The sequence below is a fragment of the Hippoglossus stenolepis genome, chromosome 3, assembly GCF_022539355.2.
Source record: "Hippoglossus stenolepis isolate QCI-W04-F060 chromosome 3, HSTE1.2, whole genome shotgun sequence".
Classification (NCBI taxonomy): Eukaryota; Metazoa; Chordata; class Actinopteri; order Pleuronectiformes; family Pleuronectidae; genus Hippoglossus; species Hippoglossus stenolepis.
This window is the reverse complement of record NC_061485.1, coordinates 13552538-13693794: the sequence shown is the minus strand read 5'-3', so window position 1 is coordinate 13693794 and position 141257 is coordinate 13552538. Positions and strand designations below refer to the sequence as shown.

The window sequence follows — 141257 nt, the reverse complement described above, 5'->3', positions numbered from 1 at the left end:
TTCCTCCTCCACTCTGACCTGCTCTCACTTTAACTAATAAACACTCATCACTAGTTATCAGGACCTGATCAGCACATGAAGTAACTTAGTGTTTGTTTGATTCGCTCCAGAGTTTATGAGACTGAATTTAAACATCATGAAAACATGATCCGACACCATCGATTAATAACTAAACACATGATCGTAAGTTTGTCATCTAAATCATCCCAAAAAAAATGGAACAAATGAACGTGAACTAGTTAATTTTTTAAACCGTGAACTTAGTTCAAAATCTTTCAAATTTGACTATGAACGTGAACTAGTTCATTATCATCTGCATGAACTGAACTTTGAACTAGTTATTTTTAATTGGGAACTGGCACAACACTGAGTATAACTATGTATAAAACTTTATATGCTGTGTTACCAAATATGTTTTGCGGCTCCAGGCGACTTTTATTTGGTGGAAGAGGGAGCAAAATGACTCTTTTGATAGTGAAGGTTGCCGACCCCTGCACTAGCCCCTTACACTTACCCTTACCATCCAAATTTAATGCCTAACTCTAACCCTAAAACCAAGTCTTAGCCAACAAACAGCCCTTTGAAGAAGTAAGGACCGCCGAAGTAATGTCCTCACTTTCCAAAAATATCCTCACTCTGTAGGGTCTATGATTAAAATGGTCCTAACCAAGGTATAAGTACATTTAACATTTCTTATGCCTCTTAAACTGTAATGTACTGACCTCTTGATCTCCTGGGTCAGTAATCCCTCCATGTGTACATACATTTATGCTGAGGTATTTATGTTAAGGTATTTTAAATTTTGAATTGATTGTGTACATAGCAGGGCTGTCACTTATAGTGAGCTGCTATCTATTTGATCAGCATGTAATGATGAGTAAGTTAAAATGCAAATATTGTTTAAAAATAGATTAATGTAATACAGTGGAGGTGTATATGTTTATAATGCTGCAGGAGGATGTGCTGGTCAAACAGTCTGCCTGGCCTAAAGCAGGGGAAGAGCAGCCTGGCTGGAGAAAACATATGACTTTGATTTGTAAGGAAAAACTAGAAACCGAGAAATGTATAATAATGAGTCACAATTAATAATTTGTCTCTCACAAAAGAAATGTCGTTGGAAAAAACATGAGTAATGATTAAAAGTCTAGCTCTCAGCACATGTAATATGTTCTGCCTATGGAAGTTTGTCACATTTATAGAAATTTGAAATTATTTAATAAAAAATGTTGATGAATTAGAATTTTAAATAACATGTACAGTCCTAAATCTTCCATGTTAATTATATTTTCAGTTTTTCTGTCTCTCTGGTATAACATTGCATTTGAGAAAAGCTATTTTATATTTATTAACACAAACTATTACGATTAACACCTTACTTGCATATAACAAGTTTCCACTACAAGTACAGCAGTACAACAATACAACAGATTGTGTTTAATTCAATCAAACGTTTACACTGTTGACACTAGATGAGAAAGTGAAATGTGCAAATTCTGGTGATAATACTTTCACACATAGCAATGCCCTGGATGTACTAACAGGAAACAATCTGTCACACAGCTTTCATAAGTATGCCAATTCCTACAAGTGGGATTTCCACACCAAGGAGCTTGTGTTTATCTGCTTAGCATCCAAAAATTGCCACTAGCAAGCTGTTAAACTGGAAGGGTTTGGCCCTTTCTAATCTTCAATCCTCGCAAATTGGATTCACACCTCGTACGCAATTCAGAGGTGTTGAGTAGGTTGTCTGGAAGTCAGGCCGCACGTTAGAGGTGACACCTGTCTCCCTCGATTCACGTCGTCCTCAAAAGTGATTAGAGCAGCCACTTACTGACTCCACAGGTCAAAGACCTCAGACTATCTCTGAGCCCGGAGAACATAACGATTTTATTTATTTTATTCTTTTGCTTCAGGGCACTGCAGAGGATAAATACTGTATTATAATATGTTAGCTTCTTGATCTTTGTCATGTAAATCATGGTAATGTTATTTATAAATTTCAAATAGGTATAAAAATTCAATGTAGTGTCATTAAAAACATTTTAATGAACATTAAGGCAAAATCAATTTGAACTGAAATGACCCGATTTGAGCATGCTTGTGTCATATATTGTAGTAATTGTGTAAATTATTTATCAAAAGATTTTAGATGGCATTTAAGTAGATAGATAGATAGATAGATAGATAGGTATAGGAGCATACAGTTTCATTAAATGTTCTACTTCAGTAATAAAACTACTGAAGCATTACATTTTGCCACTTGGTGAAAGGTCGGTTGGTGATTTGCGTATATGGGGCATCTAGGACACCAAGGTTGTGGGAGCTGAGCTCTAAATGAGATTGATATAGAAGCTTGTAGAAACTCATAAGCCTGACGCAGGTTAGAAATCTCAAAAAGCTTAGATCGATAGGGTGCCTGCCTCGTGCCTAAAGTCACACGTCAACAACAAGTAATTGGGATTAGCCTTATACTTAACAGCTATACAAGTACTTTACACACTCCCGTGGAGGCTAAGGGCAACGAAACTGTAACAGGAAGTCCCTACCTGTGTCAAGCGGAACTGTGGGTAATCTGTTAGTGGGTCAGGACACACATATGATAAAAAACTAGAACATGTTATAGCACATTAAATGTCAACCGGTGAAAGTAAGAGACTCCTGTTCCTCCATTTTTCATTATATTCATTCTTACTCAGAGACTCAGACTAAAAATGGACTTCTTTGAATCTAAGCTGAATGTTCAGACCACTTGTAGAAAACGTTAAAAGCAATACTTAGTGTTATGAAGCAAGGTATGAAGAGGAAGGAAGGATTTGTTCGAATACTGTTTGCAATTTACCACAGAATACAGATATCCATTTTACTGTGTGTAAAATAAAAAAGAAGATGATTCTTTTTAGGATCTCTTTAGAATAGTGAAAAATCACTTAAAAGAATTACATTTCTAATATCTGCTTACAGGCGATCTAAAAGCATTTAATTCATCAACGGGGAACTAGCTGGTAACTATTTTGATGATCGATTACTATCGTTCTTCTTTTTTCATACATATCTTCATGTTGCCCTACATACCTACCATAGACCCACAGTCCAATGAGGTCAGGCTACATAACAGATTGGTTACTTGTTTTCTTAGATTGACTGAAAAATCCTTGAGACAAAATTCTAGATGTGTCATGTGGCAGAAGGCCAAGCATCATTAGGTGAGAAGGGTAAGATCACAGCTGTTTTCCTTTTGAGGCCCAGTCAAAAAATATGAAAATAATTTGAGTTGTCTTATGTGACGAGATCCTGACCTGTGATTCAAAACAAATAAAGATAATTTGATGAAGTTGCTGTTAAGTTTCCTATTAGACGATGATGTTTCATTGGGATGAACGTTAACTGAAGATTCGAGATCTGTCTAATCTCTGCTTCCACATTGGCTCAGACACTCGTGTGCACCAGAGGATTAAGGTCGAATGCTCAACCCTCCCACATACGCTGTGCACACACAGATTACCTTACATTACAAATCACCAACACTGCATTCAAGAAATTAAACACATTCCTAAGAGTCCTTGAAAAACTTACCATTACATCTCATTACATCCTCCACTTCCCAAATTTCTGATAATGTTACAGGAACATTTATTACAACTAAGACCATTTAATACACAAGTTAATGGTTATAATGTCTGGAAAATATATAATTTATTGTCCTTGCAGTGACAATACACAACATAAATATAAGGTGGGTGCAAAAGCCTGAGATCACATTCCTGTTCATGGGAAAGTCTAATGTTGAGTTTGTTCGGCCTGGTGTTATCAGAAGGTTAATTTTTTTTGTTTTTAAACTGTGTTTCTATAGGAAGGATGTTTCCATCCAAACTGTTATCATGTAATTATCATGTACATCATATTACATGGTTGATTGTGTCCAACTGTGTTGTGACGTGCAGATAAAGTAAAGTACTTACAGCACCCTCTGGTGGTTATATTTTAAATGGCTCTATTTTAAATGGCCCAACACTGTTTATTGTCAAATATAGTTTTCACTCATCTGACAGATTATTAGGTAAAACATAGCCAAAATAAAATTAAAATAAAAACATTATTTAAAATAAAAATTGAATATAAAATTGTTTTTAATTTCCGTAAAGATTATAATTCACTGACTGTTTTGATAAAGGTGTTGACTCATCTTTTTTTGTCCACGAAATATTAATCCTGTGTACAGGCTTCACACCACATATATTGTGAGAATAAAGTCTGACTGAATCCAACAAATCCATGGTTTTGTTCATACCTGAAGGGAAAGAACTACCATACCTGTAAATTGTTTTATACATCTGGAAAACAATTGTTGAAAACAGGAAATATACTAGTGCATGGAAATATTTTTAACATGGTTAAATTCTGGGTATGGAGGTAACATCTAGAAGAAAAATTACCCTGAAAAAACAGATTAAATTGCTGTCAGGCAGTTTGTTCCTTGACTACGTGAATGTGAAATTCCAGGGCTCCAGCACCTTGGATGACTTTGCTGCCATGTCTCAGTTTGAAGGTCACCCCTATGGTATTTTTTGTAATTTTACATTACATTACATTTTTCATTTAGCTGACGCTTTTATCCAAAGCGACTTACAATAAGTCTTTTGGGGATGGGGATCAAGAAATTATTTACGTAGAAACATTTACATCACATTATTCTTAATAATCAAGTCGTTGCAGGCACAATACATTTAAAATGTTAAGCTTGTTTTGTGTGTGTGCAAGATTTCAAAACTGTCGATTTCAAAACACCAAAACCAAGCAGCTTCATGTCTTTCCTGTATCTGTGTGTAATGTGTCAGTTCAGCCAGAAGATGTCTCACTGTCCGTGTGAACATAGCAGTACTGCTCAATTCTGTGGAGAAGCATTGGCTCAGAATCTCTTGAATTCAAATTGTGTGAGGCTCACCACTCAAAAACAAAAAAGAAAAAACTCACCTATAAAAACATCAGAAAGCTAAACAAATGTGGGTTAACCTAAAGCTGATACAAGAGAATGACTGCCATTTGATAAATGTAGTTTTCAGAAGCAAATTAAAAGGCATTGATTTTCAATCAGCTTCTCATCATTGAGGCGTCCTCACAACAACAGCTCCCAGTGTTGTGGTTTGCATCTAAATTGCAGAATTCAGACAAGGCCAAAGGCAGGTTTGACTGAAAATACAATTTCAATCAACCAGGCAGACAAAAGAAACTCCAGAACTCAACAAAACAAGGTGAACTGAGGTCAAATGAACAGACAAACTGACAAAGAAAACTGGAAAACATACCAAAAAAAAATCACTAAAAACAGACTTAATGGCCCAGGTGCAAGTCAGTGCAGGGCAGACGATCACAGGAGTGAGAAACCAGTCAGAGACAGAAAGAAAAACCGAAAAATACACAGTATGAATGCTTTCAAAGTCAAACAGGAAACAGTGCAATAATCTGTACAGTGTGATTTCCAGTAGCTTCTGTAACATAACTCAGTGTCGGAAACGTTCTGCCAACTGGAACTCACTAGAGATTTAAAAATCGTTCTTTTCTTCACAGTCCTTTTTCCTCCTCTCGCTTTTTAAATTACAGATGTTCTCTGAGCGCTGTCATCTGTGTTGTCAAGGTTGTCTGTCTTGCGGAGTGTACACAAGTCTGTGAACGTCTGGAACGACTCAGGATGTGATGCTTTCTTTAATGCTGTGCTGGGTAAGTCTTTGGATGGAGTGCACAGAACTTTAAGTCTCTGTGTGAAGGAGAACAAAAAATAATGAAATTAAAGAGACAAATTCCAAGTAATTCCATCACAGAATGGGAAAATAACAAATCTGCTGAACCATGATTTTGTTTTCTCTGATGACAAGTAACAGCCAGTAGGGGGCAGGTTTTAGGGCTGTAGCTCAGTAGCCCATGCTTTCCTAATGTTTACTACTGAATTGTGTTGTTGATCTGGAACAACTTGGGTGCACAGATCTAATACAGCAGGCTGTTTTGGAGCTACACAATATAATGCACATACAAAATACAGTTTCTGTATAAATTCACTCAAATATCCTTTTACAGATACTCCAAAGCTAATATATACCGTCATTGTTTTCAGTTGATACCATTCTAACATTTGAGTCTGACCCTGTTTCATGAACAACACGGGATCATACCTGTCTCACTGTTCCTGGAGTGACACTGACAGCGTACAGCATCCACAGAGGAACCATGAGTGTTGACGATAGAGCAAGAAATCCTCCAATGGTGTAGCCCCACCAGGGGTATTCATAAGTGTTGTTGAATTTGAGTGGAGTGTACCTTATCACAGTGAAGAGTAATGTAAACTGAAAAAGAGAGAAAGCATGAAAACTAATTTAAATGATCAGATTACAAACATACTACTCACAGAAAAATGTACAATTTGCTGCTGTGTTAAAAGTCGACAGTACAATGAAGTCAAACTAAGCATCAGCTGATTAGCTATGAGCTGGCTGATAACATTCTGTCATATCCGGATACTTACAGTACAGATGGCTGCTGTGAAGTACTGCCAACAATATTTCATAAAAGGCCAGGGTTGATATCCAATCATGTCCTTGATGTTATCATAGTGACGACCAGCACCTTCAGAAAATAAGAATTGTTAGGTTCTTAAAATTATTTCAGTCTCACACATGTTTTTTGTCAAATTTAGAAAAAGTCAGAATTTGGGGATCTCATCTAACATTGAAAATTAAGTTTTGTGGATTTGAAGCAGGGGTTTCCCAACCTTTTTTATCTTGTGATGTCTGTCTATGGTGTGGCTATCCAAACCTGTGATTATTCCCATAAATTGTAAAAAATATATGTCCTGTTTATTGCCTCACAAAGCCTGAGGTGGGGAGCCACTGGTTTAACATAGCTAACAATATGGTCTAACTCTGCATGAATGCAAAGCATCAAATTAAACTACATCAATTCTAGTTTAGCCTGTGTAAATGTAAACGCTTGTATGTAGAATACACTGCAAAACAATCATTCTTGATTTTAAAAAACAAACAATTTCTCATCTGAAAATTGTTTTAAATCCGCAATGTTGCTCTCAGAGACATCTCCTGTCTCCTGCGAGCTGTAAAAGGAAAAGACCCAAGATGAACCCTGTAAGTGGACTACTCCTCTTTACCATAGACCCATCCAATACAGACGGATTCAAGAACAGCAAAAAACAGGAGAGTCATCCCACTGGCGGCGTAGTGGTCAAACAGCTGGAAAATATAAAGGCCTCCCTGAAAAATAACAAGAGACAGAACTAATCACTGAGAAGTTGTGATTGTATCATAGTGTTTGTCCAGTGTTATGGTCCATAGACAGGTGCAGATAACAATAGTGCATTTATATTAAAGGGGTTCATTTTTGCAAAGGCTTAACCGATTATAGAAACTGTCCCAACAAAACACTCACCTCTGTAACCATCAGAAGACCAATAAAAAAACTTCCAGCATTGATGGCGAGAAGAAGGAGTTTACGTCGACAGCGGTTGTGAAAGACTGAGGGATACATGTCGGAGATGGTCGTGACCAGAGCTTCTTGAAAAACAAACTGTGGGAGCAAAAAAAGATACATTTGTTTGATTTTCAAAAGAAATGGATGGGCTATATTCTGAGGAGAAAAGAAGGTTACAATAATTCAGAAGGATTCCACATAGTCTCATTATTAATCCTGGGTGTGTTTTGGGCATAACATGCCATAAATCAATCAGTGCCATCTGCTATTCCACTTATAAGCCAGGTGTATTGACACCTTGTTGGATTTCTTTCACAATGCTGGAAAGCTTATTTCATGTGTTGTGCACCGGCCTGGGAACATAATAGAGGCTGCTGTAATACTATGCCCTTTAAATAACAGTGAAATACGGCACCACCATCGCTTCACACTGACTATAGCAATGCACAAATAATACACCTCACCACACCTGTTCACGCCCATGAGATCCGTGCTGGTCTGGAACTAGTGAATACACTCGCTCTGCACCGGGTGTAAGAAAGAGCCCGCGGTGTCGGAACATAACATTCACAGCAACAACAGAGTTGATTCATGTCGTCCTACCTCGCTGTCTAATCCCAGGAAGATGATCATGATGAAGAAGGCAACAGCCCAGAGCTGAGGAAATGGCATGAGAGCCACAGCTCGAGGATAGGCAATAAAAGCCAAACCTGGACCTGCAAAGGTACAGGGAGAGAACTGTTAAATATTTCATCAGCCTTGATCTGGGTTTATATCAGGCATTGTTCTAAAATTCTATACCTGATTCAGCCACCATCGATATATCCACATTTTGCTCCTTTGCCATGAAGCCAAGCACAGAAAAGATGGCGATGCCAGCTACAAAGCTGGTGAGGCTGTTCAACAGGCACAGGTAGACACAGTCTCTGCAGGCGGAAGTAAAATAAATATATGAGTAAACTTGTGCTCAAATCCAGTCAGCTTGAACACAATTGAATTCCATAGAGTGTGTGAAGATTATATAATACAAACTTGTAGCAGTTGTTGTTGTACTTGTTGTAACTTCCCAAAGACGTCAGAACCCCTGTACAAACTCCAAAGGAGTAGAAAATCTGGCTGCCAGCATCCATCCATACCTCAGGGAATTGAATGAGTTGATGTTAGAGAGCAGGAAATCGACCAACTTTATGTTCATATTATTCAACAAACGTCACTTTCTCTCTTTAATATTAAACAAAGTACTTTTTTGCTTAATTAAAAGCAAAACCACATGCAAGAGCTTGATCTGGAGTCATCTGCATTATACAGTATATATACTGTATGCCTCCCTCCCTGACCACATCTGTGTAACTGTCATGTCTTATAAGATCAAAGTCTGTGAACGTATATAGCAAATATATATGCTAAACCAAGATTGTTGTGTATAAATGTAATTTCTGGGAAATCATGATGATGATGATGATGATGATGAGGATGATTACCTCTGGATCAGTGAGGCGGGACAGGTCAGGGTAGAGGTAGTACGTAATCCCTTCTTTAGCCCCCGGTAAAGTCAGCCCACGGACAAGCAACACCACCAGCATCACATACGGAAATGTGGCAGTGAAGTAGACCACCTGAGACACAACCAATAGTGAGATTACGAGTCAGATTGAACACGATAATAACAGAGTTTGCATGAAATTGCTGTACCTTTCCTGTGGACTTCACTCCATTCCAGACACAGAAGTAACACAATATCCAGGCAAGAAGAAGACAAAGGGCCAAGTCCCAACGAATATTTCCAATATGCTCAATTCCACTGGACAGGCCCAAGATTCTCCTCCTGTCACAAAGTTTATTTAAGGAACATAAAGAACAATGAAAAAAGAAAAACACCAAAGCTAATATTAATGAATGAATATTATTAATTCATGCTACTTACTCCCAAAACTCCACAACTGAAGATGTGCTATTTCCGTACAGGAGCAGGGAGGAGGTTTGATTGGGGCCGTGGTCCAAACACCAAGCTGACATGTAAGAATACGAGAGGCACTGATCACACTGCACAGATGCATGATATCTGTATAAAGTCTCGGTGTCCCGTACCTGTGTTCCAGCTGTTGCTACAGCTCGCCCAGGGGAGCTCAGACTTGAAGGAGGAAAACAGGTAGAGAAACGCCCACGCCAGTATAATGATGTAATACACCCCAGTGTAAAAAGCAACAATTTGGCTTCCATAACCTAAACCTGTTGAGAGTGAGCGATGTTAAAATGTGACATTGTGAATACACACTATAAATGTTTGCAGCGTCCAATACTGAGATCTCATTGATGGAAGAGTTGTGAAGAAAACAAAAAATACAAGCAGCAGTTACAAAATAATGAAAAATGCTTTCAAGCAATAATGTTTGTTGGTACTTTTATGATTTTGGTACTTTTATGATTTTTTATATTTTCTTATATTTGCAGATCATAAAATACTAAACAACTACAAACACTGTGAAGATTTACCTTCAAACAGAGGGCAGATTTTTCTCCAACATGTGATTCCACCGTGGCTGGTGAATTGGCCCAAAGACGTCTCCAGGAAGAAGAGCGGTATTCCACAGGTGAACAAGAACAAAATATAAGGAATGAAGAAAGCTCCTTTAAAAACAAAAAAAAAAGTCCTGTTATAATATTGCACACAAATAAAAATCAATGTTAGTCACGGGGGCGCCAGGAGTAGGGGGCCAAGGGACCACTGGTGAGCAAATCTGAGAGAATCTTCACCCTGTCGCCTGCACACCATATGTCAGCATGTGTCTACAGTAGCCAAGAATGTATGAGCTCAGCAGGGAGCCATGCACAGAGCTCCATGTTTCCGTGGTCAAAAACATCAAGTCATCAATTTGTTGCTCATTATGGGATGCACATAACATTTGCCCCCCCTCACTTCTGAAACCAGTCCAAGGTCAGTCAACAGTTGTTAGTTTGTCCAGTGCTGGCATTTGCAAAATATTGTCTAACACATCAATTGATCAACATATTGATTCCGGCCCAGGGAGCCTACGACAACAGCAAAGATTTACCTCCTCCGTTTTTGTAGCAAAGATATGGAAACCTCCAGACGTTTCCCAAACCAATAACGTGTCCGGCCACTGCCAGGATGAACTCCACCTTACTGGCCCACTGTTCCCTCTCCTGAGGTTTGGGTTGAGGTTGTCCTGGTCCTGTTCCGAGGTTCGTCAGATTCATTTTCACCTGTGAGTTTTGTTTTTGGTCCATTTTATCCCTGAGTAAAATACAGTGTATGTAAGTGTGTAATACAGTAGAGGACATAAAGTTGTAGTCCGGCCTAATTACCTCTGCCAAGAAGGTTATATTAAAGGTTATTATTAGTAGTAATAAAACATTATGACATTGATTTTAATATGATATAAAATTAGAGAGTAAACCTGAAAAATGCTTGTTTTTACCTTGACCTGTTGGAATGTTTCCTCCTCTGAACCTGCAGAATGAAAACATCAAACCCTCTAAGTGGGTAGACGTCCGTGAGGAGTGGCCACTGAAACTAATAGATCCAGTCTTTTCTTTAGTTTAAACCAGCAGAGCAGGATCTCTCTCTCTCTCTCTCTCTCTCTCTCTCTCTCTCTCTCTCTCTCTCTCTCTCTCTCTCTCTCTCACACACACACACTCAGTTTTTTGTTAGTATCTGTTTTGTCTGTCAGCCAAGATAAAAGATTTAGGGGGGTGGTCTCTTTTATCATTGAATTACAGCAACTCACATTTGTCTCTGTCTTGTTCTGTAAAATACATTTGAAGGAGCTGGGTCGTATCACATGGCAGCATCATACGCACAGTAGTTAGTTTTTCATTGGTCAATATTGTTTTTCTTATTGAGCCAATCTATTACAAAAGTGGGTTGAGAAGCAGAATTGTTTTGTATTATCCATTATGCTCATTAGTAATGTCAGAAAGTTCTGTTTAAAGTGAGACCCCCTCCCCCCCTCTCTGTGTTTCTGGTGAGATCAATGCAGCAACAATGAGCTGCCAGGTTTGAGTATTTTCTGAGAAATGCGGGATATCACGACAAACGGGAAACATGGAGAAGTCATCTTGACCACCTAAATTATTCATTATTATCATTATTGTTACGATTTAAAAAAAACTTTCATAATTGAACCAAAAACAGGAGAAACAAATCTGGACTATTAAGTTTTTGTCAGTGGTGCAGCTTTATTTAACTTCAGTATGATCTCCTGGTGCTTTAGGTGTTATATATAATGTTAGGCATTTCCTAAACCAAACTATGATACTAAACAGCACGATAAATAACACAAAAAGCTCTCTCTCTATATATAAAGTACTGAACCTTCCTTTTAAGTCAAATACTGTACCATATATCAGGATGCACTAGAGGGAGCCAACGATGCACTCTCGCTGGAATCAGAGCTCCACTTATCCATTTACACACAATAGTGATTATGAGGTCATTTTACGATTTACAACTGTTTCACTTGTCTCTATTCAGCTGTTCATTTATAAAACAGTTAAACACAGTTTGAGCAAAATGCTGTTTGATCACTTGTGCATCTGCACTTGTTTTCAGTTTGATCTGAAAAGATGAACACAATCTGCACATGCACAGCTGTGGTCTTTATTAATCACTAGTAATGTTTAAATGTCATTATAAGTAGTGCACTCTGTCTTCATGGTGCTGAAAAAGCCGATGGTACCAATGTCAACACCTTTATGTCACAATTGGAGTCACAAAACTAAAACTATCATCTTATTTATAGTAAAAGATTGTTGTTGACCTGCAAGTTGTCCAACGTTAAGGTGTGCTATCATGCATGTTAAACACAATTTAATCACTTGACTTGACTGACAATTTCATTCCCTTGGTTCTCACAAAGAAGACTGGGAATTGGCCCAAAGAAGTCACCCGGAAAAAGAACGGTATTCCATAGGCGAACAAGAACATAATATAAGGAATGAAGAAAGCTCCTTTAAAAAATAAAAAAGAAGTCTACTTATAATATTGCACACAAATATAAATCAAGGGACCACTGGTGAGAAAATCTGAGAGAATCTTCACCCTGTCGATAATTGTATTTCCTTGGTTCTCACGAAAGAAGACTGGCCTCTCTTTTAGTCTTTTTGTTAGTCCCAACACTCAGTGTCTCTGTTTCTGACAAACTGTACCCACATGACAACATCTGTAATTTTTCACTATCTTGCGAAATGAGGAATAAAGGAGAGACAATGGTGAAGTAATAGAGGTGTTGGGATGTGAACCAGCGTCTCCACTGTCAGTGTCTGACAACTAAAGCCCAACCATCAACCCAACAGCTTCCTCCTTAAAATAGACTTGAGTCTGCATCGTCACACTGCTTCTGCTTTTGTGTTATTATTAATCTGGCTGTCAGGACAACATCGACATAGGTCATCTGAGGAATTTAAACAAACATGTTTTGGTGTGGCGCCTATGATTTACATTTGTTTCAACCTTAAACATGTCAAATAAGTCTAAACTGATATATACAAAAACTCAGTGTATTTCAATCGTTTGAATGTCACACTATTTGTGAGTTTATATTGCAAAAGACTTGACTGGTCCTCTCAGCTGACAGCTGTGTTGCTTTGAACGTGAGTACCCCCACACCCCTGCAGAGACTCACTTTGACCGACTTAGATAATTCTTTGACAGCCAGTATAATGATTTGTCAGTGTCTTGTACCCAGTGTGTAGAGTCTTGACACTCGTTGCAGTGACTTGTCAGTGATGCACAGAGAGACATTAGCACTAAACTGAAAACAAGCCTTTTGAAATGGAAAAACAACAAGCTGCTTCAGAGGAAGACAAATGGTAAGCATGTAAAAAGATTGAATCCTCATTTTATTCGTAGGCAATTTAGTCACGGTGCTGTTTTTCAAACCACTAAACCTTGTTTGATTATTCTTTTAAAGTTAAGAAAAAAGGGGGAAACTATCTCCCAGACATGGGTAAAAATGTCAATTTAGTTAGTTAACTATTTCTATTAGTTTAAAACTTACACTACAGCCAGGATGTAGGATGTCACAATTTTAAAAGTTGACAGTTTATTTTAATTAAAATTCCTGTTTGCAAAGGAATCTATGCAAGAATACACAATTGCGCAAGTTGTACAATCACAGTACAATCTTGATTGTAATTATTTTGATTAGTAATTTGACAGGAGTGGGAAAAGAGCTGACAAGAGCAGATGCCCTGGAATGACCCAGCTGCAGTAGTGTCAGATGGGAGATGACAAGTGCAACACCTGTGCATTGATGAAATGGGATTGTTGCCATAGGCAAGCTCAGTCTCATCCTGCAGGTTGAATGTCAGATGGTGTTTCATTGTGGCTGCAATACAATCAGGGATGTGTGCCTCGACCTGCATGGTAGATGGGGGTAACTGTGTAAGAAGTGTTATTGAGTGTTTAAGATTTCCGATAGACAGTAACAGCCGAAGACATAATTCACTGAAAAATGAAAATTCACTCATTATCTACTCACCGCTATGCCGATGGAGGGTTGGGTGAATTGTTTGAGTCCACAAAACACTTCTGAAATCTCAGGGGTAAACTTTGTTGGTGTGTCTCCTGTGGTGTCATCCAAGTGTCTGTAAGCCGGCGTCTTTTACACCATGTTTTTACATTACATTACATTTCCTTTAGCTGATGCTGTTATCCAAAGCGACTTACAATAATCGATGCAACCATGAGGATACAAACCCAGAACAGCAAGAATCAAGAAAGTACAATTTTCTTCAAGAAATCTAAACCAACTAACAAAGTGCTATATGTAAGTGTCATATAAGTGCTACTAAATGTAGAGGAGGGAGAGAGGGAGAGACGGACAGGTACAGAGTCTGTTGATGTGGTTGGGTTGTCAGATTGTGAGAGTGGGAGAGTGTAAGAGATAAAGTAGTGGTCACATGAAGACGGGTTACAGTGAGGTTAGATGTAGAGCAGTTTCTGGTGAAAATATAGTCAAGGTGGTTACCAGCTTTGTGAGTAGGAGGGGAAGGACTGAGTGAGAGAGCAAAGGAAGAAAGTAAAAGTAGTAGGTCAGATGACTTCTCTGTCTGGATGTTGAAGTCACCCAGAAGGACAAGTGGAGGGCCATTTTCCGGGATGTTCGATAGGAGGACGTCTAATTCATCCAAGAAATCTCCCAAAAGTCCTGGTGGACGGTGGAGAACAACAATTTCACAGCATGAAATTCAAAAGACAAAGGGGTAAAATGTGGAAGCGGGTAGAGAGAAAAATCCATTTGGTGGTGATGAGTAAACCTGTACCACCACCCCTACCAGTGGGTCTGGGTGTGTGGGTGAAAGAGAAGGCAGAGGAGAGAGCAGCAGGGGTGGATCTTTTGATCGGTGTGATCCAAGTCTCAGTGAGATCAAGGAAGTCAAGCGATTGCTGGGTAGCAAAGCCATAGATGAAGTCCGTCTTGCGGGTAGCTGACTGGCAGTTCCAGAGCCCCCCTGTGACAAGGTGTTGGGTATGTGTGGAACGGGTGTGATAGATCAGAGAGGAAAGGTTACGGTAATGTAAACAAGTGCGAGGCCTATAGTATCTAGCTCATACAATTCAAGGTAAGACAAAACAGTACAAACTAGAAATCTAGTTAACCTAAGGCAGCAGATACAATTGTATTCTAGCAGAGAAGCTTATTTAAAGAATATACTGAGCCTAAATCCAAGTAGTCCAGTAGTATGAAACCCCAGAAGTCCAATGCACACTTTTTAGTCTAAACGCCACTGACATCTTTCTACGAGGTGCATTCACGGATTCCTCGGACACATCATGTGTCACGCTAGCTTAGTCCACTTCCAATGACCTTGTTTCGAGTCAAAGATGAATGTCGGGGCTTGCGGACCCTTTGATGACACCACACGAGCACTATGGAGGCACGTTATGTTTTTTATGTTGTTTTATTACATCTGAAGTATAAGTCGCTGGTTACTTCAACTGTTTTGGATTCGGTTGTAACAAGTTTACCCCTGAAACTCCACTTCGCTGAACTATTCCTTTAAACTCTTCTAGAGGAACAGCTGCAGACTGGAACAGCTGTTCATCCATCCATCCATCCAATATCAGAATCAGAATCAGAATCAGAATTCTTTTTATTGCCAAGTATATTTACACATACAGGAAATTGCCTTGGTGTGGTTGGTGCATTTGGACATAAAAACAACAATCGGACATAAAACAACAATATATACAGAAATATATACAGAAAGAACAATAAGTTATGTGTGCTGTGAATAGAAAATACTATTCTTAGATGGGCTTACATTTTTCCCATTGATGTTTGGAATGAGAGCAAAACATTATGCTGGACAACCACTTAATTCAGGTACACATAATTAAATGAAAATAAATGTCCACAAATCAATCCTGTTCTGATAATGAGCATGAACCTAAGAATAGAAAGAAACAGGTCATCTAGGGACAGAACGTGGTAATTCACACAATGCGTTATCTGTTGAATGTAACATCACTTTGTGATGGAATGCTGTGGATACTGGACCACAGGATGTGTGTCTGAGACGTGGGACAAGCAGGACTTGCAGGACAAGTTGAGCGAGTGGGTCTGCACTACAGCACGATAACCTGAGCAGACAAATATATGTTGTTTATCAAGAGCCGTGTAGATCCAAAATGCAATTCCACGTAAAATGTTAAATTTATATTTCTGTTTATGGGCAGATTAAACAAACAAGATACAGTTTCAGCGGGTGAGCTTATATATAGGCTGAGGTTAGTGTATTTCTGTATGTGTATTTCAGAGTTAGTGTAGCCAAACAAAAGTTGTTAACCAGAAAATAGTACAAATGGCAGCCTACTGCAAAAAATGAATTGCTTGTCGTGGCCTCTGACACTTTTCAATGTGGACATGTAAACACTCATAAGTGAGTGAGTAGCTTTTCTTGTTGTGACTTGTCAGACAGTGTAAATACGCATGCCACAATTAGCTGATGGAAGCTGTGCAGGAAGAGGACAGCCCGTTCACTCCGCTCTGCTTCGGTCAATCGGCTTGTTGCTCCCTCACTGCGAGCTAAACACTCAACTAAATCACGACTGTTTGCCGTCCTGGCTCCCAAATGGTGGAATGAGCTCCCCGATGACATCAGGACAGCAGAAAGTCTACACATCTTTCACCCCAAACTAAAAACACATCTCTTCCGACTATACCTTGAATAAATAAAATTAAAAATTAAAAAATTAAAAACTTTAGTTTAAACAAAAAAAATTTAGTAGCACTTAAATGGCACTTACTTATTGCACTTTGTAGTTTGGCTTTCTTAAAGAAAATTGTACTTTCTTGATTCTTGTTGTTCTGGATTTGTACCCTCATGGTTGAATGCACTAATTGTAAGTTGCTTTGGATAAAGCGTCAGCTAAATGAAATGTAATTTACATTACATTACATTTAATGGACAAGACAGATGAGTTCAGTGAGGTGTTAAGAAAACCTGGCTTGAAGACAGATGTTAGTCAAACAGGCAGATGAGAAGACAGGCGGGCATGAACTGACAAACAGATATGCAGAAGAACACATGTTCCCCTTTTCTCCTCAGATTCCAGGCTGAACCAAAAAAACTTTCGTTTTTGCCAACAGCATGTGCGATTTTACATACCACGGTTGCAAAATCAGAGGTATTCGTCTAACAGTATTGTCAGACTCTGGATTTGTTTCTATGACAAACTCCACTGCCAGCATAAAGGCAGAACAATGCACCCCCCACCCTTTCAAAGGTCCATGGTTGGACCAAGGGTGTTACAGACTACTGGGGCCACAAACAGCTCATCTTTGTTTGAGTCAGTTATTATGGAGGATTGTATACAAAAGTCACGGCCATACCACCTTTCAGGCCCATGATGCATTTTAAATACCATAGTGCACTACCTGAGGTTAATGGAAGTGTTAATTAGACCAAAAAGAAACTGGACAAGAGGAAAAGTCAACTTGGTGATAGCACTAGACATGTAGGTATCACTGAGGGTTTATCCTCAGGGAACCATAAATATATATTAATTTCATTGCAGAGACATTTTCCAGAAAATGGAAGAGTCAGCAGATCGTCAAAGTCACTGGGATTCATTTAGTCTGAGCTAGAGTGTGGGCTATACTGGCAACACATGTTGTCATGCAGCTAGCGTGGCCACTGTGCAAATCCCCTCCTCTGCTGTATACTATGAGTCCATGTGGCTGTTGGAAAAGTCTCCGCCTTAAGTTGCTCATTCAGAAGCACATAACGCCCCCGCCCCCTCTCGACTCAGTGTGCTTTCTCTCTCCCTCATTGTCACACAAGCACAGCTCTCTCAAACCTCTACTCATGGACTCACTCATGGTCAGAGACAGGAAGAGCACTTGTCCCGGAGAGACTGTGGGATCTACACTTGTATTTTTCCCAAAAGGCAGCAGATGAATTCCACCTAGAGCTAAATGGAAGCCTAACACAGAACCACAGACAACTGTCGTGAGGCTATCTTTGTCAGGTACTCTTTACAAGTGACTTTCCCTTGAGGTCATAAGCAAGTTATTTTCTTTCTTGTATGTTTGCTTTCTGTTTGTAGAAACGTGTGACAGTAATGTGGTTTCATGTGTTGCACGGGAAACCAGCGGTATCCTCGCAGATCACTGAGCTTTCACTGTGCCGCCTGTCGCTGTATTAAGTAGGCCAAAGGTTAGCGGCTGTGCTGCAGCTATTTCTCTTGTCAAGTGTTACACCTCGCGCGGCTCTGTGACCATGACTGCAAGAAAACTATCAACGTGCATGTCTCTACTGCACGTGTCTGACCGGGCTGCACAATAACAAACCCTTTTAAAAAGTTATTCTGACAAAGCTGGATAAATGTTAGAGAATACATTTTTGCTGGGGTTGTTTTAAGAAAATGTATTTATTAGCTGCATACATGAATTCATAATTATTTTTTTCATCTTAAATCCTTGAATGTTGATAAGCTTAGGAACTGCAGAATGGACATATAATATAATGTAATATGTATATATCATAGTTGTTATGCGCCTATAGGATGTACTATAGGATGTACTATAGGATGTATACAGGATGTATACAGGATGCATACAGGATACATAGGATGTATACAGGATGCATACAGGATACATAGGATGTATACAGGATGGTCAAATAATCAAATCAGAAGCACTGACAAAATATTTACCACTGAGCTCACCCTAACCCATCAGTGGTTGGGAGGGATAAAAACAAATGCAGCCAGCAGCAGATGAGACCAACAACTATTCCCTCCACTGCCAAGTACCAGTAAGTTACTCAATGTGCGGTCTAGTAGAACAAAAATATTATTGAGATATTTTTGAAAAAACTAACTTTACATAATCTTGTAAAGTTTGGTTAGTACGGATAGGAATGAGCTGTCCTGGACATCAATGCTAAGAATTGTTTCCACTTGTCCTCACTCCCTGAAACATTTTCATTTGCAGCTGATTTGCGAATATTTTTTAAAAGCAAAAGCTTAATATTAAGAAAAGGTTTTCTGTCTGGTGATCATCAGTTGTTCACTGCTTTTTATTCATGCTTGAGGTGTAGCTGTAAGGGTGGCAGTGTCAGTTGGTCCTAACTTTAGACTGTGTGTGATTCACCCTGATGGCTGACTGCAGTACACATTAGACAATCTTTACTCTCAAAGATGTTTTAGGGAGTTGTAATCACACTGATGCATGTTGAAGTGTTCTTTCTGTGGTTTGGTTTTAATTAGTTACTTGATGCTTTGATGATTGATAGCTGAGACCGATTAGCAAGTGGTTAAGTGTGTGTATCCCAGGACTTTGATACCATGGCTCCACACCACCATCGCCACTGTGCAGACACTGTCTGCAGTTCCTTATATATTTTAACTTAATTTTTGTTTTTTACAACAGGTGGACATGGGGATGCATTGTGCTTCTTTATACGGTCTTTAGTATATATGGTCTGAGTTAGATAAATTGTGCTAACTTTTAAATTCCCTTAATTTTGCCACAAAGAAACCAGAATGTGTTAGGTTTACACCTACAGTAAGTACTTGAAAAACGAATTGTATCCACAACAGTTTCATCTGTGCTTTGTGTTCAGTGCAAATAAGCAAATATATGCAACACGCTAAACCAAGATGATCATTTTTGATTGGAATCAGCATCTCATCATTAAAGTGTGATGGCATGCTCAAATTAGCATTTAGCCTTACAGCTTCACAGAGCTGTGTGTGTGGTTGTGGTCTCTTGGTGATGTTATATTTTACTTAAAATTACATTACATAATACAGAACTTTGGTTTTGTACCCACTCTAATGTTGTTCTGAGACTGAAAGTGAAGCAATTATTTCACCACGAGAGGTGAATAAAGAAATGTAGGCATGTAATCAAAAGGTGGTGGATATTGAGATTCCTCCAGTCACCCAACATCTACTTTGTGCACTCCTTTCTGCTGCACATATACTTTTGTGGCCTGCAATAGAAATATGAAGCCCTCCCACTAATTAACAACAGCTTATTCTAATGCAACTGTCATGGTTCCAAGAAATGATTTTGGATTTGCAAGAATACCCTTACTACAGAGGAAATGTTGATTTTGGATCTGTCAAGCGAACAGACAGTTTTATAGCCCGACTTGCAACACACACACGATCTGTACTTTCAGAAATGGTTGATTCTTGAAATATGAATTATCTCAAATATGAACAATGTGCATAAACCTTTTACTTTGTGGTTGGTGAACAATTTCAGGAGCTGACAGCATCCATGCATTATTACTTTATAAGCACTCAATGCATAAACCAATATCACTTTTTCTTCTCTTGTTAACTTTCAACAATTGGATCCATGACACCTGGTCTCCGACCCCCGGTGTCACTGTTCTCCACTGTGGCTCATCCTATAGAACAAATGGCCAATGTTATAAATTGTGGTTTTAAAACTTGACAATACAAAGTTTTATTTTGGACCATGGTTTTTTTCATAGTAAACTGGGTACAAATGCTGTTTGGGCCTCATTAAAGCTGCAGTTGACTACTGGAACTAAAGACATCCCAACGCCATCAATTAATTTTGACTGTGCCATTGGTTTCATATTATGCATCACTAAAAAATATTAGGGTGACACGTCCTGTAGTTTAAGTAGTGTCTACTTCAGCTGGAGGAACCTTGAGGTACTGAATTCCAACTAGATCCAAGGTTGCGGCTGCCTGTTTGGATCAGCTGTCCGTCCTCTTTACCGACAAGCTTGTCTGTAGTATTTACAAGCAGTTTTCAGAGTAAAAACATCTGGTCTTTTTTTGAGGGGCACTGTCAATCAAATTAAATTACGTCTACATTTCCATGATGTGGTTTTCTATGTCTATTGTCTCAAAGAGATGGATTTAAAATAGGGTGAAGGTCAAGGTTAGATTTGGGGTCAGTTCTGCTTCAGCAACAATCGTGTTTCAACAACTAAATAGGTCGCCTGTCATTGAGCTTGGACAAGACCTAGAATATGAAATTAATAAATAATAAATATGACAGCTGTGACTCAGATGATTTTTAGAGATGTGTTATTGCTAGTTTCCTGTTTTGAGCCTAACACCACGGGGAGGAACGTCTCTAGAGAACAGAAACAGTGACACAACCATTAAAAGGTCTAGTCAGGCTGAATTCCCTTTGAGATGTCTTTGAGAAAGCCAATACATCTCTATTGACACCAATCTGTCATGTCTCATCTCTCTAGGGCAATGTTCTGCCAAAAACAAATTCCAGAGAGGAACAAAAACAACAATTATTTGTGTCAAACAACAATTTCTGAAAGCAGGAGTGTTTAAAGCTGTTCCAAGTGGCCACACTGGAAAGCCTTCCATCACAGGGAGGGATGATTATCATTCAAATACAATACAAAGACTAAAACCCGGAATTTGGTTACACCAGTTTGGCTTGTCTTGTGAAGGTAACCTCCCTTAAGTGATACTAAAAAGCTGGTTATGAAGTAGTTGACTGTAATTGAATTGTTGCAAATCATTTCAAAGAGTTTAAGACTTACCTAGGCCACACCTGAGAAACCTACCACGAGTAGTATCATCATCACTACCACCTGACATCCAACACCTTGCCAAAGAGAAGCAGTGCCAGCTATAGCATTAGAGGGGTTAGTAAGACCATGTGATCAATAGTTTAGTATGACCCTTGATGGATGTTGTAGAAATTTTAAAAGTCGGTGATAGGAAAAAAGTATCTGTTTATCACTAAAATGCTTTAGTAGCACACATATTTTCCAGTCTAGTTGCTTCACTCCCACATTAAATCCTAGGCAGCAGAACAAAAGCAACATTGATGAAAGAATTACACCCTCATACCAAGCAGCAATGACCCTCTGTTGACCTAATGTAGCAAGACTGCTGGCATTGTGCGAATTATGAAAATTAAATCATGTCGATATTGCTGCTGTGGTGTTTACTTGACTCTGAGGGGGCTCAGGAAAAATGACCTGTAAATATAGTGGATGTGTTCTTCAATTAAAGTTTGCTACTGCAAAAATGAAAAACTTATATAACATAAATAATAATAACTAAAACACCAACAACATATTTTTCCTGTTAATCTTTCCTTCTGTTACAGTGCGATGGATGAGGCCCACAGTTCACAGGTCAAGTTAAGGCTGAACAAGGCTCCAGCTCAGCCTACATCCATCACCACGCCCCGAGGAGAGTGGTCGAGCAAACTTGAGTTCCTCTTGGCTGTTGCAGGACAAATCATTGGCCTGGGAAATGTTTGGAGATTTCCTTACCTGTGCTACAAAAATGGCGGAGGTGAGTTTCATTATAATCTTAAGGAAACAGACTCAGTTATAGAAAAAGCAGCTGTTTTTCTCAAAAAATTTGAATATAAAAAACAACTCAAACATTTGTCTGTGAATTGGCTAAAATCCTACATCAGAACCATTATATTAAGAGTCAGTGCACTAAAGTGTATGAAACCATAAGCAAACAGACAAAACACTTGTGTTATCAGTTATGCACTCTCCAAACTAGAAGGGTGCTTGGAGAGTGCATAACTAAAGGCTAACACTCTATCTCACCATGTTAGAAGAAAATGATTGGATCCTAATATTGTAGCTCTCTTAGGCTCCATCTTTACTATATATTGTGATTCCAATGATTGTTTAACGTGTTCAACCTACAAACAACATATGTTGTGGATTTTTTTCCATAGGTGTGTTCTTCATCCCGTATATACTCTTTTTTATTACCTGTGGCATCCCCCTGTTTCTGCTGGAGACCTCTCTTGGCCAGTACACCAAACAGGGGGGTATTACCTGCTGGAAGAAAATCTGTCCCCTGTTTGAAGGTAAACATCTGGATTTACAATGTGAACTAAAGGGAGTGTATTTACAAGAAGTTAAGATATTTTCAAAGTAGAACATGTGTAGTAATGTTAAAGAGATGCCTGCTATTTATCTGAAAATGAGTGACTATTTTTTCTGGTGCTTTTTTGATGGTATAGGCCTATTATCAATGCTTTTAGACATAACAATAAAACAGGCGTACAATGACATGTTATGTGCACACTCAAATAAGAATTAATAATATTTGTAACAATTGTTACAAATATTATTAATTCTTATTGGACCTGTAAGTCACAGAAATATATGAATATGAAGTGTTTCAGTCAGTTTTTTTCTAAAGATGATGCAGTCAATGTAAATCCTTTGCACAAACCAACAAATGTGCAAATCAGACTCAATTTATGCAATGAGATTGTAAATTATCAGTTAGATTCGGTTAAATTTCCCACTATATATTTACTTTTACAAATGTCAGTATATACAATTGATCTTACAAACTTTTAGATGACGTCTTTCATTGTAGGACATGTAGGGCTGAACTAAGAATGCCCCAAAAAGTCCAGAGTTTGAGTACAACACAAGATACGAAGTGTTAGTTGAGGTGGTTCATCCTGTGCTTGGTAAATTAAAGTTAGGGTTGGTTAGTTGTTTCTGCAGTAGTAATAAAAACACATCAAATAACAACTTCTTAAGTGTATTATGTGCAAAGTATCACTATGAAGTTCTGAATAACAAGGCTTCACAGTTGTGCCCTGGACACAGTAACTTTTAATGTTTCCAGAAGTATTTGGGAAGTATACTGTACATGGATGCTGTATTAATTGAAATTCTTGTTTGTTTGTTTGTTTGTTTGTCTTCAGGGATAGGTTATGGCAGTCATATAGTTGTTTTGTACTCTAGCATTTATTACATCATCATCCTGGCCTGGGCCTTCCTGTATCTGTTCTCCTCCTTTAACTCTGAGCTGCCTTGGGCGAGTTGCAGAAACAGTTGGAACACAGGTATGTTATAATGTGACTGCAGGCCCACACACTGTCAGTGAGTCGCTGCTTTAGAGATTCATCAGTAGATAAGAGGAGCTGGCTTGGGATCTGCAGTTTAAAGTTCAGTTGCAGGAATCATTTTTAAGTCATGATATGCCAGGTTCTCTTTGTTGGCTTGTGTTCAAGTGATATATATCAATCTTTTTCATTTACATTACTGCCCATCCCTCTTGACTTGCATATTCTCCAAATAACAAGTCATCTGTCCCACTTTGCCCAAGTTCCTCCCTCCTTTCTGGGCATCCACTACGATATAGACTTGACTTCAATATTTCAATATCTTTAGGAAAAGGTTGAAGGGCGAGACAGGTATACTGTGCAGCAGACAGCATTTCCTAACTGGACAGGTAGTCAAGGACTTGGCAGGATGTGGCAGTGAACAGCAGGGAGAACAATCTGAAGTGATCTGTGTCGCAGTGGGCGTCGGTGTCTTGTTTAAAACGTCCTGTGTTTCTTTACAACAGCGACGTGTGTGGAGTTCGATAGAAAAGTTGATTCTTACAACTGGACTGTGCCAGAAAATGCAACGTCACCTGTGAGAGAGTTTTGGGAGTGAGTGTGAAAACAAAGCCCAAAACCAAAGCTGAAAGTGTCTTGCCATTTATGAATTAAAAAACTGAAGATGTACTTTGCAGGAGAAGAGTTTTGAATCTCTCCGGAAGCATCAATGAATTGGGCAGCATACGATGGGAGTTAGCTCTGTGCCTTCTGTTGTCCTGGATCATCTGTTACTTCTGTGTCTGGAAGGGAGTGAAGTCCACGGGGAAGGTACGACAACCATTTTCTGTTTTATGCAATATATCAAGCAAATGTTAAAGGACAATGGATCCTGTAGGAATTCCTGATAACCAAATTAATGGTGGACAGACTTTTCTTCTCCTCTTTGAAAACTGCACTCGTATCACTTCACAAGATACCAGGCCTCTGTCACGACAGTTCGGTCATAGATTTGTGCTTGTACAAAGTTCATGGTTAACCTCAAATGTGTCGAGCATAAACGTATAACAATAAAAGGAACAGGAACAACCCTGTTAAAACTGACTTTAGCTAATAATTACACTACTTCAGATAGAACTTCTCAAGATAATAACTCGTGACATGTTTCGTGGAATATCTTTGACATGGAACTAGTGTCAGTCAGTCCACCGAATCAATCAACTACTCTATGTTAATTTGTAAATGTGCAATACTTTGAGTTAGAATATAACCTTGAATCCTTCCCTCTCTGTACAATGTTGTGTTGGGTTTTGTGCCGATAAGTACATTGTTAACCTGGCGATGCGGGGGGTTGATTTTAGATGTTAGAACCTGAGCACAGCCTTCTACAGCTGCTCCTCTCAGACTTGACAGATATCGCTTAATAAATTAATTAAAATGTAAATCCTTGTTGTAAAACAGCCTCAGATTAACCTGCGCCGTGGCTCTTCCCCAGGTGGTTTACTTCACTGCTACGTTTCCATATTTGATGATGATAGCGTTGCTTATTCGTGGAGTCACGTTGCCTGGGGCCATAGACGGGATCAAATACTACCTTTACCCAGATCCATCCCGCCTCACTGATCCACAGGTATGCACCGATTTCAAGATGATATCTAGTATTGAACATACCACTGTTTCCAAAGATGTACAGATATATGAGAGTGAATTTTGTGTAATAAGTGTACCTTGACATTTGAATATTTCCATTTGACTCAGTGAATTTTAGTTTAAATACTACATTTAATTGAAGCATTATATAACTTGAATGAACAAACATGTACAGAAAATAATGCAACCATGATACTGTACAAGGTGGAAATTGAAGGGGGAAATCAGATGGTTTGGGTGCGTACACGTAGTTTTATGTCGTGTCAGAGTTCAAATAAATTAGCAAATGGTCAGTTCTGCTTATGTCACAAACATTGACAACCACGTAAAACATTATCAAATGTCCATGAGGTGATTCTGTGGTCACTGTGTAACTACAGAGTTGCAACACAGTAAATGCCTGTCATGTGTAATTTACCGTGGATGTAAAAACGTCTCCTTTTGTCTTGCAGGTGTGGATGGATGCTGGCACGCAGATATTTTATTCTTATGCTATTTGCATCGGATGTCTAATTGCACTTGGCAGTTATAATAAGTACGACAATAACTGCTACAAGTAAGTTTGATATGATATTTAATATGAACTTTGTGAGGTCATGCCGTACCACTAAATCGCTGTGTTGTATTAATGATTATGGATTGTGGGGGTTAAATCAACACTATAGGAAGAAAAGATGTGTTTTTGCATTTAATAATGGTGATATTATTTTGTTTTGTTTTGTAGGGACTGTGTATATTTGTGCCTTCTGAACAGTGGGACCAGTTTTGTTGCAGGCTTTGCCATCTTCTCTGCACTTGGATTCATGGCATATGAGCAAAACACACACATATCACTAGTGGCAGAGTCAGGTAAGTGCATGTAAATTAACATGTAATAGAATATACATTGCACATTTAAAGAAATCAATTATATATATATATATATATATATATATATTAAAAATAAATGTCATATTTACTGCAGGTCCTGGCCTAGCGTTCATTGCCTATCCTCGAGCAGTCGCCATGATGCCTTTTCCTCAGCTCTGGTCGTTATTTTTTTTCATAATGGTCATCCTCCTGGGTCTGGACAGTGAGGTAATCTTCTGTAGAAGTGAAATTGGTCATAAAAGCACCTTTTTCTTCTCAATAAAATCTTCAATTGATGACACTATATTTTTATTTGGCCTTTGCACTGGCAACAGCCAGAGCTGGAAGCATTACGTTCTCAGGTTGCCTGTAAACACAATAGCTCAAATTCTATAAATTTGGTTCAGAAGTTCACTTGGACACAATGATGATCTTGTTGGACTTTGGCCGTCAAAGGTCTCAGTTACCTCACAAACCAGGCTTTTGGTCTTGTGAAGGTGATATCTCAAGATTGTTCTGAGGGAATTTCTCTTCTCTTGGATTCAGTTGTCAAAGTTCAAGGGAACTGGGACCTCTCAACATGTTTTTTTGCCATAACTCAAGAATGAATATGCTTATTATTAAAAAATAATACAATTAATACCCTTTATTAAATTCCTTTAAATGCTTCCCTACATATATGAGTAAGGAAAGACATGACACATGATACAGCGAGGTGGTAATTCTAGTTATTAGTGGAATAAAATTGTGAATTACATAGGCTTCAATTGATGTGCTGCACTCTTTGTTGGTGTTAGAACGAAACAGTTGTCACTTTGTCGTGCAGCGCCTAGATTGTTTAAATAACAAATGCATTTGCACCCATCTGAGCACCCAAAGGTTGCAAGCACATCTGCCCTTTAAAGATAAAGACAGATGTTACTCTGATAGGTTTACACAAACTACACCCATGATAACTCCTTGAAACGCCTTGAATTCACTTGTGTCACTGCTTGAGACGATGAACTTAAACCATTAAAACTGAGTGTTACTTATTTGGATGTTTTTATGAGATGCAGTGGCCAAGCAATGAGTAATGAGTGGAATCAAATCAAGGTTTGGATCAAGAGAGTTTCGAAAAGATTTCTCATACATATATCTCCAATGACATTTTGTCACGCTGCATATTTTTCAGAATTAGAGAGAGAATTGTGCAGCCTCGATGGAAGTTAAGTGTGACGTTTGGTGACACACGGGAGGAGTTACTGTGTAACTGGGGATGTTTGTGTTTCAGTTCGTAGGTCTGGAAGCTCTCGTGACAGGAATTTCCGACATAAATCCGGCCTTCTTCCACGTTGGTCACCGACGCAAACTTCTGCTGCTTGCTATCAGTGTTGTCAGTTTCTTAATTGGCCTTGTGATGGTGACAGATGTAAGATCACATTCAAGTGTCACATTATTAATAAAGAACACATTTTCCGCTATGACAGAATGACTAACTGATCTCCCGTCTCACAGGGTGGACTGTACATCTTTCAGTTGTTTGACTACTATGCCTGCAGTGGGATGACTCTGCTCCTCTTTGCCATATTGCAGTCTGTCAGTGTTGGATGGGTGTATGGTGAGTTAACTCATAAGGAGGATGTGCACCTCTTCCCAGTGAATTTGTGATCTTCAATACATTTACATCTGCTTACAGGTGCAGACCGTTTTTTTGGAAACATTGAGGACATGATTGGATACAAGCCTCTGCCTCTGATTAAGTACTGTTTGAAATATGTCACTCCAGTTGTCTGCATTGTGAGTAACTTACTGTTGGGTTTCCGTTATTGCACTGCATACAATGATGTTTATGTGTGTTTTGTTGCTTCTATTTAAATTAAGCACAAGCTAACTTCACAAACGACTAGCTAATTATATGCTAACTCCTAACCTTGGAAGTTATGCTAGGTTACTAATGTAGGTTAAGCAAGCAAATACATTTCACCAAATAAACACAGTTTAATTCATTTCTCACATGTCTTGGTTTTGGACAGACGTAAAAAAGATATACTGTATATATATTTTGTTTCTGTACCAACTGAAATGGAAAAAACATTTCCCTGATGAATAACATGTCAAGTGACAAATTCCAAAGATTTTGCCTTCCCTGTTTGCAGACTGTGTTCCTGAAACTTAAACGTTTTTTCTCTTGACTATTTTCAGGGAACATTTATTTTCTCTTTAATCAAACACACTCCTTTGAAGTTCAACAACACCATCGAGTATCCATGGTGGGGTTATGCTCTTGGCTGGTGGTTCACTCTCTCCTCTACACTCATGGTTCCCATCTGGATGGTGTACAATCTGAGCATAACTCCTGGTACACTACGACAGGTGAGCTGGTGTTTATATATATATACAGTATATACTATATATATAAACACTATGTGTTTGTGTCGTTTTATTAGTTTTTTATTAAAATGGTTTCATTTGAGTAAAACCGATATGATCTTCTCTTTCTGCTTTGTTAGAGGATCTCCATCTTGTGTACTCCAGCTGACGACCTTCCTCTGGCCATCTCAGAGAAAAAAGCTCTGGAACTGCTCGACCTGAGTTCCCCTCCTGACAGCATGATGTCCTAGTGAGAAGAGACAAACTGGAGCAGCTTCACTCAACACTTTGAGATATAAGGGAAGGTTCCTCCTCTTTTTTCCCGATGAGATCTTTACATCTATTAATTTAGCAGAGAAGGCTGCAGACAAAAGTGCTGTCTACTTCCTGAAGGAGCCACCAGGACGTCCCAATGTTATGTTTCTGACCAGAGTACTGCCACTGTTCAGACAGGCAGGAAACGTATGACATCACAAGTTTGTATTCTTGTTAATCATTGTTACATTATTCTTATTCTTATATTAGTAAGATGGTCAGAAACAGATATCAGTGGTGGCAAAGGCCAAAAGACACACCCACTCCAAGTATCACCCACAATAAGACACGCCCCCTACAAGTAACGGCCACCAAAAGGCACGCCCACTCTATGATATAATTGGATGTTAACCCAATCACTAATTAGTGGGTGTTGCTGCTGTATGTCAACGCTACAACACGCAAGCTGTGTATGAAATACTGCGCCAGGCAATATATGTAGACAGGGGAGCTGTGGTGTGTTTGGATAAAAACATTTTTTACATTTACATCATTTTTTTTTTCAAAATTTATATATATGATAAATGTGAAGTACAACAAGGTCACTAACATGAACTGAATTGGTTTTGTGGTGGAAAACAATTCATTGTCATCAGGAACTGTAAACTCAGGTGTCAAGGATGGATTTGAGCAAAATCAAATAGCGAGACCCTGGCTATATCCTCTTTTCATTTTTCTATAGCAGTGGAACGATATTTTATATTATAGAGACAAATCAATATATAAGATAAGATTTGCTGAGTTAGGTGAAATTCTGATGTTACAGCAGGTTAAGATATTTACCTTTCATGGTTACGGTAGAAAAAGAATGGAATATAAGTATAATAGATTCTTTAGTGTAATTCAATCATTAGTAGCTTATGAATAGAGTAAAATAATAAAATATTACTGTTCTGTTAGTGTTATAAATATAATAATATATTAAATGGTAGAGTACTATTAGTGACTAATGTATGTAATGCAGTCTAGTCTTCTGTGAGTTACATGGAACCCATATTGGCGTAGGGTCCAGCCGCCAATGCAGTGTCTACATATACTGTATATTCCTGTAGTAAGGGTTCTTTTGGATGATTCAGAAAAGTAGCAAACATTCCCCCTGTGTCGCAGTCTGGAGGCAGACCCTTTGTGATCAAAGCAGCGAGGTTAGCTGCTGTGATGGTACCTCATTAAAAAAGCTCCTACTGTCACTGAAGAAAGGAACTCAAATTCTGGGCCGTCAGCAAAGGAAGTTGCTCCCTGTGAAATTTGAGAAATGGAAAATCAACAGGCTTAGAGTTGACATGTACTGTAGGGCTCACCCACCCAAGCACAGCCTGAGACCGTGGATCATATTTACTTCTGGTGCCTTAACATAACAGTATCCACAAGTTGGCAGTGAATGTCAGCCAGCTAGCATTAATATAGCCTTGTGTAGCCAGAACCTTTCTTCATACACAGATACAGATCAAACATAATACAAGACAGATGATTGCACACTTCACTTTTTAGCTGTTGATTTACTGCATATATTTTAATCTTGGCTCATTCCAAAACTTTACTCACTAATTCATATTTTTTTAAAGTGTCACCAACATTTTGCAAACGTCATATTGTTTAAACATTAATGGCAAACGTTGATCCTTAAACTCTTTTTTTTTTATTTCCTACACTGAACATGGTTGATAACGAGTGGCGTCGTGATGATGGAAGGAACCAAATGCAATAGAGAAACTCAGTGTTGGCGCTAACAGTCAGAACCACAGAGAGATTATATTTTTTAACAAGAGTTAAACAGATTGTATTTTTACCTTAGTTTTAAGCTTGCTTAATTCTACTTTTTATACAGAATACTCATTTATGAATTTTACAAGTTAATGTTTGTATAATTTTTATAATATACAGCATGTCATTGTTGAAATATGTGCCAATAGTTCGTTGTGTCACACAAAGATGCTCTAATGTGACATGTTTCCCATTTAAGGATCAATCAATATAATTTTTGAATGAAGAGCGTCTTGATTAAAAAATATACCCCTTGCAGAAATGTTGTGAATTTCATTTTTAAAATTGATAAGGTCAACTTTATTTGATATCTTTATTTTTAATTTGAACAACCAGTTGTTGTTTTCATCATAAAAATCTTTGTGTGATTGACAACTTCATTGGATTGGTAGTTAATTACTCATTAATTATGGGATATAAGACTTATTAAACATTGTACTGTAATAAGTATTATCCATGGATGAGACAATAAGATATTGATGTAAGTATTACAGGCTTCATTAACCTGGCAGATCATCATTATTGATTTATTTTCACCTATCTGATCAAACTGAATGGTAGCAACATGGTGATGATTTTAACAGACTCAAATAAAAATTCAAATTGTAATTCAGGTCAAATAACATTAGCACATTTTCAACATCCTCCACTTAAGGTTATAATATTTAGTTTTTATCCGAATTAGAGTTGTTGATTTAACTGTACAATCCTGTTGGAGGATGTATTTTGTGTGTTAGTGTAATTGTCAGTTATTATTATTAATTGTTAATTGTTAATAATCAACATCAGTATTCGCCTTAAACCACATATTGTTCGACCACTAATCAACTTAAAAGGTGATGTTATGTCACTGGTGTGTTCACACCTTGTTTCAGCTGCCCCCAAGTGGCCAATAGCATGTTATTGCAGGTTTTAAAAAAGTAATACACTTTTTTTATTATTACATGTCATTTGGCGAACGCTTTTATCCAAAGCGACTTACAATTAATGCATTCAACATCTATGAGGGGCCATTTAGGGGTTCAGTATCTTGCCCAAGGACACTTCAGCATGCAGATGGGGAAGACTGAGGATTGAACCGCCGCCCGCCCCTCTGGTTGGAGGACGACCACTCTACCCCTCAGCCACAGCCGCCCCAAACTTCATGCATCTGCATCTTAGATTGGCTTGTACACATGACATGAGAGGATCAATGTGTTAAACCTGAATGAGAACACTGTCAATGTTTAAGATCTGCAAAGTCAAAAGTTGTATTCAAGTTGGAATATGTGTACCATTAAAATACAGTGATGAAAGAATACAACTTTAATTTATATTTGTTATAATACAAATGTATTTAGACCAATAGATGTGATATTTCAGGAAAGAGATGTAAAGTCAAGCAATTAAGAAAATGGCCATTATATATTGGATAGATGTTATAAAATGCAGTTCTGTTAGTCTACACGTCAACTCATACTCAATTTCTTTAAGATTTCAAATCTTTCTCTCAAAAACTCCATGTTTTTTCATATTTAACAATTTTTATGACAATATTGCTGTAATGGCAAAAGCAATGTCTGAAGATATTTTACTGTAAAATAGTGGCCTCTAACTTGAATAATAACATATTTCTTTAAATGCAACTCTTGCATTTATTTAATGCTTTCAAAGTGCAAAAAAATAAAAACTATATAAAGAAGACATGAACAAAGGTACCTTGTGTTTTTTTGTCTGAAAATATTTCTTTTGCATAAATGCTGGTTTAAAACAATGCTCACACTTTGCTGTACAGGGCAATGATCTTTTGAATACATTTAAAACATTTTATATGACAAACAGTAACACTTCACTTTCTAATAAAACCAAGCTCACATCAGTCAGGCTGCAGTTGAACCCACTGCATGTTGTCCTGCTTGTTGTTGTCAAAGCTCCCCAAAAATATTCCTGAAATTTACAAAGTGATGAAAGTAGCAGTAAGAGGCCTGTAAATCTATCTGCAGTCAGCAGAGGGGGATAAATAGTCTGTATAATCGCCTAAGGAAAAAAGTACTTCATGCTCATTTCCACTGTACAAAATGTTTGAATGTTCAGAGCCAGCAGTACTTGAAAACATTTAGCAACAAGCAGTTTAAAAACCTTGCTAGCATACAACAATATATATATTAAACACACACACATACACACGGTTGACATTTTACACAAAATATTTAAGACAGCTAAGGTTTTCATTCTGAACCAACCGATCATTATAAAACATCTTGAGATTATTGTCCGGATTTGATCCAGACATTTTCATGAAAGATAAGTGTTGGTTTTACAGTCACCAAAGTGCATCATTGTCCACTATCCACTGACATTCACACGTTTAAAAAATTAAAATAAAAAAAAAAACACAAAATAGATGCAGTGAAATCAAGAGACACCTTTTCTGGGACTGAGGCAAAAACAAAAAAGAACGGCACCGATGTGAAATTATGGAGTTGATCACATTACCAGAGTTGAAAGAAAATTGTGAAATTTGTGAAAGACTGAAAGAAAATCTGTGGTTCTGAAGTTTTTAAAGCTTAGTTGTGATTTGTGTGTCCGTCTCCCGCCTGCACGCACAGAGACAACACCGGGGGGGTCCGTCCTGTCGAACACGACGGTGGGGTTGGGGCTGATTTTAGGATCAAATGCCTTCTCTTCGAGGTAAGATTGAATCAGATGATACATTTTCTGACAGTAAAGGTAAAGCAGCATGCGTTCACTTGTTTGATTAAAAGTGTGTATGCGCTGACAATCATTGCTGTGCTGTTAAGCGATAGATCAACGCATATATATATATATATATATATATATATATATATCGTTTGACAGTTGCGTTTTATATTTATTAAGGATTTTTAAGCTGCCTTCGGTTTAAAATGTAATCAGTCCATATAGATTATGTTTGTTTTTTTCTGTTATCATGCCCATAGACGTCTATCATCTGCTGTTTTTGCTGCCTTCTGTGTTTTAAAAAGACAAAATATAACAGTACAACAAATGAATAATGGCCCATCATGCATGTATTCATGAATAACTTATTTTAGTGCATGCACAACCATGGTCTAACTCAAGCCAGAAACAATGCCTCGTCCTTGCCCAAAAACAAACTGCTAAATTTGAATTGTATTTCTGTAAATAATCTTTCCAACAGTTCTTTTATAGGCATTAAAAAAATATTTAACCTTTATAGGTATTCGCTTACTAAACACAGTAAATATGTTTGTAGTTTGTGCTTTTTTCCGTTTCTCCTCTCTGCTTCTGCTGTTTGCTGATTGGAAACACGAGGAGGAACATTTCAGTTATTTTTCACGATACTGAAGGTTCGTGTGTGAAGGAGATTTTAATTTTGGTAAGTTCTTGATTTGTCTTTTTTCTGTATTTCCCATCATTAAATGATTTCAGGTTTGTTTGAATGTCTATACAATGTCGAAGCAAAACATTGATGATTATTTACTTTTCTTACGTCTTAGAATTGATTGTGTTCTCCTCTAACACACCAATGATCTGTCGGGATGTTTTAACACCTTATATCCAAAGTACATAGTGCACATAAAAAACAAAAAATTGCAAAGTTTCAAGTCTGAATCCCAAACATCTTGTGACACATGCATGCAGCTGCCCAAGTAAAGGCTTAATACCAAATATAAGTCTGACAGTGCAGTTTTGGAATCAGAAACACACTGTGGAGGCACATCTCAGCTATACACAGCCTAAAGACAAGGGAAGTGGAACTCCTCTGTGTTTTTGGAGAAACTTTATATATTTTAACGGGGCTAGAAGAGCTCACCATCTTAAGTCACTGATTCTGCTGTACTAAATCCACAGGGATGAGCGTCCTGGCAGTAGCACGGTCCATGTGACAGGAGAGACGCTGTTTGGCTTGGAAATGTTCCTGCTTACACTCTGTTTTATATGCAGGAATGGTGACGCTGGATTTTGGGATAAAAAGGTTTGGATTAGAGGCTTTTATTTGACTTTGTCCTTGCCTCTGCTGCCTGGGCTTGGAAAGCAAAAGGAGGCTTGTCTTTCCCCCCCTTTCAAGTGTCACTGGTACGACGGGCAGTCCTGACTACTCCGCCGTCGTTTGATTCCCACTTCTCCGTTCATGCTGCTCCTCGTGCTCTCATTCCGCCTCCTCTTCGGTTTCCCAGTCTGTATGAAAGACAAGTGTTTCAGACAAATTCTGAAACATGTCCACATGTCCCGTGAAACTTCATCAGAATTCACTTAAATATTCAATCAATTAAAAAGTTAAAGTATGACCTCAGTCAAATCAATTAAAAAAACTGAAATATATCCATATGATTGGATGTTAATATCCATAAGTTGTTTTAGTGACATGTTGTGTCAACAAGTCTATCAATCACCACTAGAGGTCAGAAGTGTATCACTAAAGAAAGCCCAGTGATACACAGGAGGACAATGCAGTGCAACACTTTACTATCAAAACTAACTGAAAGATGAAAAAGCAATTATTAAACCAGCTGGGATAAAACAAAAAGGCAAATAAGACAACACAACAACAAATAAGAAAACACAATTGTTGTGTTGTTCTTATGTTTTTCTGTGATTTGCACTTCAGGACAACCATAATAAATGGTTTTACTCCAATAGGGATAAATAATTCTGGGGCCTTGGTAGAAAGTCATTAATTAAAAAAAATTATAAAACAGTATGAGAACTGTTTTGGTGAGCAATAAAACCTAACCACTTCCTTAAAAGGCCACAAATAAGTGACTCTATCAGTCATGTGTGCGTGACTTTGGTGTAATAGCAATAATTATTTCCAATAATTAAAGTGAAAAAAAGAAAAGAGAAAAACAAAAAAACATGTCAGAAAAGTGACTTTACAGACCTTGGCGTCCCGTTCAGCAAATTTCTGGAACATGTTAGCGTAGGTCTTCTTGTCCTGTTCGTGATGCTCCTTCATCTTGCTCTGACAGAGAGAAATCTGAGCACGAGCCGCTCGATTCAAGGGGTTGACTTGAAGCACTAGCTGAAAGTCTGCCAAAGCGAAGATGAACTCGTTGCGGTGGAGTCGTGCCTCCCCGCGACGATACAGAGCCTTCTCGTTGTGCTCTTCAATCTCAATCACCTTAAACACACAAAACAAGAGCACCCACAGGGATTGGTTATGAAAATGTGCAGAAGAACAGCAGCTACAAAGAGACACTTTCATTGTGGACAATCATTAGGCGCATGCTGCTCTCACCTTGTTGCAGTTCTCCACTACTTGGGAGAACTCCTTTATCCGCAGGAAACACAATGCTAGATTAAGGTAGGCCGTCATAATAACGTCTTGTATCTTCTTCTGCTGATCCATCCCTGTACCACACTCCATCTCCAGCCAGGAAACAATGCGCTGGTACTGGATGATGGCCTGGAAGATTCTCCCAGCCTGATAGAGGATGGTAATGGGATCTTAGAAAAAGTGTAAACAAGAAGAAAAATCCTTTGTCGTGGCACTCAGACCTCTGCCAAGGTCCAACAGGCCCCTCGTCAAACCACGTTTAAATTCAATAATTCCTGATTCTATTTGGATCCGCACAGAATTACCAAAAATCCTAAATATCAGTCCCCTTCATTTTCTCTAGGAAAATTGTGAAAAAACGCCCCATCTCAAATTATTAAAGAAGGTGATAAAAAATTCCTGGATTTTCCCCTTTGTCCAGATTCCTGCCCAAATGAAATATTATTTTCCTTGGCCCATAAGCCCCGCTTCAACCAAGATTCATGTTTTGTAGTTTTTACATAATCCAGCAAACAGAGAGACAAACAGCAACAACAACACAACTTCCCCCGGCAGAGCTTTTAAATGATCCATGTGGGAAACATACCTTAAAATACTGATTCCCTTTATGCTTCACTCCACCAGCCAAATCCAGCTTTTCAATCAAATCCATTTCCCAGGATTCTTTAGCCTTTTGGAAACAAAGTGAGAATCACACAAAGTGAGTAAACACAGTTGTTTGTCTAAGGCAGATTTACCCAAAATAACACACATGTTGAATAAAATATAGGATATATAATATATTACTCAAACCATGAAAATTAGAAAGAGAGCTCACACTTTGAAACTCTTTGAGGGAAACTTCGTAAACAAGGTCTTTGTCTGGTCCAATTTTGCACTCTGATTTACCTTCGCTTCCAAATCCATACCTGTAAAAGCACGAGAACATTTAGAAACACAGAAGCATTGTTTTCTTAAAACTTCACATCGACATGTCCAACAGTCAAACTGGATTCAAAGATTGAATCCGCTGTCAACAGTCAACTGGAACCCTCGCACATTTTAATGGAGAGATTCTTGGAAAGAGGTTCATCACACAAGAGAACAGTTGCTTTTAACACACACACACACACACACACACACACACACACACACACACACACACACACACACACACACACACACACACACACACACACACACACACACACACTTCTAAATATATCCATCATGAATCTGTACCATATGGGTTTTAATATAGAGCAGAGCTGGTATGTACTTATTAACAGGTGCAACTAAAGAGGCCATATTCAAGGCATTAGAAAAAAAATAATGTATTCATTGATAGTGTGAAATAAAGAAGATACATTTGAGTGAGAGTGAGTCAGTTTTTCGAAATAAAGGTTAAACTGCTGTCAGAACTTGCATTGGAAGAAGTATTTCCCATTGAGATGAATGGAGATTTGTTTAAGCTGGAGAAGCATTATGGTTTTTCCTCGTCGTTAGTGTGTCTTTATTTTCCTCTGTCAGATTTGTCTCTGTGTACATTGACTACGTGCTGGCATGAACATGAGGCATGGTTTGCAACTGCTCTGATGTTCCTGGTACTTATCACCAGTGCTTTGTATTGTTTGGCCCGAGGGCATGAAGGGGAGGTTTGTTGTGGGTGGGGTTAAGGGAATAATGATGTGGTTTTGACACTTTTTTGTGTCTTGTTATAGTTTCTTACAAATTCTAATCCCTCCCTTTGTTATTTCAGTTAAATGTTTTTTTAATAAGAGAAAAAATAAGATGAGGTCTGGGAAAACCACCCCAGATTTGTTTAACGTGTTTGTGTTTCTCCAAGAGCTTAGATCATTCACGACTGCCAAATGTCTATCCCTTCATTGCTCAATATTAATAATATAACAATGTAATACTTAACAATATATATTGAGTAAAAATCACACAGGATGTTTCTATTCGTTTTAAGTTATTTCGCTCTTGATAATTTAAGTACAGACATTCTCCAGAGTTTTTCCTTAAACATATGAAGAATACAGCAGGCAATGGTCCGAGTTAAACGTTTTCACAACAACAGGAAAATATCCGGAGCGTTCAGGCAAGTTGTGGCGTCTGGGTTGAGAATGCGGAAGGCTGTGGAAAACACAGTGTTTTTCTTTACAACACATCCACATCGGCGTCCGCCCTTATCGCCAAAAGCTCGCGGATTTCATCATATTTTCAGGTCGTCTGCTTCCTCTACGTGTACGGCCCCTCTTTTTCATACTGACATGTTTGTATTCTTCCGGTTTCATGTTAGAAACGCCATCGATACGCCTACTCGCTCAGAAATCTTCCTACTGTAACTGGCTCACATAAGTGCCATGAGAGAGCAAAAGAAGTGAGAAGGATCACATGTCAAGATTCCTTTTAATTGACTCACTTTGGTTGTAGGTAAAGTACACAGCACTCTCCTCTCTGCATCTTGTCCATGGCTCGGTCGACTCCCAGAGGAATGCCTTTATCTTCAGCCTCACCGACAACAAAGGTGACGTCCCTGCAGTCAAACAGTCGACCACCACAGCTCCCCTCCAGGTGCACTGTGGGACACGCGGCGCAAATTACGACACAGTTTCACTTCTGACGCAACCGTTAAGCTTGCTGGTGTTGTTTGGCAAAACTGGCACAAAATCAACATCTGTCCTCGAAGCAAAGAAGGCTGTTACCTTTTACAGTTGCTCCGTCATTGGGATTTGTGTATCCCTCCCCTTTGACCTTTATTCTTCTAATGATGCCGCCGTCATCTGTGAGCTTCTCTCCTTCGAACTTGAGCAGCTCCATCTGTTTTTGTTGTAAGAAGTTATTAAATCATTATTCTACACAAGACTGAAAAACAAACAAGTAGGAGTCATCACACACGATAAAAAAAGAAATAATGATTAATGAAGATACGATATGAATAAACCAGGCACTCTTGTATATGCTATCCTTTATATCTCTCATAGGGCAAAACAAACATAATGTTGTAGTCAGCTAAGATAATCAGATCCCTCTCAGCTATCTAACCACTAAACATCAATTGTATCCCTTTTATTTCCCCTTAAGTGGCTTAAGAAAACATCTTATTCCACTCTGGCAGTTCGCCATCAGCCTACAAGTATAACTACTGCAACATATTGCAAGCTAAGCTATATGTTATTTACACTGGGAAACATATTCAAAACCAAGACTGTGTTGATTATCACTGCAGCATTCAATTAAAAATATTCTTCTTTGAAGACATGTATAGTGATTATTTATCTGTTTATACATTTGTCTCCAATTATAAAGTTTTAAAATAATCCCTTCCTAAAAACTTTAACAACTACATTAGAATGCATGTAAACTGTTTCTCAGAATGTATCTATATACTGCTTAAAAATGCTAAATAAGAGTAGTTATTGTTACCCAACATTCAATACCTCTGTTAAAAATAACTCATGAACCTGCACAGGACATGATAAATGATCACACTCAACACCTGCTTATAGAAGCTGTTGATACAATATATAATAGTATATTTTTATGACTAAGATTTTCCAAGGGGTTTAACTTGTGGAGCAGAAGCAGATTGTTCATCAAGAGGACGGAGAAAACCAGAATTGAACTCCAAACCAACTGTTAAGACTGACAAACACAAAACTCTTTCTGGCACACAGCCCTAAATCTCTGGCACAAAATGTCAGCTGTCATGGCACACCTACCTCGAACACTATGAGGGAGTTGGGAGGGATTTTGTTGGGACTTCCAGAAGATCCATAAGCGTATTCTGGTTTACACAGTAACGTGCACACCTCTCCTTCCTGCATGGACAGCACACTGATGTCCCACGCCTTTAGGACTTGTCCTGGGAGTTTATAAATTAAAAAGAAAAACAAGTACGATAAGAACAATAACTGGTAACTCAGTCAACAATGGGGTCCCTTGACTCCTCAACAACACACCGGCCAAGTTTGTAATTTGAATGTATGAATATTCGTCGAGGAAAGAGAGAGAAATACAGAAATGTATTTAAAGGATAGTCAAACATTTCGGGAAATGTTCTTTCTGGTGGCAAGTTAAGATTCTGTTAAGAAGCTGAAGCCAACAGCCAGGTAGCTTAGCTTAGCATAAAGTATGGAAACAAGATGAAGGGGCTTGTGTCCATAACTTTCCAAAAAACAAAGATGTAACATAAATGCCTTAAACATCAAAGTATACTACACCACAACTTGGTGTTTTAACTTTTTGTACAGATTAAACAAATAATATTTAAACCTGCAGCGAGGAGCCTTTTTCAGTTCATTATTTAGGTTGTGAATATATAGTATAATAATTCTATATCCTACTCAAAATACTGTACAAATGCCAACCTGCAACAGCATCAGAAACTTTTATTGGATGCATCATAGGTTTTTATGCCATATGCTATATACTCCTAGTTGCTGTAGCCTACTCTGTGTCCATTGCTCCCCTCTTTATGTCTGGCAAACATGCTATTTGACATAAAACACATTGAAACTGGAGATCCACAGACACCACAACTCATTTGAAAAGGGCTTAAAAGTACCAGATGTTCGTTTTTACTCAACAATCATGAGAGTGGGGTCAATTCTTAAAATAAGGATGTTTCCAAAATATCCAGCTATTCCCTTAAGAGGCAACATTAGCACATCATCAGGTTTGACAGTCATGCATGAAGTCACCTTTTCCCAAATTGAAGCAAAAAGGTTCTTTACGATCTCGACTGCAGTCAAACTTCTTCCCTGTGAGCAGCTTTCCAGTGTAGTGTACAGTCACTCTGTCTCCAATCATCGGTTGGTTTCCATCTAATCCTGGACGCTTCACAACCTGCGAAACAAGACGAAATTCCAGCATTTTCACAGAGAAAATAAAAGAAATAGGAGCCAGCAACAACAAACACAAAAGAATCATGCATGTCATGTGTAGGGACGTAAAAATGTAAAAGGGTTAAATACCTTGATGACTCCTTGGTCTTTGTTGGGTGTTATATCAATGCCCTTCGCCGCAAATATGGCTGTGGCTGACTGGGCATCCATAGGTAAATCCTGATCAGTGGTCATTTCTGCACTAGGGCGTTACACGGTAACACTGCAACAAAAAATGTGAACACACATCTATGTGTCAGTGACATGAGCACTATTAATACCACATCATGATGACTCAGGTTTTCCTTGTAGAACAAACTTAAAACAACGAAAACAAGAATGACAAGCAATGCATCACCTGCCACGGTCCAATAGTCATCTGAAATTCAACCAAGCAGCATTAAATTGCACAAACTCAAATATCAGTTATCTTAAATTTCATTGAGATCCATGAATAAGAAGAAAGAAAATCCTGGATTCAATCCCTGATCCGAATCTGCACCAAGATTTCATGGGTTCTTCCTGAAGCATTTCCACATCCTTCCACCGAGTTTCATGGTAATCCGTCCTTTACAACAGCTGGCCGTAATTTATGTGTAATCTTGTTCACAAACAGACAGGGGTGAAAACATAACCTCCTTGGAAGAGGTAATAATACATGAAATAAATGTAACTAGTGGAGCTGAGCCGGAAAAACCTGATCAATATGGAAAATGCATCAATACAAGATTTGCATATCTGCCCAGGGAATGTGACTTTTTCTTCACATTATATAACCCGTTGCTATTTAAGGACACATGCTCTAAATTCTTGTATTGAACTGAAGGTACATTTACTGTTTTATTCTGCTAGAGCCACATTAACGTAGACTTCATTTGTACTTTGGAGTGTGGTTGTGATATCGCCCGACTGTATCACACCTCCACAGATGAAGTAATTACATAACTGTAGATCTAAGTTAAAGGCTACAGATGCTTACTTGTCGTTTTTTTCTTTCTAACGTGCTTCATTCTTGGAGGAACAGTGTGTTCTATTACTTTATGGACCTGTTATAAATGACATCTTGTTATTTAATAGAGCAAACTAAGACAGAATCTCATATCAATATCTTAACAGCATTTTAACATGTGTTAAAGCAGCGTATAGATGGGACGGTTTGGGCTCGACCGCGCTCACACTGTGCTTATGAAGCTGCGCCATCACAAAAAGATCCTCTTCGTCTCTCTCAGTGTTTGTGAAGAAGACGATGAAAACATTTGATCACGACCCTTCAACTCAGCGGTGATATAATGGCTTAATATCATGCTTCATGACGTCTGGTGATGACGTGTGGATATGTTGTCATCTCTGGCTCTGTCAGCCTGTGTTACTGAATACTAATAGAGGGGTTTTTTGATGGTATTACGGCCTTCACATCCATAACTAATGATCCTTTCTTACAGTTTTCTTCTTTCCGTGACAGATTGTCATCCACAAATAAGTATAAAATCACCTCATTAATATCGAAGCATTCAGTCAAAAGTGATTTCATATTGTATTTTCTCGCACTTTCCCAATTTCTTGCCAACAAATTAACTCTTGCGTATAAAAAAATAAAGACGCAAACTGATTCATTCCTTTTCTATTTCCATTTCTATGTCTTCAAAACAATGTCATAATAAGACAAAGAAAGAAAGACATTATTTGAGCAGGGATTTGAAACCATATTTTGACATTTGACAGTTTCAATACACATACTCAGGTTAAATATACCCGACAGGTGAACAGACTGAAGGGTAAATTGTTCATTTTAGTGCCCTTCATTCTATCAAGTATCACAGATACATCGACTAATATGATGTTCTTACATGCATTGATATGAAAAGTGAATTAACAATACATGATGCTGAAAAAGATGATTTATAAAAACAGGTGTTGTCACATAGATTGTCCAGCAGAGCCTGCTCCGAGTCCATTGTTAATAATACTCCCAGGACCACCGTCTGCACCACATGCAGCAGAGTACGCGTCAAAGCTAATGGTGGGGTGGCGTCTTCGTGTGTGTGTGTGTGTGTGTGTGTGTGTGTGTGTGTGTGTGTGTGTGTGTGTGTGTGTGTGTGTGTGTGTGTACGGTGCAGTACAGTGTATGTATTTTTTACAACATAACATCAGTATTGTCATCGGCCCGAGAAAAAGCCATCATCAGTCAGGCTCTATTTAACGCTCTTTGAAATGTCTTGCTTTGAGAAATTGAAAACCTCTTTTTTATTTAGTGCAACAAAAGAAACCAAAACTCTAATGTTAAATGTTAATTAAAATAATGAACTATCACAACGAAGAACAGGTACAAAGTATTATGAAGCTGACCATTCATTAAAGACAGAAAGATAGTGATTGTTATATAGTGGTAGCTATAGTATTGCTGATACATCCCTGATGTAGTTTTCCTATCATTTTTAATACCTTAATTATAAAAGTACATATGTTGTTGTTTTTTTAAAACCTAAAGTCTTTGCAAGAGCTCTGCCTGAATTAGAAAAAAAACCCCCTCTACATTTAGAGTCAAATTTTGATCAAGGATTTACTGATGAAAGAACATAAACAAGTTTACAATCTAACCAAACATTCAATGGCAGCTCTTGCTCCATGACAGTTGTATTACTCCATACTGACAGACAGATGCTGCTTGCCGTCTCACACATCCATGTGTCACCTGCAGCTTTGCCAGAGCAGTGAAACAGTTATGACCTGTTGGTGCTACAGCTGCTAAACCGTACCTCTCTACATTGCAGCAGCGATATGTGTCGACACACATTTCTGCTGTCTCTGTAAACGTGGCTGCAGGCGCTATCAAGTCTGCCCTGGCAGAATAATCTCATCCGCAGACAATCAAAAGGTTTGCTGCGTTAAGCAATTGGCACATGCTATTTGGTGATTATTAATGTGCGTAACAGCTGAGACGTTAGCACTTGCTCACATGGCATCAGATCACAGCTGTTCTGGAAGCGTGTCAGGATGTTGCTAATGTTAGGCCGAGGTTATGAAGTAACATGAAGTCAAATCTATCACTTACGATGAGATATAGGTGGGTTAGAAACAAGTGTTTTGTGCTTCACTTCATTAGATTCAAAGGTTTCAAGCCCAAAACAAACCAACCCTCATTTTCAAATTATATCCAGGAACAAAACAGTGAATGATATGCCACAATGCAAAGATTTTGATCACACTTTAATCCCAGCCACCTCCCCTGGACATAATGTTACATTAAGCCTCAGTAGAGAAGAGTAAGAATACTTTCTCTGTTGCATTGATCTCTTATAAATGTTTTAAATCATATTTACATTTGCATTAAGACTGAGCAGGAACGTGAGGGAGAGGACAGGTTGTGCTGATCAGAACGCACTCTTGTGGCCACTTAATATTTCAACTAAGATAGGTTAAGACTATAAACTTTGCTCACGGGCCAGCATTCTGACGGAGGACAGCGGCAGCTCTCATTACCTGCTTCTCTTTTCAATATGTTTCCCTCAGCGATCCTATCGGACTCTCAGAACATCCCAGATGGTGTTGACGACCATGTGCAAATATTAGGACATTCTGCCGAGGAGACCGAGTTCCTAAAGAGCCTGTAAATATGAACATTAAGCCGCAGAGCTCGGCCTGAGATGCACCATCTTTGGCAATAAGCTCATCGTACTGAATATTAATGAAGAAACTGATTTTAAGTCGTTTTCTCGGTCAGATCCTGGGAACAGCTAGAGCTGAAGCCATGTGCCTTAACCCACGGGTTAAAACCCATAAAGATCTATCTTAATGAAAGAAGCACAATTTTTCCTGCTTCTTCAATTTCCTATCACTCACAAAGACCGAGTGTTCGTTTACTGGACTCTCAAACACAAGTCAGAACAAAATGTCCGTCTCCTCTGTGCTTATACACCTTGTCCTGTGTCTGTAGAATTTCATGGATTTCATTTTAGATGTAATTCGTTGTGCGTGTGTATGCATTTGTGTGTGCGTGTTTGTCTGTGTGTGTGTGTGTGTGTGTGTGTGTGTGTGCGTGCGTGTGTGTGTCTGAACACAATGTTCCTTCTATTCACAGTTCCCCGCTGGCAAAGCCTGATGGTGTTTACCAATCTGACCCCTTCACGTACGACCCAGCTTCAATTTCTTGAATGAAAACACAGATTTTAAATAGTCAAGGTAACCATAGCATTAAATTTACAATCAACACAAGTCAAGGAAGCAAGTGGAGCCATAGTGAGACAAATGACCATCGTGAATAAAGTCATATAATCAAAAGTAAACTCATTTTGTCAATTTCACAATTTGTCTTCTTGCCTTTGCCTCATGACAAACCGATTTCCATTAACACAATAAAGAGGGGAGACCGTGTGCAGAGAGTTACAGCACAGATAAGACGGCATGTAGGCAACATGTACCTAAACTCAGTTACCCTGCAGGGAAATGCAGGAACAGAGCACAATGAGACCGAAGACCACATCCACAGACTGAACCCAGTGTATCTGTGCACATCGACTGCCTCACGTCCGTGTTCTGCTGCTGATTCATACATGTGAACATGTGAGAACACACTGTGCACGGCCCGACCAACCATCCTGACTGACATCCTGAGGCACAGCATTGTCTGAGACTGAGCAAGGGGAGGGGGGGGCTTTTCTTCTTCTTTTTTTTTACGTGACACATGTATCACAGGGCATTAAGAAGGAGGCAGGGAAGAGAACTTAAGTTGTTTCATTGATTATTACTGGTAAAGCATGAGACGACAACAGAAGGTGGTCATCCTTCACACTTCATGTTGACGCATCCGGGCCACTAAGTTGTTTCCCCTGTCATCGAACACACTCCCGAGTCAGTTGGATTCACCTCTGGGACTCTGTCTGAACCCTGCTCGGCGTCAGGAGACCACACGTCACCTCAGCATCCAAATCTCCAAGCCCACGATGACACCCAACATATTTCATGTTGTTGGGAGGCTACAATTATCCATCCTGTGACGAACGGACTGGCTTTTCCAAATTGAGCAAGAATCGGCACACTGTGATGTGGAGTTACCAATTCTGAGAAAGCTGTGTGATGCAGCCTGTAATTTATGAAGATACACCTAAGCCTCAGGGGATTCTGGATGTAAACCGGTGTCCTAGTCATCATCATCCAGCGCCACCAGGAGCCACAGCCAAGTACCACACACACGCACACACACACACACACACACACACACACACACTCTTATCAACCCTTATTTCCACAGCCCTGTGGGACACAGCTGTAACCTTAAATGCCCCCACACCATCCTCTATCTTAAAGGCGAACAACTTCCACAGGACACATTCACTTACAAAAAAAATTAAAATAAAAAACACAGTAAAATCATTCTACAGCGCTACTTTAACTACGCTTGTATATAAGTCTTTTATTTGATCTGTATTTATAACAAGCATTAAATTCACAAATCCAGCGCGGAGCCGCATGTCCTCACCAACTCCTCCATCAAGTCAGGAGAATAATAAAAGGTGTAGAAATAAAACGTGTTACACTCACGTCGCCCGTGCGCTCCTTCTTCTCCTTCTCCTTCTTCTTCTTCTTCTTCTCTCCGCCTCCGTGCTGCTGCCTCACCCGCGTCTGTTCAGTTCGAGCCCCGGCCCTCTCTCATCTCACATCCCGGGAACTAAATGTTCTGTCCATGTGCTTCCCTACGTGGATCTGTTGTCTCTCTCCCCCTCTCTCTCTCTCTCTCTCTCTCTCTCTCTCTCTCTCTCTCTCTCTCTCTCCTCTTCCTCCTCCTCCTCTTCTTCTTCTATCACTCCCTCCCTCCCCCTTTTCTCTCTCTCTCTCTCTCTCTCTCTCTCTCTCTCTCTCCTCACCTCCACCTCCTCCTCCACCACCTTGATCCCGGTGCTGTCTTTTTGGACGTGCCGGTGAAGTGGCCGCGTGGGGCTCAGACTTCCAAATGACACAGTGGAGGAAGAGAGAGAAGAGAGGGAGAGGGAGGGAGAGAGAGAGCGAGGGGGGGGGAGAGAGAGTATCGTAGTGGGAGGAGGGTGTTCAGTGTAACATCGAGGGCAGGTCTTGGAAAGCGGCCACAAAGTAACACAATGTTCCGGCTGTACTGTAGCTTGTACCGCTGCCGCTGTTGATGAGAACACTGTGTTCCAATAGACACCCTGACCTGTAACCCGTTCCGTGCCGAGCCAGGCCGGGGGAGGGAACAGGCTGTACCGCAGCAGGCTGTCCTCTCTCTCTCTCTCTCTTTACCTCTCTCTCTCTACCTCTCCCTCTCTCAACACGTATCGTGTGTGTGTGTGTGTGTATGTTTGCGAAATGAAAGCTAACTCCGCTTCCCGGTAGCACGCGCTCTGAGACGGATGTGTGTCCATGTCGAGTCGGTTTAAAAAAAAAAAAAAAGACAAGAAAAAGATAAGAAAAGAAAAGCCGCCTTTTATTCTTAAATGTTTTTTTGTGATTGTTTACCGGATGTTGTGGTTTTAAGCTCAGTCGCTGTAACGTTTGTGTAACTTATTCACAGGAAGGGATTCTGTTTTAACAAATGTGCACAAATGATTTTTGCTATTCGGTGATGTATATATTTTCTCTTTTGTTTTTTTGTTTTTTTTTTAACTGTGGGATGATTCGTCATCTTTTCCCAAACAACATGTGTTTACGTGACTGCGGTTTTCACAAATATTCCTCTTTTTTATGTGAGAAAAGCGACGTTATAATGGAAGACAAAGTACGAGTCATAAGTTTTGACCATATTTAGTGTCAAATAATAAGAGAAAAATCGGATATTTTTTGAGATCCTGTTTAATAGTTGCCCACTCGCAGTGACTCACAGTGTAAATCCCTGTTAAACTGTGTCAACGTGTTACATGATTAATTTAAGTAAAACTTCTGTCACATGCAGTAACCCTTTCCTGCAATATTAGTATAGTATAATGTAATACATTTCATAAGCTCTTATTTTGCTAATCAAACATAACCCTGCCAATAAACAGGGACAGCTAGTATGCAGTAAAAGATACATCTCTCTAAAATGTAGTAAAATGTAAATACCCACGCAAATTGCCAGTGTGTCAAGAACAAGTACAGTACTTAAATACAATCTTCAAGTAAATGTGTTTAGTTACTTATACCTAACCTGTTATTATAGCCAATCAATGTTGCAATATCACAGTAGTCTGCTTGAAAGTACAAATAAACACGGAAAGTATTACCCACTGCATGGTCCTTGTCGAAGGGACATCTTGAAGTAATATAGGTTAGAGGTGGAGTTATGGTAAATCTGTTATGTTAGGAAGTATTATACAATGCACTATATTTTATGAGCTCTTCGTTTGCAAATCAAAGGCTAATATGCAAGAGTGTTAGTGAATCAAATATCTATTATAATGCATCCTGTCAGAAAAGAACAGTGGAACAGAACCTCTCAATCACCTGATGTATATTGATTTAATACAGTTTTTTGTGTGTGTGTCTTCGTCAGTAAGTCCTGTTAGGGTTAATATTTGGCTGGGTAACTTGTAGGCTCAGGTTTGCCTTGCACTGTTGTTCGCACACAGAGTTGAGATGTTTCTATGTGTGAAAATCAATGTCCAGAATCTCTTTGATGAAGTCACATGTTCACTAAAATGAAACATATAGTTAGGGTCAATGTGCAAAAGCAGCTGAAATTCCCATAAAAGTCATAAAAGATTTTTTTATGGCTTTGCCTTTGTGCTTTTGTGGTCAGAGGATGCTGGCTCTGCGTGTTATCATGTGCATGTGCAATATTTGCAGTACAGGATGTTTTTATGGCTGCTGGACTTATTTATGTCCCTCCTATTTTTTAAATAAAATGTTGAAAAACCTTAAGACATGGTTCAAATTCTTGCTGTGTGCGTGTGACAGTAGAGTCGTTAAGATTCGGTCTATTCCCTGTTGTTGGTGCTCAGCCGAGTCCTTATAGCAGATCTCTGGTGGGTAAATCCCACAATCAGAGGTGGTGAGGACACTGTCTGACCACACGTCTGGCAGACGGCCATGGAGCCTTTGAAGGGAACATGATGATCCCGTTAATTATAAAGGTGACATAACAACACAAGTGAACCTGATTCTGCAGACCCGCAGGGATGTTGTCTGAGTAATCTTATCTGTGCAACCACTTATTGGAAGAAAGTAGGTTTCATACACACACTCTCATATTAGATCACTTCATTCACATTCAAAGCAAAAGTAGCACAGACACAGAACCACCGCGGCCGTGTCACGCAAAAACACAGCCAGCCCTCGTCACGCACCTCCACCCACCTGAAGCTTTTAACAGTAAATATACAGACTTTTTTTTTTTTACTTTGAACTCGCTAAAAGCAGTTGACTCCATCTCAGGCAGGGACATGTTTGTTTTCTCAAACACTGGTCTGAACTGCGGTGTCCTGGTAGCTTTGTTGGCACTTCGTCCTGCATGTGGACAAATGTGAACACAAGTGACCTGAGCTGAACTCACATGTATGAATAGATTTCTGTATTGACACACGGCCTGAGCTGTTGTCTTCCTTCCTGAAACACCATGAGCATCTTGTTTCTGTTCCAGTGAAAGCCACAGTGTGGTAGAAAACTATTAGCTAAATCAGCTATTACAAAGGCTATAATGAACATGTTTAGCAAATATATATATATATATATATATATATGTATATAGATTTATACTGTTTAACTTGGCTTCGGGGAAACTTACTTCTTCTTGTAAAAGATTCTATATTAGTTTTCTCTAAAAAAAAAACTCTTGTATTCTTTCTTATAATAAACCAATAAACAGTTTGCACTCTTCATATTTACCTACACAGATTTACTGAATATGGTATGTAGTATTAAAATCTAACAGGCAGCTGCAAGAGTGTGTCTGTCTGAATGAGTGTCTTGGTGTAACCAGAAGCACGCGGGTGAGTTCATGCAGGGATACAGGCTGCACAGTCATCAGGAAGTGAAACAGAACAGAATGTGCTGTACTAATCTGATTGAAAAACACTGCCCTGAGTGGATGCATGAAAAAAAAAAAAAAAAGGATGTTTCATTTACAACGGCTAAAAGGGGAATCGTACGGCAGCAAGGGGGGTGGGGGGGTCCATACAAAAGAAAACAAACTGAGCTTTAACTCTTCATTTGTTGATTTAGAAAAGACCAGTGGTGGAAAATAAGGCAGCAGACTCACACATGCGGGCTGCGACGGAAATAAAGCTGAGCAACATAATGCTCTTTGTTTGTGTTCTAGGCATCCTTGTTACGTACATGGGAGTAATCTCCTGAGTGATCCCTTTTATCCGTGAACTTTTGCCCCCTTGAAGTACAAGTTCTTTACCGCTGTGTCTGCCAAGGACCCTAAATAAATGATTCCTCGCTGCTGCTGATGAGGAAGAACACCGGGAAACAGTAACTAACAGGAGGAACCTCTTAATCACATCAGCTTGAATGTTAAATGATTCTATTGTATTACTAAAACGTTTTTTTTCCCCTTTAATCACTTATGATGACTTTATAAAAATCTGGTTAATCAGATAAATGATTAAACAGATGTCAGAGGTGAAAGGGGTATTTAGATAGTTTACACAAGTCAATGCAGCGATAAAACACTGTAGAATACATCAAATAAAGTAGATGTATTACACTCGAATTAAAAGTATCATGAGAAAATGCACTTGATATGTAAAAATAAAATGACCATTATAAAAGTAGAATGCCCTCTACGGTGTTGTTATGTAATATAGTGTTGGATTATTACTGAGAACTCATAATCATCTGTAATCCATTTAGAAACTCAGTCTGCAAAGTAACGACTAGGTATAGTTTTCACATACCGACATACTGTAGTAGTGGGTTTGAAGTATGTATTTCTCCCTGAAATGTAATTAATCAGACGTATTAAGTGACAGAAAGGTTTTGAATTTAAGTACATTGCTTAAGTAAATGCACTTAGACTCAGACAACAGTGGTTGAAATCCACTTAGTGGTCTTAGAAATAACAGTGGCCTGCGTTCATATATAAATGTCACTTGACGTAATATTTCATTGATTTGCTTTTCTGAGAATGTTTCCCCTCACACGACTGCAATTTGAATCCTTGGCACTGGATCACTCTCCTGCATGATGGACACACAGTTAGATTACAGATGTGAAAGACTTCCAGATGTGTGGCTCCTCCTGTCTAGATTGCTTTATATATTTGTCTGACATTTCTTTCCGTTTATGCTACAGTTCAAACACTAACATTATTTCACTGCGACTGTATTTTTTTACTACCATAACTGTAATGTTTTGTCTGTATAATACTGGACACCACGTAACAATTTTTCGTAACCTTGATACTCGTAAGTTTACAATCATTGCAAATAAACATGATTTTGAGACGTTTACCCTGGAAAATGACACGAGAATTCAGTCTGTACTCTCACAGATATCATTGAAAAACATGGTTAAGTAATGTGAATCTTCTCTGTAACTGTGATTATAAATGTGGAGTAAAAAGAACACATTGGTTTCCTTCAATAGTTTTCAACATCATCACAAACTACTTCATGCAAAATAATCATACAGTTGAATGAGCATATCTCTGAAACCGTTATAACAAAAACTGAGCACTGTGGAGGAAGGATTTGTAGCAGGGCCTATTACATTAGGCTGCATTACTTTTCACTGGATGCACTTAATAAGCAGTTAAGCTAAGTGTATGTATTTACTCATAGACAATATAACAGAAACAACTTTTTTATTATTATTATTATTATTATTATTATTATTATTATTATTATTATTATTATTATTAGAAGTAGTAGTATAGCGGTAGTAGTGATTGTATTTTTATTTTTATTTTATTTATTTATTCATTTGTTTATTTATTTGAACAATAATAAATTGGATCACTTCTTTCCTTCCTGCAGAAACACTTCAATCTAACTTGTGTTAATGGGGGTGATTATTCTTCATTAAATGAGCTGGTAACTGTTACAGGGAGCAAGTAGCAATTACACCTGTCATGTCTGACAATCGTAAATCACTGAGACGTGTTTATGACTAATTGCTCGGATACAATTTTCAATTCACACAATTACAGTAAGAACTGTGTCTTAAAAATTTCAGGAAATAGCTAAACAATTACTACACACAACGCTGCGGGACAATTTGGTTTACATAAGAATGTTCAGGTTGACTGCATCATTACTTTGATCATAAATTTGATCACAGATAAAAGAAATCGGCGTTCAGAGCTGGTGTGACGACAAACTATTTATCTACAAGTGTTTGCACTACACGTGTCCTGAGAGGTTGGGTTCATGGTCGGAGACGCACAAAAATGTCAGTACTTACATTTTTCCTCTGCTCAGCACAACTTCTTGAATGTGTCTCTATACAGGAAGCGCGTGTAGTGTATCTGACCACATATCTCAACAGTCACAAGGGGTCGTTTGTGGTGTCGCTTGTCTACGATTGAGCAATAACCCTCTAGCACTGTTGATTTAATTTTGTTCCAGAACAACCTCAATGGCTGACGGTAAATGTTTTCTGTTTTTAAGGTCAAACTGCACAAAGAAAGTTTGTATTTCATGTCAACATTAAACATCAAATTATTACATGGCATACTATCTGTACTGGCAAGTAAGTACATGATGCAATATGAATGTGCAATATGGGTTGGTTTTATTTCTATGTGATCTTTTACTTCAACATGTGCACTGGCAAGGACAGCCGTCTAATGTAGTTGTACTTGACGCAATGACAATGAAGGTTTCAAATCCTACTTCAGTAAAAGTACAAAAGGAGAGGAACATTTTATATATATATTTATATAAATATATTTACCAAATAGAAATGAATAAAAGTACCTGTTTTGCAGTGGTGGGATGTAACAAAGTACAATTAATTCATTACTGTACCAAAGAAAATGATTCATGTATCTGTACTTAGATTTATTTTCAGGTTCTCACAGGTGAAGAAACATCCAAATGGATTTGGAAAACGCCTCCGCGAACTCAGCCATAACGATGTAGTTGACCATTGCAAAAGGTCACATGCTGCAAGTACTTTAACTATTGATAGTTATATAGGTATATACAAAAAAAAATACTTTTACTCAAGCAGAAAATGTATTGTGGTACTTTTTATTTGTACTTTTACTAAAGTAAGATGTTTGAGTACTTTCAACACCATTAGCAATCCGTAGGCATTTTCTTAATTTCCCTTATTACAGCTTATTACAGCTTTTATCCCCGATATATGTTTTTTTCTTTTACATGACCGTACCTGTAGGTGCTGTAACTCTGAAATCTCCCATCAGGTTTAACAATGTCCTCTACTGTATCTGTCTTTCTACATGTCTATAAACAGCCTGCTGTGGATGGAGGTGCTGATGGAGATGGGAGGAAATGTACATGGAAAATTGAAGTGGCTGACTTTTAGGAGGACGGGTAATGGTGTTAGCTGAATGATTGTGATTATTACAGCCGATGCCAGATCAGAAGCAGGCCTAGACGCTATGTAAAATTGCCTCTTATGTGTGTGATAACTTTCACAAATTACAGCGTAGTCGGGCGGCTGAGTCACTATTTTTGAAGGTAAAGTGATCTTTTGTCTCTCTAAATAGTGAGAGTGATTTAGAAATTACTTTAATGGAGTTCTCCCAATACCAATAATTGTGGAAGCTAATAGTCTAGGCTTATAGTATTCTAGACTTGTAGATATGTGTCTACTTCAAGCTAAGCGCTACACCACCTCACCATGGAATCAACACAAGCCACAGGTGATGAGAGAGATATGCGAAATGTCTGCGATATGGAGATTATATATGTTCTGAAATGAAAGAGTGAAGCAAGTGTTTGCTTTTGATCTGGACTCCCTTTATACATTTTTAAAGTTATATTGATATGTCCTAAGCGCTAGGGGATGCCGATAGCGGGGACTGAGGTTGACTTTTTTTCCAATTTATTTTAATCTTATTCTTTTCTGCTTTGTCTCCTTTGGCTTTTCCTTTTTGTGTATATATGTGTTAATATTTGTACATATATATGTGTGTGTGTATAAGTGTACAGTATGTGCATGTATATGTATATATGTATGTGTGTGTGTAGGTATATATATAGATATAGAGGGGTGTATGTATATTGTGTTCTTCCATGTGTTACATTTTGACATTATGGTGAAACAAACAAAACAAGTATTCCAGGCTCCAGCCATGCCTACATTTACAAAACAACTTTCTAAATAGTCTTTCTGGAGTTGCTGTTGTGCAGATTCGTTTTTAAAGAATAGCTAAAAGACTTTAACTTGCTTAAAACGATGTAACTAGATAAACTTTTTCTCTAAGAACACCTGCTCACAGTCGAACAGGATATTCATGTTACCCCTTTTTATACAGTCCATGTTAAAGTGTATTTACCGTATCGTGGCCTTGACTCTCCTTTCCTGTACAGCAGGTGGCGCTCTCTGGCTGCGCCCCATCCACCAATAAACACAGAGAAGAAGAGGACGGAAGTAGCGCAGTTGTGACTCTCTTCCGCTGAGCAGCCGCCGGCGCTAACAACAAGTGAAGCTACCAGCAGCCGAACACGGAGGCGTGCGCTCTTCAGCCAACAGCGTCGTTTAGCTTTAGCTACTGAAAGGTGAGTTAAATGTGTTTAATATTTCAATCCGCTTGTTTTTCATTGCTGTCCTTGTATCACGTGTCCCTGCGCAGTGTATTCGTAGACTCGGAAAGTAGATATCTTCAAAGCCGCGTCGTCGTGCTCGATGCTAAAGTTGCTAGCTTTCACGCAAGGTCCCGTGGCTGCCACATTTTGGCTTTAATGTCTGCATCGTGGACGGTGTGGCGTGAATCCAGACTTTATAAAATGTGCGGCACGTTGGACACAAGTAAATACGTCATCTGTTGTGTGTGCACACGCACGGAAGTTGACTAAAAGGGCGAAAATGAAGTCCAACGTTACCCGGAACTCTTGGTACGCACAAGCTAACGACACCGCGCCACGGTACTTTTGTTTGCTAGCTAGCCGTAGCATTGGAGTGTGGCGCTAATGCTGACAGTTTCGCGTTGAAACATAACGTCACGCACGGTTTCCAGGGTTTTAGCAGCGCTTAAGTTAAACTATTACCGTCTAATAAATAGTCATGCGATGATCAGATATGCTTATTTAACAATTAACATTTTTTTTTGAGGGAAGTATTTTATGGCGCTGTTGATCAGTATTGAATCATACAGAGGGTGTTTCTTTTGTTTATTAGTGTTTGATATTAGTCGGGAGGCAAAATAAGAGACACGCCTATCGGTAAAATGCAACACATTCCATTGCTACCACAACCAACACCCTGCTTCTAAAACAATGTGGACACGTTTGTTTAATGAACATTATATTGTCACGCGGTATCATTTAGTTTAGGAGTGTTTTATTAGCCTCCATAGGGACTTGACCACTTACTTAATTTGACTGTGTGTACCGAGAGCACCAGCTGTAACTCTTTGTTTCTTCTTTCCTTTCAGGTTCATCGAATTATTTCAAGAAGAGGATTTGTTTTGGTGAAATGGGAGGTATGATAAGTGATGACCTGATACTTGTTACTCTGACTAACTGAATCTTGCTTCCAGGGTCTTTGAGATTTTCCACAATATTTGTTTTAACTGAGGTTGTTAGCTATCTTGACTTGTGTAATCTTAGCTACCAAGTCTTGTGATAAGTATAGTTAATTGATGAGCGTTATTATTCAATTGTATGTTCTCCTCCCCCGTGAGAAATGCCAACATTGCCCTTCTAACATCAAACGTGTGTATTGTAACCCTCCATGTTTGTGGTTGTCTTTGTTTCAGATCCTGCTCTAACCAGAGACTGTCCCCTGGACTGCAAGGTTTATGTCGGAAATCTGGGAAACAATGGAAACAAGACCGAATTAGAAAGGGCTTTTGGGTACTATGGTCCTTTAAGAAGTGTTTGGGTCGCCAGGAATCCACCAGGTTTTGCTTTTGTAGAGTTTGAAGATCCCAGAGATGCATCTGACGCTGTTAGAGAACTGGATGGAAGGTAATTCCTTTAGCACATATCTTAGTTGTTTGTTTAAGTGCTTATTTATTTTACTGCAGTTTCTAACTCATAATAACTTTTTTGTTAAGAAACATGTGTGGCTGTAAAGTACGCGTCGAGTTGTCCACTGGGGAAAAGCGCTCTAGGAGCCGTGGCCCTCCTCCATCCTGGGGTGGTGGTGGTGGTAGACGCCCCCGTGATGATGTAAGACGACGTAGCCCTCCAGTCAGACGCAGGTAAGGGTTCCCCAGTTGTTAATTCATTTAATATTTTTTATTTAAGGTCTCATATGAAGAGTCAAGCAAAAATGACACAGCAGATTTACATTCCTCACACAGTGTAAATATTTGCTTTTTGACTCCTTCAAAAAATCTTATCCTACCTTAACTGGAGTGATGCTTTTCTTAAACAAAATTTCATTATTTCACCGTCATCAGGTATTTTTTTTCATTTGTTATCTGTGTCAATGTTGTGTTAGAAAGCTGAGTCTATTGGCAGCTTATATCAGCACTTGGCTGTTTATGAAGTGATGTTGAATTATGGGGACATCTTGAGATGCACAGTTAGTTTTTCATCACCCATCTAACACTTTCATTGGTACTTTTTAGAATCACTTTATGCAGGTGTAAATTTTGTTTTCTTTGAGTTCAGTTGCCATCTATTAATAAAACTGAACCCCGTTGCAGAGTCACCACCACGCTTCTCACCATCTGAGTCAGTCAACTAGTCCTCTTTCAGCATCATGTGACTGCTGACCAGCGAGCCCCAATCAGCTTGGCTGGTGTTGTCACATGACCCAGGCGCTCCGCCAGTCAGCAGGTTCCACCAACCTATTGGTTCCTGAGCATGCAGTTCCCAGCATCCTCCTCTTCTTCCTCCAACCTTAACCCAGTCGACAGCGGTCTGCTTTATCAACCAATCAGCGTCTATACTCTTTCTATTCTCAACACAACTACTGTATCAACGGGAACAGCCCATGGCTTTCATCCCATCCCCCAACTCCCCCAAATAATGCAGGGAAAATCATCAACAGCCACTCCCTCCAACCAGCCACCGAGCAACTTCATATCTCCAACATTTGCATCATGTGGCAAATCCTCTCTGCAATTCGACCTCCCTCACCATCAGTCTGGCGTCCTTGCGTCATTTCTATCTTGTCCAAATCCCCTAAAATAGTAAGTTTCTTTTATCCTGCTCTTTTGTAGTTTTATGCTTAATCTATCTTTCAGCGCTGCTTGACAGTTTTCCCTCTGCAGTGATGTAATATTGAGCAATTTCAGTGCAGAGCTGCAAAATCGTAAGGTCAAAACTTGGCGTCATGGAACTTTGCTGTCAGTTTCAAATTGTAATTTGCCAAAAATTTACGTTTATGGGCTGTTCAGTGTCTTTTCATGGCTCGACATTAAGCCATTTTGACTGAAATAAGTTGCACTTAGTTTTTTGTTAATGGTAGCTCACTTTTCAATGAAAATTTCCTTCCACCTTGAGCACGAAGGTTTTCTAATTAAAACCTGCATTAAAAATTTAAAGGTTATCAGGATTATTCTGTAGTGACGTTCAGTGTCAACTCATGTCAGTTACTAATGGTTTTGGTGAAAGTGAAAACGACCACAGGCACCATAGTTTCTCATCAGGTCAACTGAAGGAGTGTTTTCTACCATAATGGCTGTGTGCCTCCAGCATTGGTTAAAACCGCTTAGTGTAATTGCAGAGATAATCTTAGAAAGTGTTTTTCCTGCTTGACATAATTGTCCCAGGTAAGCCTTAATGTCGAGCCCTGACTTTGCTGTAGATTCTGAAATCTGGCTTCGTGATTTGTGCTCATTGGCCAAAGTTTCCTTTTTAATGAGTTGATCTTGATGCATTTCATGGATGCAGATGATCCCTCTATAAACAGAAGGAACTACGTGTAACCACGTTTCCATGTGTAACCCATGCCTCTTTAAAGGATGAGAATATAAGAGGTTTCATTACTGACAGGAACGCGTGAAATTCTAATTCTGTTGTAATTTTTGATTTCATTCTTTTTAATTCACCTACAACATAGATCCCCGAAGAGGAGGAGCCTGAGCCGCAGTCGCAGCAGGTAAGCGTGTAACCTCAGTTTCTATTGATAATTTGTGTTTTGTTGATGATTAAATTAATTTTGGGTTTCCCTTCCAGGTCTGTTTCAAGAGACAGACGTAGATTCCGTTCTCTTTCCAGAGACAAGAATCGTAAGCACTCACGATCCATCTCACGGTCAAGGAGGTAAGTTTATAAATCTAGTTTATACTTCTGCGTAGAATTGATGCCCTAGTTATTGCGTAAGTGTTCAGCATTTATTGGCTCCCACTCAATCTGCTCAGTGAGGTAGATTCAAGGATTAATATGTTAGTGCCATATCAACAAAGTTGATTGGAATTTGTCTTGGCAAGCACACCCAAGCATAAACAAGAAAAAGTCAAACACTCAAATTACATGACGGAGTGAAACACATGAACAAAATCTTAGCTCTTCAAACGACTAGAATCATAAATTACAACATACACAAAAAACTACACTGGCTCAGAAACCTCATTACCAACTCCCTTTGTGGTTGTAACACAGATACAGAAGCACATCATTATAAATGCTCACAACGGTGCAGGCTCTGCATTGATTCTACACAGAAATATAAACCAGCCATGAGTATTATTTCTGACTGCAACAGTTTACTTTTAAACTTACTCTCAATCATGTTGTATTTATTCACTTGTCCATGTATTTTACAGTAATTCCCAGTCTAACGAGAGGAAATGAAAACTTCAGAGGATTCGTCTGCAGGATCCCGCTATGGTTGTGGAAATACAACATTTTTATAGTCACGTTTTTCTTTTTAGATTTTGTTTGTCAGCTTGAAGCAGTTTAAGGTTCGCTTGTTACATTTGTTGTAATAGCAGTCTGTTAAATTGACGACAAAAACTTCTTTCTTTTTCTTTTTTTGGTATCGAATTCACTGTTTACATGAATCAAAATTTTCTTACCCTGCATGTCATGAAATCAATTACTGGATTTAGTTTTAAGTTTCTATCCTGTTACTTTTTAACTGCCTAACTGAATTAAACTACATGTGATGCTTTTATTTGTTTTCTTTTTCTTGGCTGACCTTTAAATCACAATTGGTTACTGTAATAATGCATCGCCAGTCAAAGGAGCATACTTTTTACCAGTGACAAAACAGACTCTTAACTAGTGGTGTAAATACTGGGGCTGTAATATGCAGGTTAATCTTGAAAACAAAAAATTCAGCTGTGATTCTTTTTTTCTTACCTATGTCACTCAGCAAAAGCATTTACTCTTATTATTTGCTTGATTCTCTGAAGTTCTGACAATATGTGCTGATGCAGTCAAACTTCTTGTTCAATAAATGTTTTCCAAGGTCCAAAACTCCTTGTTGCTCATGCTTTTTAATGTTTGAACAGGTGCTTACACTTAAGTTTAATAGTATGGAAAGCTTTGACATGTACGTTAATGAAATCTGAATATGGAAAATGAAGCTCGACTAAATTCAGGAAGTGCCAAATGTTGTTGCATGTAGTTGATAGAGGTTGCGTGTGAGGCCCACACAGGAAGTTTCCAGACCTAGCTGCAGAATAGAAACACCCCCGTGTATGAAACATTGAGCTGAAGCTGATGACTTGACATTAGAAAGCGGCTCATGCGAGATGACAGAGGTGTCCGACTTGGGTAAGTAGATATGGCAAATAACCATGTAGAAGGTCTTGAAATGTAATATGAACTGATCCATTTTACCTTTATGTTAATGTCATTGTTGGCGTTTATTCTTAAAAAAGAAATTAAAGTTTTCAAATTTTTTTTTTTATAGTGACAAAAGCATCGTGTCTGGTTTTTTTGTCTGCTGTATGTGGGTTGTAGGGGAGCTAATGGTGTTTTTTTTATTATGTTTCAATATAGTTAATCCAGGTTGAAGACAGAAGTAATTTACTAGATTCAGTTGATATCTGTTAGAACTGAACTTGATCTCTTGCATTACTTAATGTCTCATGCTTTAGGAGGGAAGATTAGAGATCATGTCTGCTCAAAGAACAAAGCAAAGCCTTGATTCACATCACTTGGTAGTTAACCAAAGTGAAACACCCAAGGCAGCCGAGTTCCATGTAACAGGCGATACTAATGTACCACAACGAGAAGGAGATACGGGACCATTAAGTGTATCGTCTAGTTCTCACAATTCACAATCTGAAACCCAGCCTCTTACTTCAGCAAACAGAAGAAAGCTGGGGTCCAAAAGAAGAAATAAACAGCAACATGTCAAGGACTCAGCAACTGAGAAACACCACAAACCTAGACAGGAACTTGAGGGAAACACCAAGGGTAATGAAGCCCTCGAAACAACACAACCTGAGAGGCAGGAAGAGTTAAATAATCAAGGTAGCAAGCATGATTCATCTGTAGCACGTGACAGCTCTTTATGCTTTACCTCTGGTTATTCTTGTGAAGTTCAGGACCCTTCAACACAAAATCCAGAGGACATCCCAGAAATTCCGATTCTTAAAAGTGGAAATAAACACGTCGATAAAGATGAAAAACCATCTTATTCTTATGGCTTAGTGGAAACCATGCTGGAAGTGACTGGTGCAGCGGCCATTCTTCAGAGTGAGGAAATCAAAGAAAATATTGCTAGCAGCTCTGACTTGATTCGCTCTCTCAGTGTGACAGAAAATGAAAAGAGAAAAGAGGAAGTTTCCGACCTGTTAAGGCAAGATGGGAATGTGGAGGGCAACTATTTGAAGGGTGAGTCACATGTAGAATCTGTAGACACAAGGTTTTCTACGACACCAGAGGTAACCACCGACAAAAACAACCCCAAACAAAATACTGAACTTGCAGATATTCAAAATGAGAACTTCTCCCTTCATTTGGACTCCCAGCTTCAGGATTGCTCTGTCATTACAAAGGAGAGTACTGACACCAATTTGAACACATCAGTGAACAGAAGAAAACTGGGGTCTACTCGTAGAAATAAAAGGCGACAGCATGTAAAGGATCCTGTCGCTGAATCTGAAGAGGAACCTGTCGGTTTTGACGATTTTGAAACAGCAATAGTTTCATCACTGACAGAGACAGATGTGCATGTGAAATCTGTGGAAACCATGCTGGAAGGAATAAACAGATCTCCCACTGATGAAATTGAAAGAAAAGAAACTGCACATGTTGGCATCTCTGAGTTAAATAGTTTAAATTTCCTTCCAACTTCCAGTGAACCACTGATTAACCAATCAAATGTCAGGGAGATGCCACATGAGCTTGCCAGTGTGTACTCTGAAACAAATGCAGAAGGTAAAGAAAGAGATGAGGACACCGACTTGTCAAAGCCGTGGGGGAGTTTTCACGCCAGTGACTTGATGAATGAGTCACGTGTGAAATCAGACTACTTCGAGTGTCCTATGAAACTAGAGACACCCACAGAAGAAGACCATGGAGAACACACAGAACCTGAGCGCTGTGTTGAGTTAGCAAAAGATTCATCACCAAATGAGGAGTTGTCTACAAATGAGGAACAGAATGAGCATTTCAGCTTATCTGAAGTCAGAGGAGCTCAGAACTTGAATGAAGAGGAGGTTAAACCTGCAGGAATACATCTGATGGATCATTCTTTCGATAGTGCGAATTCTGAAATCCGTTTTGCAAACCTGACAGACCAAGCTGAAGTCAGTGACTCATCCCGATCTGAGTCGAGTGTGAAGGGGGTGGAAGATTCTGCTACTGAGCAGGAAGTCTCAAAACCTGATTATAAACAGGACGAGTGTCCTGAAATGCAAAGCAATGTGGAGGCTTTCAAACAGATAAATGAAGATGATCAAGTATATGATCCAAAGAAACCAGAGACCAGTGACATTGAGAGACTGGACACTGCAGTAGTTCAGGTATATGAAAATGAAGGCCAATTAGAGGATGATATAAAACCCAGCGTGGAACAAACAAGTCACCAGGAGAAAGAAAGACTCCCCACTGACGTGACTGAGATCAAATCTCCTCTAGAGACCGTGGAATCAGAAACACGTGCTCCTTTTGACGCACAACCTCAGGACACTTCAGTAATAATAGATGATCAAAACAACACTGACTTTAACCCCATTAGCAACAGAAGAAAACTGGGTTCTAGTCGTAGAAATAAAAGACAAAAGATTGTGGAGAACCCTGGTGTTGTATCAGAGATGTCATTAATGCTAGATACAGAAATCCAGGAAATATCAATGCAAATGATCCAGGAAGGAAGGGACAAAGTGGAGCCATCTGAGACTGAAGACGTTTGTGATGACAATCAAGAAAATGCACATAGTAGCAACTCTGGATTAACTAGTATTAGTGTACATTCAAGTCCTCCAGTTGAGCAACAGGTAACTGAACAACCAAATTCCCCTGCCAGTGCTTACTCTGCTGTAACAGATACAGAAAATAAACAGGACACGGACCTCTTAATGCGGTGGGGATTTTTACAGGCTGACAACTGGCTGAATGAGAAAGAGAGTGAAGAGTCCTCTAGCAAATCAGACATAACCACAGAGAAAAGTAACTACAGAGAACATACAGAGCCTAAATATGGAGTTGAGCAAGTGGCAGTTTCATCACCAAAAGAGGAGATGTCTACAATGGAGGGTCAAAATGAACATTTGAGCTCATCTGAGGTCAGAGCTGCGCAGCACTCGGAGGATGTTGTGGAGGAAGTGCATGATGAGGAAGTAAAGCCAATACACATGCCAACAATGCATCAAACCGATGACTTCTCAGTTGAGGAAAGAAACCCCTGTTTACAAACTCTGGAATCAGAAACAAAGTCGCCTTTTGATTCGCAACCTGTGGACAATTCTGTGAGCATCAAAGAGGAAACTCACTCTGGCTTCAAACTCACAGGGAACAGAAGAAAACTGGGGTCAAGCCGAAGACTTAAAGGACGACAGCACGGCCCAGAGATCACTGAACCGGCAGAGGAAGTTGTAGAAAATACCTGCAGTGATGAAGAAAAGACTGAAAAAGAAAAAATGCCAACAGGAACAATAAGTCAGGAAGAATTGAAAGAGCAAACCAGCCCAGATTTCAATCTCACTAAGAAAATTACATCAGCTGTGGAGGAGCAGGAGAACACAGAAGAAATACCAGATGAAGATACAACTCTGTCACTGAATATGATGGACAACAGCACAACAGTGACAACAGACTTTCTCAATTCTACTGAAGAAGTCCAAGAGGCAGAGAAGAAATTCATAAAAGAGCCAGAAGATTTAACTCCACTTCCAGTTCATGATGTAGTTCAAATGGACTTGATACAAGCTGTGGAAGCCTCAGTTTGGAATGATAATTCAGACTCACAAAATATCTCAAATCATGATGACAACGTCAGGACCAAATCTGTCCCATCTGACGTACTCGACCAAGAAGAAACCTCTCACATCCAAAACACAGAATCTTCACCCTGTGACACAGACTCAGTGGGACAAGAAATTTGTGTCCAACAGACAACTAACGTGAATGAATCTGAGGGAGATGTCGTGTTAAACGAAGCAACAAGTTTAATGGGTGCACAAGGGTCTGAAGAGGTTGACTTGGAAGAAGAACGCAAAGATCCTGCCAATAAAGACCATTTGGCAGAAGACACAAACACTTCAGTTGAAGTCACACCCGATGAACCTTTTTCTGTTGCACAAAATGAACCTGAAACATTTGAAATTGGTCATGAGGAAAACACAAGAGCAAAGCCAGCTGAGAAAGTTGGGATTTCTCCAGCAGCAGATACATCTAACAGCCGAGGAGAAACGGACAGCAAAGATAAAACAGATCAAAGAAACTTGGATGTGGATTTAGATGTAGATGTGAGAAATCTTGACAGGATGGAGGTGGTGGAGGAGTTATCGTCAATAGTCACAAAAGAGGAACATGCACATGGGTCACTGAGTACTGTGGATAAAGAAAAGGACATTAATGAAACCAGTTCTGTGCACAATGATGGACAAAAGCTGCAAAGCAATACCTCTGACCTGCAGACAATAGAGAGTAACATGATTCCAAACAGAGAGGATTCAATGGCTCTTCTTCCTGATCAGTCAGCCTTCCACAATGAGGAAGTTGTTAATCCTGTCACATTTGTTCAGGGAACTGATGTAAGGGCTGGTGAGGTAGATGTAGATGTTAGTGCGGAGCCAACACAGCAAGATGATTTTAGAAGCAATGAGATGCAAACAACCTCTGTGGTCATTGGTAGAAGAAGTCCATCAATAAATCTGTTGCTGCCTCCAAATACTGAGGACGCTATCAACACTGACTCTGTTATTATAGAAGCTGCACAAAGTGATAAGCAAAGTCCAGAAGGCCTTAAAGAAGGCCTAATACAGGACCAACCTTTCAAATCAGTAGAGGCACCAAGTGTTGTTGTGGCAGATCAGGAGATGGTAGAATCTGTCACACAAGAGCCAAACAACGCTCCTGAAGGAGCTCACAAAACCAACTTTGAGATGAAGGATTCAAGTCCACATGTCAGTCCCAACAGGCGAAGAAAGATGGGCTCCACCCGCAGAAACCTTGGATCACGATCCAAAGTGGAAAACCCACATCAAGAGCAGACACATACACAATCAGAGAGTGTAGAGTCCTCCAGCAAACCAGAGATAACCACAGAGAAAAGCAACTACAGAGAACATACAGAGCCTAAATATGGAGTTGAGCAAGTGGCAGTTTCATCACCAAAGGAGGAGACGTCTACAATGGAGGGTCAAAATGAACATTCAAGCTCATCTGAGGTCAGAGGTCGCAGTACTCGGAGGATGTTGTGGAGGAAGTGCATGACGATGAAGTAAAGCCAATACATATCGATGACTTCTCAGTTGAGGAAAGAAACCCCTGTTTACAAACTCTGGAATCAGAAACAAAGTCACCTTTTGATTCGCAACCTGTGGACAATTCTGTGAGCATCAAAGAGGAAACTCACTCTGGCTTCAAACTCACAGGGAACAGAAGAAAACTGGGGTCAAGCCGAAGACTTAAAGGACGACAGCACGGCCCAGAGATCACTGAACCGGCAGAGGAAGTTGTAGAAAATACCTGCAGTGATGAAGAAAAGACTGAAAAAGAAAAATGCCAACAGGAACAATAAGTCAGGAAGAATTGAAAGAGCAAACCAGCCCAGATTTCAATCTCACTAAGAAAATTACATCAGCTGTGGAGGAGCAGGAGAACACAGAAGAAATACCAGATGAAGATACAACTCTGTCACTGAATATGATGGACAACAGCACAACAGTGACAACAGACTTTCTCAATTCTACTGAAGAAGTCCAAGAGGCAGAGAAGAAATTCATAAAAGAGCCAGAAGATTTAACTCCACTTCCAGTTCATGATGTAGTTCAAATGGACTTGATACAAGCTGTGGAAGCCTCAGTTTGGAATGATAATTCAGACTCACAAAATATCTCAAATCATGATGACAATGTCAGGACCAAATCTGTCCCATCTGACGTACTCGACCAAGAAGAAACCTCTCACATCCAAAACACAGAATCTTCACCCTGTGACACAGACTCAGTGGGACAAGAAATTTGTGTCCAACAGACAACTAACGTGAATGAATCTGAGGGAGATGTCGTGTTAAACGAAGCAACAAGTTTAATGGGTGCACAAGGGTCTGAAGAGGTTGACTTGGAAGAAGAACGCAAAGATCCTGCCAATAAAGACCATTTGGCAGAAGACACAAACACTTCAGTTGAAGTCACACCCAATGAACCTTTTTCTGTTGCACAAAATGAACCTGAAACATTTGAAATTGGTCATGAGGAAAACACAAGAGCAAAGCCAGCTGAGAAAGTTGGGATTTCTCCAGCAGCAGATACATCTAACAGCCGAGGAGAAACGGACAGCAAAGATAAAACAGATCAAAGAAACTTGGATGTGGATTTAGATGTAGATGTGAGAAATCTTGACAGGATGGAGGTGGTGGAGGAGTTATCGTCAATAGTCACAAAAGAGGAAAATGCACATGGGTCACTGAGTACTGTGGATAAAGAAAAGGACATTAATGAAACCAGTTCTGTGCACAATGATGGACAAAAGCTGCAAAGCAATACCTCTGACCTGCAGACAATAGAGAGTAACATGATTCCAAACAGAGAGGATTCAATGGCTCTTCTTCCTGATCAGTCAGCCTTCCACAATGAGGAAGTTGTTAATCCTGTCACATTTGTTCAGGGAACTGATGTAAGGGCTGGTGAGGTAGATGTAGATGTTAGTGCGGAGCCAACACAGCAAGATGATTTTAGAAGCAATGAGATGCAAACAACCTCTGTGGTCATTGGTAGAAGAAGTCCATCAATAAATCTGTTGCTGCCTCCAAATACTGAGGACGCTATCAACACTGACTCTGTTATTATAGAAGCTGCACAAAGTGATAAGCAAAGTCCAGAAGGCCTTAAAGAAGGCCTAATACAGGACCAACCTTTCAAATCAGTAGAGGCACCAAGTGTTGTTGTGGCAGATCAGGAGATGGTAGAATCTGTCACACAAGAGCCAAACAACGCTCCTGAAGGAGCTCACAAAACCAACTTTGAGATGAAGGATTCAAGTCCACATGTCAGTCCCAACAGGCGAAGAAAGATGGGCTCCACCCGCAGAAACCTTGGATCACGATCCAAAGTGGAAAACCCACATCAAGAGCAGACACATACACAATCAGAGAGTGTAGAGTCCTCCAGCAAACCAGAGATAACCACAGAGAAAAGCAACTACAGAGAACATACAGAGCCTAAATATGGAGTTGAGCAAGTGGCAGTTTCATCACCAAAGGAGGAGACGTCTACAATGGAGGGTCAAAATGAACATTCAAGCTCATCTGAGGTCAGAGGTGCGCAGTACTCGGAGGATGTTGTGGAGGAAGTGCATGACGATGAAGTAAAGCCAATACATATCGATGACTTCTCAGTTGAGGAAAGAAACCCCTGTTTACAAACTCTGGAATCAGAAACAAAGTCGCCTTTTGATTCGCAACCTGTGGACAATTCTGTGAGCATCAAAGAGGAAACTCACTCTGGCTTCAAACTCACAGGGAACAGAAGAAAACTGGGGTCAAGCCGAAGACTTAAAGGACGACAGCACGGCCCAGAGATCACTGAACCGGCAGAGGAAGTTGTAGAAAATACCTGCAGTGATGAAGAAAAGACTGAAAAAGAAAAAATGCCAACAGGAACAATAAGTCAGGAAGAATTGAAAGAGCAAACCAGCCCAGATTTCAATCTCACTAAGAAAATTACATCAGCTGTGGAGGAGCAGGAGAACACAGAAGAAATACCAGATGAAGATACAACTCTGTCACTGAATATGATGGACAACAGCACAACAGTGACAACAGACTTTCTCAATTCTACTGAAGAAGTCCAAGAGGCAGAGAAGAAATTCATAAAAGAGCCAGAAGATTTAACTCCACTTCCAGTTCATGATGTAGTTCAAATGGACTTGATACAAGCTGTGGAAGCCTCAGTTTGGAATGATAATTCAGACTCACAAAATATCTCAAATCATGATGACAACGTCAGGACCAAATCTGTCCCATCTGACGTACTCGACCAAGAAGAAACCTCTCACATCCAAAACACAGAATCTTCACCCTGTGACACAGACTCAGTGGGACAAGAAATTTGTGTCCAACAGACAACTAACGTGAATGAATCTGAGGGAGATGTCGTGTTAAACGAAGCAACAAGTTTAATGGGTGCACAAGGGTCTGAAGAGGTTGACTTGGAAGTGGTGGAGGAGTTATCGTCAATATTCACAAAAGAGGAAAATGCACATGGGTCACTGAGTACTGTGGATAAAGAAAAGGACATTAATGAAACCAGTTCTGTGCACAATGATGGACAAAAGCTGCAAAGCAATTCCTCTGACCTGCAGACAATAGAGAGTAACATGATTCCAAACAGAGAGGATTCAATGGCTCTTCTTCCTGATCAGTCAGCCTTCCACAATGAGGAAGTTGTTAATCCTGTCACATTTGTTCAGGGAACTGATGTAAGGGCTGGTGAGGTAGATGTAGATGTTAGTGCGGAGCCAACACAGCAAGATGATTTTAGAAGCAATGAGATGCAAACAACCTCTGTGGTCATTGGTAGAAGAAGTCCATCAATAAATCTGTTGCTGCCTCCAAATACTGAGGACGCTATCAACACTGACTCTGTTATTATAGAAGCTACACAAAGTGATAAGCAAAGTCCAGAAGGCCTTAAAGAAGGCCTAATACAGGACCAACCTTTCAAATCAGTAGAGGTTCCAAGTGTTGTTGTGGCAGATCAGGAGATGGTAGAATCTGTCACACAAGAGCCAAACAACGCTCCTGAAGGAGCTCACAAAACCAACTTTGAGATGAAGGATTCAAGTCCACATGTCAGTCCCAACAGGCGAAGAAAGATGGGCTCCACCCGCAGAAACCTTGGATCACGATCCAAAGTGGAAAACTCACATCAAGAGCAGACACATACACAATCAGAGAGTGTAGAGTCCTCCAGCAAACCAGAGATAACCACAGAGAAAAGCAACTACAGAGAACATACAGAGCCTAAATATGGAGTTGAGCAAGTGGCAGTTTCATCACCAAAGGAGGAGACATCTACAATGAAGGATAAAACTGAGCATTTGAGCTCATCTGAGGTCAGAGCTGCGCAGCACTCGGCGGATGCTGTGGAGGAAGTGCTTGAAGAGGAAGTAAAGCCAATACACATGCCAACAATGCATCAAACCGATGACTTCTCAGTTGAGGAAAGAAACCCCTGTTTACAAACTCTGGAATCAGAAACAAAGTCGCCTTTTGATTCGCAACCTGTGGACAATTCGGTGAGCATCAAAGAGGAAACTCACTCGGGCTTCAAACTCACAGGGAACAGAAGAAAACTGGGGTCAAGCCGAAGACTTAAAGGACGACAGCACGGCCCAGAGATCACTGAACCGGCAGAGGAAGTTGTAGAAAATACCTGCAGTGATGAAGAAAAGACTGAAAAAGAAAAAATGCCAACAGGAACAATAAGTCAGGAAGAATTGAAAGAGCAAACCAGCTCAGATTTCAATCTCACTAAGAAAATTACATCAGCTGTCGAGGACTCTGTTAATATAGAAGCTACACAAAGTGATAAGCAAAGTCCAGAAGGCATTAAAGAAGGCTTTATACAGGATCAACCTTTCAAACCAGTAGAGGCACCAAGTGTTGTTGTGGCAGATCCGGAGATGGTGGAATCTGTCACACAAGAGCCAAACAACGCTCCTGAAGGAGCTACCAAAACAAACTTGGAGATAAAGGATTCAAGTCCACATGTCAGTTCACCCAACAGGCGAAGAAAAATGGGCTCCACCCGCAGAAACCTTGGATCACGATCCAAAGTGGAAAACTCACATCAAAAGCAAGAGGTGGATAAAGAGGATGTAAATGTTGGAGATGTGTCTCCTGAAAGTGTCTCAGTAATCGCTGAAAAAGAGCCACCGATTAATGATCAGCAGGAAAACAGGGACTCTGAGCAAAGGAAAGAGAAGGTGTTTGAAACAGTGGAACTGAGTCACACTGGTGAATCTCAGGGGAAATCTCCAGCTCAGCAAACACTCGAAGAAAATCCTGATTCTCTCCATCAACAAGCAGAAACGGAGCATCATCTAACCCCAGATTACCTCACTGCACTATCCCCTCCTCAACATGATGTTACGTCAGAATCAGCAGCTGGAGGGAAAAGAAGAAAGCTGGGATCTAGCCGGAAGTCCCGTGGACCTCAAAAGGATGAAGACAGAATGATGGGTGCACCAAAAGAGAGAGATGCGATTCTGACTGAGGAAAGTGTCAGCACGGCAAGTCAAGAGCAGAGAGAAGAGTCTTCGGCCCTGGATGAAAAATCAGAGGTGAGAGGCAAAGCTTTAATATTAAAAATATTATATGTGTGTGATTCTATTATTATGTTTTTTATTCTCTCTGACATGGCCTTTCCCATTTGTGTGTGTGTTCATGCGTTTGTCCAATAACTAAAGGCAAAATAACACCGACAGATTTTTACTAAACATGGTTGAATTATTACTTGGTATCGTGTATCTCCGGATTGATAACTTTTGAAGCTGATCAGTCAATGGACAATGATGACAGTCAGACAGACATTATGAAAGTGCATTATTGCGACATTAAAAAGTTAACATTGACTGTGCTGGGTTTGCATCACCCCTCTGGTGCAATTCTGTTAGTATTGTGGCAGATTTAGTGAAACAAATGAGCCCAGGCCTTTGAACTCCCTTTCAATTAACCTGTCAGTTTAATTCATGTAATTTTATCATACAAATTGATGGCATTACACAATGGCCTTTGAATAGTCAACAAAATCGAACTCGTATCTATTCTTAGTGACAGTAGCAGTAGAAAGTCTGTGTTGTGCTCAGCTTCCTGTTTGCATCAAAATATTTGCGAGTGTTTGTTCCAAGAAGAACAAAATGACACAATGAACCAAAATGAGGAACATGTGGTCAACCCTGCAAGTTTCACATAGTGAAAAGGGAACATAAACATTTATCTGCACTCGAAGTCTGTATCGTTTTTTTCTTTAAAGCGTTCAGATACAGTTGCACAACAAGTTAAACAACAACTAGTCAAGAAGGTATGTGCACTGGTGGGAGAGGATATCATGCAAAGCAGAAAACTAATGAGTGTCCTCCTTAAGCAAATATTATTTTTGTGTTCCAGAACATACTCATAAAAGTCCTGCTGCTTTTAGTTTGCATAAAACATTATATTTTAGTGGCGTTGCATCATATGTCAGAGGGAGTGCAAACAATGTATCAGCCTCACAGTATAAAACTTCAGAGCTCAGATCGGTAAATGCAACTTTCAGTCGCTCGGTGTAAAAGCATTGAATGTTATCCTATTTAGCAAACAAAAGAGAAAGCTGTTTTACTGTTTACTGAACGACAGATCTATTGACTGAGTTTTTTTTTTGTCTGCAGGTTGATGAAAGTGTGAAAAAATCATCATCTGGCATCAGCGTCTCAAACGCACAGGAGCACTCAAGGCCTTTGAGGTAAAACCAAACACCACAGCTCAACAGAGATAACAAACAAACACTGCAGCCTCCAAAACCTGTTTAACGTCCTCAGTGGCTTTGCATATAAGTGTCGACCTGCCTGATACTATCGGAGAATAATCTTCCTTCATATCAGCATGACCCAGTTCAGAATAAATATAAATCTATTAAACCTCTATTCAATGATGTTTTCTATAGACTATACATTTACCTTCAGCCACTAAACAAATAAGTGTCTGGATTCTGTTTTCATATTCTGCAGAGTCAATTGAGGTGGTGAAAATACAAAGAATTCAAGCCATTGTCTGAGGCAAACACTCAACTTCCTCATTGCTGGCAGTTCAACAACTTGTCAGCCTGCCAACTAATCTAACTTGATATGATATATGTAATATTGCACCGAGTGTTCTGCATTCATTCTCTTTTTTAAACTGATTGGCGTTAGCAATCAAAACAAAGACTAAACATCCACACGGACACTATTGGGTGAATCTATTAAATAGTAAAAGACGTTTTGACTGTGACTCATCAAAGAAGCCGAGCCTCTGACTCACGGGAGCCTTTGGTCGACACTAATCCTCACATGCATACAGTGGTAACAGTGCAAACAGGGTTTGGTGCTAACACTATATACAGACGTTTGATTTGTCAGCAGGTCAGTGGCATTGTTGGTTTCACATTGCACAGCCTCCAACTAGGATGATTGAGATTGTACAGTGTCTTCACAGAAAATAGAGGTGATAGTGACCTGATGTGACCAAACACAATAATTACACATTAACATTTTAAAGTTACATTTTTCTTTTCAAATGTGTTTTTCTTTCAAATTCCAATGTCACCTTGTGGTTATATCCGCCCCGTTCGTCATTCAAAATACTGATGGTGATACTCATTTGTTGTGCGTATTGTATTATATAACCCTTTGTCTGTTCCGCAGTGGGAAGGCCCCTGAAAGAGGGACTCCGCTTCAACAGCCCTATGCTGAAATCCGCCTGAGACAAGAGAGTCAAAATACGTTTGCTTTGGGTAAATTGAACAGTAAGACGTACACGCTGAATTCAAGAGTCACAGTAGTTTGTCATAGAGAAAATACAATACATGTGTTTTTGTTTTCCCTCCAGCAGGTGATTCCAGAGGAGCAGACGTCGGATCAAAACGTTATAACGTGATGCTGGTTGGAGACAGCTGCGTAGGCAAGACCTCCCTGATGCAAAGAGCCCAAAGTGGGAAGTTTTCTTTCGATTTACCCTCCTCTATCGGTAAGACCCTGATCTCTATTGAAGTATATTAGGTGATAAAGTTTAAGACAGGACAAGATAAGATAAGATAAGATCCTTTATTGATTCCCATGGGGTACAAAAATAAATAACAACGACAAGAGAGCATGAGTGAGCGTTGATGAAACACGAGCCACGCAGGGCCGTACAAAACCACGAAACGATGATACACCCACAACAAATACCAGCACCAACAACATCAGACACATCAGAGCAGCATCAACAGAAGCAAAACATAATCACATGACTCACGTGTGTTAAAAATGAGGCCAGTTCTCGAGACAATGAGTGAAGGTGTGGTAGAAAGCACAGGCTCTGATTCACCTATTAAGGTGTTCCGTAATTGAGAGGCTTTCATAGTCCCTTCTTAGAGTGGATCTGCATTCTCATAAATGAAGGTAAATATAACAGAATCATTTACAAAAGCATATTTTATAGGCTTGGACACCTCTACGTGGACTGTGATGGTGGATGGAAAGCCTGTGGTGCTCCAGTTATGGGACACAGCGGGTCAGGAAAGGTAAGTCTGCTGTTTGATTTCACAGCTCATCACAGAGCGACTCATGCTAATTATTAGTCATGTTTTCGATTTTATGATTGATTCACGTGATCTTTAAAAGTTCATCCCTGCAAAGATAATGTTTCACCCTTTCCGGTGGTGATCTTAAACATAGCTGCTGGCGATGTCAGTTAGTGGGGAGGAGATTTCTGGCACAATGTTACCTAATTCCAGTTTGCAGGGAGGAGAAGTACTGCATGTAGTGAAAGAAAACTTGATTGTGTTCGATGCCCGTTATCCTGATGACCTGGAGGAAAGCTGGAAGGTGTATTGAAGGACATCTGAAAACCTGTCAGTCTCTAAACATGCGTACAGGTGCACTTTCAGGTCCAGCAGCTTTTCCTGGGTTTGCTCCTGATGTCTGTTGTGAATGGGCACGTGATCTGGTTGTTGGTTGGAGGGAAGGTCGTTTAGTATATCTGAGCAGGAGGCATCACCGTGAAGGGTACAGGGTGTTATTTTGTGCTTTCTAATGTCCTAAGTCCTCCAGCATGTCTTTTATATCCAGGACGTGTGAGTGGACTCAGGACAGGTTGTCTCTGTCCCGAGGGCTTTCTCGACACAAAATGTGACGGGAGCATCCCGGGCTCTCAGCAGAGTGTCAGCCAAGACTTCTGATGAGCACATGTTAATACATCATGGACGTGTTATTGTAGCAAGCAGCAGATACTGTTCACACAGGCCTGGACATGTTCTAGATAATGTGCCCAAAACAGCCTTACTATGTTCAGGCGTCAATTTGAAGCCAAGTTGTAACCTGTTACAGAACCGGTTTGACACATCTCAGCAATGTTCTGTATTCTAGAATGATTACAAATGTCGCGCCAGGGGCATGGAGCAGTGTGTGCACGGAGCAGGTGGACGTCCACATGTTCACTCCACATGCTACAGACATGTGGCTGGTTGGGTAGTTAGGTGCTTGGACGACATATTAGATTAGCATAGTTGAACAGCCTTGTGAACCCACTCATTTGATAGGCAAAACAGAAGTTAAAGGTAATGAGCTAAAAAGAAGAAAAATGTCATTGAAAGATTTTCTTAACCAGAAAAACCAGAAAAAACAGAAAAACCAAAAAAAATTCTCAGTAAACTCAACTAACCAGTGTATTAGGATTAGTGGAGACACACCTTTCACCTCGGGCCTGTTCAGTTACGACACTGCATTGTTTCCCACGGTATTACTTTCACTGAAGAATGTGATGAAAATGATTAAAAGTGAAGTTGGTGGCCTCCACCTGGTTCAAACCGGATGTCTTATCTCTGCTCGGATCCTCTCATATTATAATGTTTCCGGTCCCGACAGGTTTCACAGCATCACCAGGCAGGTTTTTCACAAAGCGCAGGCGTTCCTCTTGATGTACGACGTCACGTCTTCTCAGAGCTTCACTGCCATCAGCTACTGGGCAAACTGCATCCAGGTACTGTGCATATCAAGTGTCCATGTTGGAGTGTGAAACGCTGTCACTGATCTACAGGCTTTGCCCACATATTGTTTTTAACTGATGATGTCAAACTTAGCTGTGATATTTGCTGCCCATACAACTGCTTGTCAAAAGGCAAAACGCTGGTTCATTTCACAGTTAATACAGGAATTGTTTCTATAATTATGCTGCTATTATAAATTATACCTTTAAATACAGTTTTGCAAATGCAGCTGCAGCATAGATAAATAAACTGACAGCAGAAATGGACAATTGTGAGTGAACACTGGCATTTTACTGAAAGCAACACATTTCCTGCACATTTCACACACTCATAGATAGTTATTCCCTGGGATTTTGCTCAAATAGCTTTAAAACAATTATGGATCTGCCCCAAAGTTTCATGGGTTCTTTCTTGGTCCATGTCCCATCTTTTCAGCAAGTTTCGTTGGAATTCAATTAGCAGTTTCTGCGTAATCCTGCTGACAAACAATAACCTCAGATAACATTTATAGCACACTGTGAAGGTGTAAAATTCATTAACAATACAAAAAAAACACACAATTGCATATAAATGCTGTAGCATTTATAGAACATGGACCCTAAATATCAGAATCATCAAAGTGTTCCATATTTTGCAGGAAGGTGCATCGGAAGACGTGACCATTTTACTTCTTGGGAATAAGAGTGATTGTGGAGAACGGCAGGTTAAAACTGAGGAGGGAGAAATCCTCGCTAAGGTTTGAATCTGCGGCGTTACATCATCTCACAGTTTCTGATGACGACGCAGTATTTGTAAATTGCTGTAATGGTAAAAGTGTCTGTTTACCTCCACAGGAGTACAACTTTGAATTCATGGAGTGTAGCGCTGCCACAGGGGATAACGTGATTCACTCTTTGGAAACTGTGGCCAGGTAATAAACACATTTAACGATATAAAAAAAGAAATTGTAATTGTCTATCTCACCCAAGTGATTTTTGAATAGTCTCTGTGCTGTAATTTCACTAGTCGCCACAACATCAGCTGCTCGTGTTGCTCTTGTTGTGTTGTTGCAGGATGTTGAGTGAAAAAGATGACACAAGTGAGGAAGCCATGGTGTTACACAAAGAGCCCCCCCGGAGCAAAAGGTCAGGATGTTGCTGAACTTGTGGCGATGGAGAAACTCGGATCCAAGTGGACGTTCCGCACTCAGTGTTCATCACAACGAAACCTGATACTCCAACTATTCTTTTTATCCATGGCTACATTTCCTTTTTACGCCTTTGGACATTTTAGTATTTCTACCAAGCCTGAACAGGTAAATGTTTGATTTAGATAATATAAGAGTATGAAATTTCATGTGTGCTTATTGGACATCTCTATGTATGTACTATACACCTAGTGCAGGTGTTGTATAATACCAGGATTAGATGAACATCAACTTTTCTTCTATAAAAATGCTAATTTATATTGTTGTTCTCTGTATGTTTCATCATTTTAGATTAATTTACCTTGCTTGAAATACTCTGCAGTACTTTACTGGTCCAATTTCATATCGATGATCACATTAAATTGATATTTATAGAAGAATTTTAGGAATGCAAGAATGTAATGAAAACATATCGTCTTGAGGTCGTATCGACCTCTTAATGCGCTTCACAGTACAAGACACATTCACTCACACATTCATACAGAACTAACATTCACAGCGCTTTTCTATCACACATCATTCACACACCGTCAGAGGCAATTTGGGGGTTTTCCCCCCCGAGGACACGTTCTGGATAGTGGTTCTACCTCCTGATCAACAGCCGCCCAAAATAAATGGTTTTCACAAAGAAAATCATCTACATCATGCAGCTATTAAGTGTTTGTTCTACACTGTTTGTATTTTATGGAAAATAAGTGTTCATTTTACTTTCATGGAAAAAGTATTGTACCAATCAGTATCTTAGAGGAAATATTAAAATATGAAATACTGCATTCCTGAAGATCTTTTCATTTTTCTTTAGTACAAAGTGTTATTTCAAAATAGTTTTCATAGTTCATTGTGATTCGTGTGTTTACCAAATGAATGGTGTCGGACTCATAAATTCATTTCATGGCTCTATAATAAAAGACAGTGGTAATAAAATGATTGACTTGCTCTCAGTATGAATGTCTTAATGATGTTGTGAAACTTGAGTCACTGAATACCTGTAATCAAATTGTTCTAATGTCATGTGTCGTCCTTAATAAAGCTGCAGATCGACAACTCATGCTCATGTAGTCAATCTGTGTCCTCACAGACGTTGTGTGTCTCCAGATTGACAAAGACACCAGTGTTCCCACTGGAACAACAAGTCCTTCAATGGTATGAGGAGTATGACAACAATGGCTCTGCTGGAATAACCTCATAACCTCCCCAAAGGAGCTTTTGTGGGAAACAGATGCTGAGACATCATCTCATTAGAAGCCTGAGAACATTACACCAAATCTGATCTTAGTGATCCACTTCCATGGAGAATCGCTGCATTTCTCTGCCCTTCAGTTGTTTGTGGATTTCCAACATAGGCTGGAACATGTTAACATTTTAGTTTTGTTAAAATAGAAACATTTATTCTACATCTACATTGATTATACAAAATTCAAGGAGTTTTTCAATGAATCTTCAAGCCTCAATTCCAAGGACCCAACCAGGCTGAGACACAGGTCAATGTTAATTACTAACACCGAGTTTAGATAAAGAGACTTTAAGACTTTACAGGGACTCGTGGATAACAATTAAAAAGAGGCTTTGCTTCAACACTTCTCAACGTGGCTGTGTCACAGTGATGAGACAATAAACCTTCTCTAACACAGTAAAACAATATGTTGTGTGAGTAGAATCGAAGTCACGCTGCACGTAGCCTACTATCTAAAAATATATCAACTTCCGTTTTTATTTTGAACAAAACATATAAATTCAAGCACTTTTATTGACCCGCGTCTATTTATGCCTGTTTGCAAACAACTGTCAAGGTTGTTGTTTTTTTATATCAAATTAACATGGTCTGAGGAAACCCTGCAGCAACTTGGAATTCTCTAATCTGTCTTTATATGAGCAAACACTTACATTAAGTTTCCAATAACTAATGAATATGACACTTTGTTCAAACATAAAAAGACAAACTGCGAGTTGGAACCAGATCAAACCAAGATTAGAACTTGATGTAATTTGATTTCAGGCTCTTTTTTATTATTTTGAATAACGCTTTTCAAGATCTGATCTTCTGAATAACTGGTTCTTAGAGATGACTGGTGTAACACATTTAATATTGCACTAGGGGTAAGTTTGACCTTTCACCACTTGGGGGAGTATTTGTACAAATAAAGCAGGGGAATCCTCAGAATGCACTGCTCTATGGTCTGTACACACACAAGCTCCAAACATCACATGGCAGCAAAAAGAAATGTTCAAAAGTTTAGTCCAATTCTTTTTCAGTTTATTTCAAGATAAAAAATAAAAAATAAACCACTTAAATATGAAGATTTGGTAAACCTGTCTAAATGACCTGCACAATGTTTAACATACGATTAACAGCACAGGTCTCTGAAGATGGAGCGACGTTTGCATTTAAAAAAAATGCATGCATGTCAATTATTATCAAGTGTCTCATTTAGAAACCAGAATATCTGGTCTTTGAAATCTCTTTTTTTCCGACTGAGATGAACTCAAAGTGACGCAGCCTCCGGGCTCGTAGAGTCATCAGCATCAAGTCTTTTCCTTCTACCTGCTGCCGCTGCTGCTGCTGCTTCTTCGTTGGTTTCATGCCGATGACTCTTTCACATTCTCCTCCAGTGGTTGTAATCCTGGATTCTTGATCTGGGACTGGGAGCGTCTTTTGTTTTTCTTACTGGAGCGGTACTGTTGGATGGCCTGCATGACACCAGGGGGCGTCCAGCGGTGACATGTCAGAGCGTCCTGCAGTGTGAACGGTCCGTCTCTGGTCCGTCTCACTCCCGTACACGCTGCCGTGCTGCGCAGCTCAAGTCCTATCTCGTGCACAACTTTGCGCAAATATCTCTGCGTTTCATTTAGGCACTGCACCTCTGTAGGGAGGCAGGAGAAGAGAAAAACAATATCAGCATTCGTTTTAAATCGTGAAATAAGATGTTGAATGTGTTCAATTTGAGATTATTTACCTAATGTGAAGTTGGGAGGCTGGAAGTGAATGCAGCGCAGGCCTGTCACAATAGGCACCGATTTGCCCTCCGGACCCAGTAGACCTTGCACAGCCATCTCATAGGCCTCCTGTGAGCGCATGTCCACGTTGGAATACCTGTATAGAGAAATATGAATCTACCTGCATCTATGAAGCATTTATCATTGTATATGTTGGGTCGTTCTCCAGGGCCAAGCACCTCAGTGGGTTTATATTACAGTCATGTTTGTTCTAAGAGGAATTTAGACTATAAAGAAGCTTCAGAGCAGAAACTGTTGATGGAGAAACTAATGAATGTAAAATACAATGAACTTACATTAACATGGCCTTTTGATTGGCTCCCTGCAGCATTGCCAGAACTCTGTTCAGCTTATCCAGTGTGATGTGATCTGTCGAACACAACAATATCATAATCATAGGGTCTGAAACAGTTGGATAGATATTACATAATATACATTATAATATAATAACGTATTCATATGCATAATATGATTTTCCATCCTAAAAGGTGAAAATGCAAAAATGCGGGAGAGAAAAAGGACCTAAAGAAAAACTGAATCAAATTGAGGGTGGACGGTGCCTTGAGAAGATACAATTAGTTTAACTTAATAATAAGCTGCTTTAATTATTCAGTGAAGGTATCAAGTTCAGCTACAGTATCCTACTCTCAAACATAATGATCTGAAACTCTGTGATGTTCAGAGAATGAACTGAAGAAATACAACAACAATATAATCTTAATTGTGGGACACAATGAGGGATCTCACCATAGGTGGTTCTTTCCACAACACGACCCGTGTCAGAGAAATCATCTGTCGCACTCCCAAACGCCCCCTCCACGGTGTAATCCTGAAACATATCACGCAGAATCAGACCTGTCGCGATTGTGCCTTCATTTCATCTCTCATGTGAAACCAGTGGAGAATGAAACTTACCCTTGTGACTCGTGTGTTGTAGAGATCGTTCAGGACCTTGTTTCCATTCCCAACTGCAAGAACTGTACATGAAAACCAGGGTGTGAACTCTCTGAGAGACGACGTGAACACAGAACATTTTCTCACATGATCGGATCTAAACTCGCACCTAAAACTCCGGAGGAGGAGGCGTCCAGACGATGTCCCACTCCCACTCGGACATGCTGGAATTCAGGTCCAGTTACTGAGACACAGAAAAAAAAAATGCAGCATTTTAGTTTTCTTCAGATATCAAACTTCAGAAGTCAATGATGAGACATCAGGCCTCATTTGCTCTGCAGGACAGAAAACCCTGAGTGAGCACAGTTTTAGTGCTGACCGTGTGTTTCCTGCTGTGGCAGCTTTTTGGTGCAGATTAACAACAGAGCCTCATGAGGAGATTACAAAAAATAAGAAAATCCATATTTGTGGCAAGTAAAAGTAAGTGAAACCTTTGTCTTACATGTGGTCGGATCTTCATTCAGGGTTAAAGAATATGAACAATCACAAGCTATTTGAACTAATAACACACAGATACCAACAATTATCCATATTGGTCACATCATTCAAACACTGATTTAAAATACAGTCATACAAATAAATGAAAGTGACCTTTCTATAGAGGACTGGTGAGATGAGACAGGGGGAGGAGCTGTGCAGTCAGTGGACACACTTACCCAGAGGGTGGTTGGACAGAGCAGGGACAGAGGCTGCAAACAGGGTGAGTCCTCTGGGTGTTTCTGTGTCCCTGCCCGGCTGAGCCAGGAAGCGAACCTCCTGAGGACACGGCTTCTGGGGAACAGTGTTTAAACCTGGAGGAGACAGAGGACAGCATGATGGAGAGGTTTGACTTTCACTACAAGGTATAATTAGCTGTATTATACCTCATTGTCACATAAGTCACTAACATTCATTTGGAATAACATATTTCGGAAATGTGTTCTCAGATTTAGGAACCTGTTCTCGCATTAAGGAACCTGTTCTGGCATTTAGAAATGTGGTCTCGCATTTAGAAACTTGTTCTCGCATTTAGAAAGGAGGTCTAGCATTTAGGAACCTGTTCTCGCATTTAGAAATGTGGTCTCGCATTTAGAAACTTGTTCTCGCATTTAGGAACCTGTCCTCGCATTTTAGAACGTTTTATCGCATTTAGGAACATGTTCTCTCCTTTGGGAACGTGTCTTCACATTTAAGAACGTGTTCTCACATTTAGGAACATGTTCTCTAATTTAGAAACATGTCCTCACATTTAGGAACATGTTCTCTCATGTAGAAACGTGTCCTCACATTAAGGAACATGTTCTCTCATTTAAGAACGTGTTCTCTCATTTAGAAACGTGTCTCGACATTTAAGAACATCTGCTCTCATTTAAGAACGTGTCTTCACATTTAGGAACATGTTCTCTCATTTAAGAACATGTTCTCTCATTTAAGAACATGTTCTTTCATTTAGAAACGTGTCCTCACATTAAGAAACCTGCTCTCACATTTAGGAACATGTTCTCTCATTTAGAAACGTGTCCTCACATTAAGAAACCTGCTCTCACATTTAGGAACATGTTCTCTCATTTAGAAACGTGTCCTCACATTAAGAAACCTGCTCTCACATTTAGGAACATGTTCTCTCATTTAGAAACGTGTCCTCACATTAAGAAACCTGCTCACAATATGGAACGTGTTCTCGTCACCTTTAAGAAGACTTGTCTCGATGTTGTCCCGGACGAGTTTCCAGTGAACACCGGAAGGTTTGTAGACACAGAACAAACCCTCCAACCTGCGGAACATGCGAATAGCTGGAGTCGCCATCGTGTTGATGGCATCAGGTCGTCACGATGTCAACACTCTTCACTCCATGTTCTCCAAACAGGATTTGTTTTACCCTCTACACTTGCGTGTGACCGGCAGTGTAGGTTTTGACGGCTGCTTGTCCTTACCGCCCCCTGCTGTACTGGAGGTATTAATGACGCGTGTGGGAAGAAAGGAAATGACGATGCGACTAAGCTGAAAATAAAATACTTAAACATAAAAAACAAGTTAAAATAAATCAAAAAATATTAATTGATTATGTGCGAATTATTGAGCTGATGGCCGATTATTATTTTGAATTCAGAGGACTTAAACGGCGATGGAGCAAAACCCCCACAAGAGGGCAACAGCTGCCCTGAAACACCAGAAAAGAGGAAGAAGAAGAGAAGGAAGCGGAAGTAGAAGAGGAGGAGGAGAACTGTTTACAATCGTAGTCAGCCACAATTAATTTGGTAACGTTTACACTGTTTGTAATAAGAGGTGTAGCAAAGTGAACGAGTGTAACGTTAGCTAACGTTAGCTAGCAGCAATTAAAAAAGCAAAACAACATTATACGATGGTGGAATTTAAAGATCAGAATCAGAATCAGAACCTGGCACCAATGTTGTTTTACTTTGTTGTTCTGTGTGTGTGTGTGTGTGGGGGGGGGGGGATAATGAGGCCTGCGTGTATTACTATCACTACAGTAATACACTATCTACTATACTTTATCAGTAATATTATTAGTACACGGGGCAGTATGTATGAAATACTGGATAACCAACCAGACTAAGTGTCCAGGGGCCCCAGAGCTTTAGGGACCTCTAAACCTGCAGGTTCACTACAAATCATGAGCGTCTACATTTGTAGAAGTTAGCACCACTCAAGTCCAACATCAGCTCTGTGGATTCATTCATTAATTTATTCTGTATATTTATTTATCTACTCTGGCACTTCCACAAACATTGATGAAAACATTGTTCAAATTCCAGACTGAACAGCCACATGTGATTCGACTGATGCATCTGTGAAGTCAGATTGGCCAAAAACAACATTATTTGGTCTTTGCAAATAGAAGTGACGTACGTGTTTATTAGCATTTAGAGCAGGGAAGTGAGGTTTGGTCAGAAGTGATCACTGGAGATTACCAGGTGTGAACTGAGGCACTTCCACTCAAAACAAGTTATTTATTTGATTTAATACAACAATTTTCAACATAGACATCAGGAATAATACTACAAAAACCCCAGTGCAGTGAACTGTGGAGTGAATGTTGAAACACGCCGTTGATGGAACATTAACTGAACAGATGTCCACAGGTTTAGTTTAAACACGAATCTGTCTTATCTGTGTGGTCTTACCTGTGTAGGTGTGATGCGTGTCCCTCTGAGGTGGGTGCTGTGGGATGTGAAGGACACGCTGCTGAAGTTGCGCTCGTCTGTCGGAGAGCAGTACTGCAGGGAGGCTGAACGAATAGGCTTGAGCCTCAGTCCCGCGGAGGTGGACGCTGCTTTCCGTCAGGCATATCGACGGTATTCCAGCAGATACCCAAACTACGGCATCGCACAGGGCCTGGATGGACAGTCTTGGTGGATGGGGGTAGTGAGGGACACTTTCTCCCAGTGCAGAGTGCAAGACCCAACCCTGCTCAACACATTGGCTCAAAACCTCTATTATAATTTCTGCAACGCAGAGAACTGGGAGGTAAATGACAGATGACATGATCCAGGAGTCGTTTATGTATGTATGTATGTATGTATAAATTTGTTTAATTAGAAATTATAGAGGAAAAAGACAATGTTGGAATTATTGAAATGTTAAATTATTTCAGGTTGATTACTGATGATTCTTAATGCAGCACTCTCAAGTAATTTTCAGACATGAAAATATCCAGATCCAATTATGTACAGAACATCGAAAGCTCTTGAATCTCTGTGTCTTTCCAATTTGGCATCTTCCTTGTGTATTGAACCTATTTTTCATCCTGAGATATGTGCATAGTTGTAGGAGAATATCCAGGGTTCATTGCACGATGGAAAGCAGCATCAGAAACTTAGCTACAGACAGATAAAGCAGAAAACATCAACTGATTTGCCTGATGTCCCTTTTGTTTTAGGTATTCCCAGACTCGAAGAAGGCTCTGGAGAGTTGCTCTTCTCTCGGACTGAAGCTTGGTGTGGTGTCCAACTTTGACTGCCGCTTGGAAGCGATTCTACGTGTTTGTGGTCTGCGGTCATACTTCAGCTTCTTGATAACGTCGGAGGAAGCAGGTGTAGCAAAGCCCAATCCAGTCATCTTTGATCAGGCACTGCAGAAATGTGGCGCAGCAGCTGCGGGTGTAGCTCATGTTGGGGATCACTATGTGAATGATTATCTCTGCTCTCGCTCTGTGGGGATCCACGGGATCCTATTAGACAGACACAACAAGCAAAACCAACCCGATGTTCCCCCAGAGCATCGGCTCAGCTCCCTGGAGGAGCTGCTGTCACGGCTACAGCAGCACATGGATTAATGCCAAACAACCATGTGCTCAAGTGCAAAGCTACCCAGACTAACTGGGGTTCAGTGAGGGAACTCATTGCAGGGATGAAGCACTTCACTGCTTCTCTTTAACTGATGAAATGCTCCTGTTAGAAATGTACAGTCAAATACTGAATAATATATAAACTGTATGTACAGTGTGTAATTATCATACATTTTATTGTAAATAAATTGGGAGCAATAAATATCGTTTTTTTTATATTGTTTTGTCATACGAACATTTCGAAAAACTGGGTGTCTTAAAAACATTCTTAGTGCTGAAACTAAATCGATCTTAATACATTAACGGAGGCAGATTAAGAAAACACTGCAGCAAAAGCACAACAACAAGGATCATAATGACGACACTGAAATGTAAAGAACATTCAAATCAATGTAAAAGAAAACATTCATTATAATTAGAGCCCAATTAATGCTTTAGCTTGGATGATATTAAGTAATCACAGATGTATTTTCATCATAGAGAACTCAATTTATTAGATGCTCCCCTAATAACCAAAGGTCATGTATATAGGACAATATATATTGTGTGTGTATGTGGTTAACCCTTTTTATATCTGGACTTCTGTGTTGTGCACTCAAGGGGGAGCTACAATAATTTTTGCTATATAGTGACGGTATCAGGGTTAACTCGGGTACAGAGACTAAGAAAGTGTTTTGTACAAACTGGAAGCGTTGAGTTAGAAAGACAAGCATTTACCAGGTAGACAGGCTCATTTTATTTGATTGAAAATTCAATAGTTCAGCCTCTACCTGATTTATTTTGACCGTCCTGTTGTAATCTTTCTCTGTTGAGTGCCCCACCTTTATGGAAGTGGAATATAAAGTACTTCTCTGAAGGGGGAGGCTGCAACAATTAGTTAACTAAACCAATCAATTACCAAAAACCAATCAATTAGTTAAATTAGAAAGTACATCATCTACTATTTGATGATCACTTCACTGTCTGGATTCATTTTTAACAAGGATACAACATTTCTTTAGTTGTAGCTTCTCAAATGTGAGGATTTGTTCTAGGCCTCGAAACTAAATACTCTGTGTGTTTTGCACAGTGCTCAAACAAAACCAAAGATCCCATCTTGGAATCCATGAAACTGTGAGGATATTTTTTCACTATCCTCTAAAGTATTTATAGTCTGAATGATTTTAGAAGTTCTGTCAACAGATTCATTGATAATGGAAATAATCATCAGTTTCTGCCCTGAACACGATGCTTCAAAGGACAGAAACTGTCATAGAAGTGTGTGATTTTGTGGCTTAGTTACATGAATTAATTTATTAGTGAAGTATATACAAAATACTAATATTTTTTTAACTAAACATTAGAGACATTTATCACTGAGTGGGTTCCTAAATCTGTTTTTAAATATAAACTGAAGCATCATTACTTCACCTTCAGGTTAATGATCGTAGGTGATTTGGTAACGTGACCTTTTTAAGTGAAGCCTCAGATCTGTCAACCTCCCTAATGATTTGTTTCTGTGCTCAGCAGTGAGAACAAGGCAGGGTTGCTTAACCCTAATACCTTTGTAAATACTCTTATTTCAAACCATCTGCTCGGAGGCAGATACTGGGAATGTTGGGCTGAGGATCAAAAGCAGCAGAGGAGGATGGAAGCAGAGGGAAACAGACCAGTGTGGCATTGCAATCCAGAGCCGAGCTCCAGCCTCTTATGGGGAATCGGGATTGACATGTGTCCAAATCAGATTTGAAGAGAATCTGTGTTTGAGAGAATTTGCTGACGTCCATAAAACTGCCTTCCATTTACAATAATGTTAGAAAGGGAAGGTTTTTACTAATTAGTCTAGATTTTTCTTTGTCTCGTTTTCTTTTGATTTCATGCGGTTGCACTGCTTTGTGTGTTAAAGGGTATTGTGTACCTTCAGGGAAGTGCTCACAAGAGCTGCTTAATTCAAAGCTGGTTTAGTAGCTCAGCCAGACGGCTCTAAAGGGCTCCACAGAAATCCAATTGCAGACATAATGGGATTGCAAAACAAAAAGACGGAGCTCCTCGTGCGGAGAGCGAAAGGCAGAGGAGACGCAGCACGTTATGAGGGACCATGTCGACATATAATGGAAACAAACCACATGTATGTAGCTCAACCCTTTTAATGCCTTAACATGAATGGATGTCAATTCTGTGAAGTAAAAAAAAAAAAAGGTAAATCAAAAACGAATGGCGATACAGAAGAAGGCTGAAATGTTTCCTTCAGCTATAAAAGCACTCAGGAGTTTGGCTCTTTGTTCAATTGTGCCTCGGGCTCAGGTTTTCATGTCGACATTTCTATGTCTTGAAATATTCCGTGGAAGAGAAAAAAAAAAGTGTTGGATAATCAGGGTATTTGCAGGAAGAGAAGAAGAAAAAAAAAAAAAGAGCGGAAAGCGCTTGGGGAAGTAAAAAGAAGGTCACGCTACGGATCAAATGATAAACATCAGACAATAATTGATAAATGAAAAAATACAAAGACACTCACATTTTTTAAATTCTTCATTGGAAAACAAATAACAGAGGCTTTCCAACTGTGACAACATATATCTGACAAAATAAAGGGTGATTCCCCTTCCATGTGATTTTATATAGACATATATATATATATATATACACACACACACAAACGTAGAATATGTCTGTGGTTTTGATATTTACACATTAATGCTGTATTGACAAACATCAACACATATTGAATGTAAATATCATCACATACTGTAAACAAAGCAAAGCATCATCCCCGCAGCCTCTTGGCTTGAAAATACCATCCCATTCAGTTTATAGTGGAGTTATTCTTTATCTCATCACACAAAGCATGAACACACTTTACTGTACATCCCTGTCAGTCTTCATTCCTTCACCAATTGTTATTATCATTACTAATTATGATCGAGTGTTGTAGAAAAAGTTAAATGTTTGGTTTCAAACTGACCCTCAAAGGCTTTTTCTCACTTTAAAATGATTTCAATTCAAAGCAGATGCAACGCTATAACACACCTGAAATAAAAAAAACGCAAGCTGTGATTTAAGTGCATGCTTAGAGTGGACGTGTACAGGCCGTGCAGCCTCCTCCCCTCAGTGCTCACTCAGGCAAAATAATAAAAAACAAGTGTATTTGGCATCTCTCACTATGTGGACGCTTTTTATAAGTGACCCTTTAGAGCCAGTGCAGGTTTTTTTTAATAAACGATGATCAAATTTACAGAAAAGTGCAAATTTGACCAAAGTACTTCCTTGGAACAATGTGAACACCCAGGATGTGCAAGTGTGAGTACAGTTATAGCTTGCATTTAAAAAAAAGCTCAGGAATAAAACGATTTTCTCTCCAATGCATATTGAAACCACACTGGGGCAATTTTCAGCTGCAACCTTTGTGTAAACTCATTGATGGAGGTCTTCGTATATCCAGGGTTTGTAATCCATTAGCAGTCAGTCCAGTTACAATTCCTACTCCTGTCAGGTGACGTGAGTTCCTTCTTTAAAAACAGACACTAAAACAGTTTTTTTTTTTTTTTAAAGCATCAGTTTCCCCCACCTCCATTTCTTAAAAATGTCCACTGTGCATGTAGAGTTCTTTTGTGCAAAGAAGTTAAAAAGACAAAATTAGGAATTGGGATTTTCTGACTCAATGAATTGTTGTCGTCCCACAGCCTTTCCTATTTGACATCCACACAGGATGGTTCATTGCCTTGCAGATCTTTTCTGATGTCCTTTAGGCCGGCCTTAAATAGCAATGGAGACACACTCGGAGCTCCTGCATGAGGAATGTGGCGTCAGCTTCATCCTCACAGGTTCAGACAGACCGGTGTATTTCAACAGAATCAAAAGTTTGAAGAAAAACACATTCCTGGGTTTGCTGCAGTCCAAAAGTCCCAGTCACTGTGAGAAAAAGAAAGTCACGGAACATTTAACCACCCACATCAAGTCGTCCTACCTCACCTCAGCCGCTCTGAAGATGATGCTTGTTCTCCTCGGAGCCAGGGCTGCAGGAGCAGAACATGTGAATCCCACTTTGGATAAAATCCTGAGGGTCTGCAGGTCGAACGTATGAGGTAAACGAAACACGCCATGATGCAAACAGCTCGTGTTCCGCTCAGGTGTCTTCTCAAACCACTGAAAGGGAACAGGTGAGTTATTAGTTTCCTCTGAGGATGCTAAAGCCACATTATAGGTTTTTCCTCATTGTCAACAAATAAAATGTGATTAATCCTACCACGAAGTATTACCTGATATTGCTTAATAATTCTCTATGGCAGAGTCTAAAAACTATTAATAAAATACATAAATTAGACGCAACACACATCATGCTGCTGCAAATACTCGATGTGTATTAATCCACTGCTGAGAACGTCCACAACAAATAAACTACAGTGCACTGTTGATGTAGGAAAGTATTAATTAAACAAATGATAAATATAAATATTTATCATTTGTTTGCACAGATTCACACTTGCATTAGGAACAAAAGGCTCAGCACCACACAGAAGGAACATTTGAAAATCCTTTCATTCTTTTGTTAAATTATAACTAATATAATAATAAAAATAATAGCTATTTATTTAACCCAGACCAGTGTGTGCAACACTGCACGATCTATATGTATTAAATTCTCCATCAACTGCCGTGCTTTAATTTCATTTATAATTTTTTTCATCAGAAACAGCTTTTGGTTCAAACCAGCATTAAAAATGCACTTTTTTCTTTTTTTGAAAACACAAGAAAAAGGTGACAGTACCACTCTCCGATGGATAGCAGGATGCTGCGTGCTTCTCTGAGACGCAGTGACGTGCGTGGCTCCGCCTCCGACAGTCCTGTCTCCACCAGCAACTACACAAAGAAATGACTTCACTTCTCAAAATCATTCCGGCATCATCATCCCATATTGCTATGTTTGCAAGAAAGTGGTGTGTATGAAGGTGGGGTATATGTTGATATGTTGTTACTCACTGTAAAAGTGTACACAACACCATGATCAGAACACACCCAATGACACACAACACCAGCACTGTGGCAGCGGTCTGTTGTCTGTGGTTTGTTGCCACGACAGCGAGCAGGTCGGCGTGTTCACACCTCATCCCGACAAAACCCTGATGGCACCTGCAGCATGCACACAGATTAGTTTAGTAAGAGAAAAAGTGGTTAATGAAATAGATGATTTCATACATTACTCGTGTTAGAGAAACTGCTACAATTCAAAAGCAGCAGATATTTTCCCAGCAGATATTAAAAATAAAAGAGCCACAGTTATTTTCAGTCAAGAGGAAAAAGGGTTATATGATATGAAAACAACTCATCTTATCGACAACTAATTATAGTGAAATTACTTTCATAAAATGATAAGGGGCTCTGTGGCGTAAAGATTATCCGTCCGTTAAGATGAGTGAAATCACCAAGCTCATGTTTCCTGTGATTAAAGTGATTTTCAAAATAAAATATGGCTGATTTGTGAAAGGTGGTCTGCTCATTTACATTAAAGCAACTCTCTTCAGTCCAGCATCACTGAGTTTCCTTTCACATCTGAAGCTTCTCTGCGGAGAACACAAAGGTCCAAACAGCCTCAGATTTCTCTAATGTGTCTTTTGAAAAGAACGACAGTTTCTCTCCATCTAAATATTAATTCCAGACCTTTAAACTCTCTACCAGGCAGAGCAAGCTACACAGAGAAGTTCAACATGAAGTCCAAACCAGTGTTTTAAATTGCACATATGTTCCTCTGTGCATGAGAGTGATTGTGATTACTATCACTGCAAAGCACAGTGTCACATTTCGTTCTTGTTTTTTTAAAAGTATCTTCTTTCATTTCTACTGAACAACAGATTCATAAATACGCTGAACACTGAGAAAACAAAGCACTGAATAACGTTGGCATTCACATTTCAATGAGTTCTGACTTACACACATGCTGGCGTCTCCTCCAGTATCAGGAAGCGACATGTACCATGGAAGCAGAAGTGGCGGTGGGAGTCTGGACAGTCGTCGAAATGAGACCGAACAGCGGCCACCACAAACTCTGCGTAGACAGATGACGAGACATAGCTGACATACTTGGGTACTTGTGTTTTTTCTGAAAGTTTAGGACAGCTATTCCGTTTTTTCCTCAGGCTATGACCAAAGAATATTTCCCCTTAAAACCAATACAAAATAAACTAGAATGGTGCAAACCTCCGCCCAGGCCCAACAGTTCCCCATAGATATCAGTCCCCTTAATAGGTCAGATTATTTTCATCAACATCCATGAATTATTCCCTGACAAAACAGTGAAAACATCAAATGAACGTCCCTAACGCACAAATTTAAAGAAAGTATTAAAACAATTCATGGATCTGCCCCTTTATCCAAATCTGGATAACAGGGGCAGATCCTGTTCTGTCTTGACCTTTGTCACATCTTTTCATTGAGTTTCATGAAAATCTGATTGGCAGTTTTTGCGTAATCCAGCTGACAAACACACTGTAGTTGGGTCTGAGACACTACCTGACATTCTACCTATAAAAGTTCCTCCCTGAATTCGACCCGGTGTCAAAATATCAAATGTAATTCTAGTGCCTTTAGTCCTCGACACAGGTGAATATCATAAATCTAAAAATAGCCTAAGTACGCACAGACCTGAAACAACAACATGTTCTAAATCCTAAAGCTGAGACCCACGCCACCGCAGGGAGACTAAAGTCTTTTGTTCCGCGTTGCGTGTGGATTTGTGATGGCTTACATCCCTCACTCTACCTGGGAGGGACAGTTACAGTCGAGGCAGGTCAAAGAAAACACCCAGAGGATCCTACAGACAAAAACCTCCGTGCCATCGGGCCTCAGGGGACATCACCATCCCTGCAGGAGTCCTCATTCTCCTGCAGAGATGAAAGCCCCATTGTGGCTCCCCTTTCTTTTTCCAGGCGACTATATCAGTTTTCACTCCGACGTTCAAAGTATCAGCACAGAAATATCTGGTTAAATGAGCCACACAGACAAAATAGGACACTTTTTTTTTTTGTACACTCAAGCTGTACAGTCAGACTCGAACAAACGTCAGTGTTCCACATGCGGCCGAAACAGATGCCACAGTATGACGTTCAGGGCGAGAAGGAGGATGAGCATCCGGACAGATAGCTGCAGAACAGCCTTCCTCACACAATCCATTCCAACGGTAAATGGGCTTTTGGACTGCAGCCTGCGTGCATTGTCTCCTTCTTTCAGACCCTGTGAAAGCCCTCTGTTGTCCCCGAGGCATCTGCCGAGCGAGCCCTCTCTCGTTCCATGTGGTTTTGGCAGCGGAATGACGAGAAGGTTGAGATAGAAACCAGCCTTCAGGGCGAGCGAGGTGCTTTACACAACTTAATACCGTAGGTGCAGCTTCTTTTTTTTTTGGAAATTGCTGAATGCACCTTTCAGTGGCAGCAAGCTGAAATGTACCACCACTGCTGCCCTCGCTCATGCTAAGAGGATCAATTATCAGTGAGTGCTACACTGTCTGTATAATGTTCAGCAGGGAGCTTTACAATGGGGAGAACTCCTGCTATGAGAGCAACGCTGCAGTGAGAGTGGATGAAAAGGCTGCAGGGAGGAAGTGAAATACTGGGACTTCAAGGTCATTGTCAACATGGTTTGACAATGACCTTGAACCTTTTCCTACATCTTATGACTTACTTTTAACTGGAGGGACGCTAGCTGTCGTAGTCGGTGCGGGAGTTGTGGCGGATGTACTTGTGTTGCCGGTTGTTGATGTGTTCAGAGCCGAAGAAAAATTAGTTTCAATGGGAATTCCATCATCAAGGACCGTTTCTGTCGACTGATTGTTCTGCCCTGCTCCAAACATCAGGAGAGAATCTGCACAGAGGAGAATAAACAGCTGTCAACACATCATACAGGCTGATGTGTGGGATTACAGGAATAACCACAAAATGCCTGCAGGATAGAATAATCAAAGTAGAATCTAAACCAAGATGTAATGGGTTCTTCCCTGGCTCATCCTTCCACCAGGTTTCATGATAATCTGTTCAGTAGTTTTTACTACTAACTAACTAAAAGACCAACAAACGCTGGTTGAAAACAAAACCTCTTCAGTGGAGGTAATACAGAACTCCTGCTGAAGCACCACAGATTGACGGAGGACATTTGAACGGACATGGATCTCGAGCCTTCGCCTCCATCTTCACACCGTATGACTGTACTCACCGTTCACTGTACCGATGTCAGTTGCGGTTGTGATCGTCGTGGTGCTGGGGCCGCTGGTTGCTGCAGAGCTGCTTGTAGAGCTGTTTGGAGCAGCGGTGGAGTTTGTGTCGATGGCAACGCGAGCCTCGATTGTCGTGTTGCTCGGCCCCGCTCCGAATGTAAAGAGAGAACCTGCAGTGGCAAAATAAAACATCTGTTGGAATGTGCTGCTGATAGGAATAGGGACAAATCCCTGCAGGAATATAATGAAAACACTACAAGTTCACTGTAAACTCACCATTGAGTACCACAGACATACTAAAAGTACCTATAGGAATATAAAAAAATATACATATTACTCTCCCAGCAGGTGTCACATATCCTCCTGTGGTGCACAACCTGAGGGGGAGTCCCACATATCTGCCCCTGTGCTGTGATCATGTGACCCACTTTTCAATGTGATATCGATGCTTCATTGAGTAACTGCTGCCTAACAATAGTAACAGGGTCAAGCATCCACTAAAAGGATGAAACCCAAGCACTATAAATACAGCAGGTCCTGTGAAGACATGCGATCACAGCCAGAGACTGAAAAAACACAGACAAGGGTCAAAGGAGTTTGTTGGAAAAAGGTTGAAACCAAAGGAAATATGGAAATTTTCACTTTTTGAATTCTCACCATGAACACAAAGAAGATCGCTTCATCAAATTAACAACAAATATGAAGAGTAAAAAGGCTGCGTTGAGTAATTTACTAGGTGTCAAGATTAACCACAAAAAGGTCAACACAACCAGCAAACGAATACCACAAATATTTAAATTGCGATACAATTGTCATTGTAAGTCATAATGTGATCCTCTGAATTAAAATCATTATTATTATAATAACTCTGATCACTTTAATCATCAGAAACTGAAAAGTCAGGATCAAGATGTAGACTCAGGTGAAATCTTGTTTAAATCATCCACTCACCGCTTATGAGAAAAATTGTATCCCAGAAAATCCTCGTCATCCTGAAGATTCGCAGCCTGAAACTAGAGAAAGTTGACGGCTGAGTCGCGGGTGTGTGAGAGGAACCTGGTCATTAGTGTTGATGCAGACTCCAGGACACACAGCAGCATCAGGGGAAGAACACATGTGATCAATCACACAGCAAATCAGTGCACTGCTGTCACACATCAACATGTGATCAACTGAGTCAAGTGGAGAAAAGTGACAGAGCTCGTTTTCTCTGCACCAGCAGCAGCATGAGGAGGAGGAGGAGGATGAAGGAGCCTTTAACTTCACTGTGTTTCAATTGAGGAAACTCGTGTAATCCTGTCAGAGGCTGACCAATCAGAGGCGGGGGGGCGGGGCTTCGTTTCATTATGACCTCAGTGTGACAGATTTGTTTTAATCGTTGTTTAAATGGTCAGGTTTTATTAAGTGATTTGATTTAAAAGCGTGGGTCCTGCTCTGTAATCTCTTTGAAAGGACATCATGTAACACACTTTTATTATTTAAAGTCATGTTTTATGATTTTTAAATATCTATTTAAGTTAAAATTAAATCCTAAATGTGATCATCAGCACATTAGAGTCCCTGTAATGGAGATTATATCCCCATTTTGCATTTATGTAAGTTAGAATTTGAATTGTATGTTGCAGAGAGCATAACCATAAAAATGTATTTAACAAAATTATGGAAAGTTATGATTTAGATTCTTTGATTTGATTGATTTTATCATTGAAATATGCACATTATGGGTTTATAAGACACCATCATTTAGAAAAAGACAAGTTCAAAAAAGAAAGAAAGAAACCAGAGACAAACTAAACAAATAAACCATCTTGACCTTTTTTTCTCATCTGATTTTCAGCTTTAAGCTATAAATAGAATCATTAAGTAAGTTAACAGATTTTTTTTCTCTGGGTTCTAAATTTACAGAAGAGAAAAATAGCTCTTCTGTTCCATCTGTTCATTCACCTGTCAAACTGTTTAATCCACAATCAGATCCCATGACCAAAATTGGCCAAATTCCCATGAAATGTGGTGTGAGCTCCAACGGACAAATTCTAAAGTTGGATTTTGGGGGATTTTTTGAGTCTATCAGATTAACAGAAGCTGCCAAACCTAACAGGGAACAGCAGTGGAATCAAACTGTTCCCAAACGGACTGGTAGACTGTGTTTCGTCTACAATAAAATAATCTCAGAGATTAAAAACTATTTTCATCCCATTAATACATCATGTGTCTCCCCTGTGAGCTCCTCTGCTTCAAAAGAGGAAAATATCATCTGATGAGAAGGATTGAGATTAAACACAGGAATTTAATTATTAATACTGTTGACGATTGCGTGGTAATAAGTAACCGTGTTTTATTCTGTAAAAATAAAAAGTATGAGGGGATGTGACTGTAGTTATTTCAGTCTTCTGAAATGTAAATAAGCTGATCGATCCCTTAATGATTATGTCACCTAAGTACAAACCAATTCAATGCATTTGCCTTCTTTACGGACTATATTTTCTTATACCCACAGATGAATAGATTTGATCCGTCTCACACAAAGTTAACAGGAATCCTATAGTAGTTTCCCATATTGTACAAAGCAGCCTGCAACATGTCAAACCAGCACCACCTGCTGGGCAGGAGCAGTTAGAGGAGAGGGTATCCAACACAAATCTATATTTTTACTTGATATTACCAATACTACTACTACTGCTACTACTTCTACTACCACTTATAATAATAATGATAATAATATTGACCTTAGATGCATAGCTGGATTAATAATGTGAAACAGGCCCCATGGTCCCTACAGCTTTAGGTTTACTGCTTCTTCTTAGCAAAAGTTAAATTATGACATAATTTATAACAATTAAATGTAATTTTATAACATATGTAATATCAACAAAGGGGAAATGATGATCTAATTTAGAGGCCCAGTGGTCCTGTGTTCAAAGACCTAGACCTAGTGCGATTTCCGAAATAAATATATTCTATTTTATCAGTTTATATGGTAAATTATTGTATCAGTATCAAAACATATCAAAACCTTGGGTTGATATATATCCTCCAGCATAGGATACATGCTTGGTGCATACATAATGTATGTGATGCTTACGAGAGGTCAACAGGTTAATATGGCAGTGGTGTCTGTACTTCATCACTATCTATCTATCTATCTATCTATCTATCTATATATATATATATATATATATATATATATATATATATATATATCCATCTATCTATCTATGTATTAATTTATCTATTTATTCATTTATATGGATATAGGCACATATGTTACCTGAATATTTCTCATCACCTGTGAATGTGTTTAAACTACACACTGTTATGTATGTGGAGATCCTCAGTCGGTCGTTGACCCGCTCACCCCCCTGTGAATCCTAAAGTGTGACTTGGAGTAAAACTACTAGTAAGTAGTGCACATGATGTCTTGACGTATGACTTTACCTTCTTTCATTTATTTATTCATGAAGTAAAACCCCCCACGTGTCAGCACCACCTCATACCTGCTGTGTGCGTCACTGTGTGTCTGATCGAACAACCTCTCCAACCCGCCTGCGTAAAGACCCGCATGTTGATCTTAATGACTGACCGACAGCTTTACATGTGTGTGATATTAAATATTATATCAGTCTCACCTCCTTCGCCCTCGGTGAATCATTGTGGAGGCTGCAGAACACTCCGGCACTTTGTGCGTAATCGGGCCGGTTGCGCAAACGCAGGAGAGCTAACGGTGCCTTACGCACACTGCAGGCGCGTGCTCGAGCCTGTGCTGTTGAGGATATTGAGGAGGTGGGCTGAGCTGAGCTGAGCTGAGGGTCTGCTGCTGCTGTCGGAATCCATCAAGTGTCCCCTCGTTCACCAACCTTCGATTAACAATGTCACACCCACAGCAGGTAAATGTGAGAATCAGACTTTTTACAGTGAAGTGATGCGAATAATGTGTTAGATCACAAGGACCTCGTTTGATTTGTAGCAGGGGATTCAGACCAGCTGAATGTGGTGCAGTGTAGTTGCAATAACTTTCATTTCAATATATTTTTTGATGTCATTTTATTTCATACATGACCTTGCATTGGAATCACGAGACAATTTAACAGCAACACTATCATAGATAACTGTTATAATCCTGCACAACACATGTGCCCAACAACAACGTTTGCAGACTAAAGAGAAGAAGAAGAAACTATTTCACCTCATTTCTGAGTTTTGAAAACTTACCCTAATTTTAGAATTTTTTATCCGACATGTTTTTTTTCATCACTTAAGCAGAGTCACAAGTACCTGAAGAAACGTTAATTGATGTATCTTAAAGAAAAGTGAATGCCTGTCTGTGTGCTTGTGTCTCCAGGGCAGTACTCTGACACTGGTGCTCATGGTTGTTGCTGCAGGCACTGGAGGAACTCTTCTGTACGGCTACAACCTGGCCATAATGAATGCACCTACAATTGTGAGTCTGGGTCAAACTCTATATTCTGTATATTGAAACTGTAAGATATTTAACACCACTTCTGCTGAAATATGTGTCTGATGTCTTGTTGATGTCAGTTTTATCTGTGTAGATTAGTGTGTGACGGATGAATGTGTATGATTGTGTTTTTTAAGCAGAAAACACAATGACCAAATTTCCCAATGGGACAATAAAGTCTATGTTATATTATCTTATATATGATGTGTGTGTGTGTGTGTGGCAGCACATTTGTTACTGACTGTATGTATTGAAAAAGATGATGAGGCTCAGAGGTGATAGTCAAGTGTTAGGATGACTGGTTTGTAAACTCAGGTGACAGTTTATTAGGTACATTTAGTAAAAAATCATTACAGTCAGATACAGCAGTCCAGGAATAAATCCTCCCTTTATGAAGATTATAATATTCAGTTTGTTGTGGATTTAACTCAATGATAAATGAGGAGGATGCAGTTTGTGGTGCTGTTGATTTTTATTGTACATTTTATTGTTTATACTATGCAAAAAACCTGGTGTACCTAATAAACTGAGCGTGCATTAGGGTTGGCACATTAAAACATGAACACCAATGATTATGGACTTACTGTGCAAGCTGTGTGGACCAGCTTCAAGCTGCACAAATTTTGCACAAAGAAGAATTAGGCTTTTTGGGTCAATGATTAAGGATTGGCATCGTGACACATCCAGTTTTAGTGTCGCTGGATCAGTGTTTAACGATAAGAACAGCGGCCGCACTGATAAACCAAGAGCACAAAACTCCAGCAGCTCCAGACAACCCTCAGAAACATCTTATTCTGATGGGAACCTGGGAATTGACTTGTTGATGCTGCCGATTGGCCCTGAAGGATTTAGAGTCTTGCCACTGTCTGTCAAAAGAAATACATCAATAAATAAAAATCATCAAAAGGCAGAAATCACAATGTGGTTCATCATAGAAATGAAAACAGACTGAAGCACAGAGTCAGAGGTCTCAGGGGTAATAAGTGTCAGCTTTAACTCTGCTCTGTTCGCGTGCATATGTGTATGTGTGTGTGTGTGTGCGCATTATTGGTAAACCTTTCACGTCTCTTCTCAAGTATATTCAAACCTTTATCAATGAGACGGTGCTGCAGCGCTGGGACGTGCAGCTGGAGGACTACCAGGTGACGCTGGTCTGGACAATCATCGTCTCCATCTTCTCACTGGGAGGCCTCGCAGGCGCTCTTATAGCCGGACCTATGACCATACGCTTCGGAAGGTAAAACAAGAAGCTGCGTCACGCGGCTTTATGTGAACACATGAAGGCACATGTGCAGAGGGAATGAGGTTTTCATTTGAACAATGAGAAAAAAGGGAATGATCAGCCTGCTGATGCACACAAAGAGATTATTCATTTACTTTCCTCTATGTTTATAATTTCCTAAAGAACTGGAGAATGTAGCTTCAGGAATAAACTGTGGGTTATTTAGGACAATTTTTAACACATAGTTGTTGCTCTAGTGAGTGTTACAGCAGTGTGTGTGTGTGTGTGTGTGTGTGTGTGTGTGTGTGTGTGTGTGTGTGTGTGTGTGTGTGTGTGTGTGTGTGTGTGTGTGTGTGTGTGTGTGTGTGTGTGTGTGTGTGTGTGTGTGTGTGTGTGACCAACTGAATATAATAAATAATAGAGCCCATTGTTATCATAATGAAGGAACATGACACCCAGTGCAACTGTGTGGTTTATATGGCTGTTTGCATTGGTAACATCAAAATAAGATAAACAGAAATAACAGAAACAGATTTTACTTGTTGGTTGGTAACATTCATTACTTTATATCTAATAAATATTCATATATGGTATTCCTTTAACAAGGCCTCACAAGTGCTGCACGACTCTGTCCTTGTATCCTATATCTTTAAAATCTCATTGATTCCTCAAGTTATCTACAAATCTGTTCATTTCATATTCTTTTTTTTTAATTCAAAAGGAAGAAGTGTCTTCTGATGAACAACGTCTTCCTCATGACCGGCGCTCTCTTAGCTGTGAGCAGCAGAGCGGCCGGGTCTTTTGAGATGATCATCATCTCACGGGTCCTGATTGGAATTAACTCTGGTATGTTCGTCATGTCGTTAGATATTCTGTTTGATTTTGACTTCTGGTGCTGTAACAATTGAACACTCCTTTAATTACATATTCAGAGATTACATATTGTGAAATGTACGTTTGTCTTGTAGGAATCAGCATGAACGTGCAGCCTATGTATTTTGGAGAGAGTGCACCGAAGCACTTGCGTGGGGCCGTTTCATTGTCTTCAGCTGTATTTGCAGCATTTGGTGTGATGCTGGGTCAGGTGGTGGGACTCAGGTATGGGCAGTGTGAAATTAAACATGTGTGCAAAAGTTTCTTTCAGGATATCAACAGTAAAACTCTAACACTGGCTGATGTATTTATAGAGAGATTTTGGGCAGTGAGCCGTGTTGGCAGTACCTTCTTGCCAGTAATGCCATTCCTGGACTCATTCAGCTCCTGACCCTGCCGTGGTTCCCAGAAAGCCCCAGATACCTGCTGATCGACAGGGGCGACAAGGAGGCCTGTATCAACGGTGGGTTGTGAGGTGTTAACCAAATACATTTACAACTACTTTCTAAGGCAATAAAGTTGTTTTTATTTTTTACTTTTTGACATTTAAAGATACATGATAAGCCAGATGTTTTGAACCTTTTTTTTAACAAGTAACCCTTTACAAAAAAAAACTGTCTAAGTAATGATTCTATGAGTTTGTACTAGTTCCATTGAAGAGTGATGTTCCCCTAAACTTTGTTTGTAAAATCATTAATATTAATGCCACTACTACTACTACTACTACTACTACTACTACTATACCACATATGTATTAATTTATCAGTCTTTTGGGTCTTTTTTCTGCATATTTAGTTTTTATTTTGACACACTGACACATTGTGCTGAGAATGTTTCTGTTCACTTTGACTTCGATGAGATTTTGAATTTTACTCTTGATTTGCTCACAACAGAACAGTCTCAGGTAGTGAAGTTGTGTTTGGTTTTTTGTGTGTGGGTCAGCTCTGAGACGTCTCCGCGGCTGTGAAGTCCAGAGCAGCGAGCTCAATGAGATCCTGGAGGAACAGGCTGACACCAAAGGCATGAGGCCCAAACGACCCTGGGAGCTGTTCACTGATCGCTCTGTTCGCTGGCAGCTCATCTCCGTCATGGTCATCAGCAGCGCCATGCAGCTCTGTGGCAACGACTCGGTAAGAATCTATCAATCAATCAATACAAATGTATTCATAAAACACCTTTCAAACAAATCAACTGCAATTCAAAGTGCTTTACAGGTGAATTACAAAACATAGGCTTAAAATTAGACCATTGCATACCAACACAAAATGAAAAAGACAACAATAGAAGAAAGTTAAATAAAATATACATTAATCAACACTAACATATCAGTAAAATAAAAGAGAAAGATCAATACTAATGATAAATAAATACATTTAAATATTAAAAGTGTAAAATCATAAAACACGGCTTAAATGTGTGGGATCTTAATTTACCCACGTAAATGTGCGTATTAATGCCAGGATCAGAGGGATTTCTACAGTGTGTGTTGTGTCTCTCTGTAGAAAATGATGTTATGTAACCCAAGAGGACCCGTGTTACTGATACACATCTACAGTAAAAGTATCAGATGTTCCTCCGGTCGCAGTTTCTCCCTGATTGGGAATTTGAGCTGATCCATCAGCAGTGTGCGTTGTGTCCTGGGTTTCTTTGTGTTCCTGCAGGTTACATAAATAATGCAAACTGCTGATGGAGCATCAGTCCTCGCAGTGCATGATGTGTTGATTTGAATTTGCAGTATGAACTAAATGACTGGATGTTTCTGTCCATATCCTCATTTCACCTTTTTTTCCCCTCTGAGCATTAAAATGTTAAAATTTTTCAGAGCGACACCAAGTTGCCCTCTCATCAGAAAACTTTGACTAAATGTCCTCGAGTTTTAAGGCTTCTAATCACATACTTGGCAGGTTTAGAGAGGGGACTGGGTATTAACACAATTACCCCATGTACAAAATGCTTCAATCGGCTTAAGAACAGTTCAAATACTTGTGAAGGTCCCCCTGCGCCGCTCTCACCTCGTCATATGTTCCTTTTTCCTCCAGATTTACTTCTACGCATCATATGTGTTTAAAGAAGCTGGAATAGCCGAAGACCAAATCCAGTACATTACCATTGGCACTGGTACATGTGAGTTCAGCGCCTGTATAATGTGTGTAAGTATCAGTCATTACAGCACACGCCTCGTAACAGACTGCTGTTTGTGAAGATTCAATGCAGATTAAATGCTGTAGTTACTGTATTAGAGCAGCACAACATTCTGCAGTCACTTATAATTACATGAGAACATACAGGCACATGGTGTTTGGGCACTCGGGGAGCACATATCTGCACCACAGCTGACTGCACACTTTATATTCATATGGCCCATTGAGATCAGATTTATATATGTGCACAGAAACTTAGTGGCACAGAAGCAAAGTGCTTAAATTAAACATTAAACACAAGCAAAATATTGATTGTCTTAGCTGAAAAGATTTTTTGTTACCGAGCAGTAATCGAAAAAAGATCCTCTCCCTAAAAATATTTGTTTTAATTCACAAAATCTGGATCCACGCCACATGTCAGTTGTTCTTAGATATTAGTACTTCACAGATACAGTCCTATCTCACATTGTTAAAGAAAGTGGAGAAAAACGTCGACACAATAATGGAATGGGTTCTTCCCTGACCCATGCTGCATCCTTCCACCAAGTTTCATGGTAATCTGTCCAGTGGTGTTTACGTTATCCTGCTGATAAACACACAGACAAACAAACTAATGGACAGGGGTGGTAATAACACTTTAATAACACTGGCTTATTAAATAAACCAGTAGAAACAATGAGACCTTGAATATCTTCACATGGACTTTACAGTTGATAATAGTTCACTGAAGAAAATGTTATGTCAGAGAAATAGTTTGAAATCTCTGAGAAATATGCCTATTCTCTTCCAATTGAACTGAACTGTAACTATAAAGCTACAGGTGGGAGAAGCTTAGCTTAGCATAAAGACAAAGATACTGGGGGAAATCGGCCCATATACAGACATAATATATTTGTTTTTGTTATTTGTTCCCTCCTGGTTCAGTGGCTACTTTTTTTTCTTATATCTCTGAATATAAATCCTGAGAAAGTCTAATTCCTCACACACGCATGTTTTAATATTTTTTTCAGAACCTGCTGGTCGAGCATAAAGGTCGGAGGTTCATGCTGATGGGCGGGTTCATCCTCATGACCGTGTGGGCGGTGGTCTTCACGATCGCTCTGTCATTTGAGGTATCATTATCCACTTCCTGCATATGACAATTAACAATCATATAAACGTATAATCAACGTTCAAGGTAACAGTGAAAATCATTCAATTTCTCTTGATAATACATGTGATTGAACCGATAATACATCCAGTATGAGAATAGTTCAATCCAGTGGCGTCTGTGGTCATTTCAGTGAGTCAGTCAGCCCACTAGGGGGCATCATTGGTCTAGCATTATTCTACAATTGGGGGAAGGGGAAAATACTTCATGGACTGAGAGGAGAGGTGAAAGGAAGATAATGTAAGAAAATTCACAGCAACTTTTTTTTCTTCAGTTAATTAAAGCATTTCCACTATAATGTTTGGAGTTTGAGGAATTTCAAATAATCCCAATGGTCAAGATGTGATATATAAAAATGTCAGAATGTCCGATCATCTGTATTTCCTTCTTCTTTGTGAATTACTGTGTATATTTGTATTCCCCCCTCGTGTAAACAGCACCTTGTATCCTGGATGCCATACATGAGCATGGGCTGCATCTTCACCTACATCCTCAGCTTCGGCATGGGACCTGGTCAGTGTCACTTGTTTTGATTCACAGACGCAGATTTACAACATATCTCAAGATGCAGTCAAAGACACAGACATTTCAATACTGAAGTGGAGGGACTGTGCTCTGTGATCTTTTAAACTGCATCATAATCAAATGTGTAAATTTGAATTGTGGCTTTTTTCAATGTTCAGTATTATTGTGGGAATCCACGAAGAAGCCGTTCACAATTTATCACAACTTTTTGAATAAGGATATGTTGATTGAGCGAACGCTGATCAATATGTTGAAATGATTTTTTTCTCAGCTGGAGTGACCGGCGTTCTGCCCACAGAGATCTTCAATCAGGCCGCTCGTCCCGCGGCCTACATGATCGCTGGCTCCATGATGTGGCTCAACCTCTTCATCACTGGAATGTTGTTCCCTTTTCTAGTGGTCAGTCAGTCCGCTCACATGAAACACAAACAACAAACAAAAATACAACATAGAATATAATATAAAACTGTGTAGCAAGATTGTCTGTATCTTTATTGATAAGAATGTTAATAGTTCCATTAAGATGATTGAATTTTCCAAATTAACAGACAGTTTCCCATCAGATTCTGAAGAAAAGCCAATATAATGAACTGAAATATTTAACACTTTCCTAAATTCCGGCTTTAGGCACTATATATTAGACCCTCTACTTTGTTTCCTGGGTAAGCATCAAAATGTTGGATATAAAGGTGTTTATCTGAACTGAGCAAAACATAAAAACATTTGTTGGAAAAGATTCGGCTGCTGAATAGACCCTATGGCGCCTCCTAGAGTTCAGAGTCTCAAACTGAGGAAATGAATCATGAGGAGTGTCTGACAAGATGCTCATCACTTGGACATTTTTCCTTTTTTTTTCAGTTAATGTTTTAGCTCGTGACTATGTGCACATACACAAGTACAGCAAACACACATTCACATAGATGGACACACAATTCAACATGTTTTTATTAAAATCAAGTCTGACAGCTTTTCCTCTGCCTCTCCCTCACAGAGCGAGCTGAGCCAGTACTGTTTTGTGCCGTTCGCAGCCGTCTGCCTCTTATCTGCAATCTACGTCGGCCTGTTTCTGCCCGAGACCAAGGGCAAGTCTCTGTCAGCCATCACCAGCGAATTCAACAAACTCAACTTTAAAGGCCTGGAGCAGAACTGTCCCTCACACACTGAAGCCCAGTATCAGCTGGGTGAAGTGTGTCATTCCACGTCCTTGTAGACAGACTTTTTTCTCTCCTGTAACTAACGGTCACACTCGCTGTGTGCCTCACTTTGACCTGGACGGGAGGACGTTACGTGAAGTCCAACTTTCATATCACTGAAAGTGACCCTCTACTATAACTCCTTTATCTGGAGTGTGTTTTCTATGCTCATTTGTAGGAAATATTCTTATGTTTTGATACTATTCAGCTAACTCTGAAAATCATTTGGTAAATAGGACATGGACATTCCACAGGAGCACTTGATGCAACCATTGTTTATGGAGATGCTTTTGGGTAAAATAAAAACTTCACATTTCAGTTTATTTCAGGAAATAAACTTCAATCAATTAAATCAATTGTTTTATATTTGACAGATTTTCTTGTTTAATGGGACCAAGGTGGCTGATGGTTGCCTTTATCTATGAACTGTATTCATAGGTGAAGTAAGACCTTGAATACAAAGTGTATATGTAGCATTGTGCTCACCTCATTTATGAAAATGGTACTGTGATGCTGCGCATCAATACTTTTAGTACAGACTGAAATGAGTAACTCACTGTGTGTATGTGAATGTTTAATTGTATATGTTGAATATGAAAGTCATTATTTTGTGTTCTCATAAATGAATCTGAATAAATAAAGTATCTTATGTGTTCATAGATTCTCATATTTAATTTGCACAGATCATCAAAATGTCCCTTTCAGACCAAATACAGTAGATAAATATTGTCATATTGTATAAAGGAAAACAAAACTGGTCCATTTTAACAGCTGGTACAAGTGTTAAACTGTCCACTGTATTTTATAATTTATTTTAACAGCTCATTGAGCCCAGTTCTCTGCACTAATTAATGAAGCTATAATTATTCAAACCAGAAAGTTCCTTCATGTATCTTAATTCATGCAACTGACATTATAGTCTCTGGGTTTTCCGTTCATCTGTCCCATTCACAATATCTGAACATTATAATGGACGTTCTTCAAATTTGGTCATTTGGACTCAAGGGTGACCTGGTAAGAAAATTGGGGTCAAAGTCAAGATCACTGTGACCTCGCAAAAGTATTTTTTAACTAATGAGCATTTGTTATCTGGAGAACACCACGAGAGAATCCTGAAACTATCACAGATATTCCATTCATAGTTTTTTTTCTTCACAGGAGAGTGTAAGAGGAAACCTATGATTACATCTGAGAGAGACGGACTTAGCAAAACACTTTATTAGGAAAAAAATTGTTTTCTCTTCTACTTCACTTTACAGAATAAATAATTTCAATCAGTCAACATTGTGACACCTTTAAATGCACCAGACCTACTGACCAGCCTAAACACAAGCATTTTTGTAGAAACACTGTCAAAACTCACACACATTTTTACATTGAAAACCACAAAGATACATGTATGGGCATCAATAAAGTCATGAGAATGGGATGTGGGACTTTTTTTTAAATAAAGTAAGAAGAGAAATTTACTAAAAATCTGGCAGATAAGATAAAAGCCAATTCATTCTTATGAGAAGAATTTGAAGATCTTACATCAGACAATAGAAGTACAAATATTATTTGGGTGAGAGCAACAGGAGGAGGAAGAACAAGGTTAAAATTGTATATATAAATATGTGAATATTCATTTAGGGGAAGATCCTCATAAGAATGATACACAGGGTATGAATGATTTTTCTATCAGATGTAGCCATAGAAATGTGTGAATCTTGCACCTATTATCTTTGTAATTATAGTCATTAATCCATCCATCCATCCATCCATCCATCCATCCATCCATCCATCCATCCATCCCTCCATTCATCCATCAATCCACCCATCCATCCATCCATCCATCCATCCACCCATCCACCCATCCATCCATCCTAATAACTTCTTAGTTTATGCTTACAGCAGAAACTTCAATCTAGGGTACAGCTCAACATGTATGAAACAGCTTCTTTATAGACTGAGTATTATTTGCATTGTTGAGTGAACTGCTCATCATCATCTTAATTGCATCTTGTGCATGTGCATGTGCATAGCTTTATGAAGACATATATAACAAGCTCTATTTGAGCCTTGTTTCATTTGTTTATTGGTTTGAGCCACCCTCTCTTCAGATTGAAATAATGGATAACCAGTTGTACCAGCAGAGCGACCACAGGAATCAACCAGACGGACCAAGTTTGATCTAGTGCAGCGTGTGGTCATCCCTCTCACATACGTCAAAACATGACAATCTTACTCTGTAACAACATGAATGGACAACTAAGTTCTATGAATGTGCAACTTCAGGTAGCCTCCTTCATAAATCCTGCTCCTCTGCTCCTCGTGCATCCAGCATCGAGAGAGTCAATGCAAAAAATGGAGGGTGCGTCAAAGAAGGTGAGTGGGTATTGTTGGGCTGCGTGTTTTGGAATACTTGAATACAGAGTTTAAAATACTTAATTATCCTATAAGTAGCAAGGAGGAAGTTTTATTGTGATGCTCAGACAGTGCAAGTAAAAGAAAAAAGATATTCATCGGTTTGTCAACGTTTAGAAACAAACCAAACATTGAGAAAATACTGAAAACAAATTCTGTGTTTGGAGAATATTTACAAAGTAAATACAGAAGGTTTTCTCAAATTTCTTTCTTTTTCCAGTTTCAGCCATGTAATGGTAATTATAAATGTCAACATTTTTAAAAGTCAGTAGTGAGTGAAAAATTAATTTTGAGCATTTAAAAATATTTGTCACATTAAATTTTCATAGACCAGATGATACATTTTTTAATCATCTGGTTTAATATATAAAATGTATTATGAGTCACATTTTACTGTGATTATAAGTATGGGATAAATGCCTATGACTGCCACACCAGAAACATTTGTTTGGACGATTTTCACTGAAACTGCCTCTGATTAGAGAAACAACCGATGACATGAGATTTTCATCAAAAATTAAGTTGTGTTCACTTCTATGTAATGAGCTGACAACAGAAGATTTAGAGGTTAAAAGACTTTGACAAAAGACTATCTGCTTGGCTTGAGTATCAGTGGTGGAAGAAGAACTGAGATCCTTTGCTTGAGTAAACGTAAAATCACAACATAAAAACACTCTGTAACAAGTTCTAGTTCTATTTGAGTAAAAGTTCATAATTATCACCTGAAAAATGTTAAATAAAAATAACAACATTTCTCAGTACAATAAATACAGTACAAGTACTTTAAAACTGTACTTAAAGCTTCAGTGTGTAGAATGTAGTGACATCTAGTGGTGAAGTGTCATGTTGCAGCTGAACACCCCTCACCTCATCCTCCCCTTCCAAACATGAAAGAGAACCTGTGGTAACCTTCAGTTTTCGTAAAAACTCAAAGGGTGTTTAGTTTGTCCAGTCTGGGCTACTACAAGAAACATGGCGGCCTCCATAGAGAGGACTCCCCCCCCCCCTGATGTAAATATAAAGTATTTCAATATAAAGGTCCCATTCTAGTGTAAATAAAAGAAACAATTTGTATACTTTAGATGAAGCACACCCGTGAAAGCATAACTAGGATTATTTTATATAAAATTTCTGTCAATAGATCCCTTTCACCTAAATCTTACACACTGGACCTTTAAGTACAGTACTGTTACTTTCTGTAGCCTGACATAAGACACTGCATTACAGATAAACTTGTAATTACCAGGACCATAGAGGCTCTGCACATGCACTGAAAACCACTGTAACTCACCACAAGAGAAACAATCAGAAAATTTGCAGTATTCTTCTTTCTAAAATACTTTCCCTTTTCTGGAACAAAATAAAAGAAACATTACATTTTAAGTTACAAGAGTTTTAAACATTCATAACAAGAAGGTGAAGGTGTAAAGGTTAAATAGACATTCGTCACAGAGCAGAACGGTCGAGTGCACAGTGACGTTGTACTGGGCATCATGAGCGTCATTTATAATCATTGTTCATTGGTCATCTGTTCGGGCCCCATGTCAGTAAAGCATTATATGAATCATTACATACTGTCTGCCCTCTCCTACAATGTCTAGTTCACTAAACTGTTTCACTAAAAGTCAAATATGGGGTTTCCACTTTACGTCTCAGCTGCAGTATTGGAGGCTGTATGCGCTGTCGATGGTGTTGGGAATCGGTGGATCGTTTCAGTACGGGATTCAAGTGTCGGTCATTGCTTCACCTGAGGAGGTGAGACATCATCGCAACATACTGGATGATAAAACAATAACATAATGGCTAAAAGCAACATTTACTATAATAGATTATTTATCTGAAGTTTTCTGTCCTTGACCTTGACTTTGACTTTGACCTTTTCACAGCATGTGCAGAGTTTCGTGAACTACACGTGGTTGTGGAGGTACAACGCTCCAGTGACCGACTCCACCAACAAGCTCATCTGGTCCTTCATCGTGGCTGTGCTGAGCCTTGGAGCCTGGGCCGGGGCCATTCACAGCGGCAGCCTTCCTGTCACTTACGGCCGGTGAGGGACACTGATCTTTACTCGGAAATCTGTCTCCCAAAGATAGCCAATGGCAGACAGAGACACACATTCTCGTACTTCTATCTTTGTGAGGACAGTCAATGGCATAATGCATGTCCTAGCCCCTTACCCTAACCTTAACCATTACAGCTAAGTGACTAACCTTAACCCTTAACCCTAACCCTAACAGTAAAACCAAGTCTTAACCTTTTAACAGCCCTTTGAAAATGAGGACCGGCCAAAATGTCCTCACTTTCCCCCACGTCCACTGTCCTCACTTGTCACGGTCCCCACAAAGATAGAAGTACAAGCACACACATTCACACACACACACACATACACAAAACATCATTTTTTTGTGATGTTTGACAGGGCTGTTAATTAACAGGGAACACTTAACAATTACTTGCTGACGTCTTTGCTTTTCAAAACTCTCTGACGTGACAAACTTCTGATTTGGAGCCAAAGTCACGACTTCAATGGTTTATAAACCAGAAAATAAAACACTAATGTTCAGCCTCAGTGTTTAACTAATCTGGTGTGTTTTGAGACACGTGATGGAACTCGCCAAGGTCACGTCAAGGGACTTTTTCAGCTGCAAAGATGGAAAATATGATGATTAATAAAAGATAAAAGCAACTTGTTTCAAAGGCAACATTTTTGATTTATTTATTCAGGCTCTGGCAGCAGGAACTAATCTACTCAGTTTTACATTTTAGTGTCAGTGCTGCAGTTCACACACTACAGGCTGCAGCGACTTACAACCACTGGATTCAAACATTCTGGAAACACATGCATTTCCCATAATGTGGAAAAAGATGTTCCAGGTTGACTTTACAGTTGTGAAACATAAACTTCAAAGTACAAAATTGTGACAAGCCAAGGTTGCCACCGGAGTTTACCAAGAACAGCCGGAGACAAACCATTCAGGTTTCAACATCTTTTATTGCACTTAGCAGTGAAAGTAAGTTTAGTTGAATCCTATTTAATAAAATACTTTATTTGTCTTTTGGTCTTTCAGGAAAAAAGCTCTCCTATTCAACAATGTTGTGGCGATGGTTGCTGCTCTGCTGATGCTCTTCAGTCACACGGCCAAATCTTTTGAGATGATCTTGTTGGGCAGATTCCTGTATGGGTATAACGTCGGTATGTCCTGATGATGCCTGTGTGTTTGTTGTGTTTCTCATCTTCTGCTTTATTTTGTCAGGCTCTTAAAGGTTGTTTTTGTTTCTCTCCACAGGTCTCGGCCTGAGCGTTCACCTCATGTATCTCGGGGAGAGTTCGCCAAAGAAATTCAGAGGTTTCCTGACTCTCACCAGCTCAATCTTCATCGGTTTTGGCAAAGTTACGGGTCAAATTATTGGCATCAAGTCAGTAGTGAATTCTTACAAATAATATAACTTCCCTCTTCCTGCCTCTTTGGATTTAAGTGTCTTTCTAACCCATCGTTGTTTGACTCAGGGAGATGATGGGAACAGAGGACATGTGGCCGTATCTCTTGGCTGTGAGTGGTATTCCTGCCATCCTGCAGTTTGTGATGCTGCTTTTCTTCCCTGAGGCGCCTCGATACCTGTACATCGACAAAGGAGACACTGAAGGCTGCAAAAAAGGTGAGTGGACGGTTTTAGAATCAGCATTTCACACTAGATTACACACTTTACAATAAGGGTTTGGATTTGTAAAACTGCTTGATTGTGATGCTGCAACAACTTCTATGAGCAGTTGTTGGAGAGTGAGAAAGTTTAGATTGCGTCACAGATGAACTCCAGGTTTTTGAATGTGTTCACTGGGAAAAATTTAATCCAATAGCCCTGCAGTGGCTGTGGCAGGAGGAGGACTTGAAGCTGGAGTTGGACGACATGGAGAAAGAGAGAGTGAGCTCACTGGGAGAGAAGGCGAAGACCGTGAAGGACGTGTTGACCTCTCGCTGTGTCAGGTGGCAGCTGCTGACTCTGGCCATCCCCTGTGCTGGTGTTCAGTTCTGCGGCATCAACGCTGTATGTTCCCGTCAGCCGTCATGAGACACTTGTTCTAATCTCACCTCATGCGTCTCATCTAGTTAAATGGTTTCTCATCTTCTCAGCTCTACTTCTACGCCTTTGACATCTTCCGTCAGTCAGGAGTGCCAGAGGACCAGAGGCATTACTTGGCCATTGGTATCGGAGCAACAGAGTTAATCGCCATAACCCTGTGTGTAAGTATTTCTGTCATGTATCATGAAAATCACGCTGAAAACAACGCAACTCAAAAACAACTCCGAAAATGAGAAATGTACTCAATAGAGAGCGCACCTCCACCAACGAACAAACAAGCCACCAAACCTTTAAACAAACGAGTGAATGCGCGAACGAACAAACAATCAAATGAACAACTGTTGGGTAAATTCAGGCCTGTTGTGTAATTCTATAACATCCCTGTTGTGTCTCAGTCTTTTCTGATAGATCGTGCTGGCAGGAAGAAGCTGATGGGCTATGGCTATTTACTGATGGGCATCACCATGTCTCTACTCACTGCCATGTTGTCCATCAAGGTAACTGTGCTCCATCATTACACGCGTCCTCCTCCTCCTCCTCCTCCCCTCTGTCCTGAGGAGGAGAAATTACAAATCCTTGTCTTTTTTCACAAAGGATCTGAATTCATGGATCCCATATTTGAACATCGCCCTGATCTTCTGTGTCATCTGCATCTATGGACTTGGACCGTGTGAGTTTTCTGTTGCCTGTGCTCGTCCTCACAAGTGATTTATTTGTATTATTTTATTTTTTTAATGATTGATGATGATGAATTTTTAAAATAAATGATAATCTCCTTTTAGCCGGTGTGTCCATGGCTCTTCCCGCTGACCTTTTCCTACAAGCCTGGCGTCCTTCTGCCTACGTGATCAGTGGGACGATCAACTGGCTCAGCATGTTCCTCGTGGGGATGTTATTTGGCTACGTAGTGGTGAGATATATGTGCCTCATATCAATATTTCCAGTCATGAACGTAGGCTACATCATCTCCCTCCTAATATCTATATACTGTGAATTTAACAGCCTGTTTTGATGTGTTTTCATGCAGGATGGACTCGGACAGTTCTGCTTCCTGATCTTTGTGGCTTACTCCCTTTTCAGTGCAGGATTTATGATTTATTTTGTCCCAGAGACAAAAGGAAAAACAATGCTTGAGATTATGGAAGATTTCAACAAAATAAATTACAAGAACGGTGGAAACGACATTGAAAGTACTTACATTACACTTGCAACTAAACTATAAATATTATATACAGATAAATATAAATAAACATTATTTACTTTGTAACATTGTTTAGAAAAATCCTATACAAACGAGTTATTATTATTATTATTATTATTAATATATTTTTTTCCACAATTTTTTCAGATTTTTAAATCAAACATTAAACCACATGTTTTTAAGAGAGCAACCTTTTCATTAATAGTTAACAACTCTGTACAAACAAATATATGTATTACTTTTAGCATAAACATCTAACTCCAGAAATGTATTAAACCAGAGGTTTTCAAAGTCTGAAACTGAGGACATCCCCTTGGAAAAGGCAGCCCCTCATTCCACTGAAGTTTTCTTGCTTAGTTTTCTTGATTACTTGATGCCATATGCAAGTATGGTTATTTTATTTAATCCCATAAACACTCAACAAACTGACATAATTCAAAACTATACCAAATACAGAAAAAGGTCAGTCCTAAGGTAGTTAGTTCATTCACTGAAGTATTGTCTGAGTGTTGTAAACGCAGTATTAGATGATGTGATCCGTGCACTGTACACTGCCAGATGATAGTTTATATTGTTTGTTTACAAAACACCCAGCTGAATAAAGTTGAATATAAATTATTGGCGGCGTCTGTGTTGTGTTTCTGAACTCGAGTGGCCTTGTTCCCATTCTGTTCTGTTCCTCACAATAAATGTAAAATTTAAGCTGTGTACATTTATTAAATTATTATGATCAAGTAATTTTTAATATTTAAGGAATAGAACAACCAGCCCATTTCAACAATAATGGATCACCTGACAAATGTATGTGCAGATACATTGCAACAAATCTTTTGTGAAACCCACAATATTAACTGAACAGGTGTCTCTGTATGCCAGATAATTAGAAGCATTAACTGCAAAATAAGAAACCAAATTATATATCATAGCTAACGTAACCCCTCTGTATTTGAATGTTCCACAATTTCACTCAAGGGGTCTTAAATGCTGCACTGTGAATTGGTGTAAATTGGTGTGAATGTTAGTTTGAAAGTATAAACCACCGTCTAATGTATAAATAAGATGTTTCAATATCCATCAGAAAAAATACAACCCAAATATAAGGAGCTTTTTCAATTGCAATTTATTTGATGCCCACATCTCTGTACCAACAAGAGAGATGAGACTCAATGACAGAGTACAAAAACAAATATCTATAGAAAAGTATGCTTAAATTGAAATATGTCCAAAGACACATGTAGCTCACATGTTTAAAGAGCAATCTTGTTGCATACGATGATAAAATACCAAGGTAACATATTGTACATTTCATTTTTGTGAGTGTTTTATACAAAAGTGTCAATGCAAGTCACTCTGTACAATTTTAAACCTTTAGAAAAGAGGATCTTTTTTAATCCACTGCTGTGCACAATCAGTATTTGGAAGGCACTTTGCAACAGACCAAAAGCAGAAAGCAAAAACCATTTAGGTCTAAATAATCAATGAAAAGATCTTTTTTAACTCTGAAGTACCAACAGGAGTGAAACAAATCATACATCCCTGTGAAGAAATTCCTTCCTGACGGCATCGTCCACATGATTTCAAACAAATAATCACAACACAACTCTTAATAACGTTTAAGTTGTAAATACCTTAGTGCAGAGTGGATCAAAACAAAAGAAGAAGAACAAAAGACATGAGTCGTGCGGCCGGCAGTGTGAGCGCTACCAGAGCAGCGTGACAGCAGAGTGACCAGTGAAACCATTACTGCCACCAACCAGTGATCGACATTCAGTCCCCAGCTCAGCTCGCATGCCAGGCACATGCAGTTTACACTTTTCAGTCAAAATGGCCATAACTTAACACCCCTCCATATAACAGACAAGAAAAAGAACGATATATATGTACAGGACCACCACTGACAAACATTGATCATATTGGTTGGTTCATATATTTATATATATATATATCTATAGACGGTGTATATGAATGGTATATACACATGTAACAATCACAATAAAAACATAAATAATATAGGAATGTACTGAATTCAACAGACAAATTTACTTACAAATAATAATTAAACAGAAGCAGGAAACAGACACACACGCATAGATGGCACATGTACACACGCTCTTTTTTTTTTTTCCCCACACACACACACACACACACACACACACACACACACACACACACACACACACACACACACACACACACACACACACACACACACACACACACACACACACACACACACACACACACACACACACACACACGATATTAAAATATCATCTTTAAAGTGTTTTGTATGTGAGGTCCTCATGATACCCAATAATTAAATCTCATATTGTTTATTTTGCAACTGCGTTATTTCGACCTTGTATAGATCTACGTTTCAGTGTGAAGAGATTATGAAAACGATTATTCTTATGAACTAATCCATTAAATCAATTGGTCGATCAATATAAAAAATAATTAACAACTACAGTGTTTTGTTAATGGGGTTAATTGTTTCTTGAGCTTCTGCAGTGGGTTTGCAGCTGTGGCATTTATGACAGCATACTGAGTATCTTTGAGTTTTGAACTGTTGATCAGACAAACAAAGTTAATTGAAAGTCTAAATGGACATATATGATTCAAAAACAAATCTGCAGGATAATCGATAATGAAAATAATAATCAGTTACAGACTTAAACCTCATTTAAGTCAGATTATACTATAAAGATCTTTGCATTCAATCACAAATGTCATACTGGGTTATTTAAAAAGTAAAAATGGCTCATTTACATTTGTTCTCATCACAGGAATGTCTTGGGTTCAACAGTTTGAATTAAAGACAGCAAGGTGGATCGCTTGTGCCTTAACTGAGCGGATATTAGTGCAAAACACAAGTCGTGTCATCTACACAACAGAGCAAGCGAATGATAGATCACTGACAGAGGGGTTGATCAATACAAGACGTGCAGGCAAAGAAGATGAATAAACACTGGAGAAAGAACTTGAGCTTAGTTACTTGACTCTGAAAAAGTTGCATTACGTTTGGTCGGTGCAGAAGCTGGTGGATCAGGGTGTCCATCCCTCCTCTAACCCGTTAACTGCTGCACAACGCGCACACAAGAACACGCACGGAACTCCATTTAACATGATCTACAGTGAAAAATTATCAAAATGAGCAAATCACAAGATTTTTGTTTGACAATCAAAAATAAAAAACTGTACACAAAAAAAAAGCACGGGCATGAATAAGTTAATAAAATATAATTTACATTTCTCAAAAAATAGACTGAAAATATACCTGACCTTGGTCCCTGGTTAATGTACACAACTGATTTAATAACTAACAAACAATACTCGGAAACTTCGTCATTGTTGTGGGGGGTGTGGGGGTCCCGACAAGCTCAAGGCATGTTTCAAGACCGATTTTAAATCTAAATTTACCCGACGTGATAGAAAAAACCTATTTCATAAAATGAAAAAAAACATTCCTGGACACAGTATAAATCACAATAATAAATGGCTTTCCTCTCCTTAGGTTTGCACTTTTTTATATTAATTATTCTTTTTTCTTTTTTTTACCAATGATCAGATCAAAAAATGATAAAGGGCTATTCACACCCAAATGAGCTGCCAGTGGCACATCCTGTAAGACGTCACCTCAGTGTACCAACTCTGCTCAAGATTCACAAATACAACTATCCTCTGAGGCTTTTTGCTAAGTAATGACGAAACAGGTCCTTCTAAGTACTGACTAAATTAGGATGGTTTAAAGCTGCTGGGGCTTTGAGGTCGTTTTCATTTTTTACCTTTAATTCTAGAAATCCAATAAAGTAAACACAATAAAACTTGATTAAGCTATGATTAACACACATTAACAACAAAGCACTGTGGTGTTAATATCTTCTGAGGTAGCTTAATTACTATTTTTTTTTTTTTTTTTAAAGGTGAAATATTTTTGCCAACTTCTAAGAAGCCAAATGTGTTTTGTGTCGGTGCCATAACAAATAAAATGTAGTTTTAATGATACTTGTTTTAAAAGTGCTTCTGAACTGTCCGTTGTCAGCTACAATCCTGTCAATAATGATTCCCAAAGGTCCTTGACAACTATCAGTGCTACTCAGCCACCTTTAAACCCACTCTTTTTGTACAAAGTTGTTGCTCCTAATAAATGCGTAATGAAATATGCCGTGTGCCTGTTAGGAATATGGTAAATAGTCTGAAATTAACAGATTTGCAGCAAAGCTTGCTAGAAAAATCAAGGCCAATTTAAATCCTTGGTCTTAATAAAAACTAAATCCAACATAAATACAGAACTCAGTCCTCCTGTTGCTCTGAGGTAAAGACGTCTGTTTATATGAAAGATTAAAAACTGTTGTAATGGCCAAGGGTTGATTTACCAAGTACATCAGAGCCGGCGGACATTTAAAAGAAAATCATCATTTTAAGAATGCCGTAAATAATTAATTTCATGTCAGGAACATATGTGCAGCTAAGATTAACACACAAGCCAAAAACAACTGAGAGCCTACCAAACATAACTTCAACAGGTTCATGTCAGATAAAGGAAATAAAACCTTCATGTCGTTTCTTTACAAAGAAAATGTACACGCCGTTCACTTTTCATACTCTGAAAAAGTAGAAAAAGTAGGAATCGTATGGCAGTCTCTGACAAAAATATTGGATACACATTAAGCAACGCGACAAACAGAAAAAAGTAGTCTTGAGGCAAAGTTATTCCCAAATACGGAGCATCTTCTGTGGGCAACCCGGCTTCGTTCAACAAGTGACAAGCTTCATTATATCTCCAGCAAACTTGTCACTTCCCTCCAAAGTCGAGTCCACTTTGACCTGCCTCAGCGTCCACCAGTGACGAGGCGAAAGCGGACTGGACAATCTGAAAGCCAAAGGACTCGAGCAAGGACATGTTTTGTTGGGGGGAGAAGGGAGAGGACAGGGACGGGGTCAGCTCACTTGCGCCAGACCCTGAAACTCCCTGGGCCTTCTGGGCTTTGTGAACTCTGTGCTGGTGCTTGTTGAGGTAGGACTTTGTGCGGAAGGCCTGACCACAGATCCCGCAGGTAAACTTCTTCTCAGGGTCCGTCTTGGCTTTGGATCCCTCGGGGGAACCCAACGCCCCTGCAGAAGCTCCGTTGCAGGATAAGGATGGCATCTCGAGCTCCGGCCCGTCGGGTTTGTGTGGAGATTTCAGTTCGTCACTGTTTGGCAACTCTCCAAATGAAGGATCGGATTCTTCTGATTCCAGATGAGGACATTTCTCAGCGTTCTCCTCTCCGTCTGAGGTAAATGCCACATGGGTAGGAAGAGGGGAGTGAAGGAGGAGGAAAAAGGGAGGGAAGAGAAAGATAAATGAGGATATATTATTATTAAACAAGTTTTGTCAAATACAACTTTAATCCAGTAGCTGGCTGGCACCTGCAAAAGTCTCAAACTTAAACATCAGGTGTTCAGTGAGAAGACAATAAGCACAATTGGAACAAGATGAACGATTGATTTTACACATTAATATTTGAATTCAGCAAAACAGAGAAGAAAGACATTTCCTTCAAAAACGTGGCTACAGGATTGAACTGTACTATCATCTAGCTCAGTCCATCTGCATAGTGTCCACTGAGGATTGTACTTTGCTCATCCAACCATTGGGCCATGCTTGCACCATGCTCCCAACCCACCCTCCTGCTGGACTGTACTGACCTGTAACAGGCCCATGGACAGGGAAGCCAGGCACCCCGCCAGAGCGACACTCCCAGAAATATGGAGTCCCACCTGGCTTCCCCATGAGCAGCTCAGGCTGCAGGCCCAAGGCTGGAGGGCCAGGCTGTGGATGAACTGGGTGTCCAGAGAGCCCATGAAAGCGACCCTCCGCCTCAGACGAGGTGAGAAGCAGCTGGCGACTGGCGCACAGGTCTACACGACACCCGGCCAGGGAGAAAGGAAGGGGGAGGGACAGACATAACAGGCCGGCGGAAACCATATGGACAGAGTTACCTTCATTTCATCACTAGTATTTGAAAGGCAGTCGGTAAACACAGTGTGCAGGACAGGTTTACTCGTATGAATGAATCCATGCTGAGTGAACCCCATCACGGAAGCTGTCAGGGATGAATGAATGTTTTTCCTCCTTACCCTGTCAGCTTATGCTTAATCCTTATCAGTAATTATTGGTATAATTAATGAAAACAGTTGATGTTTGTGAAAAATACACTGGATGTGAGTCCATCTATTTGACTAACAATTGGATTTACTAATCCCAAGTAATAAAAAAAACTATGCACAATACACAATGTTGGCTCACTGGCAAACGCACAAAGTCACCATTAAGTGCAGTTCCCATCAAAATGGAGAATTACTAAAGAAAATGTGGTTACCATGGTAACAGCAAGTGTAGTTTCTGAATGGACACATTTCTAAATGTGATTTTCCTTGACAAGCTCTTTCAAAAAACACTTTGACAATACAATACCTCTACACTGCTGCCGAGTTCGTTTTAAAGGTAATCAGACGAGTTGTCAAACAAATTGAATTAAAGGCAGAAGGTATAGTTACATTTCCTTGTGAGCCCATACTGTGAATTGTAAGTATTTTTCACAAACACAACGTATTTGTCTCACATGACATTAAATTAAGACTACAGTGAAAAAATCAGTAAATATAGTGACAGTACACATTTCTGGCTACTTCCAAGGGGAAAAGATACTTTCAGCTTTTTCTTCTGGTGGCTTAGCTGGAGTCTGCCAGATGACAGAAAACCTTTTTATACTTTTTGTAAAAGAGGTTTGTTCATTTACTGACACACTGGCAGAAGAGATTAAATGGAGAGGAATCATCAAAACCAACTAAAGATGTGCATTAAGCATAGAACAAACTGCAATAAAAAGGTCCCATTTTGTGGCTAAAATGAGTGTTTAAATGGAAAAACTAAACACTAATCTAAACACGTTGCCCATCGTGGTTCCCTTCGTTTTCATGCATACTGTGCACTTGACCAAATAATACTGGAAGCACATTAAGAAAAGGCTTTTAGAAGTTATTATATACTTTTTTGACATTAAGCGAGAATATGTGATTTTGCTACGCTTAATATTGATAAACATGGTGAGGAAATTGAATGTTGATGATAATAAAATGTGTTTATTACACAGGTGGTTACCAAACATCTATCTGGTACAGCTTTCAAATTGTTCTCATCCTACCTATTAAACACAGGTTCTAATAACCACATGCCATCTTTTGGTCATGTCCAGTATGGTGTCCCTCAGGGAGCAGCTTTAGGACCAACTTTATTTTCTCTGTAAATGCTTTCCCCAGGACATACCATCTATAGAGCTGGTTCCTTTCATTATGATGCTGACAACACACAGCTATATTTAGAGAAACTGATCCTGGCATGCCGAGTTCCCTTCATGACTGATGCCAAAACAGAGATTTGTAACTCAGCACATAGTGAAACAAATCTATGGTTCCCCGCAGAATAATTTACAAATACAATCTCCTTTAGCTTTCAAAGAAACAGCCTATTTTACACACCTCTATTTCCTAATTTCTCAACTATTGCATCAATCTCTTCACCTGCCTCAAACAAAAATCTATGTATGTGCTTCAGAATGTAAAGAAATCTATAATTATTATTAGAACTACCATCTATTATGCTATGCAAATGGACTAATTGTTATTTTGTCAAAAAGTAAGTTCCAAGTACAAATCAAAAGAGGAAATGATTGGTTATTTTTGCCAGTTGTGGCTCACTTCGATGTGTGCACTGTCTCTATGCTACTGGTTCTCCCACAAAATTGCACAACAACAAAAGTTTCAATGAATCCAGGACAAATGGAGCGCACATTAGGACGATCATGCATCACTGTGCATTGCTGAACAACTGCTGATGGACCAGCCAAGCAGGTACAGACACTGTTAATATGCTGCCATGGCCATGCAAGACAAACACGCACATACAAAAGCAAAGTATGCTACATATTATGTTATTATGAGTAACAATACAAGTCTAGAAATATATTTGTGCTCAATTGCTATGTTCTATGGCAAATACAGCATATTGCTATACTCTCCCATAGGAAAAGCTGCACTACAAGTTGTAATCTACAGGGGTTTCCTCCAGTCAGTTCTGCAATCCTCACCTTTGACACGAGTCAGAGAAACTACTGTGAGCTTCTAATGTTTCCAGCACTTTTCCTGCAGCTTGTTGAACCATGAGGTCAAGCTTAGCCTAGTTCTAATGCAAAGTGTCCCCCCACTGTGAGTGTTAATTCAGAGGACTTTTACGTCACTAGATTGAAACAAAACAGTTGTTACTTAATATTTTCATCCAGTAACTGGCAGGTGTAACTGAACCACTTGCCAAGGCAATTGGTTTGTTAATATATGACCCATAATGAGTGAGGAGTAAGGGAGATCCTATAGGGTAGATATTTACCACTATGCGAATAAAATCGGACTAAACAGGTAAATAAAATCAGCAAGGTCAGCACTATCTGCCATTTCCCTTAATTCCATCTGTATGAGTATAATGTATTCTGAAACATGTGGGCAGATTTTAGTAAACTTTAGAATTTATATTTTAGAGCACATCTGTTGAGCACCAAAAACTGTAATTCTTGGAAGATAACTTTGACAGCTAGCTTGTGGTGCTGCAGTGCCTTCAGGGTTAACACAGGGCTGCAGATGTTTCCAAGAAACTGGCACTAAAATCGGTACCAGCGATGGCATTTCTTAAGTTTTGATGCAACTCAAATTAAGTAAATCAGTGGTATGAATCTAAATAAAAAATGTTGAATATATTTTGGATTTACTGAAGGATTCATGAAGAGCTAGTACACCACAGTCCAGTCTACCTCTCTAGTCATGGGCAAAACAGGGAAAAATAGTTTCCATCCACCTGATTACCACAGAGATGTTATGTATACACTGCACCTTCTCAGCAAAAGACCCTGACATCTGGCTAACAGAAGGACAACCAGCGGATGAAATTGCACAGTAGTAAATGTTTCGCAGTGCGGTGAATGTATGCTTGTGTTTTAAACATACACACAGATGCAGCAGCATGTTTCTCCAAAAAGCAGCAGCGCACATGAAAGCCAGAAACATGAAAATTTGGGATGGGGCGGTCGGCCGCTTGCCTTCCACTGAGCACTGGTGTCCCATGTGGTAAGGGGTGCCGTTGTGCATCTGCAGTCCCCCCCTTGGCTCAGGGAAGTTGTGCATTGTGGCTGAGGGGGGCAGTGGAGAGCCATGGTGTGTCTTTATGTGCACCTTAAGGTAGGACGCAGTGGAGAAACCTGGGACCAGAAGAACAAAGAACAAGGCAGTCGTTTGACACACACAAAGCCTTGGCTACAAGAGGGCCGTCATGTAAACAAGGACGGACTTTCATCGTCAACCCTCAACAGGAGATCAAAAGTGGCGGAAACCAGAATAACACATATGGTTAATCGGGGGGAAAGCTCAATTATTTTCCATTCCTTAATTGTAAATCACAACCAAACAGCATCACTATATCAACAGCAAAAGTCCTGCACCGAGCAAACAACCAAATTATTTTAAAAACAGCCTTGGGTGCCACTTCATCCACCAGAAGAACATTAGCAGCTCCAGAGTACAGACACACAAAGTGTGAAGTAAACTGTAAAGAGATGTTCTCATTGATCTAATCACAATATCAACATCACCCTCTGATCTGATCAATGCACCTACAGGTACTCATATTTGTAGATTGTTTTGGGGAAACTGTCAAAACCAACAGGGTGATGAATCATGTAAAATAATGAAATTGACTTTGATTCAACAACATGCTTTTCAATTCCAATCCTGTCTGTGAGGTAATGTTCAGAAAATAGCATTACAACATTGTAGTACAAGGAAGGGCACAAATTACTGATGAGGAAGGAGATGAAATAGGACCCAGGATTCAGTCTGAATACCAAACACACAAAAAGGCACGATACCAGGTTATCATCCTTTGAGGTGTAACGTTACAGCTCTATTGTGGCAGCAGTGTTCGCCGCCTCTTTCTCAAACTGTACAACTTATTGAATCTGATACATATTTGGGAGGTGAGCACACTGCGTGGCCAGATGGAAGCCATACAATATTCAACATGAACGTCAACTTGAATAGTGGACTTTTATAGCGACACAGTAGCAACACACTTCTTTTCTCTTGAGAGTCGACCTGCACGACAGGATTACAGGACATCCTGCAATTTCACATTGTTGATAAAAATCAACCATTTTACAAAAGCTCTAACAACTACAGCAGTCCAACCATAACACCATCCCTCCTCATATTCCTATTAGCAGCAACAGCAACATCTGAATACATGTCATCCGCCATTTGACATGGGGCAGAGTTGTCTTGGTGAACTTTGCAGACATTTGGTATGCTGACGTTTTTCAGGATTACCTTTGTTGCAGATGCCGCAGTAGTTATGTGTTCCTTCACTGTGCTTCTTTAGGTGATCCGTCATGTAGGCAGCGCGCAGGAACTTGCCGCAAACTTTGCAGGGGATTTTGTCCTCGTGACATGCGAGATGGGACCGGAGGCGATCTCTCGTAGCAAAAGAGGCATTACAAATCTGTAATACAGATATTGACACGTTAATGTCTTTCTTACATATGGCGGTTTTAAAAACAGTCATTAGCTGCAGGGTTTTATTATATATAATAACTCCAATATGTGGATTCCATGTGTTACCTGGCACTTGTGGGGTCTCTCTGTTGTGTGAACTTGTTTGATATGTCCGTTCAGGTGGTCGGGTCTGGAAGAAGAAAAAGCCAATAAGTGAATTTCTAATATATTCATTTCCACACAGCTAAAGATCGATTAACTAAACCATGCAAACTAACATGTGTGAACACAGGCCAAGTCAGTAATATTTGAATATTGTGTTCAATGTGTGTGGTGTCTTTTCAAAACCGAAAAATATTTTTCCCATGTCTATTATGTGACAGATGAAAACACTCCTGCACACTCTCTTACTTATAGTGAGCCTTATTTGTGACATTTCAGTGCTAGACCTTCATCAGAATGATGCAAAAATAACTACACTGTATAAGAAATTGACCAGAAGTGTTTTTAATAACATTTGGTGTATTCTTTTAAATAACATTCTCTTCCTGTGATGAAAGACAAACCATGTCTTGTAAAAGATCAGAGGCTGATTGATCTATTAAAAAAGTATATGACTGAGGGCCCATGTATATTGAGGTGTCACTTTATATGGGATCATTAGACTTTAAAACTAAATTAGCTTCATCTTTTAAAAAAATTAATAAACCAGGCAGATCCAGGAAGCCAAGTCTGGTTTAACAGCATTAAAACAAGTGTGTAGTCCAGTCCATATTACAAATAAACCTATCAGTCACATTTACAGGTTCTGGAGTTAAAACCAGATCGATTTTTGTCACAAGTTGAATTTGTCGTCTGGCAGTGACATATTGAAGAATAGGAGAAAAGAAAACATAAAAACTTAGATGAAAGGTCATGAAAGTCATGGTAACATTGCTTCCTGTTCAGTATACCATGAAATTAATACAGTGGGCGTAAAATCAATTTGACATTGAAGACTGGGGAAACAACCTGTAATAATAGCTGGCACATACAGGACCATGAATACAAGAGTTGGAGTTTGGCACAAATTATTGTGCTCCCATTCACATATTGTATTATTATATCTTTGACTGTTGCCTGTGCTGCAAACTGATTTTCCAAACGGGGACAGATCCATCTTTATAACGATATAAATAACCCTAACCTACACATGTGAAGAATAAGAGGTCCTCCATTCTAAAGCAGTATAAATATAATGGGCCTATTTCACAGCAGACATTTTGACTTTAAACTTAAGCACAGATGTAACTAATAACATTACAGATGGCTCTTCCCCTCTGTGTTCAGATGCTCTATTAATGACAGTGTGACAGAGCCAGTGGTCCCTCTTCTCAGCAGACATTTTGACTTGTCGCAGCAGGAAAGGCCCAGATGTTACTGATAACATTAGCAATGACTTTGTTCGGTTAGCAGTGGTTAACTCCATTATATACACATGTGTGCCCCCTGTTATAACAGGTCAAAATGTCTCCGGCAAAAAAAACGAATGAATAGAATGTTTGTGAAAAGGGCAAATTATATGTTAGATAAGATAAGATAATCCTGTATTTGTCCCGCAGAGGGAAGAATTTGCAAAGGTAAAGCATCAAGAGGGCAGTCAGGAATAAGCCTCAGTATAAGTAGTTAATAAAATGAATGTAAGGAGATATAGGAAAATATAAATAAAGTATAAATAACTAATATATACAGTGTTGACAGAATATGTACAGTGTGAATATGTCTCCACTGAAATGGATTGCACATTTCACAGACAGAGATTACTATTGCAGAGTTAAAAAGTGAACCTGGGTTTTAGTGCAGACGTATGTTTTATGTGCACAGCTGATCGTACAGTCTTACTGCTGCAGTAAGAAACCTTCATTCGTGCTTAGGAGACATTCACATGAAGTCATACAGAATCGAGCATCATATATTTGGGAGTAACTCTAGATACTTGATAATGCATCACACCTGTTGATGAGCCACCACCAGTGTGAATGTCTCCCCCACTAACACAGGGACGTCTCTCTCACCGACCTCCATTGTTTTCCTTTCTCTACGTCTTTCAAACCTGTGGGGCTGCTTTTTTTATGCATCATCCGTCCTGTGCGTGGACCTCCAGAGCAGCAGGTGGTGACATCGAGTCAGTGGCTGGGCCTGAGAAACACTGAGCCTGGGAAACAGAGCTGGGGAGCTGGTGTGCATGTGTGTGGGAGTGAGGCTGAATTACAATGATAGCCAGCCGCTATGTGTGTTCTGCAGTTATGAAGCTGTGACAACACTATATGTTGATCTTTTCCAATCACTGTCACAGAGGGATTTGGGTTTTAAATTATTATATAAAGACCATATTTACCTCTGGGTTTGATTTGTTGTCAACTCACAACAACAACTCACATGGTCTCTCAAAAGCTGATCATCCTTTAAACACAGATTTACAAAGCAGGAATCCTGGAGGGTGACCAGACGCTGAGGCTCGGTCACACCACTGCGTCTCCACAACTCCAAACACAAAAGACATGCTGTGTAAAAGCTCAGCTCACCTTGAGAAGCCTTTCCCGCAGCTTTGGCACACGTACGGTTTCCCGACAGAGCCGTCGTGGGACCGCACATGGTAAGACATCCTGTCCTTGCGTTTGAACCGGAGCCCGCACACGTGGCACGCGTACGGCTTCTCCCCGGAGTGGGAGAGCTTGTGTCGGTTCAGGTGATACACGTCGCGGAAAACTTTCCCGCAAATGTCACAGCCGACGTGCCGCCTGGTCCTCTCCCGCTTGCGCGGGTTGTCCATCGCCAGCCCGCCGGGTAACTGCAAGCCGTTCTCCGCCAGACCCGGGTGGGACATTAACGACAAGCCGCCCGCCGATGACAGGCTGTCACCGACGCTGTGTGCGCCGCCGCTGGAGGCTCCGTGCTGGGCTTCGTGGTTCTTCAAGCGGGAGGCTTCGGTGAAAGCTTTCCCGCAGGTGCCGCACGGAAACAGCCCGTTGTCTTTCTGGGTGCTGTGGTTGAAGTGAAGCGCCTCCACGACACCACCAGCTTTCTTTGGTCGCCCCCTGCTCCTCTTTGACCCCGGGGAGCCGTCGCCGTCGTGATGAAGCGTGTTCCCCGTTAGTTCCGCGGTCGGGGACACGGACAGTCCGTCCACAGGCTCCAGCATCGGCACCGACGACTCTCCGCCGTCTTCCAGCAACACGGCGGCGGCGGCGTCCTCACTCGCTTCCATGGACATCTGCGCATTGCTAGCAAAGCTCTGCCCGTTCACCAGCAGCCCCGTTCCGTTCACGAGCCCCTCCTGAGCCGCCGGATAACCCAGCTCCGCGGCGGCCGTGGCCTGGAAGAGGCTGGCTTCTCCCCCCCGAGAGGTCGGGACGAGGATCTGGATGTTGGACTGCTTGATGACCTCCTGACAGATCTCGATCACCGACCTCATCAGCAGGAACTTGGCCGCTGTCATCAGCTCCGGGAAGCACTCCAGCCGCACCACGATCCTGGAGGTGTACGCGAAGTCCAGGATGTCTTTGAAAACTTTCGGGCTGATCGTGTGCATCTCCAGCTCCTTGGCGTCGCCGTCGCCCTCCGTCTGGCGGCCGAACACCGACTCGAAGTACTCGCTGCAGGCGGCCAGCACAGCCTTGTGGGCAGGGAAGCTCTCCTCGCCGACGCGCAGCACCACATCGCAGAACCTGCCTCCATCTTTCCTCTGAACGTTGAGGTTGTGTAGCATCTCCGCGCTGTGCTTGCTCACCTGGTAGGTGTACGAAGAAGTCCAAGACGGCTCCGCTACTTTCTCCATGCCGAATTCATCCAAGAGCGGCGGTCTGTTCGCGACAACGGCCGGAGGAGTGGCGGATTGCGTGCGACGACCGGGATCGGTCGAGTCCAGCGAGCTACAAAATCCAAAAAACCAACCGCACCTCCGCGTCGGTTTAGCATCTAGCGTTAGACGTTAGCTGTAGCAGCAGCGAAAAATGGCAGCCCCCCAGCTTCCTGTGAACTTTGACCCTGGTTTTTTTGAGGGGTGGGGGTCGCTGTGGTTTTGTGAGAAATGTCTCTTGTGGGGTTTCATGCTGTGGTGTGTGTTTTTCATCCGGTCCTCGCGTCACAACAACAGTCGCTCGGGGGAGAAGAGCAGCAGAGCCGGGGGTGTTTGGTGTTTATGGCAGAATGTGAACACGCAGGTCTCTTCCTGTCTGTGTGTAAAACCCCTCCCCCACCAACCACCAGCCAGCCCCCTCCTCTCTGAGAGCTGACTGTAAACCATCACACATGTACTCCATCATACATGTACTGCATCACACTGTCTGCAAACCCACTGACCACACGTGTACTACATCACACGTGTAGTACATCATACATGTACTGCATCACACTGTCTGTAAACCCACTGATCACAGATGCACAATAGAGAGCTGTCTGTATACCCACTGATCACACATGTACTATATCACATGTACTATAGATAGCTGTCTGTATACCCACTGATCACACATGTACTATAGAGAGCTGTCTGTATACCCACTGATCACACTACACTACAGCCTCAGGTCAGCTCTGACTGACTATAATACAATACACAATGTACCAGAGAAATTGTAAAATATAGTTGATGCTCCATGATAATACTTCCACTATCTGTAGAGATGAACTGTAATTTTACAGTGTTTTCAGTTTAGATTTAGGACTAAACTTTGACATTCTATTGTCATTTAAAAAAATATTAAAACAAAATGGAAAGCTACTTCCCACTTATATCATATAAACATGTTATCAGGTTCCACATTTGATTGACACTATGTATAAAGGGTTAGTAAAGGTGCAATTAATGGAGAATTTTTTTTTTATAATCAGCGTCTGGGATGCAAGGTTTTTGCATTATAATTTGTCTGTCTTCATTAGGACTGCTGCAGATGGTTTGTTTGCTTTCTCAATTCCTAAATGATCCATTAGCAATAGTTGGTCATCTTTAATCATGTTGAGAATTAAAGTCACGGGATATTCAGTCCATGTCAGCAGTTTTGTTTCAGGCGTTTTTGTCCACATCCTGCTGCAGTGGTGAAACTGCCCAATAGAAACGGCTCCCCACTGAATTAAACAGCTCCTAAAAATGAGTATCATGCTGGAGGATGTTTCACAACCTGGCAACCCCAAAGTTGTTCTTATAAGTGGCTTTGACTGATCTATAAAGCATTAGTGGGAAATTATTAAAATTTACAAAGCAATTAAAGGTTTTAAGCCCTTGTAAATTGTGCTCAATCAGAAACCTTAATTGTTCAACCCCTACCTACCAGAGTATCTTAAATAGTTAAACACACACCTTTCTATCTATCAGCAAATACTGAACAGTTTAAGTTTCATTATATTAATGAAAAAAAAATGAAATCAGCAAAAAAAAAAAACTAGGACCTTTTTCTTTGAAATTACAGAAACTATACAAACCCATTAAATGTGGTCATTTAAGAATTACAACCAAGACATTATATTTGTGGATAGTGGACAATATTGCTAAATGACTAAAATTATTGCACCAACGTGTCTTGCTCGCATACTCATCAATGCAATGTAATATCTGCAGAAATAACCGCCCCCGCTTTTTAAAAATAATGACCATTTAACACTGCTTTACATCCTTACATACTGTACAGTATATACAATAAATGTTGTACAAATGGTTGATGAGATATGAAAATACCTAGAAGTTCAGTTCGTTCGGCTAGAACAGCCAACACTGTACAAAATAAAGGTCAGACTTCAACTCGATGCCAATTTAAGTGGGTGAAACTGGACAATACATCCTAATGCATCTACAAGAGCAGCTCAACATTCAACCGCTACAACTTATACATGGAGCGTTCGTTATTGACACCACTGTTTTAAGCCATGTTACCATGTGGTTCATATTGCTACAGAACCTGACAGCATTATGTTAAAGCAATATGTCCAATATTGTGCTCCCTGTGTAGGCAAATCAGACAGAACATTAGAAACACTTAATCTAATACAATTCATTGCAGTAATGCAGAGCTCTTGTGTTTCCTGTGATTGTACTGGTGTGCCTAGCAGAGTGACCATTGGAGATAGTCAGCTGCACAAAAGTAATACAATACCCATTTAAAAACAATCGAACTGTTTTACTGAAGTTTTTATTTATTAATTCTATTTGTGCTTTTAGCACATAAACTGCATCCCAAACACCCTCCAAAAACTGACAGTGTGAGCAAAGCTCCCAGATAGTGACATAATGGATGGGAGAGGATACATTTAAAGAGAAAGGGAGAAGAAAAAAAAAAAAGGCACAACCATCCCCCTCCACTTCTTGAAATGCTCCTGCCAGTCAGTCTTACAGAGAAGGGCCATAAGCCACACCACAAGTAAAGTTCGAGTACACTTGTTACTCCCAATGGCTCTCGCTAGCAGTGGCCCTCTCTCAGTGCATGGAAAGGGGGGAGATAAGGTGGACAAGACAGGAATGCTACCAACTCTTGGGGACTGTTCTCAGTAGAACTGCTTGATAGTTTCACCTTCCCAACACCCACATAAAGAAGCCACCATACCTATATACAGGGAGCATAACATTCTTTCCCATGGTCTGTACAATTAGGCCTATACATTATTTACTGTGCATAATCTAATACAAAACAAAATATCACTCAGCTGAAATACAACATCTCCATCAATCTCCTCTTCAATAGCAGTGACTTTAAAGTTTAAGCCAAAGCAGGGCATGGTTAGACTATCCAGTTCTGTGTCTTTCAAATAAAAAAATTCACATTTTTAAATGGTAACGTGGTAGAGGAGATCGGCCCCAAAAAAAAAAAAAAAAAATTTGCTATCCAGCTCAGTGTTCATTTTCTTATGGCCGGAACTCCAATTCATCTACACTTATGACCTTGGCCGGCATGGAGGGGAGTGGCTGTTCCAACACATCTGTCCCAAACCACTTGGCGAGGCCTAGAGGGGGGCTGCCTCCATGTCGCTGGGAACCATTTGTCCGGTGGGGGCCTTGGCTCTGTGACATTGGGCCTTGGACACTTGGATGAACTGCAAAATGAGAAGAAAAGTAAATACAGTTTAATCCAAAAGTTGAGAATAAACCTAGACAAGTTCTCACCCAATAAAAGTTATATATACACACAGGATTTTAAACACCAATGTAGCGGCAAACAACAATTTTCTGTGTAAAGATAAGTGAAGTAATGGCATCCTGAGCAGAGAATGACACCTCACTGTGTGTTTTGATCCAAGCTCTTTGTTGTATTTGCATCCAAGTGTGTGCGTGAGCGAATGTTATTTCCTGCCTGCAAAACCGCAATCTAGTTTTATAAATGTGCAGAGAGGCAGGATTAGTGCAAAGTGCTCGCTTCGACGTTCCGGAATTTCCTCCAGGAAAAACTAAAGATCCCCAACAAACAAAAGGAACCAAGTCAGTATTGTTCTTACTTTTGAAATTTAGAGCTCGATGAGCAGAGAAAAAGGCTCCAAGTTACTACAGCCGTCTTGTAACCTGATGGCTATATAATTTAACAAATCTGTCATTTATGACTAGTTCAAGTGGGAATGATCATATTAATTTGCCATTACCAATACTTACACAGTAATGTAGGCGAGTCTACGGCACATATACAAGCTATAACTAGATATACATGCGAGGACTGTATGAGTTTTCTGATTAGCTCTCTGCAGTTTATAACATTACTTCTTGATACAGATTAATATAAAGATTATCTTGTGAATATGCACTCATGGATGATTTTAAAGACTCCTTTCTCACCCTAAGCCATAAACTTAGACAAACCAAAACCTTTGAGGCTATTTGATGCAGACACAGTAACCTACACAGTCAGCAGTAATATTTGACATCTCTTTAACTCACTTGGTCTTTGTTGCTGAAGTTGCTGCTGCATTACTGCTAACTGCATCTGAGTACTGGCTCGAGGAGGTAGAAGTGGATGCCCTGCTGCACTTAGAGGGTACAGCGGTTGTCCCAGCAGGGCAGGAGGCAGGCCTTGAAGTTGTGCTAGGTCAACGTGTGGTGGAAATATACCTGTAAGAACAAGACTATTAGTTCTCAGCATCAAATCAATTATTCAGTCAATAAAAGCCTCACAGTCAAGAACAAGTTTTACTAAATATGAGAACGCAGGGAATTTTTTTTTTTTGTTGCATACACTTGCCTGCTTGCACAAGAGCAGGTCCGAGCTGTTGAGGCGGGATTCCCTGTGCCAGCATTCGCTGAACCACAGTAGGGTGCAGCTGGGGAGGAGGACGCACCATGGGTACATGGGATAGCATCGGCACTGGGTAGATGGGACGAGGGAAAGATGAGGATTGTCCTGGAGGTACCATGGTGGGTGTATGGCGTCCAGCGGAACCAGGCCTGAGGCGTTCCTGCTCCTTGCTTTGCTGTGAGCTGGCCTTTACCCCCGCAGACTGGGCTGCGTTCCAATCCATCGCTTCCAGGTTTACATTTGGGAAGCTGCTTTCTGTAACCACATAACCCAAATCTCAATTTTAGTGTTGTTAGACTTCATCTTGCGCTCAAAATCAAGAAGTTTAGGATAAATAATGTTGTATACCATCTTGAGAGTGCCCTCCTCCATCCTCCTTCGTGTCTGAACGGCTCGATGGGTCATCTCTGCTTTTTTCTTTTGTCGCATACATTTTGCGGATTACAGATGTGGGTGTAAATGAAGGAGACAACTGAAATAGTGAAACATAAAATCAGTACCAGCACATATACAAATTAAAGGAAAGTTTAAAGACTGGTTGGTTTTAAAGTGTATACTCACCATGCTGGTGACAGCATTGCCTGGAGAGTTTCTCCCTGCGGACTGAGGGCCTGGACCAGGGGAGCAATTAACACGCTGCTGTCTGTTGATCACAAGCACATCAACCATTTCTAAATAGCAAATGCTAAATTATTCTTGTTTGTGTGCATACATCAAGTACACTTATGTATGAATATGTATCAAAATTACGTTTAGATGCAAAAAAGGGCAGAAAACATATATTTCCATTTTATAAAATTAACTATTAAGAGGTAGCACAGTATAAATTTACTCTTCATAGGATTAAATGGCTAATTTAAGATTTAATATATTGAGCAGTATTTAAATGTCTTGAAAACCAACCTATTTCGAAAAGACCTGTCCATCGGCTTGTTGTAGTTGGACTGGAACGAGTGGTGGGCATGTAGAGCGAGGTCCTGTTGGAACGCCAGTGCTTCCAGGTCGGCCTGATTCACTGGCATTGAGAGCGCCCTCATCTGGAGAAACAATACATACAGTTGAAAAGATCCCCAAATGATGAGGTCTTCAGAGTTTAATGACAAGCTAAACAATATTTTGGTGAGCCAGCATAGTGCTCGTGGAGGCACCGAATTTTATACAGAACACTGAAAAAGGATTCTTTGTTGCATTATAATCTCCACTTAATTAAATACAAGCAATTAGTAATGTCTACTGTAAACAAAACAGAATAAATAGTTTGGCTAATGTGTGAAATTTGTCTGAAATTCTAAAAATAAAGCTATTATTTCATGTTTACTGAGTCCAGATATTAAAAGCAACCTGTTGCTGTGTAGTAGTTCCCGGGCTGATGGACCTGTGTATGTCACCAAACTGTTCTGGCAGCATGGGCTGATGACCAACAGGAAAACCTTGTGATAGAAGTAGCAAAGATGTCAGATGTTGTGGCAGCATTTTAAAAAGGCTCTCGATGTTCGGAGTTTGCAATTGTAGCTGCTTTCTTACAATCTCTTAATCCTTGACTAAGACAAACACTTCCCACAAGTATCCTAATAACTTTTGGATGCTTGGGCTCATTTCTGATTATTCTTAAAACTTGTGGATGAAGTGTTAAAATTACAAGAGAGAAAGTCAGTACAAATAAAGTTCTCTTATTCCATGGTGTGGTTTACAAGTGCTGCAACTTGTCACTGCTGTAAAGAACTTACCGGCTGGAGGTTGTAACCGACTGTTGAAGTAGTCAGGTGAGGGTGCCCTCTGTGGAAAGAGAGGGGGTGAAGGGCCCTTGTGTAGTAGCCGGGCAGAGGATGTTGGGCCCTCAGAACTGCCCAAAAGATTAACAAGTAGCGTGGGGGAGCCACTACGAATAGGTCCGCCCAAAAGCTCCTACAATACAAAAACATTTCCCCAAGAAAGCCACATTCATTTTAATGTTATTGGTCCAAGTTAGATTTTCTCCAGTTCCGATTAAACTCAAACTGCTGCACAAAAAAAACAGGTTAATCCTGCAATAATGATGTACTACTACTACACATCTCTGGTTTGTGACCAGGTGCAAGTGTAATTTGCACATGGCATAGGAGCGTGACAGCAGGTATACACACCTGGAAAATGTTTTTCTGCTGCGGAGCAGGCACCTGAGATTGAGACATCATCACCACAGCCGGGTCTGAAGTTTGCTGCATTGCACATGGAGAAAGAATGGGTTGGTCAGTACATGCAAGGTCACTTTGTGTCCCTATGCAAGTCAGTTGTGCTTTTCGATGAATGAACATCTATCCAAGGACACTTGAAATGGTCATCGCCCTTGCTACGAACCAGATCGCCAAATCAGGAACTGACGTGTAAAAAAGGGAAACCTGCAGCTTTCATTCAAACGTATTAAAAACATAAAACTGTTGAAAAAAAAAAACAATGTATGCCCATCTCTTTGTAGTGAAGTGGAATTTGAAAAAAAGGTTCTCTATTACTTGAGCTAAAAGGTTGTTCATTCTTCGCAACTGGAAAAACTTGTTTGTAAAGTCACCTGTGCTTCATTTCAACACACAATGCTGTTGCTAGTCCGTGTGTAAGCCTACATGAATAAAAAACTGTTTTATAGAAATACTTACATTGTTTGAGTTGGTTTTGGGGTGAGTTGGCAGAGTTCCACTTGCCTTCATACTGCTCACTAGTTTATTAAAGGCAGACATGTCTGCGTCACGCGAGTATGGACGGGCACTGGGGGCTCCAGTCAAAGCCTCCTCTAAATGCTCAGCCATGAAGGGCGTGCCGTTTCCTCTCTGTGGAGGCTGCACCTTGCGCACTTGTGGTTCTGAGCCCAGCTTCATCCCCTTCATCCCCCCCTCCACCTCTTCCAGCGAGAGCACCGCTCCACAGTTGGCTAGGGACAGATAAATATCAAGCATTAGGTAGCTGTTCAAAAGTGAACAAAACACTAAACAGATGTGTGGCAAAAACAGTCCCTTTTTATTTCATCTATAAATGTGTTCCCAATTAAAATATACCATGCTAAAATTTGTATCTACATTTCATGACCATACATGAGCAGATTATCTTGTGCACAGTATATTCCCAGTTAGTACGTGAGCTGCCATGAGTCTACACTTCAAACTTTTCGTGAACTGAAACTCACTGCTTTCCCGTAGCCGAGCTTTGTTGACTGACAGGGTGGACAGAAGAGGCTTCAGGTCTATTTTGGCTTTGTGCAGCAGCTCCAGGATGTCCACCTTCTCTCTGCACTCTGATGATTGAATAGGTGTGAAGTATGAGACGGGGCCCTGGCCCTGGGACGTGCAGCGTGGTTCAAGCCCTTCAATAAAAAGGAGAAAAAATAAATGAAGGTGTCAACATAAAAAATAAAACAAAAGTGTCTGTTTTGGGATTTTGAAAATTAGATCATTGAACATCTAGATAGATTAACCTGATAAATCTTGTTAATTTATTGTTGTTACTGTTGAAGTTATTGATAATTTATTAATTCTGACTTCAAGAATTTTACTCTGGCCTACTATTAAGCAATAGTAGCATTAAAATCCTTCAGCCAAACACTGGGCAAGCCAAGGAAACCAAATCATTTACCTGCTAGTTTTTCCAGCTCCTCGTGAGGAGTGGACCTCAGACTACTTGACTGGCTGCCTGAGGGGCTCAGGTTACTGGAGAACCACTGACTGAAGCGGCTGGCTGACACAGGGCCCTCCCCCAAAACGTCCTCAATCATCTGAAAGACAGAAACAGGCGCCTGTGAGTGCAAAACACAAAATCTGCAGACAGGCAACAGCAGGGTGCGAGAACAAATACATAACACTTGCGTTTAGCGTGCTTTCCATCAATTTAGCACAAAATGTGCTGGACGATTGAGGGCAGAGTCAATAAATGCACTGCTGCTTGGCATTAAGTTGATTTAACAACACAACCTCACTTAATTTGCAAACTGGTTGTACAAGTTATCTAAATTAGTAACAAGTCTAATGTAGCTATAATGATTAGCATAAATTTGGACTGTTGACACCCATGCAAAAGCCCAATGAAAGTTATTTAGACAGTGCACCAGTCTGTGACAACACCCACCACCGCAGATCAAGTTCAGTGAGATCAATCCAGTGCAGCAGAGGTAATCTTTTACTGAAAGTATATTGCAGAATTATTGTTTGGTCTCAAAACGTCTTGTTGTGGTACAGTTTTGACCTGAAATATTACAATCTGGCCTCCAAGAGGTTCATAATGAGTGAAGTAAAGTTACACTTGAAAACCTCTACTGTTTAGTAAACAGCATAAAAGGAGAGAAATAAAAAACACATTAAAAACCCCAACAGAACCACACAGTGCACCCCAGGACTCACAGAAGCCAGTCCTGGCATGGTCTTCTCCAGGTTGAAGAATTCATTGAAGTCAAAGTCTCCGGTCGACTGCTCCGGCAGAACGTCCGGGTGGGGAACCTCCTGGTCGGCTGACTGCAAAACCACATCTTGCTCTTCCGCTTGTCCACCATTACATTCCACTACTGCACATAATAATAAGCTGGTTACTTAAATAATATCATGCAGCAATTAACTGATTAAAACCCAACTAATAAAATGACAATTATTGTGTTGGTTTAATTCAGAGGGAAAATGACAGAAGGTTTGACATGCCTTCTTTCAGAGACTCTGTTCGCTTCCTTGAGCGCTTGGACCTGCGTCTATCATCTTCCAGGATTTTGTCGTCGAATCCAATGAGCTCAATTGTCTCAGACTGGCTTGTCGGACCGGCAGAGAACCACTCTGGCTCCTCCTCTGCGTAAGAGTCATTCCTTCTCCTTTCACTAAAGACCCGTTTGTCACCAAAATCTCTCTGCAAATAATGACACAAGACAATGAAAATTTGAATAATTAACAGAACAATTCTCAAGGTAGATACTTTGTTTAAATAAGCCACATATAAATGAAATGATAAAATAAAAAAATAAAGCATATTAATTTTACTTAGGTTGAGTGTAAACAGCTTGATTTTATACATTTCAAGAAAAAAAAATTACTGAGCAAAACTTAAGTTCATAGAAAATCTGACTATAGGGTAAAAGAGGTGCTCTTTTGCACACCTAATCCTTAGCCATCCAAATTAGCATTGTAAAGAAATGGTGACATCACTGCACTGCATATCTGAACACTGAGGGAAATTCATTATGGATGGACAGAAGGCAATCAACACCAACCCTGAATCTTTTATCTTTAAATTCTCTCTCCCGTTCCCTCTCCTTCTCCGCACGGGCTTCTCTCTCAAATGCTCGGGCAGCTATTATGCGTCCACTACCAATTCTGCGTGCCCCTCCTAGACGGAGAGTTTCATTCTCCTTGTTTTCCAGGGGGCTAATTGGGCGACGGGTGTGGGGTGCAGGCGCAGCGTTGCCTTGACATCCCCCTCCAAAGCTGCGTCGCTGTGGGCTCAGTATCACATCCAGATCATCCTCCTTTAACCGCTCACGAGGATCTGAATACAATTATAGCAATTTGTGTTGACACAATCTACAACAGGCACAAGTCATCAAGCGTCTAAATATCTTTCTTATCCCTCCTTCTGACAGCCAAATTGTTTAATATTTGCTTAATCCAAGAATTCTAAGCAGTTATGAGCATTACAATAACAGAAATCTCGGTTCACCTAGTTTTTCACAGCTTCATGACTGAAGAACATTGGTTGGTTAAAATCGACATCTGTAGATTTATAAAAAATGTAATATACCTGGGATTCTTCGTTTCAGAGGAACTCTGTCATCCAGATAGTCCTTCTTAAATCCTTCCACTGGAGAGCTGCGCTCTGAAGTGGGATAAAGTGAGGCATGCCACTTCTCAGGGTCCCAGACGCCCTCACTATCAAAAGACCATTTGAAAAACCTCAATTAAAAAGACACTCACCTCTTTACTGTCAAGACAAACATCAATGGAATAACAGAAAGGCCTCAAAAACATCTCATATCTAATGTCAACTTTTTTAATAATGTATTTAACAGTTTTGAGCATTAGGACAGAGGGAGCACAATACAACTACATTTCATGAATATAAGCATTGCCACAACTACTACAAAAACAAAACTATAAATTTGAAACTTTGACAGGTGCACCAAGGAGAGTAATGATAATTTTCATCATGCCATCTACTTTTCATCTTTTATCCCAGATCTTAAGAAAAAAATAGCTGATTCTAAATCTGGATTGAAATTGTTTGTAGGGCTGCCAATCAAATGAAAAAGGTACACGCTAACACATACACATGACATGTTTGTTCCCAACTTGACATGTTTGACACAACCACAGCATCTTATGGGGACGGTAAAACAAAAGTTAGAAATGATTATAGATTTGATTGCCATGACTCTGGTAATCTCTTGTAAACTTAGCTACTGCCCCCCCTTACTTTTTTCAACAATTTAAATGAGTTCTCTGTTATCATTAGAAAGCTGCATTGATTTGCTTCTCCTTGCTCTTCTTTTTCTTATCAGAAACTATTATTGTCAACATATTTTGTCTTTGCAAATTGAGTAGAGAAGTGAGAATGCAAATTTCTGATATATGAATGAAAGTTGAAATGGAAGAACACCACCCCCGACAGTGATGTGATATGATCCACCAGGAAAAAAAAGTTGTTTTTAGGAACTGGAGAAACAGAGTTCAGGGAATCTTATAGTGGTGCAACAAAGGGGCGACTCTTCTGAGAAACTCCTAGCCAAGTAGTTACAACAGAGTGCAGTGAGCATATGAACCGACAGCAGCTCATTTCAATTGGTGACAACTGATATGACAAACCACCATCAACATTTATAATTTAAACTGACTGCAACTTAGAACTAGATAAAAATAAGCAGCTGTAGCATCCAATAACCTTGTTGAATATCGTGAGGACAATATGACTTGCGATAAACAAACAGTCCCTGGCTACGGACGCATGGACCACAGCAGAAGGCACACATCCCGACCACAGCGCCACCAGGTCCGGGGCAGACCCCCACAGAGCCATGCACAGCTCCACCATGTCCACTTACAGTGATCATTTGGAGTCTTTTCATACAAGTTCATACAGTCATTCATGTCATCTGGCTCTGAGTTCCGTTTTAGTTCCACCTGAAAACCTTTATCAGTTTAAACACTGCTTGGGCTGAATTTTATAATATGCGTTATTCGTGCAAGTGCTCCTCAACAGTTGACACACATGTATGTTTAGCCACAAATGTGAGGGAAATGCTCGAACTTCTGAGGCCCGACTTAGCTTTGCCCAGATCAAATGCTTGATTCAGCAAATTAGGGTCAAGGTAAAAATATACAAAGTGGCATCAAAAAGGAGACAAAACAAGTATCTTAGTCCATCCTTTTTTGAACCACATAATATTTGATTATAAAAATATATAAAATCACTAAATACATTTTTTTATGTCCTAAGGAATAAAGACTTACCTGTCGTAATTCTCCGACAGACAGTCTGGCCTCTCATTGGAGATTGGCAGTTCTTTTATTTCAAGAAGTTCCTCCTAAACAGCAACAATAAAACAAAAGTGTTAAGATCTCTACTCAGTATATTATCACAACTTGTGTTTTTCCATTCATCTTGTTACCTTAGTGTATCTGTGTGGAGCCGTGGCTGCTGGTTGTTGCTCAACTTCATCCGCAGCAACATCGCCAGTCTTCGGCTCGACACAAGCATCGTTCTCCATGATTGATTTCAGATAGAGAACAAACAGCTTCTACACCAATAATGTCTCTGTTGGAAACAAAGTAAAGTTAAACGTTACTCAAGCGTGTCTTCATGTTTACCTGACTGCTTCGGCAGATGTTGATCAATTGATCGATGGAAGCAGCAAACAATCTAAACTGGATGGAAAAACAAAACCATAGAAACCAAAGCGGTCATCAAATTATCAATACACTTTACCGGAGGACGAGCCAACTTACACGGGGACAGGTTCAGCTAACGCTGCTAGCCAATTAGCAAGTTAATTGAAAACAGCCAGTGACGCCAACGTTGGACGTGACATGTCAATTACAAAAAAAAAAAAAAAATCTACTGGCGTTGGTTTTAATTGACGGATTCCCGTTGGTTTCTGGGCTGTGAACGAACACGTTTGAAGTAAATACACCCTCAGCCAGAACAAAACACCCACACCACCTCGCCAATCTTTGTCCAAATGAATCCACTCTCCACTGAGCTTTAGGGGAATAAGCGACAACAATTAGCCTGATGGAGTGTTTGCTAGCTCGCGACCCACATCCAGTGAATTCGACACCTCACGAGTTGTACAAGATTTACAATAAACACCATCTAGCTGGTAGATTGACACAACTTACTGAGTTTGAACGTTGTGTGGGGGGGGGCTGGCCGAGCGGCGTCAGCTCACGATAGTTAGCTAGCTAGCTAACCTAGCACCTTTAGCTAGCTAGCTAACTAGCTGGGGAATGGGGATAATGCCCACCCAGCGAGCAACAAATCCAAAGCCGGCTGAGTAGTTTTAGAGATTTTAGTAAACACAATATGTACTAGGGTAACGTAAAACAATAATACGGGTCTAAATAACGAATTAATTCACACAGAGACTGTGTAATCTCAAATAATAGTCGGATCTTTCTCTGTTTTCTAAGTCGAAGCACCAATTTTCCTCTGATCGCCGCTTTAAGAAGGTCCTAGGAAAGATCACACTGTGCCCGCTGCGCCTTTGTAGAATTTTCAGCAGTCGGATGTACGTCAGCCGTATCACATTTTATAATTCGAACCATGATATATAAAGCACCTGTTAGTAGCATAGAAAATGTGTTCAGCTGTAAACGCTGTGTAAAAAAAACCACTTGCTTTGTAGAAATATAAATGAATAAAATTCAAGAACAAACATCAGGCAGTATTGCGGACAGCTATTCTTTGTTTAGGGGTTTGCTTGATTTTGTTTACGTCACAGCCATCTGCTCGGGCTACGCTGAAAATGTGACACTCCGCCCTCTCGTGCTGTCAAGGTGTGATACTGCGTGTTGCCGTTAGTCTGACAGGACCCCGGTGGCGTTCCTGACTTTTCTGTTCACGGGACAGTAAACATGACTCAGCTAGAGAACACGAGGGAAGGTTCTCATCAAACCGGCGTCGGTCACAGTCTGAAAACATCATTAAATAAAGTCAAAACACCAGAAAGAGCAGTTTGACGCAGTCTGCGGAGTGCGCAGGACGGCGGCGCAGCCTGTTGCCGTTGGCAACCGGATCTCTGGACCTTCCCCCAGTCCTCACGTGACAAGGAAAAACAAACGCGCGGCACTTAGAGACAGTTTCAGTCTCTTCAAGTCGGGGACATATGTCAGTGTTGCTGTGTGGACGGAGATAAAGTGTCCGTCGCTGTTGATTTACCTCCAGAACCGACGCCGATGATTGAATATGATGCAGAGTAGACGGACGGACACAGGACCGGGCTGTGTCAGATCAGGAGGGGAAACAAAAGCAGTCCGCAGAGCTCACTGCAGAAAGATTCCGTACAGAGTCGGATACAACTGGAACAGAGGTGGAAGACTCAAGGAGCTGAGGATCAGGTGCGGGATCACTTCATGGAGTCTGGGGTTTCCTTTGCTGATCTTGATAAGATAAGATATTCCTCTATTAGTCCCACATTCAGGACATTATTACAGCAGCAGGAGTCAAAATAGGCATCAGTTAGTCGTAAGTAACATGGTTAAGTGTAATGGATAAAAATATAGAAAAATATGAATGTAATTAAACTAATATATACAGTGTAAAGACACATGAACCGTTGATATTGGATAGTTAATAGAGTTAAAGTGCAGAACATAATGCGGGTGATCATGTATCATTTCTTCTGTCCTTTCCAACCTCTGCAGGCACCTGGCCAGAAAGTTCCTGCACATGTGGATGGAGAAAACCTTTGGTCGAGTTCCACCCCACAAAGCCAGGTGATGTGTCCCATTTATTTTGTAAATAAGTCGTGTTTACATCTCATTGTGTCGTCATGAGTCCTAACTGAGCCGGAGGTCACTCACTGAAGGGATCATTGTGTGGTGCAGGTCTCACTATGACAGTGTGGTGCTGAGACGAGCCGTAGAAGGATGGAGAGACGAGTGGTGGACGTCCAGGAGAGAGTGGAGTCTGACAACAAGGGCCCAGTGTCACTACAGGTCAGCTCAAACAGTTACAGGTTGTAATTAAGTACAAATCTCAGGTACTTTACTTCATTATTTCGATTTTAGACTTCATTTGGACTTTTTACTCCATGACATTTATCTTACAGGAGCAGTGATTTTATTTAAATAACTGATCAAATTGTTTTGCACAAAAAGGAACCGTTTGAGAAATTAAATTTGTGGAGCTCAGCTTTACTTTTTTGATTCTCTCACGGGTGATCTCATGACCCCTCAGAATTATCTTGTGAAACCCCTTGAGGGGCCAATGCTGATACAGATTTTAGACAGTAAAAAGAAATCCAATATAGATATATTGGCTGATATATACAGTGGGGTCAAAAAGTCAAGACCCCATTGACAAACCTCTAATATTTACACATACAATAGACCTGGATTTCTTTTTGAAATCACCAGAAGTTATGTCATGTAAAATGAGGAGGAAATGTTGAAGATTCTGCACTTAAGCCCCAAATCTAAGCAAATTAGAGGAATTGACTAACTTTGCACAATTCTGGAAGTTTCATCCCTTCAGTTGACGCTTGAGTTCAAATGACACTCAGATGAATTTGATCCACCAATCAGAGCACGTGTCCACCTATTATAAATAAGGCTTTTTCTCAAATGATGGCTATATATGTAGATACTATAGTTTGGTAGATTTGTGGCTGTGGCTCAGAATCTGGATCCCCAGCTCAGGGAACTCAGGGAACCAGAAATTGCCACTGAAAGCTGTTCTGCTCGAGTATAAATAATGTGTATGAATGTGTGTAAATGGGTGAAGCTGGTCACAGATGATTATTGTGTTTGCTCATTAATTACTTTGTGTTTCAGGTATTATCTGTGTAACTTGGCGTTCCATCGCTGGCAAACATATATCTCCCTGCAGAGGGAAAAGAAGAGCAAACTGAAAAACGCTGAATCATACGGTATGAATTATAGGATAGGATAAGTACATCCAACTTAATATAACATCACGTCATTCAGATACACATGAAGCTGCTGTGACACTAATCACTTTGTTTCACGGACCAGCTGACAGGCAACGGATACGTCTGGTCTGGGAGCGGTGGGAGGTTTTCGTAGAGATGAGACGGATGAAGAAGAGGATGATACAATCAGCTGTTGAGCATAACAGACTCGCAGCTCTGCAGTAAGTGAACTCTAGTCACAAGGCACAGCACTGTGGAGATGATCCTCCCTGATGGTGTCATCACGCCCTTAGCTTCGGTCGTGTAGTT

General features: G+C 39.9%; 14 protein-coding genes across 22 annotated transcripts in view; 8 read left to right on the top strand and 6 right to left on the bottom strand.

Annotated features, from left to right (window-relative positions):
* Window positions 1-5587: 5587 nt before the first annotated feature.
* On the bottom strand, window positions 5588-10692 carry slc6a22.2 (solute carrier family 6 member 22, tandem duplicate 2). The gene is made up of 14 exons (XM_035151687.1): window positions 10527-10692; window positions 9967-10101; window positions 9562-9702; window positions 9398-9482; window positions 9166-9298; window positions 8955-9089; window positions 8506-8609; window positions 8275-8399; window positions 8077-8189; window positions 7432-7569; window positions 7154-7256; window positions 6515-6615; window positions 6165-6335; window positions 5588-5752 (listed from the first exon to the last, which is right to left on the bottom strand). The coding sequence occupies exons 1-14, from the start codon at window positions 10690-10692 to the stop codon at window positions 5588-5590; spliced, it is 1815 nt and encodes a 604-aa protein (XP_035007578.1).
* Window positions 10693-17757: 7065 nt separating this feature from the next.
* LOC118104610 (sodium- and chloride-dependent GABA transporter 2-like) lies at window positions 17758-30968 on the top strand. Its single transcript, XM_035151614.2, has 15 exons — window positions 17758-17971; window positions 22077-22267; window positions 22671-22805; window positions 23664-23804; window positions 24311-24398; window positions 24482-24614; window positions 25279-25413; window positions 25886-25989; window positions 26158-26282; window positions 26398-26510; window positions 27556-27693; window positions 27780-27882; window positions 27961-28061; window positions 28467-28637; window positions 28775-30968. The coding sequence occupies exons 2-15, from the start codon at window positions 22081-22083 to the stop codon at window positions 28883-28885; spliced, it is 1785 nt and encodes a 594-aa protein (XP_035007505.2). The 5' UTR covers window positions 17758-17971; window positions 22077-22080; the 3' UTR covers window positions 28886-30968.
* A 1032-nt stretch (window positions 30969-32000) lies between these two features.
* fkbp5 (FKBP prolyl isomerase 5) lies at window positions 32001-46798 on the bottom strand. 2 transcript variants are annotated; one of them, XM_035151616.2, is made up of 11 exons: window positions 46377-46798; window positions 40929-41061; window positions 40656-40800; window positions 39675-39817; window positions 38658-38772; window positions 38375-38531; window positions 36788-36878; window positions 36557-36640; window positions 35932-36117; window positions 35575-35814; window positions 32001-34902 (listed from the first exon to the last, which is right to left on the bottom strand). In XM_035151616.2, the coding sequence occupies exons 2-11, from the start codon at window positions 41031-41033 to the stop codon at window positions 34843-34845; spliced, it is 1326 nt and encodes a 441-aa protein (XP_035007507.1). In that variant the 5' UTR covers window positions 41034-41061; window positions 46377-46798; the 3' UTR covers window positions 32001-34842. The 2 variants fall into 2 exon arrangements, with proteins under 2 accessions (XP_035007507.1, XP_035007506.1); XM_035151615.2 differs by having other exon boundaries at window positions 32001-34871; window positions 46377-46791.
* Window positions 46799-54303: 7505 nt separating this feature from the next.
* Window positions 54304-59278, top strand: srsf3a (serine and arginine rich splicing factor 3a). The gene is made up of 7 exons (XM_035151619.2): window positions 54304-54460; window positions 55336-55383; window positions 55660-55870; window positions 55960-56106; window positions 57918-57956; window positions 58034-58120; window positions 58624-59278. The coding sequence occupies exons 2-7, from the start codon at window positions 55377-55379 to the stop codon at window positions 58649-58651; spliced, it is 519 nt and encodes a 172-aa protein (XP_035007510.1). The 5' UTR covers window positions 54304-54460; window positions 55336-55376; the 3' UTR covers window positions 58652-59278.
* A 146-nt stretch (window positions 59279-59424) lies between these two features.
* LOC124851545 lies at window positions 59425-64704 on the top strand. The gene is made up of 2 exons (XM_047339311.1): window positions 59425-59578; window positions 59905-64704. The coding sequence occupies exon 2, from the start codon at window positions 59923-59925 to the stop codon at window positions 64702-64704; it is 4782 nt and encodes a 1593-aa protein (XP_047195267.1). The 5' UTR covers window positions 59425-59578; window positions 59905-59922.
* On the top strand, window positions 64664-76420 carry rab44 (RAB44, member RAS oncogene family). 5 transcript variants are annotated; one of them, XM_035151613.2, is made up of 10 exons: window positions 64673-65536; window positions 67625-69766; window positions 70853-70926; window positions 71867-71967; window positions 72051-72188; window positions 72645-72726; window positions 74069-74183; window positions 74828-74926; window positions 75024-75100; window positions 75243-76420. In XM_035151613.2, the coding sequence occupies exons 1-10, from the start codon at window positions 64982-64984 to the stop codon at window positions 75328-75330; spliced, it is 3471 nt and encodes a 1156-aa protein (XP_035007504.2). In that variant the 5' UTR covers window positions 64673-64981; the 3' UTR covers window positions 75331-76420. The 5 variants fall into 5 exon arrangements, with proteins under 5 accessions (XP_035007502.2, XP_035007501.2, XP_035007500.2 ...); XM_035151611.2 differs by having other exon boundaries at window positions 64664-69766; window positions 71867-71955; window positions 72054-72188; XM_035151610.2 differs by having other exon boundaries at window positions 64664-69766; window positions 71867-71955.
* A 1023-nt stretch (window positions 76421-77443) lies between these two features.
* Window positions 77444-81236, bottom strand: trub2 (TruB pseudouridine (psi) synthase family member 2). The gene is given in 9 exon segments (XM_035151617.2): window positions 77444-78031; window positions 78034-78237; window positions 78331-78467; window positions 78667-78739; window positions 79118-79199; window positions 79286-79347; window positions 79434-79508; window positions 79981-80115; window positions 80992-81236. Coding segments are annotated over 9 exon segments (1113 nt in total). The 5' UTR covers window positions 81110-81236; the 3' UTR covers window positions 77444-77804.
* Window positions 81237-81437: 201 nt separating this feature from the next.
* Window positions 81438-83814, top strand: hdhd3 (haloacid dehalogenase-like hydrolase domain containing 3). Its single transcript, XM_035151618.2, has 3 exons — window positions 81438-81561; window positions 82458-82792; window positions 83205-83814. The coding sequence occupies exons 2-3, from the start codon at window positions 82463-82465 to the stop codon at window positions 83598-83600; spliced, it is 726 nt and encodes a 241-aa protein (XP_035007509.2). The 5' UTR covers window positions 81438-81561; window positions 82458-82462; the 3' UTR covers window positions 83601-83814.
* Window positions 83815-85722: 1908 nt separating this feature from the next.
* On the bottom strand, window positions 85723-93023 carry tgfa (transforming growth factor, alpha). 2 transcript variants are annotated; one of them, XM_035148474.2, is made up of 8 exons: window positions 92740-93023; window positions 92065-92094; window positions 91788-91958; window positions 91260-91439; window positions 89514-89628; window positions 88566-88715; window positions 88354-88445; window positions 85723-87731 (listed from the first exon to the last, which is right to left on the bottom strand). In XM_035148474.2, the coding sequence occupies exons 1-8, from the start codon at window positions 92777-92779 to the stop codon at window positions 87724-87726; spliced, it is 786 nt and encodes a 261-aa protein (XP_035004365.1). In that variant the 5' UTR covers window positions 92780-93023; the 3' UTR covers window positions 85723-87723. The 2 variants fall into 2 exon arrangements, with proteins under 2 accessions (XP_035004365.1, XP_035004369.1); XM_035148478.2 differs by lacking the exon at window positions 92065-92094.
* Window positions 93024-95453: 2430 nt separating this feature from the next.
* On the top strand, window positions 95454-104003 carry LOC118102346 (solute carrier family 2, facilitated glucose transporter member 11). Its single transcript, XM_035148467.1, has 12 exons — window positions 95454-95672; window positions 96128-96226; window positions 97321-97481; window positions 98188-98312; window positions 98435-98564; window positions 98654-98802; window positions 99282-99469; window positions 100379-100489; window positions 101491-101592; window positions 102068-102143; window positions 102427-102554; window positions 103147-104003. The coding sequence occupies exons 1-12, from the start codon at window positions 95655-95657 to the stop codon at window positions 103363-103365; spliced, it is 1506 nt and encodes a 501-aa protein (XP_035004358.1). The 5' UTR covers window positions 95454-95654; the 3' UTR covers window positions 103366-104003.
* A 1691-nt stretch (window positions 104004-105694) lies between these two features.
* LOC118105183 (solute carrier family 2, facilitated glucose transporter member 11) lies at window positions 105695-111056 on the top strand. The gene is made up of 12 exons (XM_035152658.1): window positions 105695-105715; window positions 107411-107509; window positions 107641-107801; window positions 108823-108947; window positions 109042-109171; window positions 109263-109411; window positions 109611-109798; window positions 109885-109995; window positions 110230-110331; window positions 110429-110504; window positions 110617-110744; window positions 110862-111056. Exons 1-12 carry the CDS (start codon window positions 105695-105697, stop codon window positions 111054-111056), a joined length of 1485 nt encoding a protein of 494 aa, XP_035008549.1.
* Window positions 111057-112132: 1076 nt separating this feature from the next.
* patz1 (POZ/BTB and AT hook containing zinc finger 1) lies at window positions 112133-125974 on the bottom strand. Of its 2 annotated transcripts, XM_035151470.2 has the most exons (6): window positions 124178-125974; window positions 121740-121803; window positions 121449-121620; window positions 120167-120325; window positions 116727-116939; window positions 112133-116309 (listed from the first exon to the last, which is right to left on the bottom strand). In XM_035151470.2, exons 1-6 carry the CDS (start codon window positions 125428-125430, stop codon window positions 115831-115833), a joined length of 2340 nt encoding a protein of 779 aa, XP_035007361.1. In that variant the 5' UTR covers window positions 125431-125974; the 3' UTR covers window positions 112133-115830. The 2 variants fall into 2 exon arrangements, with proteins under 2 accessions (XP_035007361.1, XP_035007362.1); XM_035151471.2 differs by lacking the exons at window positions 116727-116939; window positions 120167-120325 and having other exon boundaries at window positions 124178-125973.
* A 1784-nt stretch (window positions 125975-127758) lies between these two features.
* eif4enif1 (eukaryotic translation initiation factor 4E nuclear import factor 1) lies at window positions 127759-138538 on the bottom strand. Of its 2 annotated transcripts, none has more exons than XM_035151468.2 (19): window positions 137803-138538; window positions 137466-137611; window positions 137308-137381; window positions 135602-135729; window positions 135075-135349; window positions 134515-134713; window positions 134224-134384; window positions 133463-133601; window positions 133017-133193; window positions 132493-132764; window positions 131986-132060; window positions 131590-131767; window positions 131204-131292; window positions 130766-130899; window positions 130424-130505; window positions 130211-130334; window positions 129809-130117; window positions 129508-129678; window positions 127759-128675 (listed from the first exon to the last, which is right to left on the bottom strand). In XM_035151468.2, exons 2-19 carry the CDS (start codon window positions 137562-137564, stop codon window positions 128488-128490), a joined length of 2874 nt encoding a protein of 957 aa, XP_035007359.1. In that variant the 5' UTR covers window positions 137565-137611; window positions 137803-138538; the 3' UTR covers window positions 127759-128487. The 2 variants fall into 2 exon arrangements, with proteins under 2 accessions (XP_035007359.1, XP_035007360.1); XM_035151469.2 differs by having other exon boundaries at window positions 138196-138538.
* A 334-nt stretch (window positions 138539-138872) lies between these two features.
* sfi1 (SFI1 centrin binding protein) overlaps window positions 138873-141257 on the top strand; it is a 10500-nt gene continuing 8115 nt past the window's right edge. Inside the window, exons 1-5 of the mRNA XM_035152775.2 lie at window positions 138873-139413; window positions 139720-139791; window positions 139903-140013; window positions 140851-140945; window positions 141052-141169. Of these exons, the coding sequence (XP_035008666.2) occupies window positions 139262-139413; window positions 139720-139791; window positions 139903-140013; window positions 140851-140945; window positions 141052-141169 (548 nt within the window). The 5' untranslated portion in view covers window positions 138873-139261. The remainder of the gene's footprint in view (window positions 139414-139719; window positions 139792-139902; window positions 140014-140850; window positions 140946-141051; window positions 141170-141257) is intronic.

Coding starts and splice junctions, on each gene's coding strand:
- slc6a22.2 (XM_035151687.1), bottom strand. CDS start 10,692: ATGAATCTGACGAACCTCGGAACAGGACCAGGACAACCTCAACCCAAA. Junction 9,703..9,966: donor AATCTGCCCTCTGTTTGAAG/GTAAATCTTCAC, acceptor CACTCTCAACAG/GTTTAGGTTATGGAAGCCAA. Junction 6,616..7,153: donor CTGTATTGGATGGGTCTATG/GTAAAGAGGAGT, acceptor TATTTTCTGAAG/GTGCTGGTCGTCACTATGAT.
- LOC118104610 (XM_035151614.2), top strand. CDS start 22,081: ATGGATGAGGCCCACAGTTCACAGGTCAAGTTAAGGCTGAACAAGGCT. Junction 24,615..25,278: donor GAGTGAAGTCCACGGGGAAG/GTACGACAACCA, acceptor GCTCTTCCCCAG/GTGGTTTACTTCACTGCTAC. Junction 28,638..28,774: donor CTCCTGGTACACTACGACAG/GTGAGCTGGTGT, acceptor CTGCTTTGTTAG/AGGATCTCCATCTTGTGTAC.
- fkbp5 (XM_035151615.2), bottom strand. CDS start 41,033: ATGACCACTGATCAGGATTTACCTATGGATGCCCAGTCAGCCACAGCC. Junction 38,532..38,657: donor TGACGGAGCAACTGTAAAAG/GTAACAGCCTTC, acceptor CGTGTCCCACAG/TGCACCTGGAGGGGAGCTGT. Junction 35,815..35,931: donor TAGTGGAGAACTGCAACAAG/GTGAGAGCAGCA, acceptor TGTGTGTTTAAG/GTGATTGAGATTGAAGAGCA.
- srsf3a (XM_035151619.2), top strand. Junction 55,871..55,959: donor GTTAGAGAACTGGATGGAAG/GTAATTCCTTTA, acceptor TTTTTTGTTAAG/AAACATGTGTGGCTGTAAAG. Junction 57,957..58,033: donor CTGAGCCGCAGTCGCAGCAG/GTAAGCGTGTAA, acceptor TTTCCCTTCCAG/GTCTGTTTCAAGAGACAGAC.
- LOC124851545 (XM_047339311.1), top strand. CDS start 59,923: ATGTCTGCTCAAAGAACAAAGCAAAGCCTTGATTCACATCACTTGGTA.
- rab44 (XM_035151612.2), top strand. CDS start 64,982: ATGCCAACAGGAACAATAAGTCAGGAAGAATTGAAAGAGCAAACCAGC. Junction 71,968..72,050: donor TGCTTTGGGTAAATTGAACA/GTAAGACGTACA, acceptor TTTTCCCTCCAG/CAGGTGATTCCAGAGGAGCA. Junction 72,727..74,068: donor GACACAGCGGGTCAGGAAAG/GTAAGTCTGCTG, acceptor CGGTCCCGACAG/GTTTCACAGCATCACCAGGC.
- hdhd3 (XM_035151618.2), top strand. CDS start 82,463: ATGCGTGTCCCTCTGAGGTGGGTGCTGTGGGATGTGAAGGACACGCTG. Junction 82,793..83,204: donor GCAACGCAGAGAACTGGGAG/GTAAATGACAGA, acceptor CTTTTGTTTTAG/GTATTCCCAGACTCGAAGAA.
- tgfa (XM_035148474.2), bottom strand. CDS start 92,779: ATGACGAGGATTTTCTGGGATACAATTTTTCTCATAAGCG. Junction 92,095..92,739: donor TACAATTTTTCTCATAAGCG/GTGAGTGGATGA, acceptor ATATTCCTATAG/GTACTTTTAGTATGTCTGTG. Junction 91,959..92,064: donor TATGTCTGTGGTACTCAATG/GTGAGTTTACAG, acceptor TTGCCACTGCAG/GTTCTCTCTTTACATTCGGA.
- LOC118102346 (XM_035148467.1), top strand. Junction 98,313..98,434: donor CCTGATTGGAATTAACTCTG/GTATGTTCGTCA, acceptor TTTGTCTTGTAG/GAATCAGCATGAACGTGCAG. Junction 99,470..100,378: donor AGCTCTGTGGCAACGACTCG/GTAAGAATCTAT, acceptor TTTTTCCTCCAG/ATTTACTTCTACGCATCATA.
- LOC118105183 (XM_035152658.1), top strand. CDS start 105,695: ATGGAGGGTGCGTCAAAGAAG. Junction 105,716..107,410: donor TGGAGGGTGCGTCAAAGAAG/GTGAGTGGGTAT, acceptor TTTACGTCTCAG/CTGCAGTATTGGAGGCTGTA. Junction 110,745..110,861: donor TGTTATTTGGCTACGTAGTG/GTGAGATATATG, acceptor GTTTTCATGCAG/GATGGACTCGGACAGTTCTG.
- patz1 (XM_035151470.2), bottom strand. CDS start 125,430: ATGGAGAAAGTAGCGGAGCCGTCTTGGACTTCTTCGTACACCTACCAG. Junction 120,326..121,448: donor CTGCGGCATCTGCAACAAAG/GTAATCCTGAAA, acceptor TTCTGGTCCCAG/GTTTCTCCACTGCGTCCTAC. Junction 116,940..120,166: donor ACACCAGTGCTCAGTGGAAG/GCAAGCGGCCGA, acceptor GGTGTCGTGTAG/ACCTGTGCGCCAGTCGCCAG.
- eif4enif1 (XM_035151468.2), bottom strand. CDS start 137,564: ATGGAGAACGATGCTTGTGTCGAGCCGAAGACTGGCGATGTTGCTGCG. Junction 132,765..133,016: donor AGCTCGGCTACGGGAAAGCA/GTGAGTTTCAGT, acceptor ATCTGTCCCTAG/CCAACTGTGGAGCGGTGCTC. Junction 131,293..131,589: donor TCGGTTACAACCTCCAGCCG/GTAAGTTCTTTA, acceptor TTCTATCACAAG/GTTTTCCTGTTGGTCATCAG.